Source organism: Ornithorhynchus anatinus, chromosome 20 (assembly GCF_004115215.2).
Source record: "Ornithorhynchus anatinus isolate Pmale09 chromosome 20, mOrnAna1.pri.v4, whole genome shotgun sequence".
Taxonomy (NCBI): Eukaryota; Metazoa; Chordata; class Mammalia; order Monotremata; family Ornithorhynchidae; genus Ornithorhynchus; species Ornithorhynchus anatinus.
In genome coordinates, this window is record NC_041747.1 from 6944709 (window position 1) to 7076673 (window position 131965).

The 131965-nt window shown below is 47.2% G+C and overlaps 1 protein-coding gene across 1 annotated transcript; it reads right to left on the minus strand.

Annotated features, from left to right (window-relative positions):
• Positions 1–9613: 9613 nt before the first annotated feature.
• Positions 9614–88394, minus strand: FOXO1 (forkhead box O1). The gene is made up of 3 exons (XM_001512918.5): positions 87792–88394; positions 13623–14959; positions 9614–13069 (listed from the first exon to the last, which is right to left on the minus strand). Exons 1-2 carry the CDS (start codon positions 88383–88385, stop codon positions 13637–13639), a joined length of 1917 nt encoding a protein of 638 aa, XP_001512968.3. The 5' UTR covers positions 88386–88394; the 3' UTR covers positions 9614–13069; positions 13623–13636.
• Positions 88395–131965: the final 43571 nt, after the last annotated feature.

A 131965-nucleotide genomic window follows, 5' to 3' on the forward strand; every position in this document is an offset into this window, starting at 1 on the left:
TCATGGATGAGGAAACTGAGGCACAGAGAAATTAAATGATCTGTCCACATTCACACAGCAGGAGAGTGGCAGAACCAGGATTAGAGCCCAGGGCTTCTGACTCCCAGTCCTCTGGTCTTTCAACTAGGCCACATTGCCTTTTCTTGCAACTCTCTCTTTTTCACAAGCTCATCTCCTTCCCCATGGCTGGAGAAATTGAGATTCTTCCCAGCCCTCTGCCTTCTCTTTTCTGCTCTGGGGAAGCTCTGTAGGCAACTTCTCAAACTGAATTCAACTGGGATAAAGGGATTTTTTTCAGGTATTTGTTAAGCACCTTTCTATATGTCAAGCAGTGTTCTAAACATGGGGTAGATATAAGTTATTCAGTCTGATACAGTCCCTGTCCTACATGGGGCTCACAGTCTAAGTAGGAGGAAGAATGGGTATTGAATCCTCATTTTGCACAGAGAAGTTAAGTGACTTCCCACAGCAAGCAAGTGGTTGAGCTGGGATCAGAACCCAGGTCCTCTGGCTCCCAGGTGCAGGCTTTATCCACCAGACCACACGGCTTCCCGGGAATTTCACTTCTCTAGTTAACAAAACAAATGAAAAAATCAGCCTTTGGGAGTCACCAGTTTGACCTCCCTGAACACGACCATAGCCCACCCTCTCATTGCTACCAACATCACTTCCCATCAGGGTTTACTTCTACCAGGATGTGGGGGTGATGAGCTGAATGGCCGGTGGGGGTCATTTGTCTTGTCTCTGGTAGAGAACACCAAAGGCTCCAGTAGAGCTCGACATACGCTTTAGCCATCAGTTAACACTGTGGAGCGAGATGATGGAAGCCGTGGGCTACTGTATCCTCCCCAGTGCTTAGTACAGTGCTCTGCACACAGTAAGCACTCAATAATTACCTTCGATTGGCTCCTGAAGGGCTCTTTTGGACCTGGGGACTGAAGCCTGAGCATGCTGTCTCTCAAAAGTATAGACTAGTCCAAGCCCCACACTGAATGCCTCCCTCAAAGTAGACACGGCCTAATAGAAAGAGTATGGCCCTTGGAGTCAGAGGACCTGGGTTCTAATCCCGGCTCTGCCACTTGCCTGATGTATAACCTCACACAAGTTACTTCTCTTCTCTGGACCTCATTTTCCTCATCTGTCTCCCATCCCCTTAAACTATGACATGTGACACACTATTGGGTCTACATTCATTCATTCGATAGTATTTATTGAACGCTTACTATGTGCAGAGCACTGTACTAAGCGCTTGGAATGGACAATTCGGCAACAGTTAGAGACAATCCCTGCCCAGTGACGGGCTTAAAGTCTAGGACTTATTCCTGGAATTAAATGCCTCTTCTCCCTCCCACTTAGACCCTGAGCCCCTATGGGGAAGGGGAGGTGTCTACTCGAATTAACTTGTATCTACCCCAGCGCTTACTACAGCGCCTGACACATAGAAAGCACTTAATAAATACCCCGATTACTATTATTATGCTTTTTTATTATTAGGGCCCACAGCGGATTTTCACAAGGGAGAAACCAATGCCCGAAATGCCCAGAAACCATCTTTGCACTTGACAGTCAGAGAGTTAACAGATCTTCATCCCTCCTGCCTGTTTCCTGACCTACTTTTCTGTCTCAGTTAAAGAGCTGTGGGAGCAAGCATTGTCCAGGAGCCAGAGCAACTGAGGGATTCTTTAAACTTTCTTCACTCCTTGTGGCAGGCAGAAGGAAGTCCCAGAGCCTTAACTCACTGCTGGCTGGGAGAGGGCAAGAGAAGATGGAGAAGTTCAGCCTCTCATTTCATTCATTCAATCCTATTTATTGAGTTCTTTCTGTGTGCAGAGCACTCTACTAAATTTCTTCTGCGAACCTGCTAACTGGAGGGGGCAGGATTCAGAATCATCAGGGCTCAAGAGCTTAACTTTTCCCAGCAAATGTCATCTCATCACGCAAACTCTCCAAGGCCAAAGTTTCAGACCCAAGGCTTAGCCCAAGTCCAAAGGTCCTCCGGTATCTGATTTACCTCACAGCTGCTGAGTTTTCTCGCCCGTCGCCAGACAGTTCAAACGGAGGGCAGCCTCCGGCTTCCGAAACCCGGAGCAAAATATCATCCCGTCGGCGACCTCTCCGGGGATCATGTGGCGCGGGCCAGTTTGGACCCAACCACAGAATCGTGTTTGAACTGGTCATTAAAGCCAACGGTGTCACTGGCGGCCACCCTTCCCTTGATGACTGAGTGGTTTTGCAGGAGGCCCCTGTGTTCCTGGGTGGGGATGACTAAGACGTTCTGTGAGCTCCTGCCACAAGCAGCAGTGAGCAGAGAGGGGGTAGCGTGCACACACACACAACCCAGGAGTGTCCAGTCATGAGCTAGGTTTGCCACGGAGTTGGTGTTTCCAGAACAATTTACGTCCAAGGAACCCAACCTGCCACATAAACGCTCAACTGCAACATTCCCAAGAGACAGCCTATGAAGGGGACTGGCTTTGGGGCACGGGAGGCAGTGGTCTTCCATCCTGAGGAGGAAAATCTTAGGCATTCAGCTGGCACTCGTGTCCCGACTCCAGCCGGGCGCACCAGGAGGGCTCTGGCCACCCGTTTGGACAATGACCTGACCCAAGAGTGAGCACAGTGAGCACCAGCCCACCTTTCTCCCCTTACAGCTTACTGAGCAGGCCGGCTCCCACGGTGGAAAGAGTCAGGGACTGGCAGGCGGGAGACCCCCCCGGGTTCTAATCCCAGCTCAACAATTCACCTAACCATTCTGTACCTCAGTTTCCTCACCTTTAAAGTGGGGATAAAATACCTGCCGTCCCTACATCTTAGAGTAGGGCAGAAACTGCATCCGATTTGAAAATCCCATATCTGCCCCAGGGCTTAGCCCAGTGCTTGCTGCATATTAAGCACTCAATAAATACCTTTATCATCATCATCATCATATTGCTTCTCATTTAAACTGTATGTGGCCAAGAGTCACTAGAAGCTCAGGGCACAGAGGGTGGGTATGCTGTTTCCCAAAGGGTTCCCAGTGATAAACTGCCCATAAGAAATGTATCTCCCTTCTGCAAATTTTCCACTCAATAGTTCTTCCCTTAATCCCAGCTCACAAGGAGGAGTCCATTGAAATCCACCATCCTCTTAAGCTTCCTTCTGTTTGGACTGCTCTTGCCCGCTTGGAAGCTGGATTTTTGGTTGCCTATAAATCCCTCACTTCCTTGCTGAGAAATATTTTGTGATTCCTGTGGTAACGTGAGGATTCTCAGTGGAATGGGTCTGAGCTGCAGCAGGAATGTGACTTTTTTTCTGAGGCCTTAAGATGCTTTAAGCTATTTCTTCTAGAAACCACACATTTTGATAACTTTGCCAATTAATCAATCAGTAGCATTTATTGAGCTCCTATTCTCTTTTGGGGGAAGCAGGGAGGGAGTAACCATGTGCTTAGGCGACTTAGAAATGCTGAAGTGGCAAATGTAGGGGAACAATACGGTGGGGAGATGAGTGATTAATCAGGGAAGGCCTCTTGGAGGAGCTGGGCTTCCAGCAGGGCCTTGAAGACTGGTTTTGAAAAACGCAAGAAATGCCATGACTGAGTCAGACTGACAGCTCAGAGCTCTGGGTATTTGGGATGACTTTTTCCCAGTGGATTACTTCGCACTTGCTCACCCACGAGAGTGCCTTGTGGGATGGAAGCAAAACCTTCCCACTTCAGTCCTTACTTCACTTCTCTCCCCACTTCAGTCCTTACTTCACTCTGCTGCCCGGAACAATGTCAGTCCATGTCTCCCCGCTCCTTAAAAGAATCTCCAGTCGTTGCCATTCACCTCTGCATCAAAGAGAAACTCCTTACCGTCAGTTTTAAAGCACTGAATTAGCTTGCCCCCCCCACCCCACCTTACCTCTCTGCTTCCTACTACAACCCAGTCTGCACACTTGGCTCTTCTAATGCCAACCTACTCACCGTATTCGATCTCATCTATCTCACCACCTGCCCCTTGCCCACATCCTTCCTCTGGTCTGGAACTCCCTCCTTCTTTTACATTCAAGACACCACCAACCTCAAAGCCTCATGAAAATCACATCTCCAAGAGACCTTCCCTTACTAAGCCTTCATTCCTCCTACTTCCTCTCTCAGTAATAAAACCGGTTCCTACAATTTCCTCTAGTTGAAGAAAATGTCCAAATGGCCTGCTTTGGCCACTTAGCTCAGAGATTTTCTCCAGGCAACTAGGAGTCTACATTACATCTTCTAATTACTTCTTCTAATTAGTAGACAAGTTCCCTTCCCGTAATAAGCTTGCAGTTTAGGGGGGAGAGAGTATCATTTTGATATAAATGTCTGACTCTCCTTCTAGACTGTAAACTCGTTATGGGCAGGGAACGTTTCTGCTAATTATTCATATTAATGTCTCTCTCCCCTTAAAGACTGTAAGCTTGTTATGGGGAGGGAATGTTTTTGCCAAATCTGTTTTATTCTCCTAATTGCTTAGTACAGTGCTCTGCACATAGTAAGAGTTAACAGTCCTAATTGATTGATTGAGAGGACAGACACCTTCATTTTTTCCAGACTTCGCCCACAACCAGCATACATACGTGAGTGCTAAATAATGTATAAATAATCCACAGTAACTTTAAAAAGCCCCCATTTTCTTCAGATACAGCCTATATCTGTATGGTTGATCCTTATCGGATTCTAACAGAGTGCGATGACATGAGGGTTTTTCCTTTTTCTAGGCAGTTTCCTGGGCTGGGCCAGTCAGCCTCTCTCTCCTGAGGGATTCCAAGCTCCAGAGCCAGGGTGCAAGCCCCTTTCCATTTTGCAGAGATTTCCTTCTTTCTTTCTCCTCCTGCTGCCGCCTGCCTCTGACCTCCTGCTGGATTGGGTCAGCATCCACACCATGCTGCAACGGAAGGACCCGGAGACTCGCAGAGGGCAAAGCCGCTTGCCCAAATTCCCCGCGTGAGTCAGTAAGTGGCAACAGCCTCAATTACTAATTCCTCAGCCACCGCCCTTCCCTCCTCCCAACATTGCGGGGACTCAGTCATTCCTCCGTGCTGTGTGAGGGGATGGAGGTGGGTGCATGAGGAGCCCTGTGAGTGTATGTACGTCCATGTGCAAATTATGTGGGGGGACGGGGTCTGTGTACATGGACGCGTTCCTTGTTCGATTTCATTTGCTCAGGAAAAATGACCCACAGACCCGAATAAAACACAGTAGGAGGAAGTGTGGCCTAGTGGAAAGTGCACAGGAAAGTGAAGTGACTTGCTCAAGGTCACACGGCAGACAAGTGGCGGAGTTGGGATTAGAACTCTAGTCCTCTGACTTCCAGGTCCGTGCTCTTTCCTCTAGGATGTTGGGGCCCGGGAGCACCAGCTGTCTCTGCAGGTTGCCCAACAAAAGTCCTCTCCCAGTAGCACGAAAGCAGAATTTCTAGTGGAAAATCAACACCACTGGAATCTGCCAGTGTGAGGAGACGGCCAGGAAACTTTTCGCTCTAAATAAGCCCAGGCTTCCGGCTCTGCTCACTCCGCCTCTTTTCACTTAATTTATCCTCATCCGTAAAATGAGGATTCAATCCCATTCCCTTCTATTTAAACTGTGGAACAGAGACTGTTCTAAGTGCTGGGGTAAATACAAGTTAATCACGTTGGACCCAGTCCGTGTCCCACATGGGGCTCACACTCTTCATCCCAATTCTACAGATGAGGTAGCTGAGAGACAGTTACCCAAGGTCACACAGCAGACAAGTGGAGGAGCCGGGATTAGAACCCAGGTCCTTCTGACTCCCAGGCCCGTGCTCTATCCACTAAGCCACACTGTTGTTGCTACAACCATGATGACCATGTGCCAGGGTTAGATCTACCCACTCAACTCCACTTCCTTTGCCACTGTCCGGATTGTGGTGGAGGGCAAGTGAAGGGATTGGGAGGGCTGGAGGGAGCTAGATTTTTGTCTGGCACAGTGCCACACCCTTCCCATCTCTTCCCTCACCTTGACCACCCTGGCGGGACACAGCCTCTCATCTTTGTACCCCTTTTCCAAAGGGAGTAGTAAGATCTGACTGTAAATTCGTTATGGGCAGGGAACGTGTCCGCTATGTGATTGTATCTCCCAAGTGCTCAGTACAGTGCTCTGCCCATAGTAAATCCTCAATAAATACTATTGATTTACCTAATGATTGATCTGAAGAACAAATGGGGGCTGTGGTGCTCTGCCATCCTACTAGTGCCCAGAATTCCTGATGCAATGTGCTGTTGAAATCACAAAAACCCTGCAAGTCGAAAAGCCTTTTTCCCAATAACCCATCCACTTTTCTTAATTATAGTTTTCCCTCCCCAAGCCTTAGAATTACTCTGTAAAGACAATCAGTTCATTCCCGATGCACCGTGTGGCTTAAACATCCAATCCCAGCGCCGTTGCTGCTCCGTGTTATTAAGTGACTTGACATTTTCCATTTTAAACCTTCAGCTCCCTGAACCATTGGTGGTTCCTTCCTCTCGCCGACCTGCACGGCTCTGGGGAGGCCGGCCCCAAACCCATATTTTAGCAGCCCTCTGACACCAGATGATATTTACCCTGTTCTTTTCTTGCACTTCTCTTCTACCGTGCTATATTAAGCCCAGTTTTAACTTCAGACCTCTTACTGACCCTCCTGAAACAGCACCGATTGTCTCCAGGCCTGGCAGATGTCAATGGTGTTTCAGACATTAGTAAACCCTCAACACAGAAGACAAGACTTTCCCTCCATAATGGAGATGGAGGTCTTCATTCATTTGATTTGCCCTAGCTTTTTTTCTCAGTCAGTTCGATATAGGCAGGAAAGTGGTTGGATTTTAAACCAGCTCCTTATCGAAGAATGGTAACAGAGTGGTTGTGTGATTGAGCTAAAGTTTTGGACCATGCTTGTGCTAAGCATCTCAAAAAGGCATTATGGTATTTCAGGAACCCCATTAAATCATGTGTTTAATGATCTGCATCCAGGGATCAAGCGGTCAGTCGAGAGCATTTGATCATCTACTGTGTGCACAGCCCTCTGCTGACAGCTTGGGAAAGTCTAATATCGTTGCCCACAATAACCTTACAATCCAGCAGGAGAGTCAGGCACCGAAATAAATTACAGGTAGGAGGAAGAAGCTGAAAACAGCCCTGGTCAATGCACCTGCCGCTGGGCATTATCAGAATGCTGACCAGCCTGCTCAGCCCAAGACACCTGTCAACGAACAGCTGGCCATTAACCACGGGGAAAGGGTCTGCAGTATTAATAATAATAACAATAATTGTGGAATTTGTTAAGTGTTTACTGTATGCCAGGCACTTTTCTAAATGCTCGGGTAGATAGAAGATAATTGGGTTGGACACAGTTCCTGTCCTATGTGGGACTCACAGTTTTAAAGTCTTTGTTATATTGTACTCTCCCAAGCACTTAGTACAGTGCTCTGCACACAATATGACTGACTGAATGAATAATCCCATTTTTACAGATATCCAAGGTCATACAGCAGACCAGTGACAGAGCCGGGATTAGAACCTACGTCCTTCTGACTCTCAGGCCTCTGCTTTATCTACTAGGTCATGTTGCTTCTCTGTACAACGTAGGATCAATCAATTCATCGATCAATCCAATTTACTGAACACTGTGTGCACAGCACTGTACTGAGCGCTTGGGAGAGCACTATATAAAACAACAGGATCCCTACATTTAATTGAATTCATCTACCAGCCAAACAACTGGGCATCCCAAGGATGCCCACTAGGTTGTAAACTCCTTGAGGCCAAGGATCGATGACCAGCGACTCTCTCAAGTGCTTAGTACAGTGCTCTGTGCAAAGAAATCCCTCAATAAATAACGTTGAATGACTGATGTGATGTCCTAGGCATAGCGAGAAGTGAGAGGGGAGAGGCCACAGCGGGGTAAAAGAGCCACTCCGAGGCACAGAGGAAGAGAGGGACAGGAAGAAGGCAGTAAATCTCTGCTCTGCTCCCGGTGCTTGTGACATTCTCCAAATAGCCCCTGGGGCCCAAAGTGGGGAACTCAGGTTTGAGGCGGGGGGCTGGAAGAGAGGGCTGATACAAATTCCGGCTCGGCTCATGCTGCTTCTTCCCCTTCCTCTGAGCCTTTGCATAGGCCTGACGTGATCATCCGTCTTCTAGGGATGTGGATCAGGTGCAACTGGAAGCTCAGAGCCAAAGAGGAAAATAGCATTGGCTCAGAGGACAGACCCCGGATCTGTGAGTCGGAAAGACCTGGGTTTTCATCCTGACTCGGCCACTTGTCTGCTGTGTGACCTCGGGCAAGTCACTTCACTTCTCTGGGCCTCAGTCACCTCATCTGTAAAGTACGGATTAAGACTGAGAGCCCCATGTGGGACAGGGACTGTGCTCAACCTGATTAGTTTGGATCTACCACCCCCCGACACACACACCTACTATGGTGCCTGGTGCACAGTAAGGGCTCGAGAAATAACATTAAAGAAAAAAAGTTGACTCAAGCCTGAATATTCATGAAACAGACCCCCGATTAAAAGCTTCAATGACTCAAGTCTCCAATGCTGAACATGGGAAATTCCTGGATCCTGCATCTCTTTCCCCAACCTCCAAGATAGGAGGAAGTAGGGAAACAGAGCACAGAGGAGAAAGAGAGAGAAGGGGGAACAGAGGAAGAAAAAAAGGAGGAAGAAAGGGAAAAAGAGAAAGGAAGAAAGGGGAATTGAGAGAGAGGGAGGGAGGAAGAAGGGCTCAAGAAAGAGGAAAACAAGAGTGAGACAAGCCCACATAAGATTCTCTGTGATCTGAGAAGATAGACACCCCCTCGTATTTACCCAAAGCCTTCCTCCGAGGCCTAGAAGCCCCCGGCGCAGACGTTACCTCACTGACTAATCCTCACCTCAGACCTGTGAGGCAGGTACCGTAGTTGGAAAGTCAGCAGCGGCCGATCCGCTTCACCTGCAAGAAAAGCCCAGGCCCGAGAGGCCGAAGCCTCCTGCCTCGGACCTGGCTGGCACCAAAGCGGAGTTAGAAGACGGTTTTGATGCTACCCTTGGCGACTGCTCTTTCTGGACCAACAAGAGCAAACCAGTTGGCAAGGTGAAATGAAACTCTGCTGGAACTAGATTTAATGCGAAGGGAAACGCCCTTGGGTTTTCTGTGAGATACCAAGGGACATTCCACTAATGAGACACCAAGGGACTGTTTCCCCATCCAGAAATTCACAAGTGAGAAGTAACAGCTCGCAGACCTGAGTCCTCTCACTGGGTGAGCCTCCCATCTCCCTGTTCTCCTCCAGGCCCAGTTAGGGTGACGGACTGGTAAGCAAGCTTAAATTCCAGCAGGCGAGCGACAGAACAGGGACTAGAACACAGGGACTAGAACCCAGGTCTCCGGACTCCCGCTCCCGTGCTCGTTCCACTGGGGCTCGACGTGTGTTCCCACCAACTCATGGGGTTAAGCTCCGGGCCCAGGGAGGCATTTTCCCCATGCAAGAGATGATGAAAACCCTGATCAGGCTTGTCCGAGCAAATTCCAAAACTGAGTAAACTAGGTCATTCGGGCAGCCAGTGTCTGTTCCTCGTAAAAATCCTGAGGCAGCTACGTTTTTTCACGAAAAAAAGAAGAAAAAAAGACACCAGACCATTTTAACATAATTTATATACATTTATGGCTTTATACAATAATAGCAAAGATTGTTCTTGTGTCTGTAAGCACATCAACATCAGGCACTTCTCAGAGAATATCTAGGTGTGTGATGTCACCGGATTGGAGTAGTCAGACAGAGCACTGAGAAAACCACCCGCGAGGAAAGTGGCGGTATTTACATGCCGTTCTCTGGTGATATTGCTGGTCTGTGGGACACCCTCAAAAAGGAGGCCAGTTTTAATGCCGAGTTTTGTTGGGTTTGCATAAACCACACTGCACTTTTTACATAATGATTACAAAAAAAAAACCAAAATAAAAAAAAAAACACAAGAGAACATCTCATTTTAAAATCAGTTATAAATTAAGAAGACTAAGAGTGGAAAATGGGAAATTCAAATAAGGACAAAGGAAAGGGAAAGTACTAATAAACATACATCCAGTGGTTTAACAAGTGCAAATTTTATACAATTTGAAAATTGGTCCGATTTTAAGTTTCCCATCCTCTTCTTGGGGATGGCGTGTTGGCAACCCAAAAGGCAGTATATCTTTTACTCATAAATTTAGGCCTTTTAAAAAAAAAATCATCTCGCCAAAGCAGAGCTCTCCAATTAATGCGCCTACTATCTAAATATATTCCATACAACTATATTACGGAAACAATACATCTTTATATTTAAAATATCTGAATAGCTCTATAATACAATATACTTTTAATAACAGTACAAACCAGAGAGAGGGTGGAGGGGGAAAAAAAAATCAAACAATGCTGCATAGGTAAAGATCGTCTGCACATTTCACAAAGCAATCATTTACAATAATTGACAAAACTAAATTACTCCAGAAATTCAGTATTTATACTGAAAAAAAAAATTACTAGAGGTCACATAATGTTTGCTTTCATAAAAACTGACAAAATGCCCTTCGCTGCACTTCACTACATCCCATCCTTGGGAAAGGCATCCGATTTACGACCCCAAAAGCCGTGAGAGAAAAATGGAAATGAACTGCACAGACTAAGAGAGAAGAGAAAGGATATGGGCCTCTGCCAGAGGAAATGAGACTTGGGGACTCGCGTGGGAATTTGGGGACCTGATTCAAAGCTCACCAGGGATGCCGTGGAGCCCGACGCTCGGCATCGGAAAGTAGGGGCTGTAGGAATCAAGAGACCGAAGCTGGAGAGCAACTACAGTCTACCGTCTGGATGAGGTCCTCTTGATTTCAATCACTCAGTCAATCAGTCAATCGATGGGATTTATTGAGCACTCACTCTGTGCAGAGCACCATGCTGAGCGTTTGGGAGGGTGCCACAGAAGGCTGGGGAAGCTGTGTGGAGAAGCTGAAGTTTCGGTCCCAGCTGCCGGAGGAACGGGCCGATAGACGGAACCGCTCGGACGACTCGTGAGTCGACCCTCGACGGGGGATCGCTTTTGGGACGGTGAGACGAGCGAGCACTCAAAAACAGCACAGAACCTCCGGCTGCATCTGTGTGTTCACCGTGGGACGAAGAGACTGCTGGGGAGATCTGGGCGGGAGAAAATCTGACAAGCGCAAGACGGCGCACGTGTGATTTAGAGTAATCGGCCCACAGACCCGTGCCATGAAATCAGAGCTTCCAGCATGCCCAAATGAGCAAGGCTGCCCACCTGTTCCTCTTTCTGAGTGGCCTCAGAAAACCCGACAGGTGATGCGGTGGGTGAAATGGGATTCCGACCCCAATTAACTTGGCCTGCCGGTTCCCGGGGGATTGTAAAATATTAAAACTGTAGAGTAAGGGCGTTTGGGATTAAAGCTGCTCAGGACTCAAGAAAGCTTTCACATTCCTGTCTTGGGAAAAGGACTATTTGCACTTGGGCCCTTCTGGTTGGCCTTTGCAAATCAGATACCCAATCCTGAAATGATCCCGACTCAATTTCCTTGAAGTAGTAAAACCCAGGTGCATCTCGGACCCTCCGCCCGGACTTCCCCTTTTCGCCTTCAGCTTGAACGACTAGGGAAAACGGGAAGGGAGATTGGAGATTTCCGACCGATCCTTAGAGTGAAAGTCTGTGAGCTGAGCTGTAGCACCGATCTCTTCAAACGGAAAGGAAAGAGTGGGGAGGGGGACGTGGGGAAAGGGGCAGGGGCGAGCGACACACCGGCAGACCCTTTTGCTGAAGCTCAGTTCCAACGGTAGCCTCATCGGAAAGTCCGCCGGCAGAGCGAGAAGGTTCTTCGATGTAAAGGAAACCCTTTTCTGGCCTGCAAACATTATGAGACCTCCAGGAACTAACCACCATGAAGCATCGTACAAGCATCTATCGGAGGATACTTAACACTTTGTGGTACTCAGGGTTAATATGGTAGTCGAAGCAGATGTAATTTCTAAAAACGCATATATAAAAACGGATTCGATTCCCCTAAACGCGAAATGCAAAGGGCCTAGAACTATACGTCACTTTCCTGTCAAAAAAGGGGGGAGGGACAGATATGTTTAGTATTCGAGATACTCGTGACTTCTTTCTTTAGATTAATTCATGGAAATCTCACCAAGTCGCTTCCCAAGGAATACAAACCAGTTAAGCACGTAGAAAATTAGTAGTAAACCAGATAAAAATACAAAATGAACATTACGAATGCTGTCCGACGCCTGGGATTCCGGAAAATTTACAAGGAGACCCTAACTTTAAGAAACCATTACACAGTTCAGTGTCTATTTCAAAAACCATCTCACGTCCCAACAACAAAAACGACAAAAATCCACCCGGAAATCAACCGTTTGGAGGCTCGCACAAATCTGCCCCGAAATACGACAAGAGAAGGCCTTTGCCGGCTGTTTGCGGCCGTGGATGAGTTCCGTTCATTCCGACGACTCGTGTCAAGCTGCAGCTACTTGGTTCTCGCTCGAATCGCACGGCGACGATTTGGCTAGGACGGGAGGCAGTTCTGAGAACTTCAGCATGGAGGCGAGAGTCTTGATCCGTAAGTTCAGAAGAACATCGGTAGCACAAACAGAAGTCCAACTTACTTCGGACAGGAGACCATCACAGTATTACAAAAAGAGTATAAACTTTTCTTGGACCAAATGGAGGTTCTTTAGAAAAAAATAACAAAAACCAAAAAACAAAACCAACACACACAACAATTCTGTATCTATCGCTTATATACAAAACTTGAAAGCACAACATAGATTCAAAAGTCTTTTTCTATGATTATATGGTGTAGTGAGTTTGGCACTTCATAGTAATGAAATTTCCATTGGCACAGTCCTTATCTACAGCAGCACATAACCTGAAAACTTTGGGCAAACATCCTGTAGAGGAAAAGAATCTTTGCTGCCAAGTCTGACGAAAGGAAAAAAAAAAAAGGAACGCTTTTTTATCGAGAAAACTAAGAGGAGGGGTGAAGGACATCTTTGGGCTGCTTTCCTCAGTTCCTGCTGTCAGACAAATCTGAAGTACTTTTAAGTGTAGCCTAGGAGAATCAAAAAGAAACAATGAAAATCTAACCAAATTAAAATGGTTTCGACTTAACTCACTACAGTGACAGACCCGAACCAGAAAAACCCTAGAGACAAGAGAGCTAGAATTATCAAAGTGGCTCAAACAGCTTTGAAATCATTGAATGGGGAAAATTTGCTTGTAGAAAAAGAAGAAAAAAAAACACAACTCTTCAACATTTGATGTATAGCAAATGCATTCATTTATTGAAGAAATACTAAAGGAGAGATCAGCCATCTGACTGTCAAGGGGAAAATCTCGAAGGCACTTAAAAGGGACTCTCTCCGTTTAAACTCAATGGGGCATTTGAAATCTTGCAAAGAGGCCAGAGAAAGAGGAAGATAAAAACCATGTCAACTGGCTGCTTTTTTAGAGAGCCAACTTCAAACGCCAACTGGCAAACCCCCTCCCACCCATACACAAACTCTCTCTCTCTAGCTCTCCCCAGCAGAGACACCTGACGGAAGGTGCGTTCTGCGGTGCGCCCCACCCCAGAAGATCTCTTCATCGCCAGTGGGGACGCTTACCTGCTTGCCGCCGCCTAGCCCGACACCCAGCTGTGTGTCGTCGTCTTAACGCCGTGCGGAAAGCTTTGGTTAGGCAACACATTGTCAAAGTTAAAATCTAACGTATCTCCATCCATGAGGTCGTTCCGGATGATCGACTCCATGTCGCAGTCCAAGCCCTCGATAAACATGCCGTCCAGGTCGCTGGGCAGCTTCTCCTGGTGGAGGAGGCCCACGCGGCCGTAGCCGTTGCAGCTGGTGCCCGGGGGGTAGGCGCCCATGGCGTTCATCGGCAAGGGATGCGTCAGAGGCACTTGTAGCGTTTTGCCGGGCGTCAGGCGGCTCAGGCCGGCCCCGTGGGCCAGGGCGCTCCCCGCGTGGGGCAGGGGTCGCCCGTTGACGGCGGAGGACGCCTGCTGGGTGTGTCCGGGGTGGGGGCTGGGACTCATCATTTTGGCGTGGGTGTGGGGCGGCTGGCCGCCGTAGGTCGGCAGGACCGAGCTGGGGGCTAGCATGACGCGGCCCCCGGGCTGGGCCACCCCGGGGTCCACGGACGTCAAGATGTCGTTGTGCGGGGGGGAGTCCGACGTCAGCAGCTCCTTGAGGAGGCCCGCGGGGCAGTTGAACTGGTTCAAGCCCCCGTAACCCGATTTCCCGTCTGGGAGCGTTTGCATAGGCATCTGGGGCAGAGGGCTCAGCCCGGCCTGGCCGTAGGGGAACTTCCGGTAGTCCGGGCTCGGGGAGCTCATGCTCGCGTTCGGGGGCGCGAACGAGTAGCCCGGGGCCTGCTGCATCAGAGAAGCGGGCGCCGACTGGGTGGACACCGTCAACGACGTCGGCGGCGACAAGAGGTTGAGGTTGTCCAGGAGGTTCTCCATGTTTTCCGAATTGCTCATCTCCGACAGGCTGGGCAGCGTCGCCGCCATCTTGGAGCCCGGAGGGGGGTAGACCATCCCGTGCACCTCCCCGTCCCCGAGGTCGTCCTGCTCGGGCAGGATGGGTGACAGCCGCCCGCTGATGGTGCTGGCGTTGGAGCTGGTCCGGGGCCGGAAGGTGCTCCAGTTCTCAAAGTCGTCGTTGCTGTGGGAGCCGGGGCTGGCCGGCCATTTGGGGAACTGCGAGCCCGGGCTGTCCCCGCTCCCCTCCTGCCCGGCCTGCAGGGCCGCTTTCTTCTTGGCCGCCCGGCCCCGGCTCTTGGCGAATTTACTGTTGTTGTCCATGGAGGCCGCTCTTCTCCTGGGAGACTTTCCGCTCTTCCCGCCCTCGGGGTTGAGCATCCACCAGGAGCTCTTGCCGGTGCCTTCATTCTGCACCCGGATGAACTTGTTATGCAGGGACAGGTTGTGGCGGATGGAATTCTGAAAGAGGAAACCAGGCGTTAGGATACAATTCCGAGGTTCTCGGCCCCCGCTGCCCGGCCGGACTCCGAACTGGCACTGATGATCATAATAATGATAACGATGCTATTTGTTAAGCACCTACCATGTGCCAGGCACTGCAGTAGGCACGGGGGTGGATACAAGCAAATCAGGTTAGACAGTCCCTGGCCCACGTGGGGCTCACAGACTCGATCCCCATTTTACAGAGACGGTAACGGCAGCACAGAGAAGTGAAGTGACCTGCCCACCGTCACACAGCAGACAAGTGGCGGAATGAGGTTTAGAACCCATGACCTTCTGACTCCCAGGCTCGCAATCTATCCACTACGCCATGCTGCTTCACTGATGGACCCATGGTCTTTATGGAGCACCTTTCCGTGTGCAGGGTGCTGTGCTGAGTGCTGGGGATAGTCCAGTACTGTCAGGAGACACGATCTCTGCCCTCGAGGAGTTTACAATCTGTGTGCTGAGCACTTCGAACTATCCAAAGTAGTTGATAGATAAGGCCTCTATGTGATCTCTCTCTCTCTCTCTCTCTTTCTCTCTCTCACTCACACATACAGAGTTCTGGCCACACCCTCCTCTCTCAGGGATGGAGAGGATGAGGAAGAATTATGGAGGATGGGAAAGAGGACAGAGGAAGAGGGTCACCAACCTTCCTCATGGGGTCAGCGCACCTCTGAACAAAATAAATTAGGAAACACTGATTCAGGGTAGACTGTTTCAGTCCTGAATTGGAGTGTAATAACTCAAGATCATTATTGGCGACAGTGCAGGGGTGTGATGCAAGTGAACTTGAATTTCGGCCAGCTCCAATTACTATTATTGTTATTATTATTTTTGCTTTGAAGACTCTTCCCCTTCTCAGAAACACTCATCTTGAACTTCACCACCTTCAAGATGAGGACAATAGAAACTCGGGGCTTCTCCTTTTATTTTTTATTTTTTATAAATGGTGTGTTTTTTTTAAGCACTTACTACCTGCCAGGCACTGCATTAAGCACTGGAGTAGATGAGAGAGGCTGATGATCATGATAGAGATAATACCTGTCAAGCATTTACTATATGCCAAGCACTGTACTAAGCACTGAGGTAGATACATGGTAATCAGGTCGGACCCCATTTTTCAGTTGACAGAGGCAAGGAGAAATTGAGTGACTTGCCCAAGGTCGCACAGTGGGCAACGGCAGAGCTGGGATTAGAACCCAGGTCCTCGCCTGGCAGGCCTGGCCTCTTTCCACTAAACTATGCTGCCCATAACTCCTATGACTGTCTTGCGAGACTGGCATAGGGTGAAATCTCTGCTCCTATAATGCCCTAAATCTCTGGACTAGGGCCGTGGAGGCGTGTTGAAAAGCTCTCCATTAAATAATAATAATTGTGGTATTTGCAAAGCACTTACTATGGGCCAAGAACTGTGCTAAGCGCTGGGGTGTATACAACGCAATCGGATGACACCCAGTCCCTCTCTCACATGGAGCTCAGAGTCTACAGGGGAGGGAGGAGAGGTATTTAAGCCCCCTTTTTACAGGAGAGCAAAGGGAGACCTAAAGAAGTGAAATGTCTGGCCCAACCAGCAGGAAAAGGCAGAGCCAGAATTAGAACCCAGGTCCTCCGACTCCCAGGCCCAGGCTCGCTCTTCTGGTCCACACTGCTTCTCCCTTGAGGCCAACTAAATACGGACGCCACGCCGTTTTAGGTCTGGGCTTGAGGGCTGCCCTGCAGCTAGGATAGAACCGGATTCAGGCCTAGTCCGTTCTGGCAACATATTCAAAATCCTGAGGGCGGTGGTGGATCTAGGAGTCTAGCCCCTGCTGTAGCTCCCCAGCCACAAAATCTACGGAGGAAACAAAACACATACATGCTCCTTGACTCTCTTTGTTCCGAGGCACAATAGGAGAGGAAGAAAAACTTTTTCTAGGAAGTAGTTTCCTGGATTGTCCGATCAAGCGGAGGATAGCACGAGAAGGGAGAGACCGCGTCGGTCAGTACACAGGTTGATTCACAAGGTCCTCACTCTCAATCAACTGTACTTTAGAATCCACTGCCCTGGTGGATCCTTCATGTTTTAGGTTGCCTAAAGCACCCACGGGACACGTTACATGACATATGACAGAGACTCGCTGACCTACCTTCATCGCCCCTTGAAAATTCTACCTTCAAAAATACGGTAACCCCTTACTCATCAAAAATGTTAGAATGTAGTATTTGTGTCAGAGGACTTTTGAGGTCACTCTGAGTAACAGAGCTGTCTCCTTACTCTGCCAACAATTAAAAAAAAAATTAAAAAATTTTCCGAACAGGAAAAGGTTTGCAGTGCAAGGCTTGTTACATAAATTCCTGTTTTTCACCCAGCCAGCAGGACATTAAAGAAGCTTATGATTTACCAGCTTGGAAAAAAAAAAAGTGTCGAAGAGGTAAATCTTGTGAAAATATGCACTGTCGTTCGTTAATGATGTTGTGTCTACGGATCTTTGCCAGACGCAGACGTGACCTGCGACAAAGCAGGGTTTCGGCCCCGGGCCCCGGGCAGCCCGACGGTGGGACCATCCGAGTTTGGGGGCGGTCGGTTTTAGACCGCCAGCTAGCAGGGGGTGAGGGGAGGGCTCTGGGCACTGAGAATTTCCTCGCTAAATATGTTCCTGGGCTTTCCAAGAGACTTTGAAAAAGTCCATTCTGCAGAGCTAGTGGACTGAAGCTCTGCCAGCTTCCTTGGCACAAATAAATGGGATTTTAGAACTGGTCACGGCTGGAGTGTAGCAATGGGCCGGGTGCCCTCTCTAGGGGGTCTTCCTAGGGGCTGATTCCCCTGAGTCTTTCACCTCTTGCTCTGCGGCAGGTGAGAGGCTGAGGTGAAGTGTTCTAGGTGCCGGCCATTAGCATTTGGCTCTTCGTTGCTGCGAGCGGACTTGGCGGGATGGGGAAAGAGGGGCCAAGTTTAGTATGTCAAGTTGCTGGGTGCTGGGCTTCTCAAAACACCCAAAGTTTTGGGTTGTAACATCAACTGGGTTGTAACTGTGGCTTCTGGAAATAGAGAAGCAGGTGGCCTAGTGGATAGAGCACAGGTCTGGGAGTCAAAAGGACCTGGGTTCTAATCCCGGCTCTGCCAGGTGTCTGCTGTGTGGCCTTGGCAAATCACTTAACTTCTCTGGAACTCAGTTACCTCATCTGTAAAATGGGGATTAAGAGTGAGAGCCTCATGTGGGACAGGGACTTTGTCCAACCTTAGTAACTTGTATCTACCGTAGTGCTTAGAACAGTGCTTGCCCTATACTAAGCACTTACCAAGTATCATATTATTATTTTTATTGTTATTATACTTCATTCTGCCATAATACCATCAGTGGTATTTATTGAGCACTGACTATGTGCAGAGCACTGTACTCAGAGCTTGGGAGAGGACAACAGAGCAGAATTGGCAGACACGTTCCTGTCCGCTATGAGCTTACAGCCTAGTGGAAATGTTACAAGAAGCAGCACGGCCCAGTGAACACAGCACGGAACCGGGACTCAAGTGACCTGGGTTCTAATCTCGGCTCTGTCTCTTCCCTACTGTGTGACCGTGGTTGTTTAACTTCTCTGTGCCTCAGTTTCCCCCATCTATTGTCCCTCCCTCGCAGGCCCCTGTGGGGCAGGGTCTGTGTCTGCGTCGATTCCATCTACCCCACCGTCTAACACAGTGCTGGGCACAGAGTAAGCACTTAACAAATCTTACAATGACCACTATTCTTTATTATTTCACTCCGCCTTTTAGCTTGAGGGAATTTGGAAACGTTCGAAGGGCCGCGTTGTATCAAAGACAGCAGTTTGTAGGGTGACTATTACAGGCCAGCTCTTGGTAAGAACGCCACCCTGTGACCGAGGAGAATTTGGTGTGCTCTACCCTAAGCCCAGACAATCTGGGTGGTTGGAAATGCCTTACGGTATCCTCACCTGGAATCACTACACCTTGCTCGATCCCAAAACACTCTCAAAGCTGACCCAGAATGGCAGAGCTGATTTCTTCTGTCCAACCCCACACTAGTTCATGCGATAATTAGTTAAGGAAACTTTATTTTTCTCCCAAGTCATCTCCCGGCTCATCGACCCTCAGTTTCTGATCATGGTCAAGTGAGGTGGCTAAAATGTGAAAACCAGCAGTCTAAGGAAAGCTTTGTCTGAAATTTTGATCTACAGCAAAGCCTCATTCTCCGATTGGGTGAGGAAAGGAGACTTCCAAGGCTAAGCGTAATCCAATAAACACGTGATCAACGAAACACGTGCTTCGATAGATGAAGGAGGTGAGCGCTTTTAGTACTCTAGACTGTAAGCTCCTGGTGGGTGGGGAACACATCTATTAACTCTGTTGTTATGTACCCTCCCAAGTGCTTAGTACAGTGCACTGCACCCCGTAAGCTCTCAAGAAATGGCTCCGTTGGACTGCCTTTGAAGAAAAAACAATTCCACCTTTAAAATACCCAGAAGCCATCTCCTGTCGAATGGGTGGCCGAATCACGCACCACTGTCGCGTGGCACAAAATAGGCACTGAACATCCCGCGGAAGGGCACTGACTGCTCAATAGATTGTTCTCACGTCAGAAAGAGGCCGTTGGCAAATGGCCACACACAGTGCTGGGTTCTAGCCAGTCACCCTTTGCCCGCCCAAGCCTTAGAAAAGAGAACTACAAACCAGAGAGACGAGACCTCAGGACTCAATGAACTTGCTGTTCTAGAAATTCTAGAAATTCTTTCAAAATGTTAGACCAACGGGCTTCTCCCAACAGCATTTTATCTCATTTCCATGAACTTTCTCAATAGCTACGACTGTGACATAGTCTCCCGGTGACCTTCAGTCCCACTTTATCACACATCACCCCCTGTCTTTCTGTACTTGGAATCCAGCTGATGAGATGGTGGAAGCAGCGTGGCCTAGTGGACAGAGCACGGGCTTAGGAGCCGGAAGGATCTGAGTTCTAATCCTAGCTCCGCCACTTGTCTGCTGGGTCGTTTGCTGTGTGACCTTGGGCAAGTCACTTTACTTCTCTGTGCCTGTTACCTCATCTATAAAATTGGGATTAAGACTGTGAGCCCCATGAAGGGACAGGGGCTGTGTCCAACTGATTAGCTTTTATCTGCCCCGGCACTTAGTACAGTGCCTGGCACATAGTAAGCGCTTAAATACCATTAAAAAAAAATCTGAAATGTGTTCATATCCTCATTCTGGCTACCAGGAAAGCAATGAGACAGGAATAGAATTGGAAACATCCTTTTGTGAGAAAAATGTGAGTGATTCCAGGCCTGTCTTTTTTGACTGTCACCAGCACAACCGCCCATTTCTTCTATAAAGTTACTGCCTGTTGACAGGTTTCGAAAGGTTTCAGAAGGGTGAGGGGGCGGGTTGTCTTGGCCCATCAAACAATCCAGATGAGCTAAGGGGAGGGGAGAGGTTGGTGGGGGAGTGAATATTTTGAAGTCTTTCAATTTTTTGGACATAATTTGCCTTTGCAACTAAATATAAAATCAAGTTCTCCATTCAGTAGCAGACGACAAGCTCTTTGTGGGCAGGGAACATTTCTACCCACTCTGTTGTACTGCATTCTCCTGAGTGCTTAGTACAGTGAACTGCACACAGTAAGTGCTCAATAAATACCACTGACTGACTAAGTGCCTACTGTGCTCAGAGGACTACACTAGATACCAGGGAGAGTACCAAAAAACAAAACAAAAACAAAAAAACCAACCCACAGTCTCTGTTCATTGCATCACTAGAAAATCCAAGCATAGGAATATGTACAAGTCACTAAGAAATGTATCCTCATTTATTTTATTTAAAAGGGAAAAAAAAGTACCACTTGGAGGAAAGTTTTTCAGTCAGCAGGAGTGAAGATAGTCCCTGACATAGCCTCCCATCGCCAACTTCCTGTTTCACAGACAGCCTGCTTCCCTGTGGTCATTTCTCCACAGTCACCCTCATACTGCCATCACAAAGGAAGGCAGCTCAGGTCTTCTCGAGTACAGATTCTCAACCTGCATTGGGACAGAGCACTCTTAGAGAACGCCCTTCCGACGGCGGGCACCTGTGGACCGGCACCCTATTGGAACGGATGCCGGCACGTGGGTGATGCCAGCGGAGCAGACGCTGAGAGCGCCGATGAAAACCGGGAGCTTTTCTGCAGACCTTTTTCCGTCCCCCATCTCGGAATACCGGACCGGAGTCGATCAATCGTATTTATTGAGCACTTACTGTGTACAGAGCATTGTACTAAGCGCCTGGGAGAGTACAATATAACAATAAACAGACACATTCCCTGCCCACAAGGAGCTTACAGTCTAGAGGGGGAAGCCAAAGTTTCCAGCATCCCGCACCAATGACCACCCTAAGCGTCCGTCATGGCTCGCCTAATAGAAACGCGTCTTCCCCTCAACACGGGGTGATTCGAGCACGTATCAGAACCTAGTGTCCTGATTTGGGTGTGCGCCTTTACCAGAAGACTAGATTTTCCTCAGAAAGTAGGCCTACCCCCAGTCCATTTCTGTATCTTTGAGCCCCATATCTTTCTTTATGAATGGGATAGATGCCATTTTATCAGTAGTAGTTTCTTTTTATTTTTTCAGAGGAAGAGACAACAATGCTCTTCCTTTCCAAATTAGGTTTAGCTGCATGATGGGCAAATCTGAACGAGTCAAAGAAAGACAGAGCTTTTTGTTTTTTTGACTTAAAATTAGAATAGGAAGTGGTTTCAAGGGAAGGAACAGGGGAACACACGGGTGAGAGAGAGAAGCAAGAGGCTGAGTCCAGAGGAGTTCTGCGAGAAAGATGAGTGGGGGAGACCATGCCTGGAAAATGACCGATTTCTAGTAAAACCTTCGGCTTCCGAGAACCCCGACAGGATTCCACGGAGCAGATTTTCTTCCTGTCGAGGGCAACCCTGCCGCCTGTCCGACCTCGGGGTGAAAAGCAGAGCTCTAAGATCTACTTTGACGTGATATACCATAAAGGGATTTTGTTTCTCAAAAGCTAGCAAGTGAGAGAAGTTCAGCATTTCCTCCGCCTGGAATTCTGTCCCACAGGAAGTCCCTATATCAAAGGAAGCTGCAGTTTGGGGAAAGGAAGGGCAAACCCTTTCAGTCTGTGAAAACAGAAGTCTGTTACCAATTATCTGATGCTACCGCTTCTATTTACTATTAGGAATTAAGCGTTAAAAGGACACTAACATTCCAACTCAATATTCAGCAGGAGAAATCGAGTACAGATTGAGAAAGGACAGAGTCTCTGAATTAAATGAAATAAAGTTCAACTAAAGATATGTGCCGCAATCTTCTCTGCCTCTTTGAAATGACACATCGGTTTACTGTGGCCCGAGACAGTCAATGTTGTAAACACACAAAAACATCCACAGAAAACAAAATCAAACAGGAGAAAACTGTGGCCACAGGCCTAAGAAGAGATTAAGAAATGAAGTTCCAGAGCAAAAAGAGCAATTTAGTGCCCCTTAACTACTGCCTGTATATCACTTGTATATTACAAAGTTAAGCAAAGACGTAAAAAACACAGTGGGTCTCACTATGCCCAACTGATGAACAAAAATCATTATTTCAATACAGATTTTTGGGGTAGGAGGGTTGCATATAACCAATTTGATCCATCTTGAAATCTAAAAACAAGAAGGTTTGATATTTTGTTTTGGCGGTGATGAGTCCTTTACATTTGCTCAAGAAATTACCTTATTTGAGCGAGGACATGTTTATCCACATCCTTCGTAAAATCCAAATGTATCAGGGTAAAAGAAGGATCCTTCAATATTTTGGACAGTACAATCTCCTGGATCATATTCAATAATTGCATTTATTTTTTTCAACCACACTGATTGAGCACTTACTGTGTGCAAAGCACTGTACTAAGCACTTGGGGGAGTACCATATAACAGTATAAGAGATACGGAATGGCCACAATGGGCTTACAGTCTAGATGGGGAGACAGACAATATGATTAAATGAATGAATGAATGAGTAAATTTACATCATGGCTACAAACACAAGTGCCATGGGGGTGGGAGAATTTGTAATTTATTTTAATGTCTGTCTCCCTATCTGGACCATAAGTTCCTCGTGGGCAGGAATCACATCTACCAACTCTGATGAATAGTACTCTCCAAAGCACTTAGCACAGTGCTCTGCACACAGAAAGCACTAGTGATTGATGGAATATTACCTGAAGATTATTTTCTTCCTGAATTCATCCATTAGGGGTACCATCCTCCTCCCTGCCCCAGAGAGTCCAGAAAATCCACCCCCCTGAAAATTCCTTAGTCTACTCTAAATCCTCCACACTGCGGTCTGTGTCGGTTTCCCATGGGGCAGAGGTGACAGTCAACTCTATATTGTTTTGCCTGCAGCTCAGAGCCAAGGGGGTGCGAGGGAACTTAGTCAACCCCTCTACTTCTATGCAGGTTGGCATCTAAACCATTTCGGACAGATCCCGGTCAGCTCGGACACCCCCTGCCTGCCCAACCCCCACCCTGAAGAATGCACTGACATTGTTGTTGGAAAGCGTTCAACTTTCTTTAAAAAAAAATCCACTGGCCGTACACACATTTTTAAGGTTGAGAAAGCAGAAAATCTAAGACAGGACTGCTATCACCCTGGGCTCTTTTGGACATTACGGGCACTTGGAAGGTCAGAACTTGAAGACGTCTGACAGGAAGTCGATGGTAAGTGAGAATGAAGCCTCAACTCCTTGGGTTTCTCTTTGAGAACTCCCTTGGCATCTCAAGACCTTTGAATTCTTCTTCTTACTATTATTATTACTATTAATATTAATATATGTTGTGGTATTTGTTAAGAGCTTACCATGTGCCAGGCACTGTACTAAGAGCTGGGGTAAATACAACATTATCAGGCTGGATACAGTCCCTGTCCCACACAGGGCTCACAGTCTTAATCCCCATTTTACAAATGAGGGAACTGAGGCACAGAGAAATGAAGTAACTTGCCCAAGGTCACACAGCAGGCAAGTGGCAGAGCTGGGACTAGAAACCAAGTCCTGACTCCCAGGCCCGTGCTCTATCCACTAGACCATGCTGCTTCTCGATTTTGTTAAGCACCTACTATGTGCCAAGCCCTGTTCAAAGCATTGGAGTAGAGAAAAGCTAATCAGGTCCCACATGGGGCCCACAGTCTAAGTAGGAGGAAGAACGGACACTGAATCCCTATTTGGCAGATGAGGGGATCTGGGTCCAGAGAAGTGAAGTGACTCCCCCAAGGTCACACAGCAGACAAGAGATTGAACCAGCATTAGAACCCAGGTCCTGTGACTCCCAGGCCCGGGATCTTCCCACTAGGCCACGCCTGTCATTAGATTCCGCCACGATCAGCTCTTGTTTCTATTGCAGGTGGCTTCATTTGAGCACTCATGACAATAAGATAAAATGGTTTTCCGACAAGCTACCATTACAAGGCACCTCAAGGATTCTGTGTCCATTTAACAGCAGGACCATGGATAACTGGCTAAAAAAGCCCCTACAAAATGGTGCATCAGGTAAGTTACGGGGCGGATTTTACTGCATGTATGTGAACATTCTAGAGTTGGGGAGGAGGGGCTGCAATTCATCCTAAATAGTATTTATTCAGCACCTATTGGGTGCAAAGCACTGAATAGAGTTAGAAGATACATTCCCTACCCTAATAACAAAATCTTCTGAAAGAAAAGTCCAGCTCTAGGGTGCATGTGGGGAGAATGGACTACTGTGCAGGAAGTACAAAGCCATTTGTGAAGTTGGAACATTTTGGAAAAATTGGTTAACTCTCCAATTTCACTACTCTCCCATGAATTCTGCTGTTTATCTCACTTAGGATTAGGTTTCCGTCACTATTCTAGAGGGGCAGCAAAATTAAATATTCTCCAGGCCAGCCTTGCCTAAAGAAATCTAAATAACATTGATATCCAGGGTGGGGGGGAACTTTTTTTATGGTATTTGTTAAGCACTTACTATGTGCCAGGCTCAGTACTAAGCACTACGGTAGATACAAGCTAATCAGGTTAGACCCAATTCATATCCCACATAGAGTTTACAGTCTTAATCCCCATTTTCCAGATAAGAAAACTGAAGCACAGAGAAGTTAGATGACTTGCCCAAGGTCACACAGCAACCGAGTGGCAAAACCAAGATTAGAACCCAGATCCTTCTGGCTCCCGGGCCTGTGTTCTATCCATTAGGCAACACTGCTCTCAGACCATATGATCTGTCTACCTACCTCCGAGCTCAGCACATTCGTAAGCACTTAAATACATCGCAGTGCCCAGCACTGAGTAACTGCTTAATAAATACTTCCCAGCAAAAAGTAAGTGCTTAATACTTGAGCTCAGCAGATAGTAAGCTCTCATTGCTCAGCATATAATGGGCCTTGAATACACAGGTATGTGGGGCTTGAGAAGGAGTGCAGCCTAGTAGAAAGCTTCGGGCACAGGAATCAGGATACTTGGGCTCTAATTCCAGCTCTGCCACCTGCCTCCTGAGAGACTCTTGGGCACGTTACTTCACTTCTCCCCTCTAGATCGTAAACTCGCTGTGGGCAGGAAATGTATGTACCGACTGTGCTGTACTGTACTCTCGCTCAGCACACAATAAGGGTTCAATAAATACCACTGATTGATTAACAAATTCCTCAGGGCTCAGCCCATAGTAAGACTTAGTACCTAACCTCAATTATTATTTCAAGAAGAGCTCAAATTCCCAGGGAAGTTACCAAGACCCAAGGTAAACATTCTCGTTTTCATATTGTCCTGCGACAATAAATCCAGACAAGCAGGGGGTTTTATTCCGTAACTTTTAGAAAAACAGTTCACACCCTTCTCCAAAAGAGAGGACCTTTACCTAGCTCCGTCCACAAGAAGAGGTTACAAATGTGGGGACTGAAGAAGGATCCCAGATCCTCAGCTCCAGTGCCGACAAGGTGTGTGGGTGGCCACCAAGGAACGACAACCGAGGGAGCCTTTTGGCAGGTCCAGCTTGGGGCAGGATTCGGACAGCCCCACTGGAAATATTTACAGACAAGTCAGGTCTGTTCTCTGCCTAATATATTCGTTCCCATTCAACATCAAAACGGGTGTTTTCATTACTTTTCTAAGGCCGATTAAACAACTGAGACTTTGAACCGTGGCCCACAGCTAGTTCCCAAGGAGAAATGGAATTCTGTCAGAAAAAGGGAAAAAAAAGAATCTGTTTTGAAATCAAGATTTAATTTTTGGACAAACCTGCCCCGCGTCTAGAAGAGCACTCATGAGCTGCCAGCAAGGATGCTTTTGCTCAGCTACAAAGGTTAGCCTCAGATTCATTCATTCATTCAGTCATATTTATTGAGTGCTTACTGAGTGCAGAACACTGTACTAAGTGCTTGGGAGAGTACAATACAATAAAACAGATCTGAATGACACCCCCTCCTTCATCTCCAAATAAAATTGACTAGAACAACACAAGCCCCTCGAGAACAGGGATCATGTGTACTAACTCTTCTGTACTCTCTCAAGTTCTTGGTACAGTACTCTGCACAAAGCATTGATTGAAGGCTTCCTGAGGGCAGGGATCATGTCTAATAACTCTACTCTCCCCAGCACTTGGGACAGTGCTCTGCACATAGTGCAGATTGTAAGCAATTTAAGGATTGAGATCATGTCTTCTAGCTCTACTCTCCCAAGCATCTGGTACGATGCTCTGCATACAGTACACGCTAAGCTCCCTGAATGCAGGGATAAGGTGTATTAACTCTGCTGTACTCTCCCAAGCACTTAGTACAGTGTCCTGCGTGCAGCAGGCATTTAATATACACTATGGATTAATTGCCAGCACCTTATTCACTCGATAAAACTGGCAGATCAAGTGAGCAAGAAAATACTCAGCTTTTGCACTAAATGCTTGTTTAAAAAAGAAAATCACAGGCCTCAGCCTAACCCTGAACACTTAGCAATCCTGCCAATGTTTTACAGTTCTCAAAGAGCTTCGGGGAGCCCTTTCCAGAATTCCCAGTTACCCACGGACAGAAAGACAGATAAGGTGCATTTAACCACTTTCCAGTTGATGAAACTGAGGCTCGGTGAAGCGTCGTGGCCCAGCTGAGACAGTACAACCAATGAGGCGGTGAGTACCGGGAAACTGAGGCGCAGTGAAGTGTCACGGAAGCCGGCTCGCTCAGGAGAGCTGGTATCTACCGGCAAAGGATGCTAGTCCTTTACTCGTCTTTTGCTTCCCTCCCTCCCCCCAAGGCCAATGTGCAAAGTCATGAGTCAATATTTCTCTCCAGAACAGTTCCTCTTTGCAAGTTAACCCAGAAACTGCACGGTTTTTCGGCTTGAGTTTAGTTTAAAGAGGCAGGCTAAAATAAGCCTTGATAGCCCAGCACAGAGTGAGCCCCTTGAAGAAGAAGGTGGTGAGCACCTACACTGTCCTGTACATTTTTAGTTGAGAATTTTTTGTATGTGTGTATGTCTGCTTTAGCTGTTTGCATAAGTTTTCTAAAGGTCATTTTCTAGCAGTGCTTTCATGGGCTAGGCAACAGGCCTGCTTGCAACTCCTCTCTCAGAGTCCAGCGGTTTTCTTCTGGGACAAAAATGATGACTATAACAATAATAATCATAAAATAATAATGATGGTATTTGTTAAACGCTAGCTATGTGTCAAGCACTGTTCCAACCGCCGGGGTTTAATCAGGTTGGATGCAATCCGGGTTCCACATGGAGCTCACAGACTAAGTAGGAGGGAGAACAGGTATTTATTCCCCATCTAACGAATCAGAAAACGGAGGCATAGCAAAGTTATGGGACTCGCCCAAGGTCAAAATGGCAGGCAATTGGAGAATGATGGAATTAGAACCCAGGTCCTCCGACCCCTATGCCCACACTCTTTGCAACAGACCACGCTGCATCTCCAGATGACCCCCGACTACAGATCACGGCCTCTGCTCTGGCCACCTCAACTGTTTTTCAATAGCTTTCTCCAGGGGGGAACTGGGGCAGAAGCAAGCACTTGTTTTTAAAGAAAAGTTCGGACTCCCCTCAGCAACCAAGCGTGGGTTTTCACACATGGACCTATCAATTATTCACAATATTTGGCAGGCTATCGTTTTTTTTGCTGTTGTACAAGTTTATTTGTGTTTCCTCGGGTCATTGTCTAAGCCTGACCATAACATCTTTTACGTTGTTTTTGAACAACTAAGAGGAAATAAAAGGAAATAATATTCTACAATGTGAGGTGGGTTTTTTTTTTTACATTATTTGTAAGTTGAATCAGAGGCAACAATTGCCTTTTCAGCATAAACAAGGGCAGAGTTCATAACAGGTGACCCGGGACGAAATCTGAACCCAGAAAAGCACCAGTCTGGGCCCCGAAGAGGGAAGTGGATACTGGGATTAGAAATTTTTCCTAGCTTTCCTCTAGGAGTCATGCCCCATTTTCTACCTTCTTCCTTTGCAAGAGGCAAGTTGGCCCTCTCTCTTTGGAAACGAGTGTTTTCACTCCCGTGGGCATCACCTCCAATTTTATTTTTAGACGCTCGGCCCAGGGCCTGTTCGGGGCTGGTCGGCTGCTAGCCTGGGAGGCCTCCGCTGCCCCTCGGCCCCGGGAGGCCAGAGCGGGCCCTCACACAGACGAATCCAGTTGGGTTTGGATGGGTCTCCTCACCCCTGGCTCCCCAGGCCCCAGGACTGATTAGGCCCAAGGAAAGTGGGGGGCAGGGGGCGGGGGAGAAGGGAGCTGAGTGCACATTTAAATCGGCTCTCTTCTGGCTTTCTAGCTCTGTCAGGTGTTGCCCGTGTGCTGAGGCAAGCTTCAGTTCTGCACACTACCCCTTTCCTCAACCAGCCCCAATCCAGTGCTGCTGCTTCAGGTACGTTTGTTTTAATTTGAGTGGAAAAGGGAGTCCAGATGCTATTTTTCCCCCAACCCTTCTGGCGTGGGTCATCTATCCCCCCCACAGCTAGGCCAGAGCTCCTGGAGCTGGCCCTGGGATCCTCAGACGTCACTAGCTGCCACCAATCAATTAATGGTATTTACTGAGCACTTCCTGTGTGCAGGGGACACCCTACGCTTGGGAGAGTATGACCCAGGAGTTGCCCTACTGCTCTAAGGCCCCTGTGTTCTCCCACTTCTCCCTGCTTCTATTATGGTAGGGGCCAGAGTAAGTAGCCACAGCTGGCCCACGCCTTGCTCACTCTCCCCCACAGCCTTTTCCCCATCAAATTAGCAGTTGGCTTGGCCCATGGTAGTGAAGGGGGGTGGGCAGGAATTTTGGCTAATTCTTGAATTTATTAAAGAGGGTAAAACCTACTGCCATCAGCCAGATACCACTGTCTGGCCTCGCCACATAATGGCATCACTCATGGTCACCGCTTCCAGCACCGCCCCCTCCTGCCCTTCAAAATCCCACTAGCTGAGAATCCATAGACTGGGCAGAAAAAACGACACGTGGGTCAGGGGCCAGAGCACCTCTTACACTCGAGCAGACACTTTGGGAAAGGCACAAAGAAAGACTCTAGGTTCCTGGGATGGGTCTGGGGACGTAGGACTGGCTCACTTGAGTTGAGAGGTCACTGAGAAGGACGGTGATCCAATGCTTAGGCCCTGCTGGACAACTGGCTTCAGAATCGGGGAGCTTCTCGTCAAGTAATCCAGGTCTCAGGAGAGAAGCTCGCTTTGAGTTGGTGACGAATCGGCCCCTAGACCATCCCCCACCCCAAGCTGCCCCAGGAATAGCCGCAGGGGCGTTCTCAGGTCACTGGTTCAACCGCCTTCTAACAGAAAAGGGAGGAAAAGGAAGTCACCTCGCTTCGCTCAAGGATTTGGTTAATCAAATCCTATTCATCAAATACTGCCATCTATTTTAGTTCCCACCTCTCTTGGAAACAGAACCCTTAACTTGAAACAGCAGCCGGTAAGGTGCCACTTCATACCCATTATGGAGTGTGGAACTCCCTTTGATCGAGGAGAAAATGGCACATACAGAAGAAATGACTATGACCAGAAAAATTCAGAGAACTTGTGGACACTCTGAAAGTCCCAATGCCCATCTACGAGGAGAGCGGGAGACTGGGGGAACCCCACGGGATAGGTGCCCTCCTGAGAGCCTATACCCCATTTCCCCAGACTGAATACTGACATTATTTTGTAAGCACTTACACTGTGCTAAATTGTGGTATTAAATGCTCGCTATGTTCCAAGCCCTGTACTAAGCACTGGGGTAAAAACAAGATAATTAGGTCCTGTCCCACACGGGGCTTATAGTCTAAGAGGGAGGGGGAGAACGGGCCTTGAAACACCATTTTACAGATGAGGGAACTGAGCCCTGGAGAAAGCAAGTTAAAAAAATTGAAAAGACCCTCAGGATGATCTTCCACCTGCACTGGCATCTTCCAGTAGCCCCCCACAGGCACAGCATTGCTGGGACCGCTAATGGCAGCAGGAGGCCTCACTGGGGGCAGGGAGCAGCCCCTACGCGCCTCACCCCTGCAGCTGTAGGATCGACCAAATGGCAAGAAACTAGTGAGTCCTCTCCCAACTGTTTAATGATAATAATAACTATATGTGTTCAGCTCTTACTAGGTGTCAGGCACTGTACTAAACGCTGAGGTAGATAAAAGCTAAATAGGTTGGACACAGCCCATATCACACATAGGGCTCACCATCTTAATCCCCATACTACAGGTGAGGTAACTGAGGCCCAGTGAAGTGACCTGCCCCAGTGTCACACAGAAAACCAGTGGTGGAGCTGGGATTAGAACCCAGGTCCTTGTGACTCCCCAGGCCCGTGCTCTATCCACTAGGCCAAGCTGCTTCAGTGCTCTGCACACAGTAAGCGTTCAATAAAAACCACTGATTGAGTCCTGGCTGGCCGAGAGCCCGGACTTCCCCCGGTTCCGTGAGAATCGAAGAGCCCCGGCCTGGAATCTCCCCACTACGGCGGGAGCCTCAGGCCAAGGCTCAGTGCAGTGGAGTCACTGTGGCCACTCTGTGAAGGTTTTTGAGGTGATTTTAGGAGCGGAATAGCATCCATCTTCAAGCTGAGAAAGGCCAGGTTCCAAGAAACTCCAGTGGCTGCAACTTGTTCTCCCAAATATATTTTTAAATGAAAATTTACCATCACCCTTCCTGCCATGTATTGGATATGGAGCATCTCCAGGTGGGAAGGGTACACCTAAATAGACTGAAGAGAGACGAGCTGAGAGAGTACCTTATCGTTTTAATTAGGATAGCAGTATGATCTAGTGGAAAGAACACAGGTCTGGGAGTGAGGAGAGTGTTGAGTTTTAATCCTAGCTCCACCCCTTGCCTGCTGTGGGACCCGTGGCACGTCACTTAGCTTCTGTGAGCCTTGGCTGCCTCATCTGTAAAATGGGAATTCAAAACCCGCTTTCTCTCCCCCTTAGACGAGAAGTCCCGTGTGGGAGAGGGAACTGCGACCAATCCGATTATCTTCCATCAACCCCAGTGCTTGGTATATAGTAAGCCCTTTAAAAATACCACAATTATTATAATTCCTATTTTTCAACATGACTGCTAAAACTGTAGTTTATCTGTAGTTATCTGTAAACTACAATCTGTAGTTCATCACAGGAGAGGAGAGTGACTTTAGCTTTTCATCAGATGGCACATGCCATTAGATTGCGAGCCCAGTGAGAGACAGGGACCATGTTTAATTCCCATCTCTATATTCTCTAGAAGTGCTTTGCACAGTGCTTTCCACTCAGTAAGCACTTTATACATACTGTTGTTACTACGTGTCCAGACAACGAAAGAATATCCCAGGTCCTCAAATAAGGAGGCAAAATCAGTAGGCTGGGCTCAGCCGTCCAATCACTTTTGCCTATTCGGGTTGCAGTCTTGCTATGCATTTCCCCCTCCCCCATCCCCTCTCTGCCTATATCACAGGAAAGATATCAGGGTCAGTGAGATGTTCCTCAGGAAAGAAGCCATGATGTCTGTCTTTCACAGTATGTATTGTTGCTACAGCTATGGCTCCTTACAAATGGCCTAAAATTCCCCATGTGAGACAAGCTGAGGAACAAAAAAATTCCAAAGAATGAACTGAGGTCTGTGATCATTACTCCCAGTAAAACTCAAACCAATGCAGGAGGTCCATATGACGATTGGAGACGGTGAATATTTTCATAATACCATACAGTGGAAAAACTGAATAATCAAATAGCGGCCATTTCAGGATCCCTACATCTTACTTGGCAATGAGAAGCAGGATTTCATCCTTATAGTAGACTTGCCTTCCAAGGATTTCAAAGCTGAAAGAACTCCACATCAGGGCACGTGCGTTCAATAAATACTACTGATGGATGGACTCCCTACATGAGAGAATTCAGTTGCTAGTTGATCCTTTGGTAGTAGTAATAGCAGCAGTAATATTAGTATTTATTGAGCACCCCACTGGGCATTTGGGCAAGTATGAAAGCACTGGGCATGTTCCCTGCCCACAAGGAGCTTCCACTCTAACACTAACTCTTATACCCTTTTGCGTAAGCATGACTTTCAGCATTATTTGGCGCATTAAATTTTAACAATAGCAACATAATAATTTTGCCATTTCAGGTTCAAGAAAAAGGGAATTACCATCCGTGACTCATTTGACAAGAAACAAAAGGAATTCAAGGTGATTGAGTCACTTTAATGAACTTGCAAAGACTTAGGAGTTTCATAATGTGTTGTGCATCCCTAACATATACTCCTCCACACCCATCCAAAAAAAGTCTATTACCATATTTCCATTTGCAAAAATTTAAGACATTTTGGTCACTGTTACTGCAAACCTACTAGCACCCTGAAATCCTTGGAAGACTGTGGGCTCCTTAAAAAGAGGGACCGTATCTCTTAATAATAATTATTATTAATAATTATAATCAATAGTAAGTGCTTAAATACCACAGTAATAATAACAATTATTAATATTATGGCATTTGCTCAGTGCTTACACTGTGTCAAGCACTATTCCAAGCACTGGGGCAGATACAAGCTAATCAGGTTGGACACAGTCCCTGTCCCCAATGGGGCTCAGTCTTAATAGCCATTTTACAGATGAGGTAACTGAGGCACAAAGAAGCCAAGTGATTCGCTCAACATCACACAACAGACAAGTGGGGGAAGCGGGGATTAGAACGCATTACCTTCTGTCTCCCAAGCCCAGGCTCTATCCACTACGCCATTGAGTGCTCACCTGGGGCGGCACACTGCGGTACGCGCTTGAGGAGTTCAGAACAAAGGGATGCGTTTCCTGCACATGAGGGGCTTCCACTCTAACAGGGGAGACCAATGTGAAAAAGAAAGACGTAGGACAGCTTGGGACGCCTTCCCTGTTGGCGATGGGAGCAATTGGGCTTGTATCTTGGATGAGCTACGCTGCTTAAAGTTATAAACGGATGAGGTGACCGGCAATCAGTGGGTGGTATTAACTGAGGAGAGCACTGGACTAAGCATTTGGGAGCCTACAAGACAGTTGGGAGACCAGATTCCTGATACCCAAGGAGCTTCCAGCCTAACGGCAGAGCTAAGAGGCACACACGTCTTTTTAATTGTGGCCACGGTTCCTCAGGAAAATCATGAGAATGAGCAGGGGGCTGACCTTAGGAAGACGTACAAAACGGGTTTAAATTAGGAAAGCAGCTGTTCCTAGGGTAGTCACCCTTTCATCATCAACATGCCTTGAATTAGCACCCATCTGCTTCCTGTTTTAGGCTACAAATCTAACTTTCACCTGTTTCGGCAAAACATGTACAGCACAGCTCAACTCGGAGTAAATAAAAACACACAAGATACGGCTCATTAGGCGGATATAGCATTTTATTCAAAATAGCACATCGTCTGAACCGACTGCTATTTCTCAGCCGATTAGATGCCCTGTTCTCAAATTTTTTTTTAAAGTGACATTGGATATCCCAAATCCAGTTAACTTAAAGTCCTTTTCTTTCACCCAATGCCCTGTTTTTCTAATGTGCACGGTTTTACTTTATTCTGCTTCAAGCATCTGGCTTCCCATTGTCTAAATCTAATGATGAAATCTGGGGGTTGTTTTACTCCTCAAAATAGCGGGCCAGCCTTGGATCTCTCTCTCTCTCTCTCTCTCTCTCTCTCTCTCTCTCTCACACACACACACACACACACACAGCATCGTTGTTTATCCAGTGATACATTACGCTCACTACAGAGGTTACTTGAAGGCTAGAAGACTTCTGGATGGAAGCCGGAAAGTTCTGAGGTCCATCCTTAACTCATTCTATTGTTTCAAAAATGAAAACATAGAAGCGGCATTGATGAAGGAGGAAGTGGTAGCCTCACCTTTCAATTTCCTGGCATTTTCCTCCCCCGCCTTCCCCTTCAATGCATAAAATTTCCTATGTCGGTGTGCGTGAGCATACACACTACACACACACACACACACACACTCCCTCATAATGGAATTTTTTAAACACTAGTGCTTCATACATCCAATGTAACATTTAGAAAGACCCCATCCTCATCAGAAAACTGTCTTAATAGCCACCGTACTTCATGAGCACTTACTCTGTGCAGAGCGCTGTACTAAGCACTTGGGAGAGTACAATATGACAGAGTTGGCAGACATGTTCCCTGCCCACAGCGAGCTTACAGTCTAGAGGGGGAGACAAACATGAATATAAATTGAGAAATTACAGATAGGTACGTCAGTGCTGTGGGAGGGGTGAATTAAGGGTGCAAATCAAGTGCGAGGGCGAAGCAGAAGGGAGGGGGATAATAAGAGATGAGGGCTTAGTCGGGGAAGGCCTCTTGGAAGAGATGTGCCTTCAATAAGGCTTTGCTAAGGTCCAGTCTTGCTTTCGGCAGGACGACAACTCGGTAAGCGCTTTAGAATAAAAGGTTCAGGGTGGCTCTAAGAAACCTGACTCCGGCAATGGGGTGTAGCTGCAGCAGAGGAAGAGAGTCAGTGCAGCCTGACTCAGGGAGGGAGATCAGAAAGAAGGAAGAGCCCGGGAATCCCCACCCGGAAACGCGATCCAAGTGGCTGCTGCTTTTAGACGCCGAGAGCAGAGTGTAAATCCACCCAGGCCTCCTGGAACTTCAGGCTCAAAGAGCGGAGTGGTCTGCCTGCTGGGAGTAGCGGCTGGATTTTCGGATAAAGGTGGCCCATGAAACCAATCCATCCAGAAGTGACTTTCTGGATTTCATTCCTTAGCCACCTTCCTTCAGGATTCTAGCTCCTCAAATGGACTGCAGCCTGCCGGTTTCTCCTCTCTACCTTGGCGGGCTCTAGACTGTAAACTCATTATGGGCAGGGAACAGATCTGCTAATTCTGTAGTGTACTCCCCCAAATGCTTAGTACAATACTTTGCGCATAGTAAGCGCTCAATAAATACGATTGATTTGCCAGCAGGACAGTCGGCCAGGAGTATTTCCTAACAGTAGCGATATTTGTTAAGTGCCTACTATGTGCTTGGCACTGGCACAGATAGAAATAATCGAGTTGGACATGGTCCTTGTTCCACACTGGGCTCACGGTCTACAAAGGAGGGAGGGAAAATGGGCATTTCATTCCCCGTTTTAGAGATGGGGAAACTGAGCCACAGAGTGGTTACACGACTTGCCCACGGTCAAGTGTCAGGCAACTGGTGGAACCATTGGATGGAACCCAGGTCACCCGACTCCCAGTCCCATGCTTTTTCCTCTAAGGCCAGGCTGCCTAAAGAGCACCAACCGAGTAGAGAGCACTGAACTAATCACTTGGGGGAGTTCCTAAGTTTTAGTTCACCCGATCCAAGCCAGAGCTGCCCCAACATCAACGGACTGAGGGCTCCTTGACCTCAAGGCTATTTGAGACCCAGAAGACTCTGAAGAACTTAATACAGCGGACCCCGTAAGCACCCAATAAATAACACTGACTGATGGATCCATGGACTGAAGGCACAGAAAGACCAGGGTTCAACCTCATGAGATGCACAGTACGATGCACCGCTTGCCTCTTTAAGACTTTAGTGGGAAGACCGAGGGAGACACTGGAAGGCATGGAGACTCTAGGAGGTGGATGTGTGTGCATGCATGAGGAGGTGGGGGTGTCCTGAAAGTGCCACCTCGAGATTTGTGGATTTAAAACTTAATGAGATGTCCAGACTCTCAAGAGGTCTTGGGTCACAGCAGATCAAGCTGGCCCCGATTCACAGAGGCATAGGAGCTTACTGACCGACTCCGTAGAAACTCCTGGTGGGTGAATTACTGTACTGTTCTATGGAACCGACTATGACTATGTAAACTCTGTGCTGGGCAAGTACCAGGCCAAAGAGAGAAAGTCAATTCCTTCCTCAGTAAAGTGGGGAGGCCGATATCTACCTACCTCAGGAACCCACTGTGAGGGACAGGTACCGAATTCACAGTTGGGTGCAGGGAGTGCTAAGGGGCTTCTGTAGATGATGAATCTCTTTCATCCTGCAAAATCTGCCTTTTGAGCATTGGGGACAGTGGCTTGGCAGTCATCAGCTTGATGATGAACTGAAGGAAATCCAATGAACAAAAGAGGGTGGAGTCAATTACAGGGTGGGGGGGATCAGGAGTAAGGACCACCTTCGTGGAGGGTGGGAAGGGAAGAGAGTGAGGGGCCGACTTCCACAAGCAGAGTGAGGACGTGGGTTTCCAGCCAAGATGGAGACAGACACACCGAATGCTCAGGCTGTTTAGAAGTGTGTTTGAACAAGTCATTATATCGGCAAAATGATTGCATCACTGGAGCAGAGGAGAAGAAAGATACCAGCCACTTTGTCCGAAGAAGCAGTGACAAGGAGAAGACTTTCTTCTGGGCTTAGGCAAGAAGTAGATCCTGAGAGTCAGGAGACACTGGTTCGAATCTCAGCTCCACCACTTGCCTGCTGTGGGTCCTGGGGCAAACCACTTGGCTTCTCTGGGCCTAGATTTCCTCATCTATAAAACGGGGATAGAATACCTGGTCTCCCTCCTCCTTAGACTGGGAGCCCCAAATGAGACAGAGGCTGTGACTGCTCTGAAAAAAAGAAATCTACCACAGTTCTTAGCACAGAGTAATTGCTTACAGATACCACTATTCTACTATTATGATTTGGCCAGGTTTATTACAAAACAGCATCCAGGCTCCACTCCAGCCCACCTCAAAATTCTAGTTGATCAACTGATAGTGAGCTATTTCTACTTCCTACCTGTGTATTCTCTCCCAGCATTCAGTACAGTGCTCTGCACTCAGTAAATGCTCGATAAATACTATTTCTACATAAGACAGGGTTTCTAACAAAAATGTTGGATTGCTACCCAGCCTGGGGTATAGAAACATCTCTGCACCCACTCTCTCAAAGTTAAATCAGGAATGCAAAGTCAAATAATCTCATTTTTACACAATTCCATCTTCTTCTCTTCACAGAAGTGCACGTACCTACCTGGCATCAGCTGGACAAACAAGAGCAGAGGAAAAAAAAAGAGAGGACAAGTCCTTGAAGAGAACATCTGAACAGCTGTAAAAAACATGGCCAATTCTGAATTGTCCCTTTGAATGGTGGATAACTGAAACCCGCAGGTAAGCCTAAAATCTCACTGTTTCAGGTCTCTTCTCCTCCACACGTTCTAGTTGGTCTCCTCTCCCCTCCCAGACTCTGCCCAGCTACACCTGGAAGGGAGCAGGGGGTGGGGAGGAGGCGGGTTCTAACATGCAATGACATGGCAAGCGACAGCAGGAGAGAAAACAGAAAACCAGGCATGAATTAAACAGTTTAACCAGCCCTCAGACAACCCCTTGTTGGCGCTACTTCTCACTTAAATCCAGAATAAAATCCTCTGCTCCTTCACCACAGATTCTGGGCAAGATCGGGCTTACCTTGTCACTTATGCCGATCACAGGACACACCCACCAACATTAAATGGAGCCAATGTGACCTTGCAGGGCACTTTCTTCCTAGGCAACTTCTCTTCTCTCAACCATGGCAACTTTGACCAGAAGAAATAACCGAGTGGCCTTTTGATAAGAGAGAAGGTGGATGATGAAATTCTCAACAATGGATCCCCAAGTCTGGGTTTCAGGCCAAGTAGCCTTTGTCCCATGGATATGTCATTTTAGGACTCTACGGATTATGGAAAGAGCAACCAAAGGTCAGGTAGTTGATATGCGCTCATTGAGCACCTTTTATTCTGAGCAATCTACTGTACTAAGCCCTCGGTAAGGAGAGTGGAAACACGTGCGCCCTGTCCAGAAGAAATTTACACTCTGCGAAGGAAACAGAGAAACAGAGGAATCCAAATAAGAGTAAGTGTTCGGCTGAACATATGGACTATAAATAAATTCTAAGGGTGGGCAGAAAAATACATACGCACACGAAACGGCCAGTGGGTTAATATTGTCCTCTCACCCATTTGCTCCTTTCAGGTATAAAGAGATCACTCTTGCTCGAAAAACAATGAGGTTTTGGTCAGGAGAAGAGGCTGGGGGCAAAGGGAGAGAGCATATCTGTATGTCTCCCTCCCTCCTTTCCTCATAAACTGGAAGGCACCAGCCTGCTGCTGGTCTCAGAAGCACAGGGCAGGCACTTTTTGTCTCCAGAGAGCTTTGACCCACCTTCAGGTAATCTAGCCTACTTCAACTCCAGAAAGGTCTTCTGCCAGCTCCAAAATCCACTCCCGACCTTTTCCTTTCCTTAGGAAACATCAACAAGTGCTGCGAGAATCCTCTGAACCTTCTGTCTTTGCCCTAAACAAAATGGAAAGTCACCACATTGAGAAGCAGCATGGCCTAATGGAAAGAGTACAGGCTGGGAGCCAGAGGACTTGCGTTCTAATTCCGGCTCTGCCACGTGTCTGCTGTGTGACCTTGAGCAAGTTATTTTACTTCTCTGTGCCTCAGTTAGCTCATCTGTAAAATAGGGATTCAAAACTGGTTCTCCCACCTACTTAGACTGCGAGCCCCATGCGGGACAGGGACTGTGTCCGACCTGATTAACCTGTATCAACCTTAGAACATTGCTGAACACACTGAAAGTGCTTAATACAATAATAATAAAAATCACAATTTTTTTTCCCCAGGTAAACATGCTGGGGACCACCAGTGAGATCATTTTTAGAAATCATATCCTGCTCCTTCCTCCTCTGGCACCACAGTCAACCCAGCCCTACACAGGCTGAGCCCCAATGACCCGTCAGATTCTCTCAGTGGAAACAGGACAAGAATGGCAGGCGAGACTGCTGAGAATCCCGATTAGAAAGAGCTGGGCCCTAAACCAGCCGGAACCCAGCCAAGAATTCGGCCATCTTTAGTCAAGTAAATCCCCCTTCCTGGATCTCAAACATAACGGGCCCTCCGCTTCCGAAGATTATTATCCCTCCCCTCTGGCAAATCTTTAAATAAACCAAATCAAAGCCATGAGCCCAAATCACCCAGTGCCTAAAAGGACTCCCTAAAACTTGTTTGGCACTGTAGGACAAGGCCCAAGTCTGACCTGATGACCTTCCCAAGCCCTGTGTGTATGTAAACTGTTTCCCTGGCACGGCATCACATTCTGTGCAGAGACTCTCGTTTGCCCCCAAAACAGTCTCTATTTCTGTCCCCCATTCTATCCAAAACTTGAGGCAACACACACACGCTCCCAGTGGGATCACTATAAGTGCTTTCCGAGTGTAGAGCACTGTGCCAAGTGCTTGGGGAGAATACCATACAATAGAGTCGGGTAGGCCTGTTCCCTGTCCACAGTGAGCTGACTGAGAGCATACCCATGTTACCCCCTTTGGTGGATACTGCACTGGTGCTCGTTCCGGAGGTAGGCGGTGTGGCCGCGTCGAAAGAGCACAGGACTGGAAGTCAGGGGACTTGGGTTCTAATCCCAGCTCCATCACTTGCCTACTATGTGTGACTTTGGGCGGGTCACCTAATTTAATGATGGGCATTTGTTAAGCCCTTAATATGTATCAAGCACTTTCCTAAGCACTGGATAGATACAAGCTACTCGGATTGGACACATCCTTGTCCCATGGGAGCTCACAGACTTAATTCCCACTTTACTGATGAGCTAACTGAGGCACAGAGAAGTTAAGTGATTTGCTCAAGGTCACAAAGGAGACTAGTGATGGAGCTGGGATCAGAATCCAGATCCTTATGACTCCCAGGGCTGGGCTCTATCCACTAGGTCATATCGCTTCTAACTTCCCCGGACCTCAGTTTCTGCATATGAAAATGGGGATAAATAACTGGGTTGTTTTTTTTCTCCCCGCCTAGACTGTGAACTCCATATGTGTTGAGACCGAGCTGTTTCTTGCCTCTACACCCAGGACATGTTGGCACACCATGAGCACTTGACAAATACTACAATATTTTATTAATTATTAGCTAATGAATGGTACTAGATCCCTTAAATAGAACTTGGGCCCCATTGAAACCTAAGCCAGAATTTCACCTTTGCAGCCCCTTTTTCTGAGGGAACTCAAAGCGGTACCTTAAAACTTTAGAAAAAGCCAAGCAAATTCTAGCTCCATGTCAGAAGAGTTCTTAGTGTTTCCACCATCCCACTGTGGCAAAGAGTTCATGCTGGCACTCTCTGAAAATCCAGGACTTTAACTTTGCCTCTCATTTGGGGTCATTAGTAAGCTTAGAAATGCCACTCAGCAGTTTTATCCCAAGTTAATAATACACCGAGCTCTACAGCTCACTCGGAGGTCGCTCTGGCAACCGGCCCTGAAGATTTTTCAGCGAAACAGGGCCGTTTTTCAGGTGAAGGGATTCTACAGCCACTCAGTATCTGCAGGCCGTCCAGTAGCCATGATGGCGTTCCTTACGTGATTTATAAATTTAGGCAAGCTGGCCACCTTCGGCAGGCAATTTTTCTTCAGTCCTCTTGCCATGGGCCCTTCTTGCTCGGCCCTCTCCCCGCCGGGCTGGTAGGAACAGCTCAAAAAATGTGCCTCTGGGCTCTGACTGCCCAGGCCAGGCCAGGCCTACAGCTCCCCATGCTGTGAGGGCCGCGGAGGCCAGCTCCGAGTTCAAGCATAGTCGTGTCTGGGCAGGTTCACGGCTGGCTGGGCATACTGCTTCCCCTCCCCGGCTCTACCCAGATTTCGGCAGGGACTCCTTGGGGTCGCTGAGCACACCAACACTGCTGACCCTCAAAGGGACGACTGCGTGGTTCATGAGTTCTCATCTACCTTCCCAACTCTCTCTCCCGCCCCATCCTAAATCCCACCCCAAGAGACACTGCAGTATTTGGGGGTCACAGGCTTTCCTGTACCTATCTTCACACTTTGTTGCCTCCCTTTCCCTGAATTTTATTTTAGGGTCTGTCTCTCCCTCCAAATTGTTATCCCGGTGAGGAGAGGAACCACTTCTACTAACTCTATTGTACTCTCCCTACCACTCACTCAGGAGAAGCAATGTGGCCTACTGGACAGAGCATGGGCCTGGGAGTCAGAAGGACCTGGGTTAATAATAAAAATAATAATGGTATTTGTTAAGCACATAGTATGTGCCAAGGAGTGTTCTAAGCCCTGGAGTAATAATAATAATGATGGTATTTGTTAAGCACTATGTGCCAAGCACTGTTCTAAGCACCGGGGTAGATACAAGGTGATCAGGTTGTCCCACGTGGGGCTCACAGTTTTAATCCCCATTTTACAGATGAGGTAACTGAGGCACAGAGAAGTTAAGTGACTTGCCCAAAGTCACACAGCTGATAAGTGGCGGATCCGAGATCTTAGTCACTATCTCTGATCCTCAAACTCTTCCCACTAAGCCACACTGCTTCTAATCCAGGCTCGGCCACTTGTCTGCTGTGTGACGTTGGGCAAATCACTTCTGTGCTTCAGTTACCTCATCTGTAAAATAGGGATTAAGACTGTGAGCCCCAAGTGAGACAGGAACTGTGTTCAGCCTGATTAGTTTGTATCTCTTTCAGGGCTTAGTACAGTGCCTGGCACAGAGTAAAAGCATAACAAATACCATTTAAAAAAAAAAGCACAGCACTCTGGCACACAGTAAGCACTCAAGCAATACTATGGATTACCAGCCATCTCTTCCCCCCATCCAATTTCCCAGCCTCTTCCCACAACCCCACCTCTCCAAACCCAACCCGATTAGCCTTACAGAGCAAGCATGGACCAGAGTATTTCGCAGCAAAGTTATTTCCTGAAAACCCAACAAAAAGGTAACCAAAAGGATATTGCCTGCACTCCCACTTTGATTTAAATTACAATATGCCCTAAAATAAAGCAGTCGCTCCTTTGCTTAGAGCTGCAACCTAAAATATCCCAAGTACCAGGAGGTAGTTTCCCCAAGAGTTTTACCCACTCGACAGAAAGTAAAAGGGATGGAGAAGAAAAAAGAAAAGAAAAAGAAAGTTTCCACAGGACCGATATTCATCCAGAATGATTGTCAAGACTGGAGCTTCTCCATCTTTCCTCTGTAATCAGCTCCGAGGTCGACCAACCTTGGTCACCTAATTCCTTCATGCCCCAATCAAAACTGTTCCTTGAGCACCCGAGTACAGAGCACTGTATTAAGTGTTTGGGAGGGTATGACATATTTTGGTCCATTTCTGTTAATTCTATCACTACTCTGAATACAACACAAAAGCAGTAGGCTAATACTGAACTTCCACTGGGTGTAGAACATTGTACTAAGCACTTGGAGAGGACAACTGAGGCGGTAGACATTCCTTGCCTTCAAGGAGTTTAGAATCAGGGGATGGTGGGACGGAAGGAAACTATTAAATTACAGGATGGAAGAAACTAAACAGCCCTTGACAGTCTTGGAGAGTTAAGTAACTTGCAATCAACTTATGGTTAAATGATTCTGTAAAATGGGGATTTAAATCCTATGCCCTCCTACTTTGACTGTGAGCCCCATGTGGGAAAGGGACTGTGTTCAACCTGATTATCCTGTATCTACCCCAGCGCTGAGTAAAGTGCCTGGCACATACTAAGCGCTTAACAAATACCATTATTATTATGTGGGGCAGGGTTATGTCTGCCCTTACCCATTGTTTAGTAAAGTGCTCTGCCCTCAGGAAACGCTTGATAAATACCATTGATTAATGGATTTTGCCCTTGAGATCCTCTAAGTCGGGGCTGCTACACTGAATGCTAAGGCCCATGAAACCCGGTCTTTGACAGGGAGCGAAACTGAGCGACTCCAAGAGCCCTCAATATTCCTCATATAGAGCCTGTTTGAGTCTCATTCATAACGGTCCGAACTCTGCCAGCACAAAGTATCCAAAAAAAAAAAAAAAAAAGCAAAGCCTACAGTAGCCCTTTTGTAAGCCCTTAAGGAACAGTTCTAAATACAGTCTCCTATGTCAGAATTTCAATGGGAATGGTGTGTCAAGGTGAAGAGCTGGCCATCTGCCAGGCCGAAAAACCCTTCATTTTTCTCCAGATGAAGGGCCCTGTCCTGTGGAAAGTCTTCCCCTTGAACTTGAGAAAGTCTCTTCTGCCTATTCGGGAGCGGAAAATAAACCACAGCTCCACTTGGATGCTCTATGCAAACAAGGGCTAATGTCTGAGAGACTCTGTTCCAAAGACTGAAAGGTCTCCTCTCTCTCTCTCTCTCCCCGCCTCGGTAACCACAGCACTATCGTCCGCTGAAAGAACCTTTTGAAATAGATTAGGGGGGTGTTAAAAAGTCTCCATTAACTAATTTAATAATCGGAGTGTCTAGTACTTCAGTCCCCAAACCAAAAGGAATGTGCTGAGACGGGGCGGCCTAGGCTGTAATATTCCTCCCGTTAACCATTTCCCTCGAGTCCCGCACCCTTACGTGGCAAAAATGCAAATGCCAAAAGCAAAAATCTTCTTCTCTAAATATTTACATGCCTTGGCCACTTGCATGGCGTGTTATTGACGGGGGAGAAAAGGGAACAGTAAAGAACGCAAAAGCATGAGAGGTAGAACAGAATCCTCCTTACAGTAGCAATAAAGTATTTAAGTACTTACTATGTGCAAAGCACTGTACTAAACATTGCGGTCCATATATAAGATTGGACACAGTCCCTGTCCCGCTTGAGGCTCACACTCTACAACTAGAAAGAATTCTTCATAATCAGTGGTATTTAATGAGTGTTCACTGTGTGCTGCACTTAATTAATGAAAATTGATTTTCCGGGTGGCATAAGATACTTTGGCAGCTTTTCTGAGCCTGACTTTGGATCTCACAGCTCTGTATTACGGGTAGGCATGGTTACAAAAGAATGGCTTGCTCTCATTTTACTTATATTGTATTCGGAGTATTTTGCAGAGCATTGTATTAAGCACTTGGGAAAGTGCAATACAAACCGAGTTGGCAGATGTGATCTCTACCCCTAGGCATTTACAGTCTACAGAAGCGCTTACAATCTACTGTCTACGTAAGGCATTTACTTAGTGAAGGACTGGAAAGGCACCATATAAACCTTTTTAGAAAAAAAAATACAAACTGGGTTAATTTCCCCTTTCCCTTATAAACTCATAAAACATTCTAATTTCAGTCAAAATCATCTCTGATTGAGGCAATTATTCACAAGAGAGCAAAGAAATAAGAGTAAGAGCAAGTTTTATCCACCATCTTGTAGATAAAGCAAATTGGTCCTTGAATTGATAAACTGACTAAAATCCAAGCTAAAAATTGTGACCTAAATCCATGATCGGTTATAGAACTGTGCAGAGATGTAACAACCTGCCTCCCACCCCTACACCAAGTTCATGGAAAGAAATTAACCTATTTGAATTGCATGTGATGCCACTGATTGGTAAATAATTAAAATAACATTACCAGCTGGATACTAAGGATATTAAGACAGCAGGCAAGTACCTCTTGGCACATAGATTTTTTTTAATTTTTTTTTTTTTAAAGAAAATTCCCACCAGACAGTAGACACAGATTTTCAGGCAGAGTGCAATGACAGTTTAAAATTTTAACCACTGCTCCTGCTCCAAACCTACAACCAGGACCCGGGACTATCGCGAAACAGAGATGGGAGTGTACTACGAAAGTACACTGGTGAGCTCGTTTTGGGCAGGGAACATGTCCGCTAAGTCTGTTGAAATGTAATAATAATAGTAATAGTACTTGTTAAGCACTTACTATATGTCACACCTTGGGGTAGATGCAAGTTGATCAGGTTGGACACAGTCCCTGTCCTCTCCCAAGTGCTTAATACAATGCTCTGCATATGACAGGAGTGTTTCTACACTTGAGAGCTGGGATCCAATGGGCTCGGGATCTTCTCTAGATTGAGGGGCCGATTTGGAAGTCTCAGGGGCCTGTCTACAAAATGGCCATCTCGACCTACCACCAAATGTGGGCAATGCCCCGATTCGAGCCAGTCCTGCCAACGCACCTACCCTGATGGCATTAAATCCCTCTGCAGCTTCAGAGACCTGCCAGTTAAACTTCAGGTGAGTCTTCTGCCACTTCTGGCCTAAGAATGTCTCTCATTCATTCAATCGTATTTATTGAATACCTTCCCCAGTATTCCTTCCCTGGTCATCTTCTATTCCTTCTAAAGGGTAAGAACGTAATTTGGTTTGAAAAAAAAGTTTCTGAAATATTCAAATGTCTACTAAATGTCCTTAGCAAAATGACACTCTTGAAGAGCAAAGTAAATGGGATTGGCATTAAGAAAACAGCATGACCTAGTGAAAAGAGCATGGGCCTGGCAGTCAGAGGATCTGGGTTCTAATCGAAACTCTGCCAACTGCTTGCTGTGTGACCTTGGGCAAATCACGTAACTCCTCTGTGCCTCAATTCTCCTGTTATCCCTCCTTCTTAGAGTGTGAGCCCCATGCAGGACAGGGACTGTGTCCAACCTAATTAACTTTTATCTATCCCAGGGCTTAGAACCCTGTTGGACACGTAGTAAGTGCTTAACAAATACCAATAAAAAAATTCTTAATTCTAAGAATTACCTGGTCATCCAAATAATAATAATAATATTTGTTAAAAGCTTACTATGAGCCCAAGTGCTTAGGTAGATTCAAGATAATCAGGTCAGACCATCCCTATCCCACAAGGGGCTCCCGGGCTAAGGGGAATTTAATCCCCATTTTATAGATGAGGAAAGTGAGGCACAGAGAAGTTCAGTGACTTGCTCAAAGTCACACAGGAGGCAAGCGGTGGAGCCGGGATTAGAACCCAGCTATCCTGACTGCCAGGCCCATGCTCTTGCCGCTGAGACACCACGAGTGGCTTTCTCTGTTTCTACAAGCATCCCGTTTCTCTCTCTGAAGCACAACCCTAGGGACAAGCTAGAGGCCTGACCCAGCGACGGCTCCTTCTGTTCACAAACAGTAACATTTGTGGTATTTCAGATTGCTTTGCTCTCCTACAAAAGAACATTTTTCTTGGAAGCTTCAGCCTAGCGGATAGCGTTGTTTTAACACTTACGAATGCCACAATGGGGTCGATAGTCCTGGGGTCTTTCCATTCTATCGCGGTTGGATAGAAAGCAGCCAAAACTCACGTGCTTTTGTTCACACTTGATAACCAGAAGACTTAGAATTTGTCACCTAAAGGAGCTTCTCTTGTAAAATATAAGCCTTCCTTTCGAAAGACTGAGGAATACGCTTTTCATGTCAGCTTGTACTGCTCAACTTTTTCCAAAAAGTTTATTCTGAGATACATCCAAGTAAATAGAACATGCTGTCGCTACATATCATCAAATCTTATAAAGAAAAATGAACCATCGAGTCAAAGATACATACTAGATGCCATGCAAAACATGAAATTAGGCAATCCCCCCTTTCACGGACCTCCTATCTAAATAATGTAATTAAAAATCAAGTCAAAACATAAAATGGGATCAGAGCAGCATGATTTAGTAGAAGAAGCACGGACTTGGGAGTCAGTGGATGTGGGTTCTAATCCCCGCTTCACCATTTGTCAACAGTGTGACTTCGGGCAAGTCGTTTAACCTCTCTGTGCCTCAATTACCTCATCTGTAAAATGGGGATTACGATTGTCAGCCCCACGTGGGACAACCTGATTGTCTTCTATCTACCTCAGCACTTAGAACAGTGCTTGGCACATAGTAAGTGCTTAACAAATACCATAATTATTATTATTCTCCTATGGGTCACGTGTCACAGACATTTGGATACTGCATGAACTCATTCCCTATAGGAACTCTAAATCACTGCTTCTAAGTCCTAAAGAGGTCTGTCTGGAAGAGTAAATGCAGCTTCCAAAAGTTACTGGGGTTTTGTTTTTTTTTTTAAATTTTTCATGTTGTGACTGTAGTAAGGACAGATTGTCCTTTGTTGTTGCGGTTACCTTTGCTATTTGCAGCCCCTGGTGTTTTCACTACTCTCTCATTCTTAGATCCTGAGGATCTGCTTGAAAAAGTCAACATCGCTCTCCAAGAATAAGCTTTCAGCAATGTGATGAGCTAATAGAAAATGGTGGATTACCAGTGTAGATATAAGATTGCTAAACCCAAGGATTTTCCACCCCCTCCTCAATTCAATCACATGCAGGAAACATTCCTCGCCCCCTTGAAACTTGTGTCCGGCAATGGCCCGGCAGGACATCTGTTTCCAGGGGGAAAGGAGACGTTGATCCCAAGTGAGGGGGCTCGTAGCGGCTCAGCGAGTTATGTAGATTGCATGTGCAATACCAAAGCCCAGGGCCACCCTGTCTTTAGGTCGGAAACTGAGTTATGGCTACTATATACACTGTCTAGCCTATTGTGGGCCACTTAGCATCAGGTAGGCACAGAAGAAACCAAAATAGAGTGACTGAACTTTCCACTTAAAGCTTCTCTTCGTCAGTAGGCTTGTAACCTGGGTAAAGATGTCAGGTTTCACAGTTGCCTTTCTTCCTTATTTAACTGACAACATCTATCAGTAGTTAAAGAGAAGATAATTATTTAGCACCATCCTCCCCCTCCTGACTTTTTAAACAAGTCAATCACGCTGTACCATATAGAATTTGAATATATAAAAAGACATGTCACCCACCCAGACAAGTTAAAATACTGGCATTTCATTAACGGTAAATTCGGTTTTAAAATGCTCCAGAGTTCAAGGGCATTTTCTCCTGCCCATAACGTGTTCTTCAGTTTTGGCTCTGCTACTCTTCCGAGTACAACGGAAATTATGCAGAATGGTAAATAGGTATTCGACAAGGAAGCTTTGATAACCCAGATTTCTTTAGTCAGCAAATATTTTAGAAACGGCAAAGAAGAGTCTTTGGGAAAAGATAAATGGCCTCAAGAAGACGGGTCTAATAGGACCATATTTGATTAATGCTTACCCTGTGCTAAACATTGTACGAGGATTGAGACAATACAAGCAGATCAGACGCAGTCCCCGTCCCAGAGGGGGCTCACGACCTACGGGGGAGGGAGGGCTGATATAGCCTGTTGACTAATAATGGATCTCAGATGGACATCTTAGACAGTAGTTTAAGAATGCGGCATTTGCACATACATGTACATTCAGGGACACAGGGACTTTTATTAGCTGTACAAATAACGTATGTGGCTTCAGACCAGAGGGAATTGGTCTGAAGCACCACTCAAAATGAAACATACAAACTTCGTCACATATGTCTGGGGCAAGAAGACTACACAATACATTTTTTTTGCTTTTTTCAGATTTTCCACCATAGTAGGAACACATGAAGTTTCAAAGAAAACGCAGAGACGGAGTTGGAAACGAACAAAACTTACCACTGTCTTGCGCAACTTCAAAGGCAGGTTTTGTGTCTGTTCTAATTCCTGAAAACATCTTTTTGAAGTCGGAGAGCCCTTAGGAGAAGCTGAACTGTAGTAATCTACCAAGGAAGGGAAGCAGCATGGCCTAGTGGAAAGAGCCCAGTGTCTGGGAGCCAGAGGACCTGGGTTCTAATCCTGGCCGCACCACTTACCGGCTGTGGGATCTTGGGCACGTCACTTAACTTCTCTCCATGTCTCAGTTTCCTCAGATGCAAACTGAGGATTCAATGTCTGTTCTTCCTCCTATTTACTCAATGAGCACCACGTGTGAGCTGATTATCCTGTACCTACCCCAACGCTTAGTACAGTCCTCGGCACAGAGTAAGCACTGAATACCACAATTATCATTATCGATATTCATGATTATTCATTCATTCAATAGTATTTATTGAGCACTTACTATGTGCAGAACACTGTACTAAGCGCTTGGATTGTGCAATTCGGCAACAGATAGAGACAATCCCTGCCCAGTGACGGGCTCACAGTCTAAACCATTATCTCACATCAACCCCTCTGCTTTGTGTCAGCACTTAGGGAAAACATGATTATTATCGATAATAATAATGATAAATATCTGCAACAGGGGAGGGAAGATGGGGAGAACACCCAAGGGCTTAGGAAGTGCAGCAATACTGAAGTGGGAATTGGAGGAAGCATACGAGATTAATCAGGGAAAGCCTCCCGGAGGAGGACCGTAGTCAGTTCTATATGACTGTAATCTCCTTGTATTCCTTCATTCGATCATATTTATTGAGAGGTTACTGTGTGCAAAGCACTGTGCTAAGTACTTGGGAGAGTAAAATACAACAAACAGACACATTCCCTGTCCACAATGAGTTCACAGTGTAGAGACTGTGATAAGACTGTAGGTAAGGAACTGTTCTACCATGTCTAGTGTCCTCTCCCAAGTGCCCAGTAGCATGCTCTGCACACTGTGAACGCTCAATAATAACACCTGATATGGTCCCAACTTGGGCCCCAGGGCAAAAATTAGGGAATGTTCTCCCTACGTGCGTCAGTTTGGAGAAAGTGTAATGCCAGAAGCAACAGTCTGTCACATGCGTGTGACAACAGGGGTTTGCACTCTAACCCAACTTTTTCTTAACCCAAGGCTCCGTTACAGCACAATTGACTGTATTAGTCTGGATTCGTGGAAAAAACTGGAAGGGGAAATAATGCTTGATTTTTCCAACTAAGGAGGAATCTTTCCCCAAGAGTTGGACTGCAAGTCCTGTAATTAAACAACAAGTCTTTAGAAGGTTAAAACCTTTTTTCCAAATAATAATAATGATGGTGGTGCTTAAGCACTTATATGCCAAGCACTGTACTACACACTGGGGTAGATGCAATACAATTCGATCAGACAGCCCCCACCCCACATAGAGCTCACATTTAAGGGGGAGGGAGAACGGGCACTGAATCCCCATTTTACACATGAGGAAAGTGAGGCACAGAGAAGCTAAGCGACTTGCCCAAGGTCACACAGCAAGCAAGTGATGAAGTCGGGGTTCAAACCCAGGAGCCCCGCTGCCTCTGGTGCAACCCAGTGAACTCAGTTGACAAACTCAAACGGAAACACCCTTTAGGTAAACTATAATCGGGTCTTTCTTCTATAGCAAACAACCCAAACCACTGAAGCCCTTTTACTCACATTCAACATGAAGCAGTACCAACCCCACAGTCTAAAATGTACAAGGTAAGTGTAAGGCAGAGAAGATAGGCTCTGAAAATCATGAATGTTTGACTATGAAAACTCCAAACATGGGGTTTTACTTGAAATCACAAACAAAAGACACTACATTCATTTTCTCTCTCTCTCTCTCTCCCTTCCTCCCTCCCTCCTTCCGTCCCCCACCTGGTTCCTGAAAACAGTCCTCGGTGAACACACCATCCTAATGCTCACTCTGTAAAGAGCCAGTAATTTCTTAAACCCTACAAGGTACCCACCTGCTCTAAAGTGAGTAGAATACCTACTTCTAGAATTTCCCGTTGGACTCCTTCATTCAAGAATCTGGTCTGCTTCAATTTCATAGAAGACTTGAGGCTCCCTTTGGTGTGTGATCATTTGCGTACTTAAGACAGTGCCTGGCACATAGCAGACTTAACATGATTATTAAGTGCTGCAATAGATACAAGATAATTGGGTTGGACTCGGTTCCTGTACCACATAAGGTTCACAGTCTTAACCCCCATTTTACGGGTGCGGGAACTGAGGTCCAGATCGGTGAAATGATTTGCCCAAGGTCACCCAGCAAACAAGTGGAGGAGTCAGGGCTGGAACCCAGAACCAGGCCTGGGCTCTTTCCACTAGGTCACGCTACTTGATGACCAACTACAGATGTCCATTATAGGAGGTGTAGTTTTGCCCCAAAACATTTAGTTTTAGCAATGGCATGTGAACTGGGAGCCCAAGAGGGGAAATCTCTCTTCCCAGAGTTTTTTAAACATGATGTGGAATGTTAATTCTGTACACATTTGCTCCAAGAACAAGTGTTTTGAAATTTGTATACTAAATGTGTTTGATGATTAAGAAGAAAGCATTCCTAGAAATCTAGCTTTTCCGTTTTTCTCCCCCCAAGTTAAACAATCCAAGGCTTTTTTTCTTTAACCCACATAAGCAGAGAGATTAAGGATTAATAAGCAAATAGTAAACCTGAATCAGAATTCAAAGTCCCTTCAAGCAAAGAGATAAAAGTGGGAAGCAATGTGGCCTAGTGGAAAGAGCTTTGGCCTGGGAGCCAGAGTCCCTGGGTTCTAATCCCAGCTATGAGACCTTGGGCAAATCACTTAACTTCTCCCTGCCTCAGTTTCCTCAACTGCAGAAATGGGGATTCAATACCTGTTCTCCTTCCTATTTAGACTGTGAAGCCCTATGGAACAGAGACTGCATCCAGCCTGATTTACTTGTATCCACCCCAGCGCTTAGGACTGTGTTTAACAGATAGTAAGGGCTGAACAAATACCAATTTTTTTTAAAAAAAAGTGCACTTTGGCAGAGGCTGTCAAATCTTCAAGGGTAAGAATCATGAGGACGAATTCTATTGTTCTCGCCCATGCGCTTCGTAAAGTGCTTTGCATAAATATGACTGATTGACTGGGAACACCAACCCCGTACAAATCAATAATAGAGAAAATCGATTGTGCCCTTGCCTTGATTTCCCAAACCAATGCAGCAAGCCTTTAGGACTAACACTGGACTGGATTTTCCGGTTCAACGAACTGGTCCATCCGGGTGGCCGGTGACGGTGTTTCTAGCTGGAACATCACCCGGTCACCCTCTCCTTCCCCCCGGCGGTGTTCTTTTGATGACCAAGCGGCAAGAAACAGCCGACTGCACAAGACCGCTGTCGGCCTAAGCATCTCATCGTATGAGATTCCCTTGGTGTAAGACTCGTCAGGAACAAAACCCTGACTGAATTCTGAAGCTTCGTCCATCACCCCAGACGAGATAGTCTTTCAGTCAGATGTTCCTTGTGGGCAGGGAAGGTGTCTACCGACTATCGGGTTGTACCATCCAAGTGCCTAGCACAGCGCTCTGCACACAGTAAGCGCTCAATCGACAGGATTGACTCCTCTCCTTGCTAGTGGTGGTTTGTCCAGTTCATGTTTGAGTCTGGTTTTCCTCCATCGTGATCTCTTCCACCACTTTTAAACATCCCTGCTACCTTGGTAGGAAGCGTCTCCTACTTGTCCGTTCCTTTCTCGCAGAGAAGTGGGAAGGACCACTAGGAAAGACGAGTTTCATACGGTCGGACTTCGCGATGCATTTGGCACAGAAGAAAAATCATTATTATAATTTTTTTTTTTTTAATTGGGCTAGGGAACTGAAGGGAGTGTCACTGAACCTCAATGCTAACTCAACCAAACGGATATCCCATCTGTTACTCAAAATTGCTCTGATAATGACTCTTCAGCCTCAGGGTTCTGCCTCCCTCCCATAGATTATCTACGCCTCAAATAATCTGTCACCCCAAGAACCAATTTGCCACTGACTTTCCAAATCACAGCTATCCCAAACTCTTATATTAGTCAACTGACTTGGAACAAGTACCTCACTGAACAGAATCGTCTGCAAATACCCAATGTGGAAAGAGTCCGGGCTTGGGAGTCAGAGGACATAGGTTCTAATCCCGGCTCCGCCACTTGTCAGCTGTGTGACTTTGGGCAAGTCACAACTTCTCTGTGCCTCAGTTACCTCATCCGTAAAATGGGGATTAAGACTGTGAGTCCCACATGGGGACAACCTGATTACCTTGTATCTTCCCCAGTTGCTTAGAACAGTGCTTGGCACATAGTAGGTGCTTAACAAGTACCATAATTATTATTATTGGTTATCATTCAACCAAGTGTCCCTTAGACCAGTTTAAAAGATCTGTCAGGATGGCATACACGAGTACACTGAATCCCCACTAATTTGAGGGCAAGGATCCCAACTAACTCTATTGAACTCTGCAAACATGTCTAGCACAGTGCTCTGCACACAGGAAGCGCTCAATAAAATACCACCGATTGATTGAAAAGCACTAATCCGTCTACCAGCTCACCAAACACCTCCCTCTCCCTTCTTTGCCATTCTCGTCTCTCCCACCCCGGCCTCTTGGTCACACCCACTCTCTGGCTGGGCACTCCCTCCCCCTTCCCACCCGGCAGACCACCGCCCTCCCCGTCCTTAAGGCTCTTCTGGAACCATGCCTCCTCCAGGAGGCCTTCCCCGACCCACCCTGACAACCAGCTTCCTACCACTCCAGCTCCTTAACGCTCGACTTCGCAGCGAGGGACCCGGCAGCCGATGTCAGAGCAACTTCCCGGCCCACGAGGAAAGTCTTCCAACTCAACACGTCGACATCTCCGGACAGAGAGTTGGACCCAGTCAGCCAGCGGTTGCCTTGGGACGGGTTGTTCTGTACTGACTGTGCTCCAAAGGCACACACAGGAGAGGGCGGTGAATCACTTAGCACAGCTCTGAGGACAGCAGCCAGGCGGAGGACGTCACCCTTACGGACCAATCCGCACCCCCCCAGGAGACCCACCACAAACTCCAGATTTCATCAGCAACAACAACATTCATGCTCTATCCCCAAATTCCTCTACTTAGTGCACTACCCGTGGTCGAAAAGTAAGAAATAATCATATGTACCGCTACCTTCGCTGATTTCCTATTACAATCCAACCTGCATCTTCGCTTCTCCAACGCCAACCTATTCACTGTACAGCGAGCTCATCCAACTTGCCGCTGACCTCTTGCCCACATCCTCTCTCTGGCCTGGAACTCCTTCCCACTTCATCAACCGATCAGTCATATTTACTGAGGGCTTACCATGTGCAGATCACTGTACTAAGCACTTGGGAGAGTACAACACAGAGTTGGTAGACACGTTCCCTGCCCATAACGAGCTTACAATCCGGAGGAGAGACAGATCTGTGACAGACCATCACTCTCCCCACCTTCAAAGTCTTACTAAAATCACATCTCTTCCAAGAGGCTTTCCCCAACTAAATCTTCATTTCCTCTACTCCTTTCTCCCTTCTACATCACCTATACATTTAGGTATGTATCCTTTAAGCACTTGATATTCACCCCCCACCCTCAGCCCCACGGCACTTTTGTCCATAATTTACTTTAAAGTCTGCCTCCCCTCTAGACCGTGCGCTCCTCTGCGCTTAGTACAGTGATCTATACACAGTAAGTGCTCAATAAATACCACTAATTGATTGTTTGGTGACTGATCATAACCAAATGGAGGCATGAAATTTCACATCCAACTTGAGGTGCCCAAAATTTGTAGTGAGGCCTGAACTGAGCCCAGAAAGATATGTCCAGCTTCTAGAGAAGCAGCTTTAGCCCCACGGATAGAGCACAGGGCTGGGAGTCAGGAGACCTGGGTTCTAATCCCAGCTCTGTCCCTCACCAGCTAAGTGATCTAGAACAAGGCATTTTAACTTCTCTGTGCCTCGGTTTCATCTAGAACTGGGGTTGGGGGTGGTGAGAGAGAATATCTATTCTCCATTCTTTGGGAGCCCAAATGAGGGACAGGGACTGTTCCTGATCTAATCATTTGCATCGACTCTGATGCTTAGCACAGTGCTTGGCCCAAAGTACTTAAATACCACACTTATTATAATAACTTTTCTCCAACAGTTTCAGAGTCATCTGCAAGCCACAATCAATAATGTCAAATGGCACCCAGGCCTTATGAAGGACAGGGACCGTGTCCAACTCTATTATTTTGTCTCTAGCCCTGTGCTTGGCACACAGTACATGCTTAATAAATACTATTAAGAAATTAAAAAAATTATCCAACCTCCTGCCCTTCCTTGCCGCTCCCACTTCCTCCAAAAGAAGCAACTAGCTTTATACTGTAGTGAAAGAGACCCAAGAGCACCATTATTACAGAGTAACTTTGAAACACTCTCACCAATCTACAAAAATTAGCCAGGTTGATCACCATCTTGGCCATTTTTCTTTTGCCAGGAGACAGCTCATCGTTGTTAAAACTCCTCACACTCAATTAATTATTATCATTTTCTTTAATTGCAGCCTCTCCACCTCAGGAGACTGGAGTCCAACGACAGCTGGATGAGAAAGAGTTTCAGGGGCCTGCGTTGCCTAGGTGGTATGACTCCGGGCTGGGAATTCTGATCCAGTTCCACCACGGAGTCGGGGAGGGCACAGATCGTTCATTTCTTCGCCTTCAGCCTTTATTTGCTTTCCCCGTGGCGCACTGGGGAGAACTCAGCTGACTACCCCACCCTCCCTCACCTCTCTCAGGCAGAGGACACTACAGGTCCAAGGGGCAGACCAGGGACACGACTTCCTTGTCACGGTGAGGGCAGACGTGCGTGCGGTCCTCTCACCAAATCCCTCTCACTCACGTTTGCCATCCCACGGATCCCAGCATCCCGTGAAATCCTCCGCTAAAACCAAATCGGACTGCAGTCTGAAGGGCTGGGAATACGTTGGGCACCTATACCGTTTGAGTATAAAGTATTCTTAGAGATAATATGCCTACCCAAACCATACATAGCGCGTGTTTGGGAGTGTGTATAGCATTATTATGTGTTCAGACCCATGAGTCTAATTGCTAAACAACCACAGGTCGCTACCCAGCACCCACGCCAAAACAGTCGGGGTTTCCCTCGGAAAAACGAAGCTCGACTTCTCCGATTGGAACCGGGAAGCCAGTTGCTCATTATCCAATTAGAATTTGGCTGGATCGGGGCTGGGGGGAGAGGTTAAGACGCCCTCAATCTTGCTCAGAGCCCTAGCTAGACCTCATTAGCCACACTGGGGTAGGGAGACGGGATTCTTAGCCTCATGCGCTGTCCAAATAAATCCTTCAACAGGAAAAAGAGCCTGCAGCCTCTTAGCCAGATCTCGGAGGGGAAGGCACCCAACAGCAGGAGTGAGGTCTAGTGGAAAGAGCACGGGTCTGGGCGTCTAAAACTGTGTTCAAAACCCAGCCCCTCCACTGGCCCGCTCGAGGATCTCGGCCAAGGCGCTTCACGGAGCCAGGCCTCAGTTGCCTCACCTGTAAAATGGGGATGAAATCCTCATTCTCCCTGCCCCTTAACCTGAGAGCGCCATGTGGGACAAGTGACCCCATCTGACCTGATGAACTTAGGTCTAACTCCAGCAGCTCAATACGGTGCTGGGCACACGGCAAACGCTTAACTCCTACCGCGGTTATCCTAACCATGACAGCATGCACTCCCAAGTGCTGAGCACAGTGCACTGCACCCAGGAAGCAGTCAATGGAGTACTAATGCCACCCGGAAGCTCCACCCCAGGCGACAGTGGGCTTCCATCAAGCACCTTCCCCACCCATCCCGAGTAAGGGCCACGTCGGTCTCTCGACACATCCGTCTGTAGCAGCGAAATCAAAAATGCTAATTACGATGAGACACCGGTCTTTGGCACCACCTAAAACCTGCAAGCAGTAATCGTACAAGGTGGTGTTTAGTGTGTGAGGTTTAAGGACTTTCTGCCAGAAAACCCAAAGCATCCAAGTTGTAAAACATTGTAATAAGCAGCGTAATCCCCAGGCGGGCGTCCAAATCTCTGCCCTAACCTGTTCCTTATGATTACGATTTTCAAACATCCTAGTGTCAGCAGGTTCACTGTGAGTCAGAGCTGAAATAATAAATGGCTTATTTTCCATCCTGACGGAGGAAATACATCACGGCTCATTGTGGCTCACTTAACTCGGGCTGTTTTTACAGGAAAATGTAAAAATAACCAAGTCATTCCGCCTTTCTGTTCTTATTTTCTGATTAACAAAGCCCCACGCGCGCTAATCATTTTAAAAGAAAAAGCAGGTTTTCGGATAGAGGCCGTGCAAAAATAATACCTCGGCCACATCGAGGAGCGTCGAGCAGTGTAAACGCTTGGGAAGAAAATTAACTTTGCCGCCTATAAATATCCCGATTTGCCAAGAAACCAATTAAATCTGTTTAGTCTAGAAAGATAAACAAACTACTGCCTATTTCAATTGTCAGCCGTTTGGATGCAGGGTGAAAAGTCAGTTCTTGCTCCACAATTTATTAGGCCCGTTTATGATTTTATTTATTCCAAAACTGCACATATTCAGGCAAATTCGCCTTTGCTTTTCCCTCTCAATTGGACACAAGTTAGTTACACTGCTACTATTTGAAAAGGAACACATGGACCAACACATCCATATGGTCGATTTACCACTCTGCCGATATCTTTGCGCAGCATGGCCTGGGGCACAGGACAGGGAAGAGAGGGGCCCTGGGTTCTAATCCCGGCTCCACCGCCTACCTGCTGTGTAATCTTGGGTGAGTCACAACTTCTCTGTGCCTCAGTTTCCTCAGCTGTAAAATGGACGTTCGACACCTATTCTCCCTCACCCTTAGATGATAAAGCCCCATATGGACAGGGACTGTGCCCGACCTGATTAGCTTGTATCTCTCCCCACTGCCTAGCACATAGTAAGCGCTTAACATAATAATAATTACTGTTACTCCCCTCTACCTCATCGATTAAGGGGGTGTAGGTGAATACCTAAAAGCTGCCCTGGAAGAGAGCTGCCAAATCTGGCCTTGGGTTCTTATTTACGCCTGCTCTTCTATACTCTTTATCCATACTGTTCACAGGACACTGGATTTATGGCCAACCTGATGAATTCTCAATTTAGTTTCCAACCCAGAGCCAGGCCAGGGGAGACTTTGCAATACAGAAAAACAGGATGGGGAACCACAGAGCCAAAGTAATAGAAAGTTTAAAAGAAAAACAAAACAAAACAACAACAACAAAAAAACACCAAAGAAAGGAGAATCTGTTCACTAAAGACCAGATCGAACCCTGTATTCAAAGACAAGGATACAGAGACAATGTTCTCACTGTCTCCATTTATTCCAAGGTACGCTGGAAATGTACTGGTCAGCAGCTAGGTGAAACACATTTAGCAACTTTAGACCGTAAATTCGTTGTGGGTGGGGAACGTGTCTATCACTTCTGTTATATATAGGCAGCCTTCCCTTTTGAATCTAGCTCCCCCTCCACCCAACGCAGAGCAGAGAGATGGGGCTGGAGGCACGTTGGCATGGGACCCAATCAGAACCCAGTGAGCAGTGGGCAGGGTCACCTTTGCCACCGGACAGAAAGGGTGGTGACCCTGAACACCCCCAAGCTCACTCAACGACCGGATCCTAACTTTCTTAACACCCCTCACCCCGACACGTGCCACTAGAGGCTTAGCCTGCCACCAGTCAGCCCTTAATAAATACTATCATCACTTACTATACAGTAACTTTCAATACTAAAGTCACAGAGGGGGATGTTTGCTTTCCTCTCCAGTGAGCGTACCAGGATCAGGGAGACCTTCCAGTAGTGAAAACTCCCTGTGAGTCGTATATCTACTGTTCTCTCCTAAGTGCTTAGTACAGTCCCATGTACCCAAAGGGCACCATAACATTACTCCTATCACCACCATCCCATCCAAGCTTCTCTTAGAAGCAGGGATTAGGATGTCGATAAGGTAAATGATCCTTTCATTCTCCTGGCCGCTCTGGCCAACTCTTGAGACAATCAACCGATGGCATCGATTGAACGCTTAGTGCTTACGAAGCTCAGTAAAATAGAGTTGGTAGACAAGAATCCTGCCCTCGATGAACTTACAATCTACTTGTCCAGAGTCCTTGAGTGCATCATTTTCTAAAGCCTCAAGCTACGTCCATCTATATTTTATGTTTGGAGTAAGAAAAAAAAAAAAGCAAAATTCACCACACGGAGGAACTTTAAGGTTGAGACTTTAATCACATCAAAGTCTAAAACTTCAAAGTTAGTTTCCCACAGCAACAGCAATTCGACTCCCATCTGCAATTTTCATACTACTGTATATGGTATTCTCTCTGATTTAAGATCTTGATACGTGGGCAGTGCAGCCAAGTTACAGGCGCTGTGAATTTGAATTTCCTGACTTTCACTTGGTTCAGGGTTCAGGCTAACCTTACACCAGCAGTGGGGAGTTTGCACTTAAAGCACGTCTCTGCAGAGGAGGGAGGAGTGCGAGCTGTGTGCTGGCATATGCACTCGGTCTGGGTTTAAATTAATCATCAGTGGAGACGTCTCGCCCGCTCTCTCGGTCCTGAATAATGTCACCAGGCGAGAGCCGTGAGAACAAGTCAGGGGCTGTTCTGGGCAAGGGGTACCTGATTTGGGAAAGCTGAAAGTTAGGCCATTTTAGGGGGATACTGGGGCGGGGGGGCGTAGGAGAGGAATGGAGGCGCAGGACTAAAAATAGAGACCTACTAAGGGAATGAAACAGACTCAAAGAGGGGGGAAAAACAAGGCACAGTGACAGAGAAAGTGGGTGGGGAAAGACACACGCATGGGGGGAGGTGACAAGTGACGTGACAGAAATGTGACCCACAAAACGTAAAACCAGGACCGTCCCTGAAGTTTTGGAACTGTCCCCCCGCCCCCCATCAGGCTGACTGGTCACCTTTCTCGGCCACAAGACATACAAAGAAGCAGCTGGGAAATGACTCCTGTCCAAATGCAGGAGGAGTAAGGGAACAGTCTGTCAACCATATTTATTGAATACTTACTGTGTACAGAGCACCGTACTAAGTGCTTGGGAGAATACAATATTACAATATAACAGACACATTCTTGCAACAAGCTCACACGCAAAGAAGTCTATACTTGGACCCTGCCAAGGACTGTCTGTTGTCGGGTCCACCAGAATCATCCTCCATTTTTGAAAAACTCTTAATAATAATTATAATAATTATGGTATTTGTTAAGCACTTATTATGGGCAGAGCACTGTTTTAAGCGCTGGAGTAGATACAGGGTAATCAGATTGTCCCACGTGGGGCTCACATTTTTTAATCCCCATTTTACAGGTGAGGTAACTGTAGCACAGAGAAGTTAAGTGACTTGCCCAAGGTCACACAGCAGCACACACAGAGCAGGGATTAGAACCCACAGCTGGTTCGGGCCGGCAGGGAATGGATCCTGGAGATGGCCCATGCACCTGACGTCATCCTGCATCTACAAATTCCCTTCCAGAAGCGCTCCGCTGCTCCTCAAATTTAATACCTGATTGGAACCCAATTCCCAGCCAGCCAGTCAATCACATTTGTTGAGCATTTACTGTGTGCAGAGCACTGTACTAAGCGCTTGGGAGAGGACATTATAACAATAAACAGATGCATTCCCTGCCCACAACGAGCTTACGGTCTAGCGGTCTCCCTCAAGGTCCAGAGTCAGGGCAGTTTCTGGGTGGCCACCATTAAGGAGTGTGGAATTGTCCCACAGTTCAGAGATGACTCTGCCACCTGTAAATTATTTTAGCATCTGCCTTTCTTGCTAGATCATTAACTCCTCGAGCATGGGGGATCTGTGTCTACTAACTATTGCAACCTCTCAAGCACTGGGTCAGAGTAAGCACAGATAAATCCTTTCCCTTCACAGGAAAATGTGACAGGGCTTGAAGGGAGGGAATAAGCTCCTTGAGGGCAGGGGTCAGTGCCAAGTAGTTCTCTTACTCGCCCATGTGCTGGATCAAGATAAACATAACTACATAAAATCCACAGATAACTAACTCCTTCCCTTCGCAGGAGAGCGTGGTAGGGAGGGAAAAGGAAGGGTTCAGATTGGAAAGAGGGAATGGAGGGGAGAAGTTAGAGAAAAGGAGCAGAGCAAAGCATCTGGATTTAGTCTTCGAACATGTCTGGATGAGACACTCAATACAGTCCGGGGGACCAGCAGCAGGGCGATAACTGACTTGTGGGCCCTGAAGTCATAGCTAAAAGACACTGTCTTGCATGGTTCTGTGGACCTTTAGAGCCAGTGGGAGTTATTCCTTAGCATCTGTGAGCTGTTGGTTAGCACTTTAAGGAAACATCCCAAGTCACATCAAAAAGAATGTTATAAACCAATTCAGATCATCTGAAGGAATCTTAATTTGGCCTGATCACCACCAGCATTATCCCCAACTCTAGTGTCCCCCTCAAGATGAAAGGACCCGAGCCTCAGCCGCTTCACCTGAAGCTGCGCTCAAGCTCTTGGATGATAAATTTAGGGGTGGCCGGGGTCCAGGCGAGTTGGCCGAGGGGTCGCTTCGAGCAGGGACAATCCGATCGGCTGGACCTGATTCAACATCAATGTCACCGAGTTCCAATCCCAGTTCTGTCACTTGCTGGCTGTGTGGCCTTAGGCAAGCCACATAACAGCTCTGGGCCTCAGTTTCCTCATCTATAAATTGAGGATGCCCCCCTCTACTTGAGACTGTGAGCCCCCCGTGAGCCAGGGGCTGTGCCTGATCCGATTATCTTGGCTCTACCCCAGCGTTTAGGGTGTATAAATGTTTAAATACCACTACTTCTATTAATCATTATTATTATCATCAACGCTAGAGAAGGTCACCCATGATTTGAAGGGCTATTTTAGAACCTGCAACCCCTTTATGTGGCTGCAGGGAGCTTCCTCAGGATGACCTCATTAGCCTGGAGAAACAAGACAAGGACAGGCCCCAGAGTCATCATCATCAGAGGCCCATTCTGGCCACACCACCAAGAGAACTCCAGGTGCCAAACCTGCACACTAGAAGAGCAGAGAATTCAAAGAGGGAATAATTGCCTACGAGCTCACATCCCCGGCTCTCCTCCACCTGCCCGGTTCGGTGGGCTTGGGCGACTTGCATACTTTCTCCGTGCCTCAATTTTCTCCTCTGTAAAATGGGGATAAAATATGTTCTCCTTCCCCATTAGACTGTGAGCCCAGTGTGGGCAGAGGGGGGTGCTGCGACCCATCTGACTGCACTGCATCCACCGCAGTGCTTGGAACATAGCAAGTACCACAGTTATTATTATGCACCCATCTTGGGCCTCTGGGTAAGAGCAGCCCACCCCTCCATGGTGGCCTGTTCACTGACTGGAGACTGCACTCACAACCTTTGCCTACTATCTCACCCCGTGTGCAGAGGAAACAGGAGAGAGACTGGGGATGGCTCCCTGTTACCCTTCGCCTCAGCTGGAAACAGCGAGGGAGGGAGGGTGACCACAGACCGATCATTCACTTATCGGGCCTCGACTACTGCCTCAGCCTCCTCGCTGACCTCCATGCCTCCTGTCTCTCCCCACTCCTGCCCAAACTTCACTCTGCTGCCTTGATCATTAAAAAAAAAAAACCACAAAACAAAACAAAAACCCAAAAAACAAAAAAGGAAAAACATTCAGTCACCTCTCCACTCCTGAAGAACCTCCAATGGCTGCCCATGTCTGTCTCCCCCTCTAGACTGTGAGGTCTAGGTGGGCAGAGAACCCAGCTACCGACCCTGTCTTACTATTCTTTCCCAAGTGCTTCGTACAGGACTCTGCACCTGGGAAATGCTCAGTAAATACCACTGATTGACTGACTGGCAAACCAAGACGCACCAGCACAGAGACTGAAGCTAAAGCAGGACCCCAGGTACCCCTCCAGTGACTTTCCTAAGGTGCTTCTCCCTGTCCAAAGGCAAGTCACGTGGCCAAGCGTTGGGTCAAAGTCCCCGATTTCTGGGTGCTCTTAGACTCCACCGTGCTCCACACTGTCAACCCGTGGGCCGCCGGGTGGTGTCTGGTGGTTTTGCCTGGTGCTCTGCCTTCTTGTGCCCCCCCAAATACAAACAATGGGGAAGGAGAGTGGGGGAAAGAGAGTGGCAACCCCCCACACCAAGCCGGCTAGGTCAGGAAGCCACGCCACCCAGCTCTGTCCCGAGAGCTACCTGCAGTAAGAGACAGAGCTGGGATTCGGTGGCTACAAGGCAGAGGAGGGGAGGGGGACCTTTTGGTCACCCCAAGACTGAATCCCAACATTAGTTTACCAGCTTCTGAAATTTAACACACAGAGGTTCTCCCTGATCCTCCCCGCAAAAAATTCTGGAAGCTCTTCAAGTTTAGCGTGGCTTAAAGGAAAGCTCATGGGCCTGGGAGTCAGGAGGACCTGGGTTCCAATCCCAGCTCGGCCACTTGTCTGCCATGTGACCCTGGGCAGGTCACTTCACTTCTCTGTGCCTCCGTAACCTCATGTGTCAAATGGGGGTTAAGACTGTGAGCCTCATATGGGACATGGACTTTGTCCAAACTGATTATCTTGCATCACCCCAGTGCTTAGTACAGTGCCTGGCGTACAGTAAGCACTTAAATACCATTTTTTAAAAAAAGTAGGTTAAGAAGAGGTGTCCCGACAATGACCTGCTTCCTTCTGAAACCAAATGCTCTGTGAACATGATGGTCTTTGCCGATTTCTTCTTCCCTCTTCGGGGAGGCCGCAGGGAGAGAAACAGAGTCGGGCTGAGAGTTTATTTGAGGACGAAGGCCGTGTTGCTCTTTCGGCTCCCGACTTAAGAAGTGTGGAACTTGAGCAGGAGAAAGCCTCCTGGAGAGGAAAGCGGGCCGCTCTGGGGAACCGGGGGCGGGGGAGACGGGGGCTGGGTAGTGGAGGAGCCCTCCTGCCAGACTCCGGGCCTGGGAACGTTTTGCATCGGAGAGGGGTGGAGGTAAGGAGGGGGAATGGATGTTACATAAGACACAGGCAGGATTCCATCGGGCAGCAAAACAGCAGAGCCAGCAGGAACACGAAGGGGAAAGGAGTCCCAGTAGACGGCTTAAAGCCACCAGTGTCAGATCAACAGAAACGACAGGGTTCCCCTTTAACCAACCGGCTTGAAAACCCACGAGTGGGCTCGCTCCATCCCCGATCCCTTGGGCCAACTCCCCTAGCCGCCTCCTCCCTTGGGGTTACCCAACCCCCTCTCCCTCCCCCTCAGGGAACCGCTTGTCAATTTGAGTCCAAACAACCATTTTGTAAAAATCCATCACGTACAGAGAGGAAAGATGGAATCGGTTTGGCCCGCAACGGGTGAAGTTACAAAAAAATAGCACATAGGCTTCCATAAAACCTTCGCCTCCTTACTCGGCAAACCATCCAAAGTCGCTTTGGAATTATCTCCATGGGTTTCAGGTTTTTTATGGCCGGGGGTCTACTCTGACCCCCCTTCCCCAACACATACACCCTGTCTGGGAGCTCAGCCGCCCACAAGCCCAAAGCAAGGATCCGGGAAGGACGTCGTAAAATGAAGGTCTCACTCAGACAGCTCTGAGAGTAGCAGCAATCTTGGGGTGAAAAAGAACACAATACGAGAAGGCAAAAACGGCAGCCACCCGGCATCCCAGACACCTGGCAGGGGATGGCAACAACAGTGAAATCCTCCCCAAGAAAAGGACGGTCTTTAGTAGATTCTCATATTGTCCAGCTAATTCTCCCGAGAGCCCTCTTGGGCCCTTTCCCAAAAATGTCATTTCACAATTATTCTGGGGTCACTCAAAACCCTCCCTCCCCGCCCAGTGGCAATGTCTCTGGTGGATTCACCCGTCTACCTCCATCCCCAAACCTGGTGGACAATGGCTTATGATTGCAACCCAACAACACAGAGTCTGTGCACAACATCTGCTCTGGAGAGTGCCAAGCACAGCATCATGTGCACGGATTATGCAAGGAAGGTCTGCAGGCTGGACACAGGGGCCTTTCTGTCTCAACCCTGTAGGCTCCAGCGAGGCACTAAAGCTGAACTGCAAAGGCTGGGGGAGGCAGGGGGGAGAGCATTCAGGAGTCTCCCCCAAATTTAGCCAACAGCCTCACCAGTCGTCTTCAGGACATTCAGCCAGAGCAAGTGCCCTGAAGGGGGTGGAGGGAGAAGGGGGGTGGGGAAAGAGTGGGTGAGCGAAAAAAAAAAATAATCACCTAATAGTATTTATAGAGCGCTTACTGTGTGCAAAGCACTATCATACCGGCATGACCTACTGGAAAGAGTATGAACCTGGAAGTCAGAGAACATGGGTTGCAATCCCTGCGCTGCCACATATCCGCTGTGTGACCTCAGACAAGTCACTTAACTTCTCTGTGCCTCAGTTACCTCATCTGTAAAATGGGGATTAAGACTGTGAGCCCCATGTGGGACAGGGACTGTGTCCAACCTAATTATCTTGCATCTACCCTAGCTCTTAGAACAGTGCTTGGCACATAGTAAGGGCTTGAAAATGCCACAATTATTATTACTATTATTATAAGCAGGCCTAGGGGACGCATTGGCAGTGGTAGTCCTCATGTTCAGGGTGACCCCCTCCCCGCCCCAGTCTTCCCACAAGGTGTGGGCTGAGATCTTGCCAAGTCCTGCATTCGGGAAAACCCTGGCTGCACAACTCCCAGACGGTCGGTTCCGACCCCACGGAGCCCGCTCCATCCCATCCCAACAGACGAGCATCACCTGACGAATGCTCCCTGCTTCCCGGTCGACAGGGCGCTTCGACACTTCCCCACCACGGATTCCTCACCCCGCTACACACTCACCCCATCCTCTCCCTCTGTCCCACAACACTCATGCACGGATCTTTAGACTCTTGTCGCTTTCCCTCCCTGAAATGTATTTTCATGTCTGTTTCCCTCCCACTAAGTTGTAAACTCCTTTAGGGCAGGGATCAGATCGACTAACTCTGATGTACTCTATTAACTGTTAGCACAATACTCGGCACACAGAACATACTATTAATCGATTAAGTGGGGGGAGGGTAAATCTTAAAGTCATCTTGCCTGCCCTCAGCCCTAATTAAAAATAGCAAGTGTGAATACTTTAGTTTCCACTGAAGATGCTTTCTTCTGGAGGAAGGGGGGAAGTGGGGAAGGAAGGGGAGGTGGCTTTTGCACATCATCTAGGTAGTAAAATCACTCAGGTCGGTTTCACTTTCTCAATGTCATATTTTTTGCAACGCCTATAGTCAGGTTCTTGGCAAACACAGTGAACCTTGAAAATTAAAACTGAACTCCACCCTCAAAGATGAAATGCCACAACAAAAACCATTCCTCTAAGATTTCAAAGATGCACTGTTGAACATACCCTCTCGCTTAGACTGCTTAAAAAATAATCTGAACAGTCTTTCAAACTATATTTTTAATTGATGTCCCATTTGCCCATTTTCCACTACACAAATTACTGTAACTCAAATTCCTCACTATCGCATCCTGAATGTTCAGAGCCTTATTATATAATAATGATGATAATGTTATCTGTTAAGCACTTACTTTGCATCAAGCACTGTTCTAAGGGGTATATACAAGACAATCAGGTCGGATACAGGCCCTGTCCCCCGGGGGCTCTCAGTCTAAGTACGAAGGAGAACCTCCATTTTACAGCTAAGGAAACTAAGGCACAGAAAAGTCAAGTGACTTTCTCCGGGTTCCACAGCAGGCAAGTGCTGGATCCAGGATTCGAACCCAGGTCCTCTGACTCTCAGGCCGCGCTCTTTCCACTAGGCCACGCTGCTCCTCTAAAATTAAAATCATGTCTCCTCCAGGAAGCTACTCATCGCTCATCTCCCCACTCGATTTCTCCAAATAGTTCATCCCCTTGGCACTTGAGTCCTCACTCCCTAAGCACTTAGCTACCCACCCCATCACCTCCCCCGGGTACCACTTACGTAGATACCTTTAAACTCTGTTGCTTCCCCCTCCTTCTGATTATTTTCATGCCACTCTCCCCAACACGGGGCCTGCAGGTAAAAAAAGAACTTTCCATGAACTTTCTGCTCGCTGCACTCTGAGCCCCAGAAGGAATGTGATTGACGGGGAGGAGAACGTGTGAGTGGCATCGTACAAATCCCTTGCACTCTAATTCCTTCCTCCGCGCAGGTTTCCAGATCTGAAGTCTCGTCACCCTCCTCGATGGGAAAACGCCTCCATTACCACGCCTAGGTGCCGGAGCTCTGGGGTCACGACAAGATCATCAGATCGGACCCTGTTCCCGTCCTACACGGGACTCGCAATCCGAGATTCGGAGAGCAGGTATCCTGTCTCTGTTTTAGAGATGAAGACCGGCAGCCCAGAGAGGTTAAGGACCTGGTCCACGGCACACAGCAGGCCAGTGGTAATAGAAGTGGGACTAGAACCCAGATCTCCCAGCCCTGAGCATCTCCCACTACACCTGACTCGGATCCCTCTACAACCCAGGAGACAGTCAGAGGCCGGGAGAGGTCAGGCCACTTGATTACCCACATGGCCACAAATTAGAAGAACCAGTGCCCAACTTATCCACTTTACACTTGTCCATTTGAATACAATTGGAACCTACTGCATTGTTTTGGCAACCAAGTTTGGCCCGAGGTAATTAAGCAAGCAGTGGGATGGAGCGGGGAGGACTAGCAACGAGAAGTGGTTGTCATGGCTAACAGGGGAAGCTGGCACGGAGCATGCCGGGCTCCCAGAGGAAGCCAACACGACGACGTGGCTAATGGCGTTTCAACGTGGTTAATGGCCTTTCTGGGTCCTCGGTGACAAGGTCTCACACAGTCACCACCACCACAGTTCTCAGCACATATTAAGTAACAGAAACCGGAGGAGAACTTATTTATTCATGTTAATGTCTGACTCCCCCTCTAAACTGTAAGCTCCTTATGGGCAGAGAACATGTCTGCCAATTCTTCTGTACTCTTCTCTCCCAGGCGCTTAGTACTTAGTACAGTCTTCTACACATAGCAAGTGCTCAATAAATACTATTGAGTGATTGAGAATTTGGGTTCCCCCCGGACTGAATCAGAGGCTACTTTGCCATCAAGCTAAGGCTAAGAGGACTGACCACACCACCCAAGGCAGATATGAATTTAAAGCCACCCAGCAACCGCTCCTAAAAAAGGTGTTATAAATTCCTTTGTTATTATCCTCATCATAAATAGAAGCGGTGCTGCCTAATGGAAAGAGCAAGGGACCTGGGAAACTTGGATTCTAGTCCTGACTCTGCCACTTGCCTTCTGTGTGACCTTGCAAGAGACATTTCACTTCTCTCTGAGACTCCTCAACGGTAAATATGAGAATAAGATTCTTCTTCTCCCTCCCCTTTAAACTCTACATCTCTTGTAGAACAGCGACTATGTCCAATCTGCTTACATTCTATTTACCACAACACTTACTCCAGTGTTTAACAAAGACTATAACTATTATTATAACTTATTAGTAATAGTAATGCTATTATTATTAACAACAACAATAACAACAACAACCCAGGAAGGATTCAGAAAGGTACAACAGAGCTTTTTAACTTGCAAGACCAAAGAGGAGAAACACCAGTAACATATTAAGAGGGAATGAGGCAGTGAATGCACAAGAGAAGAAAACAGGTTCTCATCAGACAGAACCCAGAGAGCTTGAGCAACCTATTTAAAAATCAGATAAAAGTAAATACTTTACACAATTGGTGGAACTTTCCTGTCAAAAGAACACACTGATACAAAGAGCTTTCAAAAAAAGGATTAAACACTAATGTAAGAATATTATCTGAGGTTACCCCCAGCAGATAGAGATAAGGAGAATTACAAGGCTATCAATCCTCTTGCTTCAAAGCATAAACTGATAACCAAAATCTCCACTTATCTTGGGCACCGATCTTCTAGGATTGCATCATCCTGATGTTCTTGGCCCTCTCCTATGGGTCCATCTAAGGTTCACCACTGGCAGGATCGAAGTACAGCTAAGCTGAACATGATGCGAAAACCCGCAGAAATACCCAGTCACCCAGGGTTCACTGGTAAACCAATATCTAATTGCTACTGGACAGAAAACAGGTCTGTTCAGTTGAGCAGAATAATAAAAAAAAAATAACCCCACAGCTTTTCAGAAACTGGTAAGTCGAACAAAAGTCTTGCAAGTGGTAGGACCAGAATATATTATCTACTTGTTCCAGTGCACTGTACTAAGCACTTCAAAATACAGAATAAAGAAGTGACATATTTCCCACGCACAAGGACCCTGTATTCTGACGGAGTCCTTTTACTCTTGATCATCTTGATCATTTGAGCTTCCTTTTAAACTAAAATCCTGTTAGCTATAGGGAAACTTGAACTGTTAGATAAGGCTAAAAGTTCCATTATTTTCAAATATGTCTTAAGAGGACTAACTTCAATAAAGCTTGCCCTAAGAAATTGTGCCCCAAATCCTGTAAAATCTCAACATGGAGGAAACGGAAGCTTGAGGAGAAAAAAAAAATCGGGAAGATGAAAATGAAGATGCTGAAAACTAGTGCGTAAAAGCAAAACTAAGCTGTTGAGGGAGAAACAAAAAAAAACCAAACTGATGTCCTTGAGCAGACCACATTCCATTTGAAATGCTACTACAGATGTTTGCAGGATTAGAGAGAAATGTGAAAATATGGACAAACTCATGGGCCTCCTTCAAAACGAGTTCTCAGAAGCAACTACTGAACAAGTGACATCACATTCTTCAAATCTATCAACCTTCAGGTTATATTATACTCTCCCAAGCCTTTAGTACAGTACTCTTCACAGTGCAAGCACTTAATAAATACAACTGATTGATCTCTTCAAAGCTCGTTTATGAACACACTCATCGGGGAGGAAGCAGACCCTCCAAGCAAGAAATAAAAATAAATCAACATAATTGGAATAAAGGATCCCATAAATGCTGATGACTTGAAGACTTAAAATTAAGGGAGTGTATCCTGCCTAACCCCAGTTCACCCCCAACTTCAACAACTCAGCCAAAGCCTCTGTTAGAGTCTACCTTCACACAGCTTATCCATTGTTCGGCTCTTCGTTAGTATTTCCGAGAAAGGTCTGTCCAACATCAAAGAGTGTTTAAAAAAAAAGTCCAAATACTCTTGGTTTCCCTTAAATCACTTCCTACTGACTTGATTCCACTAGAATACAGCTCCTTGGAGGAGTCCACTAATTACTGTACTGTAGTAATGATAATGGTGGTATTTGTTAAGTGCTTACTATGTTTCAAGCACTGTTCTAAGCGCTGAGGTAGCTACAAGGTAATCAGGTAGGACCCCATCCCGGTCCCACATGGGGCTTACAGTCTTAATTCTCATTTTACAGATGAGGTAACTGAGGCATAGAGAAGTGAAGTGACTTATCTGAGGTCACACAGCAGACAAGTGGCAGAGCCGGAATTAGAACCCAGGTCCTTCTGACTTCCAGGCTCTATCCACTAGGTCACTAAGTACTTTCCCAAGTAATTAGCGTTATCTGGGCATTATCTTCAACTCATTCCCCTTTCAACGTCCATATCCAGGCAATCACCAAATCCTGTTGGTTTATGTTCCTCAACCTCTCCAGGATCTGCTCCTTCCTGTCCATCCCAATGGCCTAGCCTGTAGACTAGGGGACTACAGACTCGATAATCACCAACCACAAAGGCCCCGCCTCCACGGTAGAAAACGGAACACTTAAGATCCATTCAGATCAGTGGTGCCATCGTCCTGCTTTCGGTACATTTAGGAGGCCACCCAAGCCAGCTAGTCAAGTCACCACGATAACTACGCGCTAGAGAGTGAGAGCAAGCCATTGGCTGATCTGGGGCCCAAATGCAGACTATCAGCTTATCTGTTGCACAATATGAATATTGCACTCATTTTTTTACCTTTAAAAAAAAAAGTGCATGTTGTTGGGGGCAGGGAGTGGAGAGGGAGAGGGGCACTGCCGGTTCTCCAGGGTCCCTAAGAATATTCTTTCTGAGAAGAATAGGATTTAGGTATCTTTTGGGGGTTGTTTTTCTTTAAGAGCAGGGTCAGAAGATAGGAGAGTGATAGCTCTCAGGGGGGGACTTAAAAAGTTCCAAATTTTCATATTTCCTCAGGTGACATCCAAGTCATTCTGCATGATGCATTCAGTTTTGCCACAACTCGAGTTTTTGCTACACATAATAATTATTATTATTAATAATACAAATGATGATAGGTATTTGTTAAAGACTTACTATGTGCCAAGCACTTCCTAAGCAATGGAGTAGATTATTACTATTATGGTATTATGGTGAAGTGCTTACCATGTGTCCAGCACTGTTCTAAGTGCTGGGGTTATCAAGTTAATCTGATCAGACACAATCCCTGTCCCACATAGGGCTCACAGTCTAAGTGGGGGACAGAACAGGGATCTTAACGCCACTTTGACAAATGGGGAAACTGAGTCAGAGAGCAGTTGACTCGCTCCAGGTCATCCGGCAGGCCAGCGACAGACTTCGGCCGGAAGGCAACGGTATATCGGGGAGCATTCCTCCAACCGCAGGCATCTTTTTGGATGCCGTGATGCTTTGGAAGAGACGGTCTGTGGGCTCGTGTGTTTGGACACGGTGAGTGAAGGACAGCGAGTCTTCCATTCCGCTGGGCCCTGCCAGAGAGCCGCCCCACTGGACGGGAGCACCTGGAGTTCCGGAAACGGCCACGTCTTCCCGACTCTCCCCGGCAGCCAGTCCGGCATTCATCTGCTTCATCTGGATTGAAATGTTCTCTTGTGTTTTCCATCTCTAGATCCCATCGCTTTGACTACCAAATCTTCACTCATTTTCTGTGCCTCAGTTTCCACATCTGTAAAATGGGGATGCAATCTTTCTCCCTTCTACTTAGAGCAAGTGCCCCATGGGGCACGGAGGCTGGATCCAACCTGATTATCTTGTGTCTACCCCAGAACTTCGCTCGGTGCCTGGCACTTAACATTTAAGCTCATTGTGGGCAGGGAACGTCTGTTTATTGTTGTACTGTACTCTGCCAAGCTCTCAGGACAGTGCTCTACACACAGTAAGAACTCAGTAAACAAGACAATGAGTGGATGAATAAGTACCATTAAAAAAAAATGCCTCTTTCCCCATTAGCTCAGAGGCTACTTGAAGGCACTGAACACACTCAACCACACAAAGCACTTATGAACATATCTGCAATTTATTTGTTTATATTAATGTCTGACTCTCCCTCTAGGCTGTAAGCTCCTCGGGGGCAGGGAATGTGTCTACCAGCTCTGTTTTATTGTACTCTCCCAAGCACATAGTACAGTGCTCCGTACACAGTAAGCACTTAATAAATACCCTTGATTGACTGATACTACTTCGGGATGCTAAGCCTCACCACCACCACCACTACTGACGACCATGCTGGAAGGGTTGCAGCGTGTTTTAGGAGCATTAGCCGGGGGTAGTTTTCACCCCTTTTTACACATGGAGAAACTGAGGCAAGGAGTGATGTCCCTTACCTAAACTCCAATGCCCGATGGCACATATCTACAAACAGAAGCCATTATCCTGGTTTTCAGCTGAGTGCAGTAACTATTAGACTAAAAGCTTCTTTTTAGAATGGAGTATCTTCCAAATGCTCAAGGGTACAGAGCTTCCAAATGAACATGCACCGCCTTTAAAACACCTAGATTACCCCAATATTGCAGAATCAGATTTTGATTCTTCCACCTTAGTAACGAGGTGGATTTACAGAGCAACTTAGAGGATATCTAAGCACTTTTTTTACAAACTGAGGCACTAAATGACTATCAATAAGTCCATTATAATAAATAAAAAAATAAATATACTTATCCACTAAAGCATCTGTAAACTTTCTGTGGGCAGGGAACATTTCTACCAACTCTGCTGTACTATACTCTCCCAAGCACTTAGTACAATGCTCTGCACACTGTAAGCACTTAATACCACTGCTTATCATTCCTACATAGCAAATGCCTCGAACAAGAGACAAGCTCTACCCATTTGGAGAGCTTGGTTTTCTACGTATATTGTCAAGAACTTAATGCAGCATTACACACACACACACATTGTAGATATTTACTGAGTGCTTACTATCTGCCAGGCACAGTACTAAGTGTTGGCTGGATTCAGATTCTGCAGTTGGAACACAGTCCCTGATCCACTTGGGACTCATAGCAAAGCAGCACAGGCTAGGGGAAAGAGCCCGGGCCCTGAGAGCCAGAGGACTTGGGTTCTAATCTCAGCTCTGCCATGTGTCTGCTGTGTGACCCTGGGCAGGTCAATTCCCTTCTCTGTGTCTCATTTACTCCATCAATAAAATGAGGATTAACACCTGCTCCCCCCCCTTCTTAGACTTGCAAGCCCCCTGTGGGACAGGGACTGTGTCCAACCTGATTAACTTGTATCCACCCCAGCACTTAGAACAGTGCTTGACACATAGTAAGGGCTTAATAAATGCCACTGTTATTATTATAGCCTATTTAGGAGGAATAAAAATATTGAATCCCCACATTACAGATGAGGAAACTGAGGAGTAACTTGCCCAGGTGACAAAACAGGCAAGTGGCAGAAGCAAGATTAGAACTCAGGCCTCCTGACTCTCTCTGTGCTTTATGACAGACAAGTTGCTAAACAGGGAATGAAGTCATGTCAGGGACCAGAGCTAGGAAACAAGGACTAGAAGGAAATTCCTTAGTAGAAAGGAATAAGAGTTAATCAGTATTTTCTGGGGCTAAGTCGTATGAAGGACAGGAACCTGAAAAGTTAACAGTAAATATTTTTGGGAAGGGAGTAGGGAAAGAAAGGTCTTCAGGAGATAGGAAACAGTCCTCAAAAAAAAATATTCAGGGACCACGTTTCATACCAACAGATTGAGCGTTGTGGACAGAAATTCCAATTTACAAGACTATAGAGTCGATTAACTCAGTATCGTCAGCACAGACACTAAAAGCCCCAAGAGCATGTTACATAAATTTAGGACTAACCCCAGTCAAATTTCTGGATGCAAATGACCTCTACAGAGTATCGCTCACCTAAACCACAAAATTTTATTCCTCCACCCTCTACTTTTCACCCCACCCCAACAATCGCCCTGACATAGGCATCTGTCTCTCTCACGTGCACACGCACACACACACAAATGTGCGCTTCCCTCAAACATTCCAATCAAAAATAGAGCACATTCCCTAAGCTCTCCGTCTGACATCTTTGCGGTCGGACCGTAGAATCAGGCATGGCTTAGTGGAAAGAGCACAGGACTTGGAGTCAGCAGACTGGGGTTCTAATCCCAGCTCTGACACTTGCCTCCCTTCTGATCTTGGGCAACAGAGTTGGTAGACACGATCCTTGCCCATAAGGTGCTTACCTAGCGCTTCTTTTTTCAACAAAGGTGCTTTCACTTCAGGTCCAAAGCTGAAATGGCCCCAGGAAGTCACCCTGAATTTATTTACTCCATTACCAGAGGTGAAAATGCTTGTAGAGTTTAAAATACAACAAATAAAATGCACCAACATAGGGGGACACTTGTTGCTGAATATACACACGTCTCAGGTGCTTTTCCATCAGCCAACAGTGTGTACTGAGCACTTAATGCTGAACACTATACTAAGCACTTGGTGGGGAGGGGAGAGGGTACAACCGAGTTAGCAGACATGATCCCTGCCTTCAAGGGAGAGACAGACACTAAAATAAGCAACAGGTAGGGTGAAGCGACAGAGTTTTTACTCTCCCATGCACTTAGTAAAATGCTCTGTACAATGAGGGTTCAATAAATATGATTGATGGACCGAATGACACCTCCCCTACACAGTGCTCTTTCCTGCAGCTGTTTTCCACTTTGCAGCACAGTACCCTCTGAGCTTGAAAAGACAAAGAATCAATGATATTTACTGAGGGCTTACTATGTGCAGAGAACTATATTAAGTGCTTGGGAGAATACAATAGAACAGAGTTGGTAGACACATTTCCTGCCCACAGAGACCTTTACAGTGTAGAGTACCACCTGGCCAGGGGAAACCACAGTGTCTCTCAGGGATCTCCTGAAACAGAAATAAATGGAAAGAGACGTTCTCATTTATTTAAGGGAAGGCTTACTAGTCGCTTTGTTTTTTTAAAACCAAAATGGCAAAATTCAGATTGTGTGATCCCATGGAGGAGCTCCAAGGAATAATAATAAAATTAACTGTGATGTCTATCAAGCGCTCACTGTGATCCAAGCACTCCGCTAAGCACTGGGGTAAATACCAGGTCGTCGGTTCGGATGTAGTCCCTGTCCCTGAAAGGATTCCTGATCTAAGAGGGAAGAAGAGCTGATCTTTTATCCCCATTTTACAGATGAGGCACGTGTCCTCTAACTCTGTTTCACTGTTCCGGAGCACCGAGAACAGTGCTCTGCCCAGAGTAAGCGCTCAAATACCATCGACTGACTTGCCCAGGCCCTCTGCCTCCCAGGCCTGTGCTCTTTCCACCAGGCCACATTTCTTCTCTTTATAACAACCCAGTTTTACCTTTCTTTGACCTCCCCTCCCACTAATGGAAGAGGCCCAAATTTGCAATCAGTCCAATCACAGGAAGCCAGGCAAGAGAATTCTGAATCCAAGGCCACCCCAATCCTCAGTGGACCCTTGAGAGCCCGACAGCCACTCTACCAACGCACCTGATGAACGCCACAGGAAAACTAGTAGCATAGTTTTAGCCGGGAAAGATCACACAAGCGGGCTCTTCAAAAACTGCAGTATCAAGAAGGAAAAGTTATTAAAAACCAGTGATGTTCCTGCTCAACATTTTTGCTGCCCTTGCAGGATATAACTCATTTGCACAATAAATGTGGTCTAACAAGTCACTTCAGTCTTATCTGTCTGCATAGTTTAAACTGTCAGTGATGGGTTAGTGAAACTCCACCCACGTTCCAGTTTCTGCTCAAGACTCAGGCGTGGAGGCATGAAGGCATCTGCTGGCCTATTTCTGACAGAGTACCAAGGCGGCACGGTCTGATGGTGTGATGGGGGTCACTCGCAGGGTTGCCGTCTCACCGCAGGGCAAGGTAGACGTGGTCGCCTTTGAGACTTTTCCTTTGTGAAATTCAGGGCATTTTTTCTTTTTCCCCCCAAAAATCACTGCCCGAGAGACGGCACCCATCCGACATCCTTTAAGAAACAGCCACGTGAGAGGTGAGAGGACGGTTTTGAGATCCCGGGGGGTTATTCCACCCTCACAGCAGATTCAGCTGGAAACGGCACAGGCTTGGGAGTCAGAGGACGGGGGTTCTAATCCCGGCTCTGCCACTCGTCAGCTGTGTGACCTTGGGCAAGTCACTTCACTTCTTTGTGCCTCAGTTACCTCATCTGTAAAATGGGGATTAAGATTGTGAGCCCTACATGGGACAACCTGATTACCTTGTAATTACCCCAGTGCTTACAACAGTGCTTGGCTTGGCACCATCATTATTACTATTATTATTCGGTGGAATGAGAAGAGTAAACTGACGAATTAACACAAATCCAGAATCTTCTCTCCCACACCATGATCCCCACTCCCCTTCTCCAGAAATCACTTTTTCTAAAAGGTAAGTGGAAAATACACATAAAGCCAGTTAAGCTAAACTCAGTTTTAATTCAAGGCCAAAAGGATCTACGCTTCTGAATTACTGGATGTTGCAGGGCTAAACATTATCTTCACCTTTTTGCATGCACACGTGCAGACGTTACGGTTGATCTAGAAACCAGAACTCTCAAACGCTGACACTTGATTAGAGTGGCATATAATTCTGCAAACTCCAACTTGAACAAAGGAGATTAAATGTCAAAGTAAATTAAGAGGCTGAAATGTTTCTCAATAGTCACCTGTATGCCAGGAGGCAGACAGCTTATGTGGTCTCCAAGGGACCTCCAGCAATCTATGTGCCCTTAATTTTCATAATAATACAAGAAGCTTTAAAGAAAAAAAAAACACTCAAACAGACTGCACCTGCATTTATTTAAATAATTATAATTGCTGCTTTTAAATATGTGCCGATTGAAACTTGGAGGAAATTCACAGTCTAAGCATGCCTGTTGCTCTTGTTTGGAGAGGGTAGAATATGATAATCTACTGCAAAGTCAGGAAAGTCACGCTAAGGAATTTCTTGGAGCTAAATGATAAGCCTCCATTAGCTACCCAAGTACAAAAGTCACCTAATTATTACTGTTAAACCCCAGTAGTACTTATGTACATATCTTTATACTCTACAACTTCCGTCTGTCAGTAATTTTGATGTCTGTCTCCCGCACTGGATTGTCAACTCCTTGAGGGCAAGGAACAGGTCTTCTAAATTCTACTGCGCTCCTTCAGAGCACCGTACCCACTCACTACGTACTACCGACTGATTAGTTAAACAGCTTGAGGACTTAGAGACAAAACCTTCTTTTTTCACATTCTTAACTCCATCAGAACTAGGAAGATTCGATCCTGGTTTAGCCCCTTTAAGAAAGAGAGATGAAGAACCGTAAAGTCTGCTGGATTCGATAGGGAAACTAAAGCTTGGAAGAGAAGTTGTACGGGGGAGTGATTTACAAGCTTGACAAACACGGCCTTCCCTGCCGATCCCTGTCGGCCCAGTTGGTTCTTGGATAAAGTATATTTTTCACTACCAATCTGGGGGACGCTGTTGGGGAATTAGAGGACGAGTTCCCAACAACAATCATTCACCTGGAAAGAAAAATACTGCACCTGTCAGAAGGAATGGTTGCCAGCAAGGTACCTAGCATCAGTCCTGCTGAGAGCTGGAAAACTGGACAGGGCTGAAAATTGGACTGAAAACTCCTGGAGGGCCAGGATCATGGCTACCAACTCAACTGTACTGTACTCTCCCAAGAGCTCTGCGTCCAGGAAATATCACCATTTGAGTTGACCTTACTCTATAACCCCGGCATTTTAGAACTGAAGGTATACTGTCGATCACCTCACGGGGCTAGTCTGGGATTGCTACATCTCAGGCAAGCAGCCGTGGTAATGGGAAGCAGCATGGCTAGAGCACAGACCTGGGAGTCAGAAGGTCATGGGTTCTAAACCCGGATCTGCCACTTGTCGGCTGTGTGACCTTGGGCAACTCACTTTACTTCTCTGGGCTTCAGCGCCCTCATCTGTAAAATGGGGATTGAGACTGTGAGCCCCACATGGGACAGAGACTGTGTCTTACCCAATTTACTTGTATCCAACCCAGTGCTTAGTACAGTGTCTAGCACATAATAAGCATTTTACAAATGTCACAATTATTATATATCAATGCTTAGTTGCAGGAGAGGAGGAAATTGCGATGAAACCGAGGGCTTAAATCCACTGGGGAGGCCAGTGATGGCAAATCTAAGATTTGGGGTTGCTGCAGCTTGAGGATTTGAGCAGAAATATGAATCTCATTAATAAAAAAAAAAGAAAAAAAATCAGGCAGTGGCACCGCTAAGTAATCTCGCTTGCTACAGAACAGTCACCCTAAGCTGTCTACTTTGATTGGAGAGATGTCACTGTTGCAAAAAAATGAAAGCACCCTGCACAGAATATTTACCCAAAGCCCCGCATCCAGCAGAGGCCAAGCCAGATTCATTAAAAGCCCGAAAGACGGAGGTAAAGCCGACCAAAGAGCTCTTCAAATTCATTCTCTTCAGAAATGGAGGCCTCGTTGGGAAAGACCATCGAATTTCACACTCCTCCTCTCCTCACTGCCAATTCCTCTGCCAGCCTACCACAGGATGGAGATGGAACCGGTTTTCTGGATACATTTTACACTCACAGAAGGCAGCACTATCAAGGTCAGTGACTTTAGGAGTTAAGGGCTCTCTGCTGCAGATTTTTCACCCATAAAAATCATTTTTACATATAGTGTGCAGTTAGATGAGTGACTCAAACCTGGGCTGGCCCTTTCTCTTTCCAACCCCTTTATACGCAGTATGTGTAGGCTGAGAAGCAATGTGGCCTAGAGGAAACAGCCCTGGGAGTTGGGAGGCCTAGATTCTAACCCCAGCTCTGACACCTGCCTGATGCATGACCTTGGGCAAGTCACTTAACTTCTCTGGGCCTCCGTTTCCTCATCTCTACAAGCAGGGTGAAATACCTGTTCTTCCTCTCCCTTAGGCTGTGAGCCACATGTAGGATAGTGACTATAGCCATCTGACTGTACTGTACCTACCTTAGAATGTGGCACAAGGAGCTTAATATCACAAAATTATTATTATTGTTGTTGTTACCTACCAAGGCTCCCTCACAGCCTGAGCCCACTAAAAAAAAAAAAGACATAACCCACCACCAGTGCAATTGTAGTAAATTGATGATTTTGTAGATTAAAAGCCACCACAAGAGGCATTAAGTTCTCTCAACCCTGACACAAAAGCGAAATTGTGCCAAACTGCTGAATGTTGCGTCTTTAATTTAATAATATGCAAAGCCCACCGGGCAAGAACTGTATCTAACTCTACTGGTTTGGGGGAGACGTCCCGTCCCCCGCCCCCCCCGGTCCCCCCCCCTTCCCCCCCCCCCCCCCACACTGAGTGTGTGTTAAGTAGAGACGACCAGCAGGGCACAATAAGTGTTTGACGACCCATATGCAAATGATTTCCTTTGACCCTGCTTCCAAGCAGTAAAAATCATTTAAATTACTTGACATTTCCTGGCAAAGACAGTTCCCAACTCTGTGAAGCTTTGGTAGATCATACAATGTTTCTAAGCCTGCACAGTGTGCAGTACAACTGGAAATCGTCTGCCCTTCAATCTGAAAGTGCGATGTCAAGATGGGGTCAGATGAGGTTTCTTTTCATCCTCTGGCCCCACTGAATTATCTGATTACACCACCTTCCTTCCCTCAGGCCTCCTCGGTTTCTTTCCCATAGGCCCTCAAACTTCTTCCTACCCTTCCGGTGTCGTGAGAGAGTCAAATCACAGACTGGAGATGGGGGGAGGTGGGGGAGAGGATGTGGAGACAGAGGAGAAAGTGAGAAGCAGTGTGGACTAATGGATAGAGCACAGGCCTGGGAGTCGGAGGACTTGGGTTCTAATCCCCGATCTGATAGGCATCTGCTGTGTGACGCTGGGCAAGTCACATATTCTCTGTGCCTCGGATATCTCATCTGTAAAATGAGGATGAAGGCTGTGAGTCAGGGACCCTGCCCAACCTGATTAGCTCGTATCTACCCCAGCACTCAGTACAGTGCCTGGCACGTAGTAAGCACTAAACAAATACCATCAAAAATATAAAAAAAAAGGCCCCCTAAGAGTTGAACAGACACTGACAGGTGATCAGAACTTTTTTCCCAGTCTTCCCTCCTGATATTCTAGCACAGTCCTCTGCTCCCTCTCTTCGGTTCTCCCTCTCCAGCTGGGTACCTGTTGCGAAGCTTCTCTCCGCAATAATCCTGCTCTGAGCCCTTCACTGGCAGCCGCAAAATACGACCGATAAATTTCCTACCATCCTTGCCAGTTCCTTTCTGTTGCAGTTTCATTTCACTTGCCCATTCATGGTCCACACTACCTAAACAAATAACGCCAGACCTCCCCTGTAACTTTCAGGCTTCCAAAATGGTCAGAAGTGGTTTCTAGCAGATAGCACAAAAAAACACTGCTAACCTGGACACTGATCAACTCGCTAGTGTGCGCCTTTAGACAGGCCCCATTTCCCAGATTTGTTCCGAAGAGCAGATGCAAGAAGCCATTTACCGTCAAATTATGGAAATAAAGATGGAGATTTGCCACCCGTCCCCATCCTTCTCGGTTCAGAGATTTTTTTTTTTGATTATCTGATTAGAGAGAACAGCTTCTTTGCCGCTTTTAAGGCTTTGAGTGTATCATTAGGCTCATACCTATAACTAAAGCAACACAACCAACGCCACTGTAATTAACGCAAACGTCAGCTACCAAGGATCTAGTCATAAACAAAAAAGAATTCTTTTAAAAAAAATAAATAAATATAATCAGAAGGTTCAAAGACCCGTAGTGTCTCTGAAGCAAGAGCCGGGGGACCACACAGGCCAAAACAGAAACAGAGTGGCTCTGGCTTCCACTAGTGAGGTGTGAGGTGTGTCAGGAAGAAGCAATAACCACTTCCGTGGGCAGGGGAGCCGCCCCTTATGCAGATGCGGGAGCCACAACAGCTGGTTGTGAAGAGGCTTTGGAAACAAATAAAGGGCTTGTGTTCAGAGAAAAGAAGTCAGAGAGATTCCTGAGCAGAGGAAATTCTGGAACCTGAGTCGATCTCAGCTAGTAGTCGGTCGATTGGATCTGAGCGTTCACTGTGTGCAGAGCGCTGTACTAAGAGCTTAGGGGAGAGTGTAATATAACAAGAGTTGGTAGACACATTCGCCCGCCCACAAGGAGCTTACAGTCTAGAGGGGGAAACAGACATTAATATACATTAGAGATACGTACATAAGTGCTGTGGGGTTGAGGGTGGGGTGAATGGAGGGTACAGATCCAAACGCAAGGGCAATGCAGAAGGCAGTGGGAGAAGAGTAAATGGGGATTTAGTCGTGGAAGGCCACTTGGAGATGAGCAAAGACTAAAATCCTATCTCCCCCTGCCACACCCCAGGCCATAAAGTCCTTGAGAGCAGGGACTGTGTCTACTAACTGTCCTGTTCTCTACCAAGCACTTAGTGGAGTGTTCTGCACAGAGAACACGCTTGACAAATAGTAAAAGAGCAAAAGAGCACATACATATACCCACCCACCCCCTGCTGCCACTCAGGAAGATTGAACAGTCTTCCCTCCCCGCCAAATTCAACTGTGAAAAGCACAGGTTAAAGAGAGAGAGAGAGAGAGAGAGAGAGAGAGAGAGAGTTAATTAGCTAAGGGGAGTGGGGGAGAGCAATGTTGGGCTGCTTGAATAAACGACTGCCCAGGTGCTCAGAGGATCCAGTGAGAAAGCCTATCTTGCTACTGAAAGAGACATACAAGCTGGGATCTTGCACTTCCAACACCTCCGGAGAAGGAGATTTTCACAAGGGGGGGTGGGGAGGAGAGACCATACCAGTGAATGCTGCCCTTCACAATCCACAAACCACCAGAAATGGGAAATATTTAGACTGACCATTCGGATTGGAAGTGACGCATTTGCGCTCTTGGTCGTCTTGACCGGTTTGAGCTGGCACCTTAGGCAGGTATGATATTTTGGTCCCCTTCAAAAGCTATTTTCCTCATGTGGAAGGTAATTGCATGTTGGCTAAAACCTCACGAAGTGAGCTACCGGCCTATTTTTGAGTTTTTCCTGCAGGGGCTGGTTTCCCGAAATTATTTCTGTTTACAGGTACTGACTCCGTACCCACCGCTTTACAGGTACCCGTGAACAGTTTTTTTTTTTGTTACCGATTACTTCTAAATGGCCCGAGACTGTTTCAGAATCTGTATTTGTGGCTTGGAATCACCACACCCTTGCATCTCTTAGCACACACAGATTTAGTCTACAATGACTTCAGCCACGGCCGCTTACTCCTCAGGCAAAAGCATCCCCAGCCACTTTTACTTGGCAGCTGTTCAGGGTTCAGCTCACCCAGATTTCACTTCCTCTGGTTCTGTTGGAACTGACCCTGCCATATGCCCGCGATGGGGCGAATTCGAGTTTAGGTTCCTCTGATTCCTCAGAGCTAGAATGACAGTGCAATCTTAGTAGTCTCTCCAGGGATCAAAAATAGCAGAGTTCACCCTACAATTAAGTTTTAATGATGTTTTTGATCACCACGATTTTCCATCCTCTTTCTTCCACTCTGTTGGTACTTTTTTTCGGCTTTTAAATTCTCATTTCTCAACCAAGGCATCCTTCGGGGTAAGGAGAAATTCAAACGCCTCCTCGGGGGATCGGCGGGGAAACGGATGTTACGAAGCTCGAAGGGTGGAAATCGTTTAATGACCGGTGGTTAAATGGCACGTCCAAAAACCGAGAGGTGGATGTCTCCGAGGTGACCTTCCCACTGTTCCTCCCCGGGTGTTTTGGAGACCGTATGGGGCTGAAGGATACACTTGCCTGACTCCTCGCCCCGTGTCCACTATAACTCAGGGAATCCACTGTCACCACAACAAGGTTGGGTGCTGGTGGTGAAGAAATAAAATAAAGAGAAAACATCCCATCATCTCCCTTCACCCAGGGCTACAGGGGTAACACGCGGAAGCAACAAGGAGCAGTCCCCTGGTGGAAAGAGTACAGGCCTGGCAGGCGGAGGACACGGGTTCTAATCCCGGGCTCTGCCGCTACCCTGCTGGGTGACCCGGATACGCCGCCGACTGTCTCTGTGCCGCAGTTTCTTCGGCTCAATCGATCGATACCTGTTCTCCCCCCTACTTAGAGAGTCCCAAGCAGGAAAGGGACCGTCTCCAACGCGTGTGTGCTGCATCCACCCCGGCGCTCATTAAGTACCATTACTCTTATCTCCATTCAATATCATAGAGCATTGCTACCACCAAATCGGATCAGAAGGGCTAAGAGTATTTATTAAGCACTTACTGTGGTGCAGAGCACTGTACTAAAGGACTGAGAAAGTGGACAGAGACAGAGGTGGGGAATTAGGCATGGTCCCTGTCCCTCAGGGGGATCAGAATCAAAAAATGAGGGGGGAGGAGAGAGAGGACCGAGTGATAGGAAAGGTGAGAACAGTCTGTCATAAGGAGGTGGGAGACTGACACCTGGAGAGCTGGGATGCAGCCCCTCCCCACCCCCACCTCTGGCAGAAGGGCATAGAGGCATCTTCCTGCCTCTTCCGGCGCCGTCTTCAGAGTCCCTCATCGTTACCGCCTCCAGGTCTGACAATTTGGTTAGTGTTCTCAGTGGAGAGCAATCAGAATTAGGCATTTCTCCGGCCAGACCGCCGTAGTAATTTCCAGCCTCTGTTGGATCAGGGTTCCAGAGGTTAGTTGCACAATTTTCTCCTAATTAAAAAAGTTTGACTCTTGCTGCAAAACATGTTTCTTGGCCTTGCTTCTTCAAAAATCAGTTGTATAACATAACATAATAATAATGTTGGTATTTGTTAAGCGCTTACTATGTGCAGAGCACTGTTCTAAGCGCTGGGGTAAACACAGGGGAATCAGGTTGTCCCACGTGGGGCTCTCTACCTATATAGCATAGAGCTGTAAAAATATAAATTGGAGATGGGAAATCTTTTCTAAGGGTTTTGGTTCAGCGCTACCTACGTGCCAGGCCCTGCAAAAAGCACTGGGGTGGATGGATACAGGCTAATCCGGTCGGACAGAGTCCCTGTCCCACACGGGGCTCACAGTCGTAACTCCCATTTTACAGATGAGGTAACTGGCCCAGAGGAGTTGAGTGACTTGCCCAAAGTCACATGGCAGACACGTGGCCAAGCCGGGACTAGAACCTAGGTCCCCTGACTTCCAGGCCCGTGCCCTTTCCACCAGGCCACGCTGCTTCTCAGACTGCTTGGATGATCAAAACTCCTTAAGCCTGGATTAATACCGTGCTTAAAACACCACAGAACGGAAAGAGCTCTATAGCAGACATTTTACTCTCCTCCACTCAAATTAACAGATTCTGAGAAAATGTCTTAGTACCAGGGTCCAAGCCAAAACGGCCCCAATTCTTCCCCGAGAAACCAACCCGAGCCTACTGTCAACATTCTGTAATCAAAGCAGCGGCTTCCGATCCATACTCGAACCTTCCGGATAACGCCTTCGCGACAGTGACCGTCCTTATTCATCTTATTGCCTTAACTATTATTTCACCTTTGTAAAATTCCAAGCAGCTCTGAATTAAGAGCATCGGGATTCTCGGGTAACACCAAGGCAAGCGGCGCTACAAAATCCTTCCCAAACACCACGTGAGGAAACGCCAAGGTCATTCAGATAATGTTCGACTGAATTTAACCTAGGAGAATCTTGGGCTTCCTCTAAAACAGAGTGACCACTTCACGTGTGACTTTGTGGGTTTTGATCCTAACTGAAAAGATGAATAAAAAGTGTAGGCGCTCCCCCCGCCACCGCCACCCCGCTCCTTCCAGAGTAGGACCCAGGTAATCAGCAGAGACAAAGTATCTTTTAAAAAAAATGCTTTTTACTTTCCAACATACTGAAATGCCGAGAAGAAAAAATAAAATTAACAGACTATGATTTGGGCCCAGCGAGACAGTATACAGCACATTAAAATGGCATGAGTATTAACTGCCAGGAAATATTTGCTCCTAAAGGGGCATTTGTGCTTCAGAACTTGCTTAAAAAGTAGTGAGGCATAATCTGCTATCTAAAGAGTTGAGAGGAGATATTTTCTCCACTTTTTATGAGTGTTGAGAACAGGAAAGTCTTTCAGATTCGAGAGTGAAACTTGGTTTTAACAACTAGCACATTTGAAGCAAAGCATAGACCAGAAGGCAAGTTCTGAAAGAGGGAACAGCTCAGTTTGTTTCTTTACTCTAAAATACCCTTTTACTCAAACTGAAAATACATTCGATACGATCTTACCTCGTACCAACCGACTCTGATAACACCTGAAAGATTGAGTCATTTTAAAATGACGGTGTCTCATCCAGGCCAGTCAGACTTTTAATACTAAGAATCCTGTACCTGAGAGCCTACGGTAATCAATGGTATCCACTCAGCGCTCACTATGTGCGGAGCACGGTACGAAGCACTTGGGAGAGCACACCTCTCCAACAGAGTTGGCAGACGCCTCCTCTGCCCACAGTGAATTTAGAGTCTAGAGCTTATGGCACATTGCCAGTTCTTCCCTTAAAAGACCCGATACGATTTTAGTTCCTAACTCCAAAAGGGCTGAACTGAGATAGGTAATATGAGGCTGTGCGTCTTTTTGAACGCACCTTATTTTAAGAAGGTTTAGGTCCCCGCGTCTAAAAAAGAATGGTTTCAACCGTCAACCTTCCCCTTTCGGTTGATTCTGCTGGTCAGATGCTCCGGATTACCCACAAATGGCTAAAGGCCCCCTAGGATGGCTCTGGGAGCAAAGAAGCGAAGCCTCGAAATTTGCCAAGTTGTGAAAAATTGGTCTGGGGGAAATCACTTGGAATTTGATGAGTTCTTCCACGACTGAAAAGGAAGAAGCATTTTTGCTGGGAAGAGTCTGGCCGACCGGAGAGACTGTGCGCAGTACTCTTGTAATAATCAATGGTGGAAGAGGAATGAATTCATTCCCCAAACCCACTTGGAAAACTTCACACACAAAAGCTGGCAACCCGACTCAGAGCAGCTGGACTTAAGATGATTTTCGGTGATGTAAGTAACTTGATCCTCCTGACAACCATTAACTACACTGATGGCAGCTTAGGTAAAACAACTGCCCAGGAAGCAGGAAGACTCAACTGAGCAGCGGCAGGGGAGGGAGAATTTGGTGTGAGGTCCGCCCGCCTATTACTCGGCAGAGCCAAACACCTGTGTGGCCTCAGAGCCCGGTTCCTCTCCCACCGCCAGCCTAAAGAAAACCCTTTGCTTTTTTGCTTAATTAATTAGCTGCCACTCCTCGGCTCTGCAGCCAAGGGTCTGAGCTCAAAGTTCAGCCTCTTAAGGGCTGAACCCAAGAAATCCCGGCAGGTTTACCCTTCCGTGCAACAGATGCGACACCATCCCAGACCCGCTCTCTCTCTTTGACGGCCAACATCCTCCTGGAGACCTGGGTTCTAGTCCTGGCTCCTCCACTTGCCTGCCGCGTGACCTTGGACAAGTCACTTAACACCTCAGGGCCTTGGATTCCTCACCTGTCAAGTGGGGATAAAATGCCAGTTCTCCCTCCCCCTTAAGACTGAGAGCCCCACGCGGAACGGGGACGAGGTCCCCTCCATCTGACAGACTACATCTACTCAGGGTCATGCTGGGCAAAGACTACTTAGATATTATCGTTTCCACTGCTGTTTGACAAGACTGGGGGGGAAGGGGGGGGAAAATGAGGGTCTCCTTCGACCTCAAACCCAGTCCCAATCCCTGATTGTGACCTCGCTGCGGGCAGGAATGGGTCTGTTGGTTCTCAGTGTCCTCTCCCAAGCACTTAGCACAGCGCTCTGCACATACCAAGTGCTTAATAAATACGACCGAATGAATGACAGGACCTCCTCATTCATAATTCGTTCATTCAATCGTACTTATTGAGCACTTGCTGTGTTCGGGGCACTGTACTAAGCGCTTCGGCAAGTACCTTACAATAAACAGTGCCATTCCCTGCCCACAGAGTATTCGGACTCTAGAGGACGAGGTTAAATACTAATTTGTCACACACTCACTAGGTGCCAGGCGCCCTATCAAGCTCCGGGTTAGAGAGAAAAATCACCACAGACACAATCTCCGTCCCGCAAGGCACTCCCAGTCTCATGGTGGGGGAGAATAGGACACGGATCCCCAATATAGAGGTGAGGAAACCGAGGCACGCAGAAGCGACTTGCCCAAAGTCGCAGCGCGGGACCTGGAATCGAGGTGCTGCTCCTCCCCCAAGACAATCCCTAACGAGAGGCTTAGCGTTGGAAGCCGGCGGCGGGGTGGGGGGGTTGTCGGTCGTTCCACCGTACTCTCCCGAGCGCTTAGAACAGTGTGCAGCGTCCCGTAAGCGTGCACTACAGAGTCCCGTTGGAGGGAGGGAGAGGAGGGCTCGACCTCCAGCGCCGGGATGGCAGCGGGGCGGGCCGGCCCTGAGTGCGGGAGCCCCGGCGCCCCGGCTGCCGGCTCGCACGGCCGGGGGTGCGGGTGGGCGACCCCCACACGTACGCACAGGCAGGCACACACGGATGCATGCACCTACATGCACACACGAATGCATGCACCTACATGCACACACGGACGTACGCCTATGCATGCACCCACGGACGTATGCCCATGCCGGGACACAGACGTGGGTCGATGCGTGATAGACGTGTGTCGATGCATGATAGACGTGTGTCGATGCATGCGTACACAGACGCGTGGAGAGGCATGCCCACAGACGTGTGCAGATGCACCCACAGACGTGTGCAGATGCATGTACACAGGGGCACATGCAAGGAGGGAGGCTGGCGGAGGGGTGCGAGCGGCGGCGCTGTCTTGGCTGCCCCTCCGGACCCCCCTCCCCCGCCCGCACACACGCGTATACACACACGCGCGCGTATACACACACACACACATACACACACCCCCCGAGGCCGGTAAGTCAGTCACCTTCCAGCCGGCCGAGCTGTTGCTGTCGCCCTTGTCCTTGAAGTAGGGGACGCTCTTGACCATCCACTCGTAGATCTGGGAGAGGGTGAGCCGCTTCTCGGCCGAGCTCTCGATGGCCTTGGTGATGAGGTCGGCGTACGACAGGTTGCCCCAAGCGTTGCGGCGAGAGGAGCTGCTCTTGCGGGGCTGGCCGGGCAGCGGGCCGGGGGGCGGCTGCGGGGGCGGCGGCGGGGGCGGCGGGCAGGGGGGCTCCGGGCAGTGGAAGTCCCCGCCGCACAGTCCCACCGCCGCCGCCGCCGCCGCCCCGGCCGGGGACCGGTCGAAGCCCTCGCTCTCCTCCAGCAGGCCGAGGTTGCCGATGAAGTCGGCGGAGGCGGTCGCCGTGGCGGCGGCGGCGGCGGCGGCGGCGGCGGCGGAGGAGGAGGAGGCGGAGGAGGACGACGAGCCGTCCCCGGGCCCGGCGGGGGCCGGGCTGGACGTGGCCGAGCCCGACGGGGTGAAGTCGGGGCGGGGGAGCGGCCAGGTGCACGAGCGGGGCCGGGCCAGCGGCTCGAAGTCCGGGTCGATCTCCACCGCCTGGGCCGCCTCGGCCATGGTCGAGCGGCGGCGGCGGCGGCGGCGGGCGCGGGCGGCGGCGGGGCTCAGCGGGGTGCGCTCATGCGGGGCTGCGACCGGCCGGCCGGTCCTGGACCTGGGCGGCCGGTCCTGGGCGGCCGGTCCTGGGCGGCCGGTCCTGGGCGGCCGGTCCTGGGCGGCCGGTCCTGGGCGGCCGGTCCTGGGCGGCCGGTCCTGGGCGGCCGGTCCTGGGAGGCTCCGCGTCCGCCTCCTCCCGCCGCCGCCTGTTGAATGTGGCAGCGGCAAGCGGCAACCGGGCGGCGCCACGCTCCCTGCAGCCGCTACCGCCTCCCGCCGGCGGCCGCCCCGGCCCGGCCCGGCCCGGCCCGGCCCGGAGCGGGCGGGGGCGGGGCCGGGGCCGGGACCGGGGAGGGCGGGGCCGCCGCCGGCCAATCACCCGCCGCCCCCTCCGCGCCTCCGCCAATGGGACCGCGCCCGCGCCCGCCCGCCGCCGGCCCAATCGTTGGCCTGTCAGCCCACGCCGACACCGGCGCCGCGGCCCCGTGTGTGTGTGTGTGTGTGTGTGTGTCTGTGAGAGTGGCTGTGACTGGCCGGGGGGCTGAGTGTGGGGACGGGTCTAAGTGGGGGGGGGATGAGTGTGTGTGTGTATGGGAGGGGCAAGTGTGGGGAGGTGCGTGTGTGTGAATGTTGGGGGGGGGGGTGAGTATGGAGGGATGAGTGCGGGGTGGGTATGTGTAGATGTGACTGGGGGGGATGAGTGTGGGGAGGTGGGGGGGTGAGTGTGGGAGTGCTGGAGGGGGTGTGTATGACTGTGAGCCCGTCACTGGTCAGGGATCGTCTCTCCCTGTTGCCGAACTGGCCCTTCCAAGCGCTCTGCGCAGAGTAAGCGCTCAATAAATACTATTGAATGTTAGTGTGGGGGGCGATGAGAGTGGGAGTGAGTGGGTGAGTGTGTGTGCGTAGGGGGGGGTGCGCGTGTTCTGCTCCCTTCGAGGCCTTCCAACGGGGAGGCGGCCCTGGCTTTGTCGTTTCTATACTATCCCCCCCCTACACAAACACACCACACACACCCCCATCCCCTCCTCCGCCCCCCGAAGGGACCGGGGCGCCACAAGGTGGAGGAGCCCCCGGCCTCACTCCGCTCTCCATAATAATAATAATGTTGGTATTTGTTAAGCGCTTACTACGTGCCGAGCACTGTTCTAAGCGCTGGGGTAGATACAGGGTCATCAGGTTGTCCCACATGAGGCTCACAGTTAATCCCCATTTGACAGATGAGGCAACTGAGGCACAGAGAAGTGAAGTGACTTGCCCACAGTCACCCAGCTGACAAGTGGCAGAGCCGGGATCCGAACCCATGACCTCTGACTCCCAAGCCCAGGCTCTTTCCACTGAGCCACGCTGCTTCCCGCCGCGGGTCCTGCAGTCCTATTTAGTGAGCGCTTACTGGGCGCAGAGCACTGCGCCAAGCGCTTGGAAGGGACAACTCAAGCAATGAAGAGAGACAATATATACATACATATATACATACATATATACATATACACATATAGGCCGCGGGGAGGGAGAGCAAAGGGAGAGAGTCGAGGGGACGCGGAAGGGAGCGGGAGCTGGGGGAAAGGGGGACCCAGTCTGGGAAGGCCTCTTGGAGGAGGTGAGCCTTCAGTAGGCCTTTGAAGAGGTGCCGAGGAGGACTCCCGAACCCTGGGAATAATAAATAATAATGATAAGGATGGTGCTATTTGTTAACTGCTATGTAATAATAATGTTGGTATTTGTTAAGCGCTTACTATGTGCCGAGCACTGTTCTAAGCGCTGGGGGAGATACGGGGTAATCAGATTGTCCCACGTGAGGCTCACAGTTAATCCCCATTTGACAGATGAGGTCCCTGAGGCACAGAGAAGTGAAGTGACTTACCCACAGTCGCACAGCTGACAAGTGGCAGAGCCGGGATTCGAACTCATGACCTCTGACTCCCAAGCCCGGGCTCTTTCCACGCTGCTTCTCTATGGACCAAGCCCTGTTCTAAGCGCTGGGGATGATACAAGGTCATCAGGTGGTCCCACGTGGGGCTCACAGGCATCCTAATCCCCATTTGACAGATGGGGTCACTGAGGCCCGGAGAAGTGAAGCGGCTTGCCCAACGTCACACAGCCGCCAAGTGGAATTAGAACCCACGACCTGTGACTCCCAAGCCCGGGCTCTTCCCACTGGTGGGCATTGGCAGATGATTCTGCTCATTGAGGTGCTCTTTCCCCTAAACGCTTAGGGAAGCAGCGTGGCTCAGTGGAGAGAGCCCCGGGTGGGGAGTCAGAGGTCATGCGTTCGAATTCCGACCCTGCCACTTGTCAGCTGTGGGACTGTGGGCAAGTCACTTCACTTCTCTGAGCCTCAGAGACCTCATCCGTAAAATTCATTCAATAGTGTTTATTGAGCGCTTACTATGTGCCGAGCACTGTACTAAGCGCTTGGAATGGACAAATCGGCAACAGAGAGAGACAGTCCCTGCCCATTGACGGGAATGGGGATGAAGACTGCGAGCCCCCACGTGGGACAACCCGATCACCCTGTAGCCCCCCCAGCGCTTAGTGCTTGGCACATAGTAAGCGCTTAACAAATATCATCATTACTGGGGGAGGGAGGTGGGGTGGTTCTGCTGAAATCGGTCCTGAAGTCGCCATGTTTTGGTGGGTGGCGCTGCGCGCGTGTCTAATAATGTTGGTATTTGTCTTTGTTAAGCGCTTACTATGTGCAGAGCAACTGTTCTATGCGCTGGGGTAGATACAGGGTCATCAGGTTGTCCCACATGAGGCGCCCAGTCTTCATCCCCATTTGACAGATGAGGTCACTGAGGCCCACAGTCCTACAGCTTAGTGGCAGGGTCGGGATTCGAACCCATGACTTCTGTCTCCCAAGCTCGGGCTCTTGCCACTGAGCCACGCTGCTTCCAGTGGAAAGAGCCTGGGCTTGGGAGTCAGAGGTCATGGGTGCGAATCCCCACTCTGCCGCTTGTCAGCTGTGGGACTGTGGGCCAGTCCCTTCACTTCTCTGGGCCTCAGTGCCCTCATCTGTCAAATGGGGATGAGGACTGTGAGTCTCACGTGGTACAACCTGATCACCTTGTATCTCCCCCAGCGCTTAGGACAGTGCTCTGCACCTAGTAAGCGCTTAACCAGTACCAACATTATTATTATTATTATTCCCTGTGTGGCTCAGGGGAAAGAGAGGTCTGTGGGCAAGTCACTTAACTTCTCTGTGCCTCAGTTCCCTCATCTGTCAAATGGGGATTAACTGTGAGCCTCCCGTGGGACAACCTGATGACCCTGTATCTCCCCCAGCGCTTAGAACAGTGCTCTGCACCTAGTAAGCGCTTAACAAATACCAACATTATTATTATGTCTGTGTGTGTGGTGTGTAGTGTGTGTTGTGTTGTGTGTGCGCACACCGCCCCGCCCCCTCGCGGTGGAGCCTCGTGACGGGCCTGGCGGGGGCTGGGGAGCCTGCTCGCGCATGCGCACTGTCCCCCCCGCCCAGGCCACGCCCCCACGCCCCCTTCTGGCCGGTCCCCGCCCTCCTCCTTCCCCCGGGGTGGAATCAGCAAGTCGCTCAATCCATTCAATCATTTATTCAGCGTTTAATGTGTGCACAACACTGTGCTAAACACTTGGACAGTATAATTCGGGCAACTAATAATCATAATGTTGGTATTTGTTAAGCGCCTACTCTGTGCCGAGCACTGTTCTAAGCGCTGGGGGAGATACAGGGTCATCAGGTGGCCCCACGTGAGGCTCACAGTCCTCTTGCCCATTTTAATAATAATAATGTTGGTATTTGTTAAGCGCTTACTATGTGCCGAGCACTGTTCTAAGCGCTGGGGGAGATACGGGGTCATCAGATTGACCCACGTGAGGCTCACAGTCCTCATCCCCATTTTAATAGTAATAATAATGTTGATATTTGTTAAGCGCTTACTATGTGGCGAGCACTGTTCTAAGCTCTGGGGGAGATACGGGGTCATCAGGTTGCCCCACGTGAGGCTCATAGTCCTCATCCCCATTTGACAGATGAGGGAACTGAGGCCCAGAGAAGTGAAGTGACTTGCCCACAGTCCTACAGCTGACAGGTGGCAGAGTCGGCATTCGAACCCATGACCGGTGACTCCCAAGCCCGGGCTCTTTCCACTGAGCCACGCTGCTTCTCTAACAAGAGTAGCAATCCCTGCCCACAGTGAGCTCACAGACTAAAAGGGGATTGTCATCAATGAGCCTTCCCTCCTCTGCCCCTCCATCTACCCCTCCATCCTCTCTTAGAATGATTATAATAATGATGGTCTCTATTAAGCGCTTACTATGTGCCAATCACTGTTCTAAGCGCTGGGGTAGGTACCAGGTAATCGGGTTGTCCGACGTGGGACTCACAGTCTTAATCCCCATTTTGCGGATGAGGTAACTGAGGCCCAGGGAAGTGAAGCGACTTGCCTAAGATCACACAGCGGACAAGTGGCGGAGCGGGGATTCGAACCCATGACCTCTTCTCTGGGAATGCTCCTCCCGGTGGCATTCACGGGCTAGATGCTGGGGAGGCCTGTCGGGGTCAGAGGTCTGCCCCAGTCCCGGTGGCCGTAGCCCTTAGCTTTCAGCAAATGGAGGGGGGCGGGGAGGGCACCTGTGGCCTAATCTCTACTTCAACAACTCCTGTGAAATCGGGATCAGACTGTGAATCCCATGTGGGACACGGCTTAGAAGCGTGCCCGCCACATAGTGAGCCCTTAAGAAATACCATTAAGCAAAGGTAATCTAATGGAAAGGATAAGGTTGGATATTATTATGATCACTGTCATTCCTGTTATTAGGAGAATTGGAGAGGGGGGCAAGGAAAAGGGAGAGAGAGCGCCAGGACAAGAGGAGGGAAGAAAATGCTATTTTTCCACCCAGGCAGGCAAAGCAACTCATGAGACTACATCTGTCTCTTGCTACTTGCTTTAGAGACCTCCATGGGAACTATATTTAGTTCTGTAGCCACAGACCACCCATTCATGCCCGCCCCTTACCCGCAAAAAATGCACTCAGTGCTTCCATAAGGGGTGTTTCCATTCGGCGCTTCGGATAGAGCACTGTAAGGGAATTAGTCTGTCTGGGTAGAACGCGGCAAGAGATGGGAAGGAACCGCTCGGGGCACTTCAGTGGCACCGGACCATCGGTCAGTAGTATTTACCGGGCACCTTACTGTGTGCAGAGCCCTGTACTAAGCGCTTGGGAGAGTACAGTATCACAGAGTTGGTGGACTCAGTCTAAGCCCTTAAGGAATTTAGGATCTAGGGGGAGAACATGAGCGTGCCAGACAAGGCCGACATACCGTAACGTGAGTTTTCCTTAGCAGGGGATTCGTCAGGAGTGTGACCACTGCATTACAGGAGAACCGAGTCCATCTACTTAGCCAGCCCGACCCACGACGGTGCTGGGTAAACTGAGGTGCTGCAGATCTCTCCTGGCAGAATAGCCAGCTCTGAACACTACTGCCAGATCTCCGTCTCGTCCTCTTTCACCAGCTCTCCCCGCGTGGGGAAGCTGGGGGGAGGGAGGGAGGGAGAGAAGGAGAAGGGCGGCCTTAGCCATGACTTCTCCGCTGCCTCCCGGTGATGGTTTCTTCATCTGTTCTTTCCTTGGCTCCTCCGACACCCCTACCGATATCCAGATAAAACCATCCAAGCCATCCCGCCGCTTCGCTGCCCCTACCCACGGGGTAGAAGTCTACCCGGTCCTACCCTTGGGGTTACGAAGGTGCCAGGGAATTTTCCCTAGTGGAATGGCGACCACGGCTGTGGTGTGTCTGTCTTTTCTGGGGAGGCGGGGGGGAGGGGACCCGGCTTGGCCGCTGACACTCTGGCAGACCGGCCGCTTTGAAAATGAAATGCTGACCTCTGGGGCTCGCAGAGTGGACGGGGAGCCGAAGAGGGGGCGAGGACAGAGGGAATGAGGTTAAAGAGAGCCCCCCTCCCCGCCCCTTCCCCCCCAATCCTCCCTCCCCACCCCCCAGGAGAAATCAGGGAACTGCAGCAGGCTTCCCTTGACCTTTGGCCAATCCAACCCTGCCCCTTTGCTGCTGTGGTCATTCAGGGGGGTGTTTTCCAGCCGGGCAGCAGGATCGTGATGTCCTGAAGCTGGAGAGTGGGGCTAGAAGTGGAAACACAATGGACCTTGTGTCCCAGGGAGCCTGAGAAACAATTCCCATTTCAGTTTTTTTAAATGGAAGGACGTTTCTTTCCAGAGAAACTGGGTCCTCGGTTGAAGGCTAAACAGCTCAAACAGACAGCTACCACTTCTAGAAAATCCTCTTTTTGAAATTCAGAAAGGGGTCGCTGAGGAACACAATGGATCTTTGGCCCAGAAGTTGGAAGAAAAGAAAGGGAGGCCTTGCAGAGCCAAGTCGGTCGTTCCCAAGCCAAGCTCAAACACACGGATAGAATCTTATCACAAGTAGTGTCGTCTCTGAAAATCAAAGATGGCTATATTTAGACATATAGCTATAACAGTAATAATAATGATGATGGCATTTATTAAGCCTTTACCATCTGCCACAGCACTCTGTGTAGCGTTAGGGTAGCTACAGAATAATTAGATCAGACACGGGCTCTGCCTCACGTGGTGTTCCACGGTCTAAAAGGGAGGCCAGGTGAGGAAATTGAGGCACAGAGAAGTGAAGTGACTTGCCCAGTGGCAGGCCAGGGACTAGAACCCAAATAATCCTGACTTCCAGTCCTCGGCCCTCTGGGACACTCCCCTAAGTGGAAGTGGTTTGAGTGGCTCGGCGAGGGACGGGCTGAAGGGATCCAGTCGGGGGGACGTGTCCGCAGCACACGTTCCCTCGGTCCAGTTCCCTCCTGTTTGCCCCAGCCCAGTCTCCCCGGGGTGTGGGATGCCGGTAGAAATAACCCCGGAGGTACAGAGGATTTTCAGTCCCCTTCGGGCAATCGATCCATCAAATCATCGGGCATTCATCGAGCGCTTCCTCTGGGCAGAGAAACGTACTGAGCGCTCAGGAGAGTACGATACAATAGAGTTAGGAGACGCTATGGCCGCCCACAAGGAGCTTACGGTCTAGGCTTGCGGGCCCCGTCCCAACTTCCCCAGAGGCGGGACAGGAAAAATTCACGGAGAGAGAGTACCGCCCCTGCCCCCTCTCGTCCCCGGTTGGGGGGGCCCTTTGCTTGTGCACGTGTGTCTGTGTGCACGTATGTGCTTGAGTGTGTGTGTGTGTCTCGGTCTCTCACACACACACACACACTCTCTCGCTTACTCAGACACACCAAGATTCCCATACTTCTCCACACAGATATTCTTGGCTCAGAGAGGGGGAGAGCAGCAGCTGTAGGGGAAGGTAAGTGAAACACAGCCAAGGCCAGCTGCTGGGCTCACTAAGGACATCCCCGTTGGCTCAGTCTGGGCCCTGATGAGTGTGGGAGAGGTGTTGAGTGTGGGAGAGGTGTGTCTGAATGTGGGTGTGAGTCTGGAGGGTGTCTCTGCTTTCTTCTGACTCACTTCTTTACTTCTCTCACACTTGTGCACACCACAGAAAAACTCTCCTACTATATATATATGGCTATATATACTATGTCTATATATAGACATATAGATAGTAGGAGAATGAACATATATATGTAGAAAGAGAGAGAGCAGGAGACATACCTCCACAGCTAATGCCTACTGATTGTGACATCCTTCTACACACATGTGGTGCAATCAATCAATCAATCAATGATATTTACTGAGCACTTACTGTGTGAGGAGCACTGTACTAAGCGCTTTGGACGGTAATCAAAACGACGATGGTATTTTGTTAAGCGCTTACTATGCGCCAGGCACCGTACTAAGCGCTGGTAGAGTACTGTAGAGTTGGTAGGCACTACCCCCGCTTAAAGAACTATGCAAACCAACACGAACCCTCTCACGTTCCCACATAAGGCAATAAAAAAATAGGTTAAATAAGGTCAGACCTCCTAAACACACACTTTCATGATAGAGAAGCAGCATCACCTAGCGGAAAAAGCACAGGCTTTGAAGACATGGGACCTGGGTTCTAATCCCAGCTCTGCCGATTGCCCGCTGTGTGACCTTGGACAAGTCCCTTAGCTTTTCTGCGTCTCAGTTCCCTCATCTGCCAAATGGAGATTAAACACCTCTTCTCCCCACCTAATTAGACCGTGAGCCCCATGTAGGGCCTGATTATCTTGTATCTAACCCAACATTTAGAAGAGCTCTTGGCACGTAGAGCTTAAGAAAAATCCCACAATTATTATAATGGTCAAGTCCGACTTGACGGATCATTCCATGGTGTAACTTAAGGACCCGTGTGACCGTCTCTCTCTTTCCTTCTCTTACTCTCCATCTCCCCCTCTCTGTCTCGCCAAGAATTATTCACTGATTTTTCTTTTCCTCCTGCCTAATCCTCAGCCTTGCCAGGAACATCCAAAGACGACGCTTAACCTGGCTTTTTCAGGTGCCAACCTTTCCACCTAAATCTGGTATTTATTAAGTGCTTACAATGTGCCAAGCACTGTCCTGAGTGCTGGGATAGATACCGGCTGCTCAGGGCAGATCCGGTGCCCATCCCTCAGGGGACCCCCGGATCCCCCACCCCCAGGTCTGGTGCTCTTTCCACTAAGCCGTGCTGCTGTAAGAGGGGCAGCAGGGATTTCGGGTGAGGTGGGATGGGAACTAGTGGAGACAGACCACTGGAGGAGAGAGAGACACCACCATAGCTAAGGCTACTGATTGTGACAGCCTTCTAAAAACAATAAAAATAATAATACTAATGGCGCTTGTTAAGCGCTTACTAGGTGCCAAGCACTAGGGTAGATACAAGTCAGTCAGGTCGGACACAGTCCCTGTCCCACATGGGGGTCACGCTCTTAATCCCCCTTTTACAGATGAGGTGACCGAGGCCCGGAGAAGTGAAGTGACTTGCCCAGGGCCACCCAGCAGACAAGCGGCGGAGCTGGGATTAGAACCCAGGCCCTTCTGACGCCCAGGCCCGTGGCTTTATCCACTAAGCCACGCTGCTTCACTACACACGTGGTGCAACTATCGAGCGATCGTATTTACAGAACGTTTCCTGAACGCAGACCACTGTCCTACGTTTCCTGAACGCAGACCACTGTCCTAGGTGTTTTGGAGAGTATAATAGAGTTGGTGGACACTAACAGGCCAGACGGTCAGCACTTTGGATCTTTGCTGCCCTGACTGGGGTGAGTGAGGCTGGAAGTCCATCTCCCAAAGCTGTGAGGGCCACCACTCCCTAGCCCGCCTGGCCTCCATGGAGTTGGCATGCCATGCCAAGCCAAAGAAGTCACTGACCACTGACCTGGAGGATTAAAAGTATACATTCTCGAGGAGCTAAGCCTCTGGCATACACATGTAGGGGAGGTCTTGAAGAAGACATGATCTAGAGATTTATTGGCTTAGATTTGGGACCTGAGATTAAAATGATGTGGGAAATTAGTTAGGAAAAGGACTATTTACAGTTTAGAGACATTTTCTGGGTGATGTTGACTGTCCAGAATTCATTAAACTGTCCTGTGGGATCTGGTAAATCTGAACCCCTTTGAAGTACTGCATGTACAGTGTAAGAATTCAAGATGAAAAGTCTAAAATGAACTCATTTTAATGGTGCCTCGCTACGGATTGTTGTGTCCATAGGGTTTCAACCGAGCAACTGGCAACAAGGCCCTATAAGGCAAGTTTCCATTTTATGTTAATTTGCTCACAACTTAACCTTCAGGAAACTCAAAAGGAGACGATGCAGCTTAGAAATTTAAAAGCAGCGGCCATGGAAAGCTCTTGAGTGAGGGCAGGAGAGACAACGCTACACAGAAAAAGGAGGAAGGTAAATGAACTGGTTCTGTTTACTAAGTCAAAAATGCTAATGTTTTCTCTCTCTCACCAATGGGGCTTGGGAGCATGCCTGAGCATTAAGCTGGTCCCCATCCTGCGAAAGAGAATGATTTATTGCCCTAAAAGTCTTTTAGGTGTGCTATAAAGCCTCTTCTGGGGCTTGTAAATACTTTTTAATTTATTAGGCTCATTTTCATTCTTGGCTTGAATTAGTTGGTGCATGTGGTAGAATTGCTACATATGGAAGAAGACTAGTCTCAGGCTGTCAGGTAGAAGCAATTAAAATAAAAAAGAAGACTTTCTTCAGAAACCTCTTTTTAACAACCAAACATGGCCTCACCCCCTAGTCCAGGTCAGAGGGATCCTGTTGTTACCTTACCTTGGGCAGAGAAGCAAGCTAAGGAGGTACTCCCTTATCATTAGCTCCACCGAGGCAGGTAGCATCTGTAGCCCTGAACGGAGCTCCGTCTACCAGCCCAGTGATCTCTGGACCAGATACTTATTAGGAAAGTATGTCGTAATTTGTACTCCATAATATAAAGATAATAAGGATTCCCCTGAGCAGCCAAGGTAGGTAATTTAAGGATCCAAATTACTGCATGAGTGAAGAGATTCAATGTCATCTTCCAACTGCAGCTCGCGATTCTAATAATCTCCCTACCCACCCCCCACCACCTGCTGCCAATGTTCCAAACCAGCTTTTTCCTTGGATTCCTGAGTAAGGCATAATAGGAGGTTCAGCAGAGTTCCTTGCCCCAAGTTACTTAGAATGCTAACGGTACAACCAAGTTCCGTAAATGCAGTTCCCAGCTGTATATTAAGGGTCCCCACCCTAACCCCCAAAAGATGCTGTATGACTCATATATGTCTTTTCTGTTTCAGGTATAATTTCCTGTGTGTTTTTCTTGCCCATCTTTCTGTGAGTTAGTCCATGCCACTGCTTAGGTACTAGTAATAGCAGTAATAATAATAATAATAATGGCATTTGTTAAGCGCTATGTGCAAAGCACTGTTCTAAGCGCTGGGGAGGATACAAGGTGATGAAGTTGTCCCCCGTGGGACTCACAGTCTTAATGCCCATTTTACAGATGAGGTAACTGAAGCACAGAGAAGGTAAGTGACTTGCCCAAAGTCACACAGCTAAGCGGCAGAGCCGGGATTTGATCCCATGACCTCTGGGTCCCAGGCCCAGGCTCTTCCCACTGAGCCACGAGTAGCAATAGTGATATTCATTGAGCCTCCCCTAGATGCAGTGTGTTGTACTAAGCACTTGGGAAGAACAAATAAGATATGTTGAGTACCTACCGTGTGCAGAGCCCTGGGCTAAGTGCCTGGGAGAGTGCAAGAGTTAGCAGGCATGATCCCTGCCTTTGGGGGGCTTACAATCGGTTGGGCATAGAGCACTGTACTGAGCTCTTGGGAGACTACAATAGCATTAACAGACACGATCCCCGCGCTCGAGGATCATACGGGCTAGTGGAGGGAGACAGCCGATAAAATAAATTACAGATGGGAGGAAGTGATAGAGCGTGTAAGAGGTGTAAATAAGAGCTATAGGAGATTATGAGTATTTTGAGTAGTGCAAAGGGCCGAAGCGGCAGTTGGGATCGTAGGAAATGGGGGAGAATATCAATCAAATTTATTAAGTGCTTACAATGTGCAGAGCACTGTATTAAGTGCTTGGGAGAGTACCTTACGAAAGAATTAGCAGACATGTTCCCTGCAAGAACTGATTCAGGGAATGCATCCTGGAGGCAATGTGATTTCAGAAGGTCTTTGAAGATGGGGAGAGCTGAGGTCGGTCCAATATGAAAAGGGTAGGGAGTTACGGGTAGTTAGGAGGATGTGAGCAAGAGGTCGGGGGAGAGAGAGGAGACTTGGGCAAAGTGTGAAGTTTAATTTGAGTGGAACAAAGAGAGCGAGCAGGGGGATCATGGAAAAAAGTGATAAATAGGAGGGAGAGAACTGATTGGATGCCTTAAAGCCAACGTGCAGGAGTTTCTGCTTGATATGGAGAAGGGATGACCACTGGAGGTTTTTGAGGAAAATGGAAACATTGAACTGAACCTTGTTTTAATATTATTTTTTTTTAACCAAAATGATCCGGGCAGCAAAGTATGGACTGGAGAGGGGAGAGAATAGAGATAGGGAGGTAGACAAGGAAGCTGATGCAGTAGATGAGACGGGATATGACAAGTGCCCGGCCCATCTTGGTATCTGGAATAGAAAGGGAGGGATGTTTGTGGAGGAAGAACCTACAGGATTTGGTGACATCCTGGATATGGAGACTGAAAGAGAGAAAGAACCCAGAGAGACCTGGGTTCCAATTCCAGCTCTGTCACTTGCCTGCTGGGTGACCTTGGACAAGTCACTTCACTTTTCTGGGCCTCGGTTCCCTCATCTGTAAAATGGGGTGTAAGACTGAGAGCCCCATGTGGGACCTGGACTGTGTCCAACCTGATTAGCTTGTTTCTGTCCCAACGCTAAATATAGTAGCTAGCACACAAGTGCTTAACAAATACTTTAAAAAAAGAGAGAGAGAAAGAAGAAAGAGTCAGGGATAAAGCCAGGGTTATGGGCTTCAGAGAGAGAGGGGATGGTGGCGTGGTTGACGGCGAGGGGTAAGTTACATGGAGGAGAGGATTTTAGAGGGAAGATGAGGAGTTCAAGTTTGAACATACTGAGTTTGAGGTGCCAGCGGGTCATCCACGTAGCAATGCCCTGGAGATAGAAGGAAACATGAGATTGTAAGCGAGATGGGCCTTGCCCACAAGGAGCCCACACTCCACCTGGGGGATGCAAAGGATTGACGGGGTAATCAGCATCAAGGCTTGCCAATTTACTCCTGTGGCTGATGGTGTGAACCCTGGCACCTCCTCAGGAACTAAGTCAGCACCACTCTTAGCCCTGTTTGTACAGCACCCTCGATCATGTGAGTGATTAGTGAATAGAGCACTATTGTATTCGATGGTCATAATGATAGTCTTGATATATTTGTGGAATTTTACTTTACTAAGTGCTTACTAGTATTCTGCACACAGTCAATGCTCAATAAATACCACTGATTGATTGGTAGAATTAAATAGCCATTACCAAAGCAGACACCCCTCCTACCTGGTAGCTTCATAATCTACTGAGATTCGGCACTTCATGCTTCTAACCTCTGGCCTTCTACAAAGGAATTCTAACACATTTGAAACCATTTAAAAAGCAATCCCCCTCAAACCTCAAACCACTCCCAGTTGGAGGTTTTTTGTTGGGTTTTTTTTTTTATGTTGAAGGCTGACAGGATAGCCACAAAATCTGTGGATCAACACTTGAAACTGCCAACTGTTCTCTTGCCACAAATCAGTCTTCCATTTGGGTTCGAGACACCATGTGTTTTTGGCATTTTATTTATGTTCCATGTCATATTAAAAAGTCTTAACATACTTCCCGAGAAAAGGACATATGTATTAAACAAGAAAGTGCAACCAAAGTACCCAGATGGAACGATGTACTTGGCAAGAGGAGAAACTGACAAGGTAGATGAGATATTTACTTTCGAAAATGAATACACAGGAGCTCTCAATCAGGAACTAACTGCTATAACGGTGTTTAAGCATGGTACGCTTTTCAAATAAATAAAAGCCACCCTCACCCCTTAGCATATTTAGAAAAAAGGCGGAATTCAGATGTGGTTATAAACTCTCCCAGGTACTTAGTAGAGTGCTCTGCATCCAGTCGGTGCTCAGTAAATACTCTTGATTGATGAAGCTCCTTGTGGGCAGGGAGTGTCTGTTTATTGTTATATTGTACTCTCCCAAGCGCTTAGTATAGTGCTTTGCACAGTAAATGCTCAATAAATACCACTGAATGAATCAGTGAGCCACTCACAGATAAGAGAAACCCAAACCAGAGTTTAAACTAGGCAAATCGGACTCGAGAGCGGTAAGCAGAATGGCCTAGTGGAAAGAACTCGGGCCTGGGAGGGAGGGAACCTGGGTTCTAAAAGCGGCTCCACCACTTACCTGTGGTGTAGTCTTGGGCAAGTAACTTACCTCTCTGTGCCTCAGTTTCCTCATCTGTAGAACGAGGATTCAATATTTGTTCTCCCTCCTACTCTGTGAGCCCCATGTGGGACAGGGATTGTGTCCAACCTAATTAACTAGTATCTGTCCCAGTACATGACACATAGGAGATGCTTAACGAATGCTACGATAAATAATCTACCCAGTTCTTAGTACAGTGCCTGGCACCGAATAAGTACTTAACAGTAACCTTAATAATAATCGTGTCTGTTAGGCGTTTACTCCGTATCAAGCACTGTGCTGAACACTAGGGTTGATTCGAGTTAATAAGGTTGGATACTATCACGAATATTATTCTGACGAGGTCAACTGGTCCAAACCCCCGGCCTCTAAGCAGGGGAATGACAACTCTCTAAGATAAATGGTTGGTGGTTTCATTTAAGAGAACAGAAAGATGAATCTGTGGATGAGTTAATAGAGTTTGTCAATCGATATGTAGAGCATTCTACCCAAATAAATTCTTTCACCTGCTGCAATTTAAGCCCTTTTTCTCCTCAGTATGGCACACGGAGGAAAAAAGGTCAGCATGTTCCACCTGAGAACCCTTCATACACTTGAAGATGGTTAAGTCACCCTCGGCCATCTCGTCTCTAACACCAAACAATTCCCATTCTCTCCATCGCTCTGCAGAGGGCCAGCTTCTCATCCCTTATATCATTTCGTCACTCCTCTCTGAATCCTGTCCAGTATCCTCACAGCCTTTAAGAAACTATAATGGCTCAGGCTGAACACACCCCACTAAAACCCTGCATTCTTGGGGAAATTCTATGTCTTAAGAAGCATTGAGTCAGTGGGTGAGAGGGAGTTAATTTTTTGACATCTTGAAGGCGGGAGCAGAATCCACCACTGGTCTGTGCTGTAGCCTTGGGAAAGTCACTTTAATGCTCTGTACCTTGGCTTTCTTATCTATAAAATGGGGATTAAATACCTATTCGCCCTTCCTCTTAGACAATGGAATAGGGACTGTGTCTGATCCAACTGTGCTGTATCTACCCCAGCACTAAGTAGAATGCTTGGAACTCAGTAAACCCTTAAATCCCAGATCCTCCATTCCCCGTTTTACTAAACAGGACTATATTTGCCCTCTTTCAGGTTTCAGGGACATCTCCGCACCCCAAGAAATTCTCAAAAATAATCTTCACAGTTCTGAATAAAACCCAACAATTCCTTAAACAGGATCTGTTTTATGAGTCCCTGGTAAATTGTGATAATCCAGGTGTGAGGGGCTTTTTAAACTTCTTCTGTCCCAATTCTAATGGACTTTACAAACTCCTGTCGTAAACAGCCCTAATTATGGTTAACCGATCGCAGTTGACTTTTTTTTCTAAAAAGACAGAAGTGAAAGAAACATGAAAAATCTCCTAATTTATCCATTCGTCTGTTATCATCTTTACTTAATGTTGTAAAATTGAATGTCATTACCTCTTTTTTGTCTCATCTGAGTGGCGGCCTTTCTAATCTTCTCCTTTACACAGTCCTGCTTTTTCTTCCTATTCCTTGTTTGGGACCGTCCCTGATTACAGCTTTTTGTAGCTTTCGCATTTGCCCTTCGGGTCTCTGAGGATTCTGGGTTGAGCCAATTTGGCATCTTGCCCCTTCTTGTCCTTCCTTGGTAGTGGTGTGTGTTCTTTCCTGGAAAACCTAACTGCCTGTTCAAAGATCATCCAGGTTTCTTGGATGGACTTTCTTCTCAGATTTCTTGTTTGACGGTATTTGTTAAGCACTTATTATGTGTCATGCACTGTTCTAACCGCTGGGGTAGATACAAGTTCATCAGATCAAACACAGTCCCTGCCACACATGGGGCTCCCAGCCTATGGGGGAGGGAGAACAGGAATTTAATCCCCACTTTACAGTTGAGGAAACTGAAGCACAGAAGTTAAGTGACTTGCTCAAGGCCCAAGTGGTGGAGCCGGGATTTGAACCCAGATCCTCTGGCTCCCCAGCCTATGCTTTTCCACTAGGCTATGCTTTTTTCCACTGAATCCTCCCTCCCAGCCTCTACCCCTGAACAAAATTTCCTTTTCTTGATCACGCTGACGTCTCCTATTTCTTCAAATCTTGATTTATGACAGTCTTGGGATAGCTCCCATCGACTCACAGATTCTGGACAGATTCTTCTAAATTGGCTAGGATCAAATCCAGAAAGGCTGGGCTTGCCCCTTGAACATCTACTTTCTCTACTAAATCATCATTCCTAGCGGGTCCAAGTAACGCATCTGACAATCCCTGGACCTGTCAATATAGGGTCATGAAACTTCCCACCAGGTCTCATAAAGATAATAATAATAACAATAACGATCTGTTAAGCACACCGTGCTAAGGACTGAGGAAAATACAATATAAGTGGGAAAGGACACAAGCCCTGGCCCCTACAGGGCTCTTAATCAAAGACTAATTAAGCAAAGGGAGGCTAAATTAAATGAAAGACAAACTGTTCAAAAATAGAGAGACACTGAATGTGTTGCTTGTCATTGGTAGATAAAAATCAATAACAAAAGGTGACGACTGTGTAGTTACAGTACATCTGTTTTTAAAATGGTATGTGCCATCCCTGAGTGTTGTCAGCTATGGTGTAAAAACAGGAGGTAAGAGTTTATCAAGTTTCAGATTGGCTGACTCATTCGGCTCACCCATATGCAAAGTCTAATGTGCCAGGGAATAAACATAGGATGAATAGTGAGTATATTTTCCAGGGTATCGTGTTACTGTTTTGAGGTAAATACAGCCATTTAAGATACCCTCCAACACTCTATATTCTACACTCCAACATTTGAAAAATGAATTTCTAATTTGTGTATCGCAAATCTATTGCTGGAGGAAACACTGACGTGCCTCACATGATGCCATGTGTATTGAAAATAGTTTTATGTTTGAGCAACAAACTGAAAGCACAACACTTGACAGCTACACTGCTCTTCGGTAGCTCTGGCAGATTTCAAATTGGCGGAAGCCTCTTAATACAGTCCCAAGCTAAGGTGAATGGCTATTTTTCTTCATTGCCCAAAGGTTTTCTGATCAAAAAGGGGAATTATTTTTCCCCCTGAGTTGAAAACAACAGCAAATAGTGATATTTGTTAAGGGTTTACTAGGAGCCAAACACTGTACTGAGCACTGTGATAGATACGTGAAAATCAGGACAGACAAGGTCCCTTTCCCATCTGAGGCTCATGGTCTAAGGAGGAGGGGGAAAAGGTTCTGAACCCCTCCATTTTACAGATGAGGAAAGTGAGGCACAGAGAAGTTAAGTGACTTGCCCAAGGTCATCCAGCAGGCAAATCATGGAGCTAGGACTAGAACCCAGGTCCTCTGACTCCCAATCCTGAGTTCTTTCCACTAAGTCACACTGTTTCTCAATAGAGCACCTCCCTAGTCCAGTTCCCCAGGTAAAAATTGTTTAAACTCACAAAAATAACTTGGATGCTCCCGAGAGTAATTTTTGGATTCAATATGAATTTGAAAATCTGGTCCGCTTGACATAATTGCTGATTAATTTCATAGCTTAAGTCCACGTAAACCTTTCTGGAGAGAGTGAGAACTCACATATGTCAGGGGTGATGATAATATTTATAAATACTTTGCATTTCAAGAGCATCTCCCTACTGAGGAGTTCAGAACGTTCTCAAATTAACCCGCCCAATGCCAACTGGACTGGGTTGTGGCTTTCTACTGGGGCTACTATCTTGCTGAATTGTAAGGCTGCATGCTTCTCTGGAGACCAGAGAAGCAGGGAAGGAAAGGAACAGACACTCAAACCGTTCCTTATGCACCATGAGGTCTCTACACTATTTTCTAACTGTAATTTACTTTAATGACTGTATCCCCAACACTTTATCATCCATGTATCCATATTTCCAGTCTCTTCTTTCCCCTACCTGTGAATTCTTCTGTGTTTATCTTTATCTTCCCCCTCTAGATTGTAAACTCCTTGAGGGCAGGGACTGTGTCCACCAACTCTTTTGTACTCACCCACAGCAGGTGTTCAGTAAACACTATTGAGTAGCCCAAGTGGGAGCACCCCCCAACCCCATCCAGCAACACAAATACACACTGAAATCAGAGTTTACCCCCAGAAAGTAGCTGAGACCCTCCCTAGACCTTTGCCTAAACTGCAGCTAAGACCTCGGTATTGTTTCCAGGCGTTCTTTCAATGTGTTCTGTGATCACTGGACCGTTAAGTCCCAGGATCACTCGACTTAATGAGCTCCTTGTGGACAGGGAACATATCTGCCAATTCTGTTGTATTGCCCTCTCCAAGCATTTACTACAGAGCCCCGCATACAGTAAGCGCACAATAAATACCATCGATGAGGATTCTACCCCAGCGCTTAGAACAGTGCTCAGCACATAGTAAGCGCTTAACAAATACCAACATTATTATGATGAGCCCAGTCCCCTTGGCACTCTTCAGTAAACAGGCTGGCACAAAATCACAGGTTTTCTTAAGGAATGTCTTCCTCATTGTGCAGGGCACGTGGATGTTCCAGAGTATCGGCGTCCCCAAGTGTGTGTAATTCAGATTCATGTAATTGGTGGCGGGGCTGGGGGAGAAACCGGGCAAGCTGGGGTGGGACAGTTGTCTTGGGCAATTGGTGGTTCTGCCAGTAGCCTTAAAGCAACTTTTTGTTCAAGCAGAGAGCACAGGAGGGGAGAGGCCAATGTGGGTAGGGCTGCCGGGGGGGAAGGATGAGGGTGTACAGTTCACATGGCGGCTCCCCCGGGGTGTAGCAGTGAAGAAGAACAGCTCAGCTCAGTAATACATCACCCTGAATTTCTATACCAGAAGGCATTGTTGAAACCCTTTAGGAGCAAATAGAAGCCCCAGTGCAATAGCACAGAGGTACACTACGGTGGAGCGGGAATGTGTCTACTTATAACAATACAGTACAGTTATACTGTACTCGGCCAAGCACTTAGTACAGTGCTTTGCACACAGTAAGCGCTCAATAAGTACCACTGAGTGAAAGAATGAACTGAATTGCGGCCAAGTTGGTTTGGGGGCAGTGCCCCATCCCCCATCGTTTAGGTGAGTGTTGGCTGTGAGATTTCCTGCTGAAACTTTCTCTGCCCAAAACATGTTTGTCCCCCTCCTCTTTCTCCCCACCCCCCATCTTCAAGTGGCTTAGTGGAAAGAACCTGGGCTTGGAAGTTAGAGGTCATGGGTTCTAATCCCGGCTCCACCACTTATCAGCTGGGTGACTCTGGGCAAGTCACTTCATTTCTCTGGGCCTCAGTTACCGCATCTGTAAAATGGGGATTAAGACTGTGAGCCCCAGATGGGACAACCTGATCACCTTGTATCCCCTCCAGCGCTTAGAACAGTGCTTGGCACATAGTAAGTGCTTAACAAATACCATCACCATCATCAGTCTTCTTCCAGGTTCAGACAATCCTGCAATATTCCTCCTTCACAACAGAGATCCACCACAAGACCTGATGAATCAATCAGTGTTATCATGTTTAACCGAGCACTTATTCTATACAGAGAACTGAACTAGGCACTTGGGAGAGGGCAAAAGAGTTAAGAGGCGCATTCCCTGCCCTGGAGGAGTTTACGATCAAACAAGGAAGACAGACACTAAAAGAATTTACAGATGGAAGGTGGATATGTAGATGAGTGAGGGCTTAAGTAACAGGATAGGAACCTAGGGACTGAGGTATCGAGCTAAAGAAGCATTGTGACCTAATAAAAAGTGCACAGGCCTGGGAGTCAGTTACTTTATCTGTAAAATGGGGATTAAGACTGGGAGCCCTATGTGGGACAGGGACTGTTTCCAACCTGATTAGCTTGTAACTATCCCAGTTTTCGGCATGGTGTACACAGTAAGGGCTGAAAAAATACCTTTTAAAAAAGTGAAGTAGTGTGGCTTACTGGTAAGAGCACAGGACTGGAAAAATAACAATAATAATAATATTTTTAAGCACTTACTATGTATCAAGTACTATGCCAAGTTGAGGCAGATACAATACAATCAGTCCCTATCCCCCATGGGGTTCACAGTCTAAGGGGGACTTAAACCCCCATTTTACGAAGAGGAAAGTGAAGCTAAGAGAAGCTAAGTGGCTTGCCCAAGTTCACACAGCAGAGAGGTGTCAGACCTGGGATTGGAACTCAGGTCTCCCGATCCCCAGTGCTGCACTCTTTCCATTAGGCCACACTGCTTCTCCAGATTGCCCCGAAATCTGAACGTACAGTTGATGGTAGAGTCAGATCTCACAGATATGACAGTTGGATAACACATCAGCTTAAAGGACAAAGCGGCCTCCCTGATTCATTTTCTGCTTCTTTGTCTATCCTGCTGCTAGCACTCAATAAATTTGATTGATTGACTGGTGGACTTATAGTAGTCATAGCGGTAGAAATTCTGTTTATTGAGCACCCAGTGGGGGGAATGAACTGGGTTAAGCCCTTGGGAAAAGACAATGCAGAAAAGTGACACACTCCCTCTCCACAAGGATGTTACACTCAGTTGGGGGAGACAGACATACAGAATGCAGACGTTTCAAAACAAAACAAAAAACAAGAGGCACAGGAAACTAGGAAAGTTCTTTCCAATAACTTATCTTTACACTTTTCATTGTGCAATGTTTAGATTACAAAGTGCTTTTCCCTGACATTATGGCTTCACCATATATTTTAGTGCTGATTGTGCTAATTACTAATTTCAGGCATTTCAGTGGCTCTCAGAAGAGTTTTTGTTGAACAGTGACTAGATTTACTGCATATTTTAATTGGGCTGTGGAAAAAAATGAGTATCTCAGGACAGAATCCTGGTGCCAGTTGAGACACACACACACAGAGTTTTAAAGTGCATGTGCCAAAAATAACAAATCTAGGAATAACTACAGAATCTGATAATACAGGTGGCAAGCCATGTTGGAAATAATTTAAGTCTACATGAAGAGACATGAATCCCTTTTAATTGTGAACCAAACATTGGAAGTTACGCTTCTGTTTGCCTTAAAACAACTTCTAAACTCTTTTTTTTAAATAAAATTTTAAAACCTTCACTCAGTCTAGAAAAAAGTCACTCAAAGTCACTGTCTTTCTGTTTCTCCTTGAATAGTGCTGTCCTCTGGAGGGAACTAATTATTCTCTTTTCACTCATCGTGCCTCCAGTTTCTTCTTGTACCAGAAGCAAAAACTTGGGACTTGCGCAAAAGCTATTAGAGAATCATTAATGTCCACGTTGAGCAATCAAGGGTTTTGGTGTTCAACGTCCCGAAAGGAGTAGGAACAAACCAAGACATATGACAAACTTTTCAACAGTGTTTGCCGATTATTTTTACAGAGTGATTTGCTCCAATTGTTAGAAATACTTCACGGGCTTCGACGATAACATTATCTGCTAACTTAAAGTCGCCAGGCCATCACCAGCTACTCCTTAAATGAGTCAGCGAACTTTTCTTATAACCGTTTTTCACAGCTCAGTGACAGCCTTGAGAATGCTGGGGCGGGAATTTCAATTACTCTTTAGCTTTTACAGCAGTGGTGTTCAGACTTTTTTTTTTCCCCCCAAGCAGGTCACAAAGATTTTAGAAATTTCAAGTTGGTTCCATTTATTTCCAGTTCTGAAATCCCAGCAGAGTGGCAAAGTCAAGCACGTTGAAACAAAAGAAAAAGGTAACTGGAAAGAACTGTGCATATTTGCATAGCGACTCTACTGATCCACCACTAATATCTAAATTAGTCCAGAACGAAGATGGCTATTTGGATTTATGGCAAGTTACGCCAGAATCTATCCTAACATGGGAAAAGAAACCAAATGTAATCTGAATCAAAGCAATGCTCCATGATTTGGAAATAATATATTCGCCTAAATTAAAATAAGGAAAACAGCAACAAAAACCAACCCACACTCTTGTATTTATGTCAGAGAACATACCTTTCATCTATGTTTCAAAGCACTTTATGAACATTATCTTAATCCTCCCAACACCTCTTAGAGATCTGTAGGTGGCAAGTATTACCGAGATAACACTTCAAAAAGTGGAGTAAATTGAACACTGCCTAGGAGTTCTAACTGATCATGTTCTGTGGATTTAATGTTTTTCTTGGAAGATCTGTTCGTGATTTCGGTTTATCGCATCATGTATATAGGACCGGTGGGAGGGTTCATTGGGGAAAACACCCCCAGCCACACCTTCCATTCTTTAAAAATGAACTGCTGGGCTGGCAATTCTGCTCACCAGAGTCAGACGCGAGAAACAAACCTGCTGCTGCTTCTCTGGGCTCCAACCACCTAAATCTGAGGCCCTACACTCCCAAAGCCACAGTGATAATAACGATAATGATAACGACAATAATATTAATAACATGTTAAGTGCTTACTTTGAGCCAAACACTCCAAGTACTGGGTTAACAATAATAATTATGATACTTAAGCGCTTACTATGTGCCAAGCACTGTTCTAAGAGATGAGGTAGATACAAGATAATCAGGTTGGACACAGTCCCTGTCCCACAGGGGACTCACACTCTTATCCCCATTTTATAGATGGGTAATGGAGGCCCAGAGAAGTGAAGTGACTTGCCCAAGGTCTCACAGCAGACATGGTGGAGCCAGGATTAAAACCCAGATCCTTCTGACTCCCAGGCCCGGGCTCTATGCACTAAGCCTCACTGATGAGGTAGTACCAGGTCAGATGCAGTTCCTGTCCCACAGCAGGCTTGTAGTTTAAGAGAGAAGTAGGATGGGTAATAATAATAATAATAATAATAAAAATAATAATGTTGGTATTTGTTAAGCTTTTACTATGTGCAGAGCACTGTTCTAAGAGCTGGGGTAGATACAGGGTCATCAGGTTGTCCCACGTGGGGCTCACAGTTTTAATCCCCATTTTACAGACGAGGTAACTGAGGCCCAGAGAAGTTAAGTGACTTACCCACAGTCACACAGCTGACAAGTGGCAGACCAGGATTTGAACCCATGACCTCTAACTGCCAAGCCCATGCTCTTTCCACTGAGCCACGCTGCTTCTCTTATTCCATTCCCAGTTTACAGCCAAGAAAGCTCAATCAAGACTAAGTTCTTTAACGGCAGAGAACGTATCTACCAACTCTGTTGTACTGAACTCTCTCCAGTGCTTGGTAAAGTGCTCTGCATGCAAGTAAGCGCTCAGTTAATACCATTGGTTGATTGATTGAGAAAATGAGGCCCAGAGAGGTCAAATGACTGACCCGAGGCCTCAGAGCAGGCAAGTGGCAGAGCCCGGGACTGGAATCCCGATCTCCTGACTTCTAGTCCCATGCTCTATCCCCTAGGTCTTGCTGCCGGTGGGTCTATGTAAGGGGGTGAGGAGTGGGCACAAGGGAATTTCCCTCCTTTTGTTTGAAGAGGACAGTCCTGACAGGGCTGTGTCTGCCAGAAATCACTGATGCAGGATGAGCAGGTCTTGCCCCGTGCCCTCTGCCCGTTTAAACCCTAGGGAAAGGATGGCGGTCCCCACCCCTTCAACGGTCCTCTCCCTTTTTGTCTCTCCCTCCATCGCCCCCATCACGTTACTTCACGCTAGCGAGTACCAGCTCCTGCCGCCTCTCCCCAGCTGTCCAAATGGAAGTGGAATGGATTCAGCCTGCTTTGGTCAAGGGTGGCTAATGACTCCCATTGACCCCAGGGGAGCAGAACTGGTACCGGCCCAGAGGTTCCAGTACCAGTTAGGGGCTCATGAGCAGAGGATGGAAGGGCACGTTGGCTACTTCTGTCCCCTGGCTGGGGCTCGGGCCTCTAGGGGCTGCCAGCATCCGGCCATGCCCCGTCGTAGCAGTCGTCCCGGTGGCTCGGCCAGGAAGGGAGCCCGGGCCACTCCAGAGGCGCTAGTGTTGGCCCCATGGCTTGGCCTTGCAAAGCCCAAGTACAAATGAAACCCTGGGCAGAGGCAGACTGTTTGATAGGAAAAGTCCGCAGGAGGGCCGGCTTCCCGCGGTAAAGCTGTGAGGCAATTGGCTTGGGGCTCATCATCGGCGGGGGTGGGAGGCTAAAACAGGGGCCTAGGAGGGCAGGGGAGTAATGGGATCTGTGGAGGGCAGGGGAGATGGATCACGGGGTCCCTCCAGAGAAATGCTGGTCTGGGGTTGGAATGGATTGACGTCCGGAATGGGAGGAGAGGGTCAGTTATTTCCTGCCTCAGGGACCCCAAGTGACTGAAGCCAGTCCTTCTCTCTTCTTCTCCCAGCCCCCAACACCACTCTCCTATCCGCCTCAAAAGTACTTTCTTCTGCCTGTCCAGCCTGCCCCCGGCACCCCCCGAGCTCTCGGGACCACGTGCAGCTGCTGCGAGATCCTGACCCTTCCCTGCCACACACACACAACCCCCTCACCGCCCTCCGCCCTCCAGGGATTAGCTTGGAGGCTGTTGCTGTTAGGGGAGCTGGGCCGGGGGCTGTTTCCTTTGAAGCCGGACACCCCGGAGAAAACCACAAGGGATTTCCCCTCCGTCCTTGCGTTCTCCTTCTGCAACTTTTCTTCTGCAACTCTGAAAATGAGGAAAAAGAACTAACTCCGAGGTGCTTGAATGCCTTAGCCCACCCGGGATTCCAGAGCCGGTCTTCTCCCCGGCCATAAGACGTGTGGTGCCGGGCGGACACGGGAACCCGGGGCCTCTTTGGCTTTCTCCCTGAGGAACAGGAAAGGCCCATAGCCAAGGCACTCCCTTTTTCTTTTCAAACCACGTCAGCCGTCTTGGGACCCGGCCTTCACGCCCGTAAAACCCTGGATGTCCCCGCCCACGGAACGCACCCCCAAACAGACCAACGGGCTCATGGTGACGGGACGGGGGCCCCGGGAAAGCCCCAGCAAGGCTAAGGGCCCCAACCTTGGGCTGCACCCTCCCCAAATATTTCTGGGATACCTAAGGTGGGATGGGCAAGCAGATCATGCCCAAACCACGGCCTATCTTAAAGCTATTACAATCTGGAATTTTTTAATTGAATTTTATGGGATATAATCAGAATGTTCAGCAGACAATGTGCAATTACCTTCCACCATTTCTTAGAGTCTGGGGATTATCTGTGCATAATTGTCTACAGCGGTTACACGTCTCAGACTGCCCACCGCGCAGGAGGGGATTTTCGGCATCTGAGAGACACGGCGGACGCCCGATGACTCCCCCCCGGGACAGCCTCGTTTGAGGGCAGACGTTGGCCTGTTGGAAAGATCGGTGAATAGGAGTTGTGCCCCATCACCAGTGTCGCTCTCTGACTCGAAATAAGCTCTGCTCCAGGCCAGGAGGCCAGGTCTTGGACTCCTAGACCAATATGGAGGACGGATGACTATTTCCGCAATGCGCTTGAAGAAGAAAATTTCCACTGGGCAGAAATGTAAAGCCCTCCCTTGAAGAGCGGGGTAGGAGCTCCCCCTACTGGTGCCCAGCCAGCAATTATCAGAGTGATCATCAGGAAAATGACCATTTTAGTGATTTAATAATAATTATGGTATTTGAGGGAAGGGACTAATATTTACGCTTTGGCACATGGAGTCCCAAAAGGACGCAGGCTCTGTTTTATCAAAGAAGCTTCCTCCGTTTCCATGTGCATTCCAAGAAGTGGGTGAATGTGTAGGGGTTTGTCCCACTTGAGCAGGCGGGCAAACGTATTTATTGAATGCTTACTGTGTGCAGAGTACTGTACTAAGCGCTTGGGAGAGTATAACATAACGTAAACACATTCCTGGCTTACAAACTGGCTTCCTAGTATTTAAATCGGTTTTTAAATTAGGGTTAAACCCTAGCCTCTCCCGACCTCCACATGGCTTAAGCAGGGGGGACAAATCCAACCTCATTAGGCCTAATGATTTTTTAAATCAATTTAGCACTTTTGTGAGTTGTCCCTGTATGTGTTGTCAACAGACACAGCATAGTCTAGTGGATAAAGCGTGGGTCTGAGAATCAGAGGACCTAGGTTCTAATCCCAACTCCGCCATTTGTCCATCACATGACCTCAGGCACTCACTTGACTTCTCTCTGCTTCAGTTTCCTCAACTGCAAAATGGGAATGAAATACCTAGTCTGCCTCCTATTTAGACAGTGAGTTCTGGGTGGGACAAAGACTCTGTCCGACTTGAGTAACTTATATCTACCCCAGCACTTACAACAGTGCTTGACACTTAAGTGCTTAAAAAATGCCATTAAAAAAACCCCAAATCAATCTGCATTTTCAGATAAGTAACTGGGTCATTTTTTAATGCATCCCATTTTTCTAAAGGATTCCTCTCCTCCCTACTCTGTAAGGAGTCAATCAATCAGTGGTATTTATTGAGTATTTACTGTGTTCAGAGCACTATATTAAGCATTTGAGCATGCCCAATAGTTAGGAGTTTGCTTGGGTTACCGGTATCCATAAACAGTTTTTGCTCCTTTGATAGGAGCATGATCATTCTCCTCGCTTTAATGTCAGCCCTGATCTCAAAACCGAGATCATTATTATTATTGCTATGACATTTTATTAAAGCACTTTTTGTGTTTAGTGCTGCAGTAGATACAAGATAACCAGATCAAACACAGTCTCTGTCCCACACAGGGCTGAGAATCTATGAGGGAGAATGCATATCTTCACCCTCATTTTACAGAGGACAAAACCGAGGCCCAGATGGGTGAAGGGACTTGCCCAAGGTCACTCAGGAGGCCAGTGACTGAACGATTAGTTACAGCCCTGTCTCTTGACTCCCGATTCAGGTTCTTACCACCAGGATGTGCTTAAATTTTGAGTGATGTTGAAGTTGGATACTCTGAATTAAGCAAGCCCGACCATTGCAGTGTTGAGGATGGCTCGTTTAGCCATTTGCAGAGCACGCAAATGAAAGCCGTATAGGCCCTCCCCCGCAATTTTTGAATATAAGAGTTTGGAAACAAACCCAATTTTTAAACCCAATTTAAAATTGAAATATATTTCCAACCTGAAAAGGAATCCATACCCTAATTTCAAGATGTGAAACAGGTGAATTTTATAAATGTATGCAACTCATTATAAACAAAATAACTATTTTTCTACTGAGGCAAACACCACAGTCTTATTTAACACTGTCAATTTACCAGTTTTTTGGAAACCTCTGAAAATCGGTTCATGTTCAAAATATTCCCTTTTCCTATTTCTTCCCCTCCTTTTTCGTGCTCTCTGAAGCTCCTTAAGGGAGAGGATTGTCTACTAATCCTATGGTTCTCTCCAAGCACTTAATACAGTGCTCTGCATAGAGTAGGTGCTCACTAGCTAGTGATTGATTTGTCTAAGAACATTTTTTTTTCCTGATGCTCATGGGCAGAATTAGGTAGAGAAATGAGTACTGGAAGCAAAACAAACTTAAAAGAGCCAATTATTTCAGGAAGTTTCACGAGGTATTGTTCCACTTCATGAAACTGTATTGTTGCAAGGAAATATTCATTTCGGGCAGGGAACATGCCTGCTAATTCTGTTGTATTGTGCTTTCCCAAGCACTTAGTATGGTGCTCTACACAGAGTATAAGCACTTATTAAGTGCCCCTGATTGATTTGAAAATCCACTTCAAATACGTATTGACAACCAAAAGCCATGTATACACTCCACCAGATCCCAGACAACTAGATACAGAAAGTTGCATTTATAGAGCATCGATTGGGTGTGATGTACTGTACTAAGCATTTGAGCACTAAGAAAAGATGACCCGTTCCCTGTCCACAAGGAGCTGACATTCTATTGAGGAGCTTAAGAGGAACACTGTAGTGCTGCAGTGGGACGAGTTAGACAAATCCTATCCATTTGGAGAAAAAGTCTTCCACATTGTCCAATAAACTGGGCTGGAAAATTAAATGTACCCACAGATGCTTTGGTTTTCCAGGGGTTAAAATACCCAATCCATCAGGAACCCCAAAAAGCACTGGAGACATCGATCAATGGGGAGGAAATGCGGGCCTGGAACTAGAGGGAGCAATCTCCTCAGGCCTCCCCATGATTCCCCAGTGAGCAGAGCCACCCGTAAAACTTCATCATTTATGAGCGTCCTTTCTCAGAGCGGCCATCCAGGACGGGGATCTTAGTCCGTTGCTAACCACCTGTTTCCGGCTTGACCGAGGCCCAAACTGGAAAGACAACCCTACAGCCGAAAAAGATCATGGATTTACTCTCAATTTAAATTTCCCTTTCATTACTAATTCTGATTTTCCTGAGGAGAGAGGATGCTTTCAATCCTTCAGCACGTATCTTTCACACACATTCTTTTATCTTTTGTGATGGAACTATTTTAAAATACATCTTTTTGGCACTTGAAGCCAGTTTGTCATATAACTTTTACTGATGTGACTTTTTTTTCCCCTGCCTTAGAGCCGTTAGGCAGGAAATGAACATTTCATCAAGGCATGTACTTAAAATGTCCAAAATTTTGGAGCTTCTCAATGTGTTCTGCCAAAATGTTAATTCTAGGTATTTTAGCTTCAATTTTAATAACTGCCATTATCAGTCACACGGTAGAAAAAATTTGCCGTAACTGACAGTTATTCTAAAACTGAGCCTGCACATTATAATTTCCCCAAAACTCGACAACTTGGAAGCTGGTATTCCTCTCCAAATTTTTTTTTTATGGTATTAAGGGCTTATTATGTGCCAGGCACTGTACTAAGCGCCGGAAAAGATACAGGCCAACCAGATTGGACGCAGTCCCTATCCCACATGGGGTTCATGGTTTCAATCCCCATTTTACAGATGAGGTAACTGAGGCACAGAGAAGTGACTTGCCCAAAGTGACACAACAGACAAGTGGCAGGGCCAGGATTAGAACCCAGATCTTTCTGACTCCCAGGCCTGTCATCTATTCACTAGGCCACGCTGCTTCGATTCTTCTCTGGCGGTCAGCGTCATCTCATTACGCTGAGCAACAGCAAGATGCTCCCCAATCTCAAAGAGTCCTGGGAATTTCTCTCACTAGAACGAAGTCCCATTTTAAATGCAATTTCCCCTCTCAAGAGCCTTTGGTCCCCCTGCCTTCGGCATTCCAATACTCCAGATAAGAGAGTGCCCAAAGGAATGCATCCTAGAATCGCTGTGGACAGGGAACGGGTCTACCAACTCTGTTGTACTGTACTCTCCCAAGCTTGTAGTTCAGTGCTCCGCATACAATAGGCACTCAATACATACCATCTACGGTGACGATCTGCCTGAGGTGGAGGGCTAGGGAAAATGGTAACACTCCTCCAAGAACTCCCCTCCCTAAACCACACTGGAACAGTCTCCAAGTTCCAAGCCTCTCTTCATTGAGGGATGCACTTAAAAAGACTTTAGGAAAGGAATATAATTTAGCAGTGAACATTCCTAGTGTTAATACCTCGCCCATGGTCTCTGACATCATCCAATTCAGCAAACGGCTCTCTGGGGCCTGCTTTTCTCCTCCTTGAGGTTCTAGCATGAGGGAGATCTTAAGGGCTAGGGACAGATGGGAACATAAATTCATTAATTCATTTATTTACTGGGCACATACTATATGCAGAGCACCGTATTAAGCGCTTGGGAGTCTACAACACAACAATAAACAGATATATTCCCTGCCCTCAACGGTCTAATATGGAGGAGAGACTGCTCCCGATTATGGTACTATGAGAAACGCTCGACTGGCTATAGCTTGGCAAAGACCCCAAATTTTCCCAGCTACCAGGTGCCCCCAATCACTGGTCCAACGCTTCATCCAATCCCAACAGGCTTACATCCCCTGCCTCCGTCTTTCTCCATAACAAATGGATAACTAGTACTCTTTGTTTTAAGCTGAGAAGCAGCATGGCTTAGTGGAAAGAGCATGGGCCTGGAGTCAGAGGACCTGGGTTTTAATCCTGGCTCTGCCAATGGCTTGCTGTGTGACCCTGGACAAGTCATTTAACTCCTCTGTGCCTCAGTGCCTCCTATTTAGACTGTAACCCCCCTCCCCCATGTGAGACAGGAACTTTGTCCAACCTGTATCTACCCCAGCACTCAGAATAGCGTCTGATACATAGTAAGGGCTTAACAAGTACCATAAAAAAGTAAGAGCTCAATACAAATAATTGATTTTTTGATTGATTAAGCAACTGGTAATATTTGGAGAAAATATGGGTAGGAAGGAAATTTTGGAATGCCTCCGGTTTGCTAGCGCACTATTAGCAAACCAGGAGGTGACGCCGCTGCTGGACTGCAGGCCGCCAAGCCGGCATCCACAGCAATTATCTTCCCACGTCAGTTGCGGCGCCATGTTTCCTGAGGGCCTTCTTCGCTACGACTTTCCCAGATTCCCTCATCTTTCCCCGCTCTCGGTTACCCCATTTTGGCTCACCAGACTGTAGCTGCATGGCTACCCTACCATCAACCGTTCCTCACCATAGCTTACACCCTCGTGAAACAGCTTCTCCTAGCACTGCCAATATCTAGACGCTGCCGCTCAGAACCTGTGCCAATCAGATTTAGCACTGTCAAAGCTACATCAAAGCATCTTATTCTCCCCAAGGAAACAGGTCTCCTCCTTTTAAGTTGCATGGTTATCATTACCTGCCTGGTGTTTTATGCCCTCTTAGTGGTATTTTCCATTTGCTAAACTCTCCTAATCTTCGATCTTTTATTGAGAACTGATAAGTAGCATTTCCTTTTATGAGTAATTAAAGGTTATATTAAGGTGATTCACTTTACAAGATAATCACCTCTTCTGAGTCCCTGAGATGAAGGGCTGGAAGCTAAATTGTTTATCCCAGTGATCAAACTGGATTAATCAGAGTGACCAAATTTACTTTCCATTTCAAAGTGCAGGGTGGACTAGTTATCTTCCCTTCCATTAGCTGCCAAAATCAAGGATCCCGAAGCCCAAGGAGGTACTTCCTGATTTACCAACTACCCCTGTATTTTCATTCACCATTTGCCAGTTAGCAGGGAGGTAACTGGGTTGGGGGAGGAAGAGAGAGAGGGAGGGAGTCCAGTCGAAGTAGAATGAACCACCTGAGTTACCCTAACACTCTCGGCCACCCCTCGTCTTGGGGGAGGAGTTTGGGGTAAGGTATCAATCAATCAATTCATACACATATATATATATTTACGGGGATCAATCACATTTATTGAGCAGTTACTGTGTCCTGAGCACTGTACTACATTCTCAGAAAAGAACATTATAACAGAGTTGGTAGATACACTCCCTGCCTTCAGCGAACTTAGTTTCAAGGGGGAGACCGACATTAATATAAATGAATCACGGATGCGTACTTAAATGCTCTGCTTCCTGAGTGCAGAGCACTCTGCTCAGCATTTGGAAGAATACAACAGAAGGAAGCATTCAAACAGCTGCCAATCTAATGGAGGAACGTACAGTCCGAGGGAAAACTAAGGAGCAGAGAAGGCAGGTTGGGGAGGGATGATCTTTCCCTACCCAAAGAAGCCCCTAGTGTTCTGGGTTAAGTGAAGGAAGGGTTCAGGTCTGCTCAGGGGTACATTCAGAACCTGAGGAGTCCCTCTCCCCTCCTCCCCTGACCATGAGCAGGCCTAAACTTCTTCATGGCCTTCTTGCTAGAAAGGACCGGAGGCTGTGATGGACTGAATTGAATATTTCTCTTTGTTGGTTCCCCCAAGAGTACCTCATTCCCTGGATCTCTTCCAGTCTGGACTTTCATTCCCCAGGTCTCTGGCCTCAAGGCTCCATCAGAGGTCCAAGCCCAGGATGTATTTTAACTATATGCTCTACTGGAGAGATCACAGGACTAGGAGATAGGAAATCCAGGTTCCAGTCCTGGCTCCACCTCTCACCTGCTATGTGACCTTCGGCAAGTCACTTGACTTCTCTGTGTCTCAACTTTTTGGCCTGTAAAATGGGGATTAAATGCCTGTTAACCAATCAGTGTTACTTACCCAGCACTTAATTTAAGCAGAGCACTGTACTAAACACTTGGGAAAATACAGCAGAGGAGGTAAATGTAAACCCTGCCCAAAAAGGGAAGCAGTCTGGACTAATGGATAGAGCACAGGCCCGGGAGTCAGAAGGACCTGGTTCTAATCCCAGCTCTGCCACTTATCTGCTGTGTGACCCTGGGCGAGTCACTTCTCTCTGCCTCAGATACGTCATCTGTAAAATGGGAATTAAGACTGAGAGCCCCATGTGGGACAGGGACGGTGTCCAACCTGATTAAACTGTATCTACCCCAGTGCTTAGAACAGTGTCTGGCACATAGTAAGTACTTAGCTCATACCATTAAAAAAAGTCTCCCTTCGTTTTAGGCTGTTAGCCCAACCTAGGGCAGGGACAGTGTCTGATCTACCCCAGTGTTTAGAACAGTACGTGGTATATAGTATGTGCTTAATAAATGCCATCATTTACTAAATAACCTCCTGGGAGAGGTCTCCACATTTCAGATGGAAAAACTCAGAACAAGTAGGCAGGGAGCTTTTTGAAAGCTCTTGGAGTGTTGGACCCAAGATCAGAGATCCAAAATTCTCTTGATCTCATACCAAATTCAAATCCATGGTCTTCCCAAAGATTCCAGAGCTGTTCTCATAAATATGGGAACCTCCTCATTCACCACAGAACTGGGCATTTAAGCGCAGTGGGTCAGCAGACCCATGTGCACCACAACCCTAGACATGAGATTCTCGACCGGGGGGGGGGGGGGGAGGGGGGGAGATTAGCCACAAAGATACATGTAAGCCAGATCATCGACCCAAAGTTAAAACCGCCAGGAAAAGGAACCAGCTTCTTTCTTACGCCTGTCATCACTCAAGAGAAACCATGAGAGGAGAACGCTGAGAGTTATTTCCTCCTTTCTCCTTACTGTGCGGTCGCTTGGGTTTTGTATATAAAATTCCCGTTTGCCCTTCACACCCCTGCTTGCCTCCTGGTTCTCGGCACCCGGGCCCCAGAGGGAACACATCAGGCAGGGACCAGAAAGTCCAATTGGAATTAAGCCAACCATCAGCACAAACATCAACCCCTCCCTGCAGCTTTTCTGTCCCAAAGTCTTCACGACTGGGCCGAAGCTCCCTCGTCTTTTCCACCGGGAGACTCCATTTAGGAAGAGATTTCCCATGCCACTCATTGCTGATGGAATCTCAAAAGCAAGATATGCAAGCTCCCTCTCCTGCTATCATTCTCGCTGTTTCTAATGCTCGCCAAACTACCCGTTGATGCTTTCAGCATCTCCAGCCACCTACACATTGCAAAGAGCTCAGCGGCACAGGCAACGGCTTAGATCGGCAGTTGAGTGGCAGGCGTGGGGGAACAGAGAAAGGAAAAAAAAAGAGGAGCTTGCATGTCTTTAACCTAACTTACTTTTAATGAAATGATGTGAGGGAGAAAACGGGCGTGTGACATAAACAGAAACATCTGTTAGGAGGAAAGAGACTTCGGTTTAGTCCGTTCCCCAGAGGAAAATCAGCCGGTCCCCAAATTTGGAAATTCTCATCTTATCAATTCTGTTGTATTGTACTCTCCCAAATGTTTAGTACAGTGCTCTGCGTACAGTGACCGCTCAATAAATACCACTGATGTGTTGACTGATCCTCTCCGCCACCAAATGCTCTCAGGCTACCTGTATAGCTAGGCTGAAGTAAACCTAACGTCTTCCTGACAAAGATCGGCTCAGAGTCACCGCCTAAACCCAGTGGCTGACCCCTCGACTTCAGGCCCCAAATCCTCCGCCACTTTGAGGGGTTAAACCTGGGCCTGTGAACAAGCTGTCTGATTTCCTCATTTCTCCAATCGAGAATGCTCCACAACCGACCCACTTCCTGTTTTCTCTCCCTTCAAGCTCCACCACAAACATAGATTCCCAGCAAAACCTGCCAATGAGCGAATGGGAAGGAAGGACAGAGAATACACTCGACTCTCAATTACTCCGTTTGAGGGTTCTTCGTGCTCTTTACTCCTCCACCTCTAACCAGGTCATTTTGGCTTTGTTTCACCCCTTTGGTAAAAGTGGCTGACCAAGGGAAGTTCTTAATGAGGTGGAGCTTGTTTTTATTATTATTATTCTATTGCCTGCAGATTTCCCTGGCCCAGAGTCAGGTGGGTAATAATGAGCCCTTTCACTCACTGCTTAGCCGTCCAGTGGCTCTAGGGCAGAGCAAATGCCCTGGGGATGATCCCTAGAGTTGTCTAGACCTCAGCGGGGAACTGTAGATCAATGAGCTGCCCCTGATCCTCCTCCATGAGGATCTGAATCCCTCAAAGCCAGGCTGGGCCCTGTGACTCAGAGAACTGAGATTGGGGGGGGGGGGGCACTCAGTCTGGTTCTATCCCTCAGGGGCTTTTTCCTTTCAGAAAACTGCACTCTACCTGACAGCTAGGATGGTATGGTCTGTATTTTGGTCACTCACCTTTGGGCGAGGCCTTCCCTCCGGTCTGTGACCTCGCTCTGGTGCATTTCCTTCTGGCCTGAGTTCCGCCGACTATGTCCCAGGCACCCCGGGGCTGGATTCGACTTGCAGGCTGAACTCCTGTGGTTGAGGCTGTATCCACCCCTCAGGCGGATTCCCCAGGGGGTTAGACAGCTTCAAATTTCACTTCTCTTATCTGTAAAATAGGAACAGGGTGGGCCGCCATACAATTCAAGTTGGCCAAGGACTCAGAGACCCCCCGGAAAGACCTCTTAACAGTGTTAAGGGCCACCCTCACACCTCTGGCTGCTCTGAGGTGGGAAAAATGGCCATCACACCCTGAAGGAGCCTCCTCTCTTGCTTACCATCTGAAGCCGGCCCTGACAATGTGAGAAATGGGGGCTTAAAATGGGGAAGGGATGTGAACCCAGAGGCCAAGAAAACGCATTTTCTTTGAAAAGATTTTTACCAAGGGCAATTTATGGAGGGGGAATGAGGGGACGCTATCACCCCAACATTTGATTCTGAGGTATTTCGTTGAGCTGGGCTCTTGAATAATAGTAGTAGTGCTTATTGAGTGCCCCTCCCCTTTTTTAAAAAATGGTACCTGTTAAGTGCTTACTATGTGCCCGGCACTGTACTAAGCATCAGAGTAGATACAAGATATTCAGATTAGACAGTCCCTAAACCACATGGGGCTCACAGTGTAAATCGGAGGGACAGAATTTTAATCCCCATTTTACCGATGAGGTAACAGACACAGAAAAGGTAAGTGATTTGTCCAAGGTCACATAGGAGACAACTGGAGGAGCCGAGATTCGAACCCAGGTCTATGCTCTTTTCCACTAGGCCATGCCGCTTCCGTTAGTGTAGTGCACTATACTAGGCCCTTGGAATGTAGAGAATAAAGAAAAGACACGTTCATTCCCTGCCCGCAAAGAGCTTACACTCTAACAGGGGAGACAAACAAAAAAATATTTTACATCTAAAATGGTCAAAATATAGTGGGCATATATACAGGAGTGCTAAGGAGAATGTAAATACTAAGAGGTGATCTCTACACTCTGGCCAACAGTCTCCATTAGAGCCAATAACGAAGGATCGCTCATCCACAACATGATAAAGAAGATTTGAATGCAGTTACTCTAAGGCAAGCTGTAAAAGTGAATTAAACTGCACCGGACCAATGGAAAAATTCACAATATGTAGGGTTTTTTACTTCAATTAAGTTTTACTGTATTTTGTGAGGAGCCTGATATAGCATGGGTCACGGGGTGAGGAGACACAGATTCTAGTCCTAGTTCTGCAACTGGCCTGCTGCGTGACCTTGGACAAGTTGCTCTTTCTGGGCCACAGTTTTCTGACCAGTAAATTGGACACAAGATCCCTGCTGTTCCTACCTCTTAGGCTGCGAGCCCCACGTAGAACAGGTACAGCGTCTGATCTGACTAATTTGTAGCTACTCCAGCACTCAGCACATAGTAAGGAGTTCACAGCTATCATAACCGGTACAGATATCTGCCTCAGGATATTATGTGAATCCTGCTTCTCACGTGTTCTGTGACTTCATTTCTTGGCGGGGGGGGGGCATCATGCTCAAACCCTAAGCATATTTTCTGATCAAGCATTTGAACTAACTCATTCTCCAACCTGCTAAGTTGAATTTGTCTTTCCCAGAAGTATAATTCCTTTAACATACCTACTCGGGGCTGGAGTGGAAGAAGTATTTCATGCGAGAACATTTTTTAATTGACTATCAATGGTACTTCTTGCCTAAAGGATACCAGGAAAGAGGAACTTAGAAAACTCTGATTAAACCTAAGCCTAAATCAAAGTGTCCTCACTTCCTCAGAATCACTATCGACTATATGATCTGATCCCACATTTGCAGAATTCATGATACATTAAGCTTCTTAATTATCAAAGAATAGGCCCCTTCTGAAGAGCTATTTTCGTTCCACATATTCTTTTTTAAATCCCTGAAATGACTGAAATACAATAGTCTAGAATTACACTTGGACTTCCATTAATGCTGTTCTTCATTCAAAAAAATGGTGTTTTAAAATTACATACAGTTTAGGCTTTTATAAAACAATTTGCCTTATTTTTTCTTCCTCTTTCATCTCAATAATGAAAGCATTTCCTATTGTCCCTGAAGAAAAAGTTGCTTCCTCGGCGCTTAGCTGTTTGGAAGAATTGCATCAAGAGAAGTAAGCTGAGCCAGCCTCATCCAAACCAGGTTAGCCACGGCCAGAGCCGACGTCAGAACCCAGTGGACCACTTCCAATTCGTACGTGGAACTTGCTCCAATTGGACGACAACTTAACTGGACTTGAATTTCTCACTGTTGGAGAGCGAGTGTACTTTGGAAAGGATGGAGCTTAATTACTGAATATTAAATGCCTCGAGAAATTAAAGGAATGTTTTACAGCTGACTTTTCACCATGGCAGTGGGAGGAGCAGGTGGGGGCGGTGTGTCTGAATGAACTGAGAAAATCTAGACACCTCTTTTTCTAGTGGATTCCACCTCCTGCTGCAAAAGTTTTTCCAAGAGCGAAGAACCGAGCATGAGATTAATGTGATGAGTTTCAGCCCATTTCCTTCCCCTTACCATTCTCCCGCAGGGAAGCATAAGCCCCAGAAGGGGAGGCACAAAATGAAGGATGAGCAGAAAAGGAGCCTAGGTAGTTCCCGTGGCAGGAATGTGTCTATTTGTTGTTACATTGTACTCTCCCAAGCGCTTAGTACAGTGATTTGCACACAGTAAGCACTCAATAAATAGGAATGAATGAATGACCCCAGAGAGTCAAGAGTTGGCTGTTAAAACTGAAGCGATGGGACCTAAGTCTGGAAATTAGAAGACCTAGGTTTGTTTCCCAACATCCATCAATCAGTATTTATTTGGGCACCTACTGGGTACAGAACATGATGTTAAACACTTGAGAGTACAACTGAATTAGAAGACACAACCCTTGCCTTCCAGGAACTTACAATCTATTCGGGGAGATGGACAAAAAAATCAATTACAAATAGGAAGAAGAGAATGAAAAGACGGATATGTGGATGAGTAAGTATACAAAAGTGCTATAAATACGTCAACACCGACCCACTTTGAAACTGGGGCAGATCTTAATTGAGGCTAACCTTTCCCATCATTACAAAAACATTTTTCCACATGTCCACCAAATGAACTATTTGCATGTAATCCTCAGGATTGTCTTTGACTTTTCTTTAGATTGTAAATTTCCTGAAGGTGGGGACCATGTCTCTTACTTTTGAATTCTCCCAAGTGTTCACTCAGTATACTGCTCTGCACAAAAGTTCTCAGTAAGACTATTGTCTGATTTATCCTACTAGTAATTTTTCTGCCCGCCTATCAACCTCTTCAGCAAATCCCCTATTTTATGCCAAAATACTCAGCATTTCTGCCTTTCCACAAGATCTTAATCACTATTATTTCTTTCAGCTGAATGCTCGGTTTGAGGGAGGAGGGGGAAACATGAAACACTTTTATTTATACATCAACATTTCTCATTTCTTGTGGCCGATCTCTCCCCAGGCCATCCAAACCTATTTGCTTCTTCCTGTTCTGAAATAAAACGGCCTTGAGTTTCCTTCTCGTGTTCTGTTTTCCGGACTCTTTTCACTGCCATCATTAGCCCTAAATTTCATTTGAACTTTCCTAAATTTGTTCTCACCCCCAATTCCCTAGACGATGCTAATCATCTTTGTATTTCCCTCCTAATCACCCCCTATTCTAACTTGCAAACATTTCCTTCAGGAAACCCTTCTCCACGAGCTCTTTACAAAGGGCCGCACCCCTGCCTGTTGTCTCTATGCCCCTGTAGGAACTTGACTGGCACGGACTAGAAGGTGTGAGTGGCCCTGCAGAAGCCACCAGCCCACCTCCTCCGTGCACGTTCTTGGTTCTGAAGCCTTAGGACTGAGACTCATCCATCATTCCTGAAGGAAGACTCCATCAACTCATTTCTTCCTTGCCCTGAAATGCCAACCACTGCTCCTTTCCTCTTCCTGGTTCATTCAAACATGTCTAAGAACAAACTACTAACTCATCTACCCATCTTTCTCTCTGCCCTTATCCTCCCGCTTTCCTTCTCTCCTCTTGGCACCCTCTATCTCTCGTCCCTATTTGTTTCTGCCCCTGCAAAAATAATTTGTTCCCTCCCTCAAAACTTTTCATCCACCCCTCTTTATCATCTTCTGAACATATAAGTGGAGAACTTCCTATTTCTTCAAACTTCTATCAATCTATTTATTGAGTTATGGTGGGCAGGGCACTGTACTAAGCGCTTGGGACAGTAGAGTATAACGGAGTTGGAACATATAATCCCTACAAACTCTTTTGCAGTCTCCCAAGTGCTAATACAGTGCTTGGCCCAGAGTGAGCACTCAGTATAATATTGATTGATGGATTTCATCCACCTCATAGGGACATGTTTATCATCATCCACTGGAGGGTCAGGTCTTTTCCTAACAGTCCACTGAAAGTTCACACTACCTCAGCTCTCGCAAAACTTTGCCAAGGATTTTCCCCCCCTCTCCTAAACCTCCAAATGGCCACTGGGTTAAGTAATGTGTTTTGGGCAAGTCCCTCCAGAAAGTTACTTACCGTTGCCTAATCCTGGACACACTGGTCAGTCTTTTGAACTCTTTTCTCTAAATTTCTTGTTTTGAAAAACCACCACAATAATACTGACCCACGCTGGGGTCGGGTCGGCCTGGTTTCCTATTATTTTTACAAATGGCAAAGGAAATTTGCAAAAATGTCATTTAATACAACATGCAGGTACACAGGTTTCACATGGGGGAGAGTAGCTTGTTGTGGCGATACTGAGATGACGTGCATGGATCCCATTAATGTTGCAATAATCAGGCCTCAACTTTATGAATTAAAGCAAAAGAAAAATGTAACAGAGTCATTAATATTGAATATTGTTCCTTCAAATATTTATCCCACTGCTAGAGCCCGTACAACTCATTTAACCATATTTATGATGTTATCCATTAGAGTAGAATAACATTAATGAAGACTCCTACTAGTTAGAAAACTGGGATCAAACCGCTGAGCTGAAAGGGATCCTTTTCAGCCTTTGAAAAATACAGTGATGTAACTGGCAATTTCAAATGTCAAAATATGGGTTTCCTTCAGGCCTGCACAAGTGAGAAAAGGACAAGCATTCATAATAGTAAAAAATAATAGTGGTAGTTATCAAGTGCTTACCATGTGCCAAGCACTGGGCTAAGTGCTGAATTAGATAAAAGACAAGCGGCACGAAGTAGCAGATAGAACACGGGCCTGGGAGTCAGAAGGCCATGGGTTTTAATTCCAGCTCTGCCACTTATCTGAGTGACCTTGGGCAAGTCACTTCACTTCTCTGTGCCTCATATACCTCACCTCTAAGATGTGGATTAAGACTGTGAGCCCTCTGTGGGACGGGGACTCTGTTCAACGCGATTTGCTTGTATCCACCCCAGCACTTAGAACACTGCCTGGCACTGCTTAATAAATACCATAATAATTATTATTACAATTAGATCCCACACAGTCCCTGTTCTATGGGAGCTCTAAAAGTTCATGTTTCTTGTTCAAGAAGAGTAGCAACAGCCTTCATCTCCACAGGCTGAGCAGATGGAAGATGGGAAAGGCAGGTGACAACTCTGGAAGAAAACTGGGAGGCCTGAGGGAAAAGAAAATCTGTCCCTCTGCACCAAAAAATTGCTACATAACCAAAGGATGACTGGATTGGAGAGTGGAGGGAGGGGAATATTTCTCCCACTCCTAGAGTGAGATGGCACTGCAGTCGCCATACGTCACGCCCCAGTGTCCCTCATGTCTGCTGTCCGGGTACCGGATCGAGGGTCAGCAGCAGAGACGTTTATTCAGAGGCTTAGTATGTGCAAAACACTGTTCAGAGTACTTGATCCCTGTCCTCGGCAGTTCCACCATCAGTGTGGTTGCCATTTTATCTCCCCCTTTGGGGCGGCGAAAAGAGGAGCAGGATGTAGTGTGAACTCTCTTTGAAGCAGGTATCTGCTCAAGGGAAGGGATTGGGTCTATTGTACCCTCCCAAACGCCTAGTACAGTGCTCTGTACATATTAAGCACTCATTAAGTATTGCTGATTGGTGGACTGATTGAAGTAGGCTGGGGCAGCACAGGATTGTCTTTGCTCTTTCATTTTGAGGGAAAGGCATCCCACCCTCAAGAGAAGTGAGAGAAAGGAGTTCATTTTGGCACTCTTCAGCTTGTTTTTAAAAGCAATGTTGACATTAAATTCTCTTCAGCTGTCTCTCTACATTATCATACATTTGAGATAAAAATGCCATGAACTTTCACATATCAACCGTGAAAAACAGCTTATGTCTTCGGGCCAGAGCCTGAAGTAAATCATGCAACAAACCTGGAAGACATTAAATATTTTGTCCTTTTTTCCCCATCCTCTTCTTGTGTTGGATTTGTTACTTCATTTGGATTTGGAACTTCTGAGGGAAGGGAAAGGGGGGAAATCCCCGAGTGAAGCAATTTTAGTCAGATCCCTACATCGTCCTAGCCTAGTGCTATGACGAGAAGTCCTTGGGAGGGGGAGGGCAGGATCAGGTCTTCCTCTATGGTGCTCTCCAAAGTGTTTAGTACAGTGCAGACCAGACAGACGGCGCTCGACGGAAGTACAATTGGGGTAACAGGAAGAACAGGCAAGTCAAACTTGCAGGCCACACACACGGCTTATGGCTGCCATGTTCCGTGAAGTCCTCAGGACAGCTGACTATGTAATAAGCTGGATTCTGGCTGCACTGCTCCAGGCCTGGACATCTCAAAGAGGAGCAGTCTTTTCAGCCCAAGCTTCTAGGCAGAGTTTAACAATACCTATAGTATTTCTGAAGTAGAAGTATTTGTTAAGTGCTTACTACGTGCCAAGCATTGTACTGAGTGTTGGGATAGATACAAGATCATCAGCTCGGTCACAGTCCCTGTCCCAAATTGGCCTCACAGTCTTAGAGGGAGACCAGGTATTTAATCCCCATTTGACAGATGAGGGAACTGAGGCAACGGAGAAGTTAAATGACACACCTGAGGTCATACAGCAGATGAGTGGCAGGGCTGGAATTAGAACACAGGTCATCTGACTCACAGGCTCTTTCCACAAGGCCACACTGCTTCTAGTTTGGGAAAGGCTGTCTCTACTGCTTCTGCTGTAGCATTCTTCTGAAAGGAAGGTCTTCTGGGTACGTAGGTTTGGGAGGGTTGCTGTCTCTCTGCGATGATCTGCCTGACTCCATGCCTAGCTCGGTCTCACTTTCTGCCCTCGCTGGTTTCTTTCTCTCTTTCCTGCCACCTCATCTCTGTTAATTTTAGACCTCATCCATACCCCCGGTCCTCATCCACTGATATTGCACCTGCAAGAAAATGACGACGAGCTATTGGCCGATGTCATTTCCTTTGGTTCTATTTCATAACGAGGAAAGCGTTTAGTACAGTGAATTGCATTCAGCAGGCACTCAGTAAATACCACTATTATAGTGCTAAAACTTTCTGGCAAAGAATGAACCACTCTACCAGGAAGGCATTTGACCCTGACGTACACAGTAGTGTGGAGAAATATGATTGGAATCTATGCAAATCTGTAGGCCAAAGAGTTTTTGCAGACACAGTCAGATTTAAGCTGATTTAACCAGACCTTGTCATAAAAGACAAGGTGTAGTGAATAGAGCAGAGGCCTGGGAGTCAGAAGGTCATAGGTTCTAATCCCAGTTCTGCCCCTTGTTTGCTGTGTAACCCTCAGCAAATGACTTCTTTTCTCTGTGCCTCGGTTACCTCATCTGTAAAATGGGGATTGAGACTGCGAGCCCCACATGGGACAGGAACTCTGCCCCACTTGATTTGCTTGTATCCACCCCAGCACTTAGTACTGTGCCTGGTACATAGTAAGCACTTAAATACCATCACCATCATTATTATTACAAAATACTGTCAAAGGGGCCATTTTAGATTCCAGTAACACAATGGCTAAGAAAATACCCTCTTCACAAGCAGTATTACTTCCAGATCAGTGAGGCCAACCTTCAGGGAGTCTGGATAGGGAAAAGGGGTTAGGGGCAGGTACTCAGTCCAGGGGGATGGGGCCGGGAGAGGGCCGCAATCTCCTCCAAGCTTGCTCAGCTGGAGTCCCAAACTTGCTCATCCCAGGCCTCTGGAAAGACAGAAAGGGTCCCAATTGGCTGCCTCCTCCAGTCCCCACCTCCCCTAAATGTCCTTGCCCTTGTTCCATCCCTCGGTGCTCAAAAAGAAAGATGGCCATTCTGGGGTTCAGCTTAAGTGATTCATTTTGAGGAGCCCAATGAAAAAAAGTAATGGACTGGGAATCAAGAAGGTCCGCATTGTTGACATCATCACTCATGACTCACGGAATCTATCAAGTCCTTTAATCCTTGTGGCTTGGTTCCCACCCCCAACCCTTAAAGCGTTTAATAGAGTACATAGTACCCTGTGGGTGTTCAATAAACACCACTAATGCATTAAAAAAAGAACCTAATAGCCCATATTAGCAGCCTGTGCCAAATTCCTCCCAAACAGAGATCCTTGCAATTGTCTGAGGAAATTTTTTAAATGAAAAAATTTGGAGATGGAAAGAATGACTGACAGAGCCCGCCATCACACAGGGCGATTCATATTTTGAAACGAAAGATCTTATGAGGCTGTAGGGGTACACTTCTTTCCAATCTTGTTGAGTCACTGCTGGAACTATTATTTTCCAGCACTTTTCCCAAGAAAGACTTTAGGAAATGTGCCGCTCCTTCTGAGGATCAAAAGATGTTTGAAACAAGCTGAAAGTGTTCACTTAGTAACAGAAGTAGTATGGTCCAAATAGCAGCTGTTCATTCTTCTTTATAAGAAATACTTTCCCCCCTCTATCGACATCATCAATATCTTAGTCTAAGGAGATATTTAACAGTTACAATAGATCACTCTGGACTACCTTCAAAACTGCCCTAGTTGTTAGGAGACTCTCCCAGAAAATATCGATTATGTCTGTGGTTACCTTGTTTCCTTATGAAAAACAACTGAAGGAGCCGACTTACGTACATCTCTGAACGCAGACTTTGGGGGGGGGGGGAGCAAACTCAGAGCAAGGAAAAAAGTGCCTCTCCCCAACACTCCCTTATCAAAGTTAAAACCAATTTCCAGAATAAATTTTCAAGTTCTAAGAGCCATCATGAAACAAAAATCCAAACATAAGAGCACTCCTTATAGAGCCCCTACGCTCATCTGATTGACCATTCTTGGAAGTACTTGATCAAATAGGGTCGTCATACCAAGGGGTCAATGTCTTATTCTGGAAGGTT

What these genes read in the sequence shown, in the direction of transcription:
- FOXO1 (XM_001512918.5), bottom strand. Translation starts at nt 88,385, where the DNA reads ATGGCCGAGGCGGCCCAGGCGGTGGAGATCGACCCGGACTTCGAGCCG. An exon ending in ACAGCTCGGCCGGCTGGAAG is followed by an intron (nt 14,960 to 87,791) that starts GTGACTGACTTA and finishes TTCCTCTTTCAG; the next exon opens with AATTCCATCCGCCACAACCT.